The 121,896-nt window shown below is 37.8% G+C and overlaps 1 protein-coding gene, 1 long non-coding RNA gene and 1 pseudogene across 6 annotated transcripts; 1 reads left to right on the top strand and 2 right to left on the bottom strand.

Annotated features, from left to right (window-relative positions):
• Window positions 1-463: 463 nt before the first annotated feature.
• ARHGAP29 (Rho GTPase activating protein 29) lies at window positions 464-76,002 on the bottom strand. 5 transcript variants are annotated; one of them, XM_045547497.1, is made up of 23 exons: window positions 75,872-76,002; window positions 55,587-55,823; window positions 42,674-42,808; window positions 33,019-33,115; window positions 32,600-32,672; window positions 30,433-30,493; window positions 29,868-30,005; window positions 28,761-28,825; window positions 28,253-28,363; window positions 28,067-28,147; window positions 27,690-27,878; window positions 26,558-26,695; window positions 16,837-16,994; window positions 16,144-16,283; window positions 15,766-15,870; window positions 13,390-13,488; window positions 11,734-11,873; window positions 11,299-11,487; window positions 10,554-10,691; window positions 5,662-5,894; window positions 4,590-4,917; window positions 4,350-4,458; window positions 464-1,625 (listed from the first exon to the last, which is right to left on the bottom strand). In XM_045547497.1, the coding sequence occupies exons 2-23, from the start codon at window positions 55,789-55,791 to the stop codon at window positions 751-753; spliced, it is 3,807 nt and encodes a 1,268-aa protein (XP_045403453.1). In that variant the 5' UTR covers window positions 55,792-55,823; window positions 75,872-76,002; the 3' UTR covers window positions 464-750. The 5 variants fall into 5 exon arrangements, with proteins under 5 accessions (XP_045403453.1, XP_045403455.1, XP_045403454.1 ...); XM_045547499.1 differs by having other exon boundaries at window positions 16,837-16,973; XM_045547498.1 differs by lacking the exon at window positions 75,872-76,002 and adding an exon at window positions 62,054-62,193.
• On the top strand, window positions 62,332-74,653 carry LOC123635381. Its single transcript, XR_006734117.1, has 3 exons — window positions 62,332-62,447; window positions 65,566-65,616; window positions 74,609-74,653. It is a non-coding gene; the product is annotated as an uncharacterized LOC123635381 (long non-coding RNA).
• A 21,165-nt stretch (window positions 76,003-97,167) lies between the features above and the next one.
• LOC123634833 lies at window positions 97,168-97,596 on the bottom strand (annotated as a pseudogene).
• Window positions 97,597-121,896: the final 24,300 nt, after the last annotated feature.

Below are 121,896 nucleotides of genomic sequence, written 5' to 3'. Positions count from 1 at the left end.
AAACTTACATACATACCATAAAAGCACAAATGATCAAAGATGTGCTATAAAATTGTGTGAAAAAAACATATTCATACCAAACAAAAATCTTTCAGGCACTTGCATTCAGAAACATCCTTTTATAAATAAGCACTGAGTTTCACTCCAAAAAATAAAGCTGATTTTCCCTAATTGCACCTATTAGTTGAGAACTATATCATATATTAGGGATGCATTTAAATGGACCATTTTACAGGGAAAGTCAACTGAACTTTAAAAAATATGAATCCACCTATTTTATTCACAATTTCAAAAATACAGAATTTAAAGATAATTCCACCAGCCTAAGCAAGAGTGAAACCCTGTCTCTACTAAGAACAGAAAAATTAGCTGGGTCCAGTGGAGAGTGCCTGTAGTCCCAGCTACTCAAGAGGCTGAGGCAGGAGGATTGCTTGAGCCCAGGAGTTTGAGGTGCAGTGAGCTAGGCTGATGCCAATGCACTCTACCCAGGGCGACAGAACAAGACTCTGTCTCAAAAAGAAAAAAAAAAAATTCCAGTGAGGCACAAATGTGGCCCTATCAACATTCTACCATTCAATATGACCAACAGAGAATAATTCAATATGACAAAAAGTAAAATCCACAATTTGGCAATCCTATACAAAAGGGGCCCCATCAAAACATTCTTTCACAAAACAAACACAATGCCACAAAAAAAAAAAAAAAAAAAAAAAAAAAAAACAAAAAAAGAAAGCCTGAATTTTGACAACCCTATACAAATTGTGGGATTTCATCTTCAGGGTCTTCAAACTGTTGCATTCGTTTTAGCCTTGGTCTCTGACACGCTGGATTCCCATCAGGCAAGCCATGCTCCTCAGAGTTCTCTTTAGGCCGACTAATCAGCTGACCAGGACTAGCTGGTGCTTTGTCCTGGTCTGGCACTGATTTCACCACATGACCCCGGGGATCGTGAGCTGTGCCAGGTGGCACTGCTGCCAAGGGCGAAGCTGGTTTCTCTTCATTATCCCTGACACTGCTGGCAGGAGGAGTATGTGGTTTATAAAATGTTGTCCAGTGTTGGGGCTGCAGTGTTCTGGGTGCTCTGAGGGGAGTGAGAGGGTAGGAATCGGAGGACCGTCTCTCAGATGCCTCTCCTGCTGACCTGCCCAGCTCTACGGATGGCTTACTGGGCTGGCAGGCACTGCTGGAATGGTCCCCACCAATCCTGATGCTTGTCACCACTCCTTTTTCCTGCAGTGCACTGGGCACACTCACCGTAGCCTTGGCAGTTACGTTGTTTTGTTCATGCTGTTTGTCCTGAGATTTCTGTAGAGTCTGCTGTTCAAAGCCATTAAATTTGGAACAAACAGTGGTAGGAGTGTCTTTTCTATTAACTCCTTCAAAGGAAGGATCCTTGCAAAACTTGTCTAAATTTTCATTTCCCATATTTCTGCCATTTCTCTCATTAGGAGGGCTTGCAAGAAGTAGTCTGTCTACAGGTAAACTTACAGGTCTAATCTTAGTCCTTGGAGTATGCCTCTCCACCATGTTTGCTGCCCTGACAGATTTCAGAGTAAATGGCTTATCTTCTATCTTTTGGGATGCTGATTCAAGCTCTTGGTCTAGAAGCAAATACACTTTGGTGTCTGAAAAAGAAAGATTTATTTAAATAAATATAATGAACAGCTACAAAATACACCACATGTTAGTAAAAACAAAACAAAACAAAAAAATACTAGCTGAAGTAACGTCTTTCTTTGTGCTGTGCAAGAACAAGTATTTTCTAGGTCAAAAGACTGTCACGATTTCAACAGGCAGACATTGGTAAATTAACCTCAGAAAAGTTACACCAATTTACACACCAACCACATGCAGCTGTGCCCTGCAGCCCAAGGGTTTTGCCAACCCACTCAATCTGCTTTTCCGTTACACTCACCCACACTGACAACCTATCAGATCAAAAGCCTTAGATACTCTCCACAGCTGATCAACTAATGAAGTACAACATCCACCCTGTCAAATTAAGGTTGAATAGTTTATGTTAAGTAAAAAGGACACCCTGTTCCTCCTTTGCTTGCAGATTTACTTTCTTCTCTAGTCTGGACCCGTGCTCCATGTTTTCTCACCTAAAACCCTCAGCTCCTCAAACCCTGTCCGTGGTTGCTGCATCTATCCAAAAAACTTCAATTCCTGGCTAGTTTCAGCCCTCTGCTTGCTCTCCTTTCTCTTTACTGAGGAAAAACGTCAACAACTGCGTGCCTTGACGCCATCCTGACTCCAAGCTGCAGCTGGCCCCTAGCACAACATGCAGTCCTCTCCCTGCCACCTGGTCCCTCTCCCACGTCTCTGGGGCAGTGTTCTGCAGACAGGTGCCCGCCAGAATCACTTTTCAGTGGTCCTCTCTTCCTACTTCCCTCCTCACCTGTGACTGCTCTTCCCTGAGTTCCAAGGCAACACCCTCTTGATCTGCTTTCTGGGGTCCTTCCCCACATTTATAGACCATTCTCAGGGAGCTGACTCTTTGCAGTTGGACTATAAGCACCAAAGTGTATTCTTAAAGTTCCGAGGGGAAACCTTACAGCACAGAGGAGAGTGCAGACTCTGAAGCCCAGGTGTCTGGGCCCTCACTCAGCTCTACCTACCACTTCTGCACTGGGCAGGGTGATCCCACTGTCCTACGTGTCTTCCTCTGTCAGAAAAGACTCATAAGGATGTCTGTGTTGTTGTGTGATCTAAATGATCTAATCAGAAATGTGTGTAGAATTATCTTGTATACAATAAGCACTGGAAAATGCCGTTAGTTAGTATTACTATTCCTAATTGGGAGCCCTACATTATGGGTTAGTGAAGTAAGCACAGAAATAGGAATCTGACTAGGTTCAAATCCTGACTGAACAATTTATTAGGGGTATCACCTTTGGCATTACTTAACCTCTCTCAGATTGTTAGCTATGGGTTGAATGAGGCTAATTATATATATACTTTAAAGCATAGAGCTGTTAGACAAAGATCCAATCAGATAAATGGAATTAAACAATAAGCACAGTGCTTTGCATGGAATAGGCAGGTACTTGGTGAATGATACTTCCCTTCCTTTTTAGACCCTATTAGGCTATGCTTATTGATATCTGATTACACGTTAAGTTAAAAATGTATGGCTATATAGTGAAAAATTGGAATTTAGTTGTAACAATGTGGAATTACAATACCAAATGAAAGCTTTCCCACTAGCTTGACAGCTACTTATCACTGCTACTAAAATTATCATATAGAGAAAAGCAGTGAATGACTACCGTCAAAGAAATTAAAAACATATATGTGCTTAATGGGTTAAAGGAGGGCCACAGGGAAAAAGCATGTAAAAAAATTTTAGGGGTCTAAATTTTTTGAATTTCAGAAGTCTAGTTTGATTTTTATGAGCAGTTACATCAATACCCTAAACTACGGTAACAGAAGATGCTAGTGGGCTGGGTTTGGTGGCTCTCGCCTGTAATCCTAGCACTCTGGGAGGCAGAGGCAGGAGGATCGCTTGAGGTCAGGAGTTTGAGGCTGGCCTGAGCAAGAGTGAGATCCTGTCTCTACAGAAAATAGAAAAATTAGCCAGGCGTGGTGGCGCATGCCTCTAGTCCCAGCTATTTGGGAGGCGGAGGCAGGATAATGGCTCGAGCCCGGGAGTTGAGTTTACAGTGAGCTACGATGCTGCTGCTGCACTCTAGCTTGGGTGACAGAGTGAGGCTGTGTCTCAAAAAAATAAAATAAAATAAAATAAAATAAAAAAGAAGAAAAACAGAACATTTTCAGAAGGAACACAAAAAACATTTATGAGCTACAAGAAGTCCTTTTATAAGGAAGATTACTATGAAGAATGACATTCATTTAAATACAAGGTAGACTGGTGCAGTGGCTCATGCCTGTAATCCCAGCACTTTGGGAGGTCTAGGCGGAAGGACCGCTTGAGGTCAAGAATGAGACCAGCCCAGGCAACATAGTGAGAGACCCCATCTCTACAAAAAAACTTTAAAAAATTAGCTGGGCATGGTGGTGTGTCTCTATAGTCCCACCTACCCAGGAGGCTGAGGCAGGAGGACCACTTGAGCCCAGGAGGTTGAGGCTGCACTGGGCTATGATTGTGCCACTACACTCTAAGCTGGGCAAAAGAGCAAGACCCTGTCTCAGGGGGAGGGAGGGGCAGGTAGGGGGTGGGAAATGCAAGTTATAGTAACAGGCAACTTTCTCAATGGCTAGCCAAGATATATTAACTAATAAAGTTTTGTTCTCTAACTTCCTTCACCTCCACTCAGCTTGGCTTTTAACTATGCTTTATTGGCAAAATTTTAAGTCAACGAACATTTTTTTACATGGCCACTCACCACTGAGACATGCATTATATTTTTCCAATGCATTTTGCTTGCGTTCTGATTCCTCAAATGATGTAGCTGGTTCAAAAATTTTGTTTTCACTACTTGCAGTATGGATATCCTGTTGATGGAGGAGAATTTTTAAACTTGAAGACACAAAACATACCTTAAAGTAAACAGTTCAAAGATTTTCAACTTGCTAACACAAACATCACAAACTTCTAATATAATTCCATAAAGGTAAAAACTCACTTCCTTTGAAGAAAAAAATAGTGATTTCATGGAATGTTCTGGGTCTCTTTCTTCTGGTGATAATGGAGACTTCAGAAGACAGCCTTGGTCAACCTGAGGTGCAACACCGCCTGTACTACACACAACATCTTGAGGCTGTAGGGACCCATCGAAGATCTTCTGTGAGTAAGTAATGAGGAACTCTACCAACCGCGCTTGATGTGAATATTCAGCAAGGGAGGAGATGGTGACAGGAGCAGTTGTGGGCCTTGGCCTAATGAGACTTGGTCCAAATATCACCCCCAAATTTTTGGAGTTCATCTTGTTTTCTTCTGCATGATCTACTACCCTGCAAAGTAGAACACATAAAGCTGTTTGAAATTTGCCTATTAGGGTTCCTTCATGGTAGTTTACTATGGGAACAGTATGAGCAGATGGTCAGCTCATCGGCCAGGTACACAAGACTTTCTTTATCAGGCCTCTACCTAGCTCAGTTCCTGCTACTACTTGCTATGTTGTGGCCTTAACAATTTACTTGTACTTCCCAAATGCAAAATGCTCTCTTGTCTGTGTCTGTTACCCTCTGCCTGGAATGCTGTTCCTGCACACATTCTTTGTCCGTCAAATCAATACTCAGTTCTTTATGTCTGACTCAAGGGATACGTCCTCTGTTTTAGCCCTTTCACCCTCATCTTCCTTGGCATGCTGTGCATAGCCCTGTTAGAATAAGAATGATGCTGTAACTCCACTGGTCTGCAGGTCTGTCCTCCAAGCTGATAAGCCCAACAGATGGCAGAAACTCTGTTTTCATCCTTGTTTCCCCCAGCTAGAGCCTGGCATACAGGACACAGCTGAGCCAATGACATTGGCTGCATGAACATATATATTCAATGTCTCCCTTCTCTTATACGTTAGAAATGAAATGTTCATTTAAAAAATAACACAATAATGTAAATGTACTTAACACTACTCAACTGTATACTTAAAAATAATTAAGATGGTAAATTTTATATGTATTTTGCCACAATTAAAAACAAAAAACTAATCAATTATCTACACATTAACAGATGTTCTATTTACATAAAATTCTTACCGCTTAAGATGTACTATGAGGTAATGAAGACTGTTCAAATTTGATGCTGGCAATTGTCTCAGAAGGTCCTTGCTTTTTAGAAGAATTCGTTTCATTTCTATACACATATTTGGCCACTTTTTGTCCTCAGGGCTATCCTTTTTTGTCTCTTGTTCTTCATTTACACGCTGGATCTCTTTTGCAAGGTCTATAAATTCCTTGTACAATCGAAATAAAATAAATGGCTCTGGGAGCTAAAAAAGTAAAATTACATTAGGAATATCATTCTAGTTTTTCTGTTAATAGTCAACTATCACTGATAGTTATTGAAAGATTTGCTAAGTCTCTTCAGATTAACAAAAGTCAATCCACATTTAGAAATGTACGTATGTTTGCTGCAGATATGACCTATATAATGTGAGCCTTAAATCATCACCATAAATTTTACCTATATTAAAAATGAGGCAACTGATAATCAGTAAAACTCTAACCTAAACTTAAAGCTGCATGTGGAATTTTAAAACTGACATATATCTCTTCTACCAATTACATTCATGACTGTCCCAAAGTTAGTATGATCTTCAACTATTTTACTCAAACAAGTCCAGGATAATGAACAAAGACAAATTTATTAGAAAAGCTGATAAATTGAATTTTATTGCTATGGGGGAGACAGAAAGAAAAAAATGGTATAGGTCCCTTGTGTTTTACTTGGGCCACACTAAAGATTACCATCAGACAATATGAACTATAAGAAAAACACTGTCAACATTTTATTTATCTAATTTTTAAATACAATTTCAATTGCCATAAGAAAGTCAAAAGAAGTTGTTTCTCTCTTGAACTAACAAAGGGCATGCCATTTTGATCTGCCCACTGCCATAATGAATTTCAACATTTCTACTGGCTCTGCAATGGAAAATAAGGTTACGTGATGTCCTATATTATCTGTGGTGAAGTAGGTCCCCTCTCTCTGGTTTCCCCTGCTGATTCTAGAGAGAGGCAGTCTTGAGATCAATTTCTACCTCCAGCACTCTGGGATCTGAAGGAAGTCACTTAACCTCTTGGAGCTTCAGGTTTCCCACATAGTAAATGAGTAAAATGAAAGCTACTCTCTAATACTGTTGTAAAAATTGAGCATGGTTTCCTACATGAAAGTCTTGGTCACACAATATTCCTGAGATAGAATGAGACCTGAAAGTATTGGACCCCATTCATTTCCTCTGTCTGACTGGCCAGAAAAGATAAAGGATGATTCATGAGATTTATAGCCATTCAAAGGCACTCAGCCTCCATTTTTCAGTTGAGCATCCTGTAAAATGTGATTAAAGAGTTGAATAGTTTCCTGGGCTACCATGGCAGATCCAACAATTATACCTAATTTCTTTCCTCCCTGCAACCCTACTAAAATGCAGTAAAAGCCCACAAGGACTGGGAGTATAGGAGAGGAGACAAAAGCAACATTTCACAAGCTGAAAAACAGATGAACGAATGCTGACTTAGCAGTTCTGAGAAAACTGAAACCCCAAACTATGAACCAACATGATTTACAGAATCCCAAGGAGACTCATAGACTGTCAGCACTAGGTCCTCTGATCCTGTGGGAGGGTGAGATCTAAGCTACCTGAGAAGATTCTTGTCTCCACTCCAACCTCCTAAGCAATCTCTTCCCCAGAAATCTGGAGATTTTCTTCTCTGCTCAGTATACAACAGGGTCTCTGGATGGGCAATGTCAAGCATAAGGGACAGATGGGCAACTACCTGAAAATGGAGATGTAGCAACTCTACACACACTGAATGTAGAAATTCTGCAGCTTTCATACCCTACTGGTCTCCCCGAGGACTGGCACCACACTCTAGGCAAGGAGTATCAGACCAGCCCAAGAGTAGAGACCTAGAGATACAGACATCAGGTGTTTCCCAAACAGCCCACCTAGATCATCCTCCAATAAAGCTCAAAGCCTTCATGGGTTCAAGAGCTTCCAAAGAGATTTCAATTCCTAAATCTTTCATTTTAAGCAAACAGCTAGGGAAGACAGAAACCAAAATGGGTAGGGGAAAAAAAACCAAAACAACTTAAAAGGTCTACAACTATGCTATCAATATGGTGGCCACTAGACACATATGGCTACGGAGCACTGGAAATGAGGCTGGTTCAAGTTGGGATGTGCTCTAAATTAGCAGTCCTCAACCTTTTTGGCACCAGGGACTGGTTTCATAGAAGATAATTTTTCCATGGACAGGGGTCGGGAGGAGAGGAAAGCGGGGAGATGGGGGATGTTTTGGGGATGATTCAAGCACATTACATTTATTGTGCAGTCAAATCTCTCTGCTACTGATAATCTGTACTTGCAGCCACTCCTTGGCACTAGCATCACTGCCTCAGCTCCACCTCAGATCATCAGCCATTAGATCTCATAAGGAGCGCACAACCTAGATTCCTCACACATGCAGTTTACACTAGGGTTTGCGCTCCTACGAGAATCTAATGCTGCTGTTGATCTGACAGGAGGTTGAGCTTATGTGGTGATGTGAGCAATGGGGAGCAGCTGTAAATACAGATGAAGCTTCACTTGCTGGCCTGCTGCGTGGCCTGGTTCCTAATAGGCCATGGACTGGTACCAGTCTGCAGCCCAGAGGTTAGGGACTGCAGCTCTAAATGAACAATACACATCAGATTTTAAAGACTCAATACCAAAAAAAAAAGGGGGGGGAAAATATTTCATTAAAAATTAAAAATACTGATTAAATGTTCAAATGATATTTCTAATAAAATATTAAAATTAACGTTATTTATTTTTATGTAGCTACTAGAGAATTTAGTATTATACATGTGGCTCACATTATATTTCTATTGGACAGGGCTAGAGGATATGCAGAGAAAATAACTCTCTAAAAAAAAAACCCTGAATATTCTCAGGTAGATAAGATACTGCATTCATTAAAAAAAGAAAGAAAGCTATAAAAAGAAGAAAAAGCCAGAGTTCTTGGAAATTAAAACATAATATCAGTAAAGAAATAGTTTATAGCAGGGGAAAAAAATAAAGCTGAGGAAATCTCTTAGTAAGTGTTGAAAGAAAACAAAAACAAAAAAATAAATAAATAACAGAGAAAAGGTAAGGGAACTAGAGAACGAGTACAGGTTGTCAAGTATCCAAATAAGAGTTCCAGATAGAAAGTAGAGAGAAATAGAGGAGAGGAAATGAGCAACAAAATAAAGAAAAGTTCCAAGAACTAAAAAACTAACCAGATTGATAGAGCTCATGGGGTGCCCAGAATAGTGGATAAACATACACCCATATTAAGGCACATCATTATGAAATTTCAGGATAGTTGGGGGAAAGAAGATTCTACCAGCTTTCAATGAGATAAAATAGGCCACATACACAGAGTCAGAAATGAAATGAGACTGATTTCAGACTTCAAAGAGAAAAAAAAGCCTTCAAAATTCTGAAGAAAAATAACTTGCAGCCTAGAATACTATAACCTTCCACACTATTCACACTATTACATTTCCATTTAAGAGAGTAGAATAAAGACATTCACGGATAAATAAGGTTTCAAATATTTACTCCTATTCCACCTTGCTCAAGTATGGGCATGACCAAAATAGGACACCAAACCCAAAATGAGGAAGACAAAAGTGGGGAGGATGGAGAAGAGAGATCCCAGGGTGACAGCTATTCACCATATTATAAGAGATCCAGTACAAAATTATAGCTAGACAGGAGGAATAAGTTCTAGATTTCTATACTGCTGTAGGATGACTATAGTTAACAAAAATATATTACACAGTTTCAAATAGCTAAAAGGAGGATATTGAGTGTTTCCAACACAAAGAAATGATAAATGTTTGGGATGATGGATATGCTAATTACCTTGATCTGACTACTATACGATATATATTGAAACATCACTATGTACCCCATAAATGTGCATAATTTTTAAATGTCAATTAAAAAATCAATTAATTTTAAAATGGAGCCAGACTGCAGCCAGAGAACTGCAGAGACTGACATGTTGAGTACTATCATCACTATTCTTTCTGCCATTATCCCTTTATTTTCACCTGAGGACAGAAGGCCAAGTGGGCTTGGCTCAGACCTCTTTTGTACTTGGCTCATGACAATGTGCTGATTAAGTTCCTGTAACCCCTCCACAAGCTGCAGCCTGAAGCCATTAACACCATTTATTTCACTCCACAGATGTGTTTTCTTTGGACCTACTCCTGTAAACTATAGGTACAACAGTGAACACAGAAAAAGAAAACTTGCTGACCATATTCCAGCTAGTATATGCAGCATTGAGCTTATAGGATAGCCCTGCCTGATGTCCCAATAATGGTGCATTTCATCCTCCCAGGACGCATTCATGACCTTTCCCAATGACCTCCCACAATAGCTATTTGAAAATATCAATGAAAGCAAAGCCAGATTATGATCCACACACTGTTATATCTACTGAATCTTCATATAACAGTGTGGATACTGGGTTTCCTTACATAGCTAGGTTTATGCTTTCAAGTTGCTTTTCCAAAACTTAAAGATACATTGTTTAGGAATGAATAACAGCTATTGAAACTACTAAGAAAACAAAGGGAGTTATTAAAATGGTTAGGAAAGGTCTCTTAGGTAGAATTGGTAGGCTGCAAATTGGAAGAGGCACATGGGAGTCTTTTATAAGGTATAGTAATTGGTTTTCCTAAGTTGGGTGACAGGAACTTATTTTTATTATTATTGCTCTTTAAACTGTACATATATATTTATATACTCTTTGATCTATACAATAATTAGAAAGATATCAGTATAGTCTATGCCAATGAAAACATATTATAGCAAATGTTATCAGCAACATACAAATTATATTTTTGCTCTTTTTTATTTAGCAGTAGGTTTTAAGGGTAAAAATTTTACCTGTCGAAGGTATAATTTCAAGACGTCACAGATGTCATGTGAACTAAATTCTGCCATGTCTACCAAGTGTATTCCATTCTCCAAAGCTTGACATAGTTTTTCAGTTTTTATTTTGTTTCCACAAACACGATAAATTCCCTTGAGTAGAAAAAAAGTTTACAAAATTCTGTTTTAGTACAAACAGTTACATGCAGATATCTAAATATATTTGATGTGTCTATTTCCATTTTTTTTTACACAGTCCTTCAAGGTGAGATGTTTCCATTTTTTAAAGTATTTTAGATAAAAATTAAAATACTAAAATATTAATACCAAAAACTAAAATACATGTTCTAAAGAAATGTGAATAAATTAAATTATTAAAAACTGAAAAAAAACTATTTTCCTTTAAAGCCTCCTTTTCCTTAGAACAAATCACACAGGCATTTATGTCTTCTGCTGCCTGGGCTAGAGTACAGTGTCACCATCACAGCTCACTGAAACCTCAAAGTCCTGGGCTCAAGCAATCCTCCTGTGTCAGCCTCCTGAGTAGCTGGGACTACAGGCGCACACACCACCATGCCTGGCTAATTTTTCTATTTTTAGTAGAGATGGGGTCTTACTCTTGCTCAGGCTGGTCTCAACCTCCTGGCCTCAAGCAATCCTCCCACCTCGGCTTCCCAAAGTAGTAGGATTACAGGAGTCAGCCACCATGCCTGGGTGTATTTATGCTTTTAAGTTTTAAGTTTTAAGAGTTACAATGTACCTGTAGACATAAGGCTCTATTTTCGATCTCTGAAGCGCACATTTTAAGTACAAAAGGGATGCCATCTGGTTCCTTTTTTGCAACTTGTGTGAATTCTGCTCCAAATAAGTGTATTTTTCCTGGTAGTTTCTGATGACCACAAATGATGACTAAATTTTCCAAACACTTTCGATGACAAACAAGGAGACACTACAAGAAAATGATAGTTTAAAACTGGTTAATTCACCTTGAAACTATTCACAAACGGGCAAACTATAGATAGAGAGTAATATAACAAAAATCCGCTTAAAAGATATTGTGTTTGAAATACATTTAACAGCAAAATGAAATACAAAATTATAGAAGGTACACTGGCATAATTTATTAAAAATATATCTGCATAAGATCCTAATAAGTAAGCATAAAGGGGCCAATGCAATTCCAGGAAGGTCTTACCTCTTCACATTCAACACCTTGGAACACTACAATGCCATCACAATCCCTACATTTCGTGGGGGATCTCAATTTGCGAAACTTGTGAGTGAGAGCTGCCTTTGACATCAATGTTTTCTTAAATGTTCCAAGAGAATTGGGTCCTTGCAACAAAAATAGGTTAGTATATAAAAACTGTGTGATTACAGAAAAATTATACCATGTGAGCATGTATTTTGAATAAGCTTTAGATTTTGCAGTCATTCATATATTACAAAAAGCTATTACTTTGAATTTGTAACATCAAAATAAGTATCCAATTTATAGATCTCTTAAAAGGCATATACATTTATCAAACTTTTCAGCTTTGAGTAAAAACCACCAACAAATCAATGAGAAAATTCTAAAATAGCATGACATAATGTTTTTAGAATCAGCAAATTTACGTTGTTACTAATATACCCTTTACAGAACTGGGAAGAGTGTCTATAAGTGGCATTACATTCTTAGAAAAAGTCCCTATAAACACTTCAAAGAAAAATAGCTAGATGAGGTTAGCATGTCAGCATTATTTGCATTAAGGATAAACCTATTCTTAATTCATTATAAAATTGTAGCTAATACTAGCTAGTTACATACTAATACCATACTGGAGGTCAGATGTTCCATTAATTTAAGAAATGATGTCAAAACAGGAATCTGGAGGTATCAAATATACAAAACTAATTTATATGAATCTAATCCAAGTCACTAAGGTAATTGACTTTACTTTTATATCCTTCCACATCCACAATTTTCCTTGTCCTCAACAAGTATACTTATTTACCTTTCCTGTTTGGCTTCTTGCATTGTTTCTTTTGAAGGAGATTTTTTTAGACTTTCTCATGTATTGCAAGCCTTTTAACACTAAATCACTGTATTAGTTTTATGAAAGAAAGCACAGTATCTAGCCTCCTACATTAGCACCATACTAATACATTTTAGATCTAGTAGTTTTGCTACTTATTCTTTTTTTTAATGGGAGACAAGGTATTGCTCTGTTGCCTGGGATAGAGTACGGCGGCGTCATGATAGCTCACAGCAACCTCACACTCCTGGGTTCAAGCAACTCTCCTGCCTAAGCCTCCTGAGTAGCTGGGACTACAGGTGCATGCCACCACACCCAGCTGATTTTTCTTTTTCCTTTTGAGACACACTGTCGTTCAGTCACCCAGGATACAGTGCAGTGGCCTCACCATAGCCTACTGCAACTTCAAACTCCTGGGCTCAAGCAATCCTTCTGCCTTGGCCTCCCAAGTGGGCTGGGACTACAGGCATGTGCCAAGATACCCAGCTAATTTTTTTTTTTTTTTTTTTTTTTAGTAGACACAGGGTCTTGCTCTTGCTCAGGTTTGTCTCGAACTCCTGACCTCAAGCAATCCTCCCACCTTGGCCTCCCAGAGTGCTAAGATTACAGGCGTGAGTCATCATGCCTGTCCTACTTATTCTTATGCTTGTAACATTTGATTAATACTTTTTCAACTCATACATAATTCCTGGGCTATATTCAAGTCATTGTGATACCTTTTGTTTAATACATAGCAAAGTAATGATTCTTTAAAATCATACTGTTTTTCTAACAGCATGCAGTGCTACTGATTCAACTTGTTTAGTGAGATTTAATTAAGGTGAATACAATACCAGCTTCTGAAGGGGAAGGTGGCTCTCTTTCATCTAGATCATCTGCAGAGGACATGGTTCCACTGGATGGAGTTCGTGGAAGTTTTCGATGAAAATCTCCTAAAAGAAAATTGTGGATACAATTATCTGACCATTCACTGTAGAATTACAGAAATGGGTAATGACCATCCTTTTGGAATAATACAAGTCATAGTATTTTATTAGCTTCAATGTAAAAATCCACACTCTGGATAACAGGGAATTTTGATACTTATTCCTAGGAGCAAAAGGAAATTTAACCAAATCTGACTATTTCAAACAAATTTAAAAACTGAGGATCATATATTCCAATGAGACTTTATTGCCAGTTTCTGACAGTAAGTGTTAGAGATTGTAAGCTCCACAAGGATAGGTAGTATTTTCCATTCATGTCTTATATGTAATAGCTGACAGAGTTGCTGGCACAATAATGAAGTTGTCATTAAGTGTTTGTTGAACTAAGTTATAAATAAATGTATACAATACAACCTAAAGCTTTCTAAAATACACAAAGAATCTTTGAACACAACACTACAATAGTAACCTCCCATTTATGTTCCTAGTAAGACAGGACACCAGGAACCAGGAACCCCAGCCCAGTGATACCTGACAGGGAGTTCAGATCACAGGATTCGAGCTACGTCGACAAAGGACACCGCCAAGTGTATAGAAGCGTGTTTGGAAGCAGCCTGCCTGGGAATGAGGTTTATTTACTCCCTGCTGATATCATAAACAGGCCTAGATCTAAGTGGAAGAAATCAGTTCACTTTAACTCAAGGCCTTAACAGTGCTAGCTTTAGAGTTAGAAAGGCTTTTCACAAATGATTTTAAACAACATCCTCTTCCAAAAAGGATTTTGTCTTCACAATATGCCTAAAGGTGGTCATCTAGTTTTTGCTTTGAATGTGTTCCCAATAACTAAGAAATCACAAGGTCACACATTCCATTTTAGAACTGTTCTAATTCTAAAATGGATTCCTTACATTATAGAGCAGAAATCTGCCTCCCTATAAATTTCAGTCTTTGGTCATATTTTTCCCCCAAGGAGAAAACATGCACTTAACTTTAATTCCTTTTCACTTCCAGTATTTGAAGATAGCTGTTATGTCCCCAATTTTCCTCTTTCCTAGGTGACGTATTCCCAGATCTTTGCCCATTATCAGGTGATCAGGTTTCCAAATTTTTGTCTTTCTCTCATGAAGTGTTACAGGATCCCAAATAATTTAGGGCTTGCTCTAGATTGGGCCAGAATTTCTGGAGCTAGCTAGAACCAGTTTGTTTTTACAGAGCTCATTATAAATATTCAGCTAAATACTTAGGCTCGCCTCTCTAGGATGTCCCTTTGACAGTGCTAGTTTTAAAGGAGGCGGTAAAGTGACAGCTGATAATCAGTCTACAAACCCCAGTGCTGCATGGAAAAATTTTCCTAACTTTAAACAAGAGATTTATTTAAATGAGTAACACTTCTGTAATATACAAAATGCTAAACAGAAAAAGGCCTTAGAATTTGAGGGCAGTTAAATCCTATTAATCTCTCTCTCAAGATTCTAGGAGGAAGGAATATACCCAGAAAGAACAAGACTGAAGTAGTCTTTGGTAGAGAAGAAAGAATGCTGAAGTAAGAATCTCACGGGTGCAAGTGCTACCTTCTTCTCCTGTCAGCTGTGTAACCTAAGGCAAGTTACTCTCTTTGAAGCCACTAAGGGAGAGTTCAAAACACCTACACTGTCTGCCTCTCTGAGGACTAGAAGACAATCTATATCAAAGTATCTTAAAGTAGATTTGTAAAAAATTAACAAGAATAAGTAATTACAGGCACAAGAATTTCCATAACGACACTGTGCATTATAGCAATTAACTATTAATACAAAACAACCCAAAAGATAGATGATAGTTATGTTCATATAATAGAATACTATACAGCAGGGAAAATAAAGATGGCTACCTATATCAATATGGATCTCAAAAAAAATGTATGAATGAAGTCACAAAAGAAAAACATGATTTCATTTATATCATTCACAAGAAGGCAAAACTACTATATACAGTTACTAAAACCATTAAAAATAGGGAATGATTTTAAAAATTCAGCATAGTGGTTTATTCTAGTGGGAGATAGGGCAATGTTATCAAGGAGGTGTACACCGGGGGCTTCTAACGTACTGATAATGATCTACTTCTTTGGCTGGGTGGTGAATATATGAGGGTTTGTTTTATTATTTTTTTAAAGCTGTACATGTATTTACATTCTCCTATGTATGAGACAGTTCATTATAAAGATAAGGTAGTTAAAAAACATTTAGAAAGAGGATTAATCTTTCATTGAATTTTCACTGCTAGACTTAAACATTTATGTACCTGGACTTATAGATTCCGAATCCAGAGATCTAGATTCGCTGCTCCCTCCAGTACTCTCTGAGTCACTAAACATCCCAAATGTCCATGATCTTATAAAAGAAGGACCTTTAAGAAAAAGAGTAAAGTCAAACTTGGCTAGAGGTGGAATTGATAAGACAGAATACTGACATTCTATAAAATGAAACAATTCAAATTTCTTTAACAATGACCAATTATCAACTTTAAGACAATCATGGTAGTTACAACTATGAAGAAGATCTCATAAACTTACAACCTAAGGCCTGACCTTTAAAGTCCAGAGTTCCAACTTATTTCACAATCACATATAAACTATGTGACCTTTTGTAAATTAGCACTCTCTTTAGTGTGGAAAACTACCTGTTATATCTGCACTGTTAGAGCATCTGTCCTCTTCAATTTTATTAGAACTGTCAGGAAGGCGCACAACATCTTCTAAAGAGTCGGAAGGTCTGTATGCAGAAGTTTGGGGACTATTTATTAATTCTTTATTTACATTCCTAAAAACAAACAAAAAAAATCAAATGAAACTTAGCACTCAGAAGAATGTCTAATCAGTCTCTTTTATGCTCAGAAAAATCTCTTAATGTAGATAGAGTAATTAAACCAAATATTAAGAACAAGCCATATTACATGGTTCAGCTTCTTATAGGAGATGTAAATAAAACTTTTGTTATTTCTATTTATGACAGTGGAAACATAGAAAGGTGTAGCAAAAGTGCAGTAAACAATTCATGTCATGGTTAAACTCTTCTAGTATAACCTCATGGAAAATGTAGGTTATATTTTATGGACATTCAAAATATGTATGGCCATCATTTGCCATTTCCAAAGGATTTTTAGATCACAAAGAACTGAGGAATGTGTCAAAATGGAAAGCTCTACTCAAGAGAATTACATCTATTTCTTAAATATATCTACTTAGAAGCCATAAAATAACATTAAAAATATTCAGTAAATTTTAAAATTAATTTTGACAACATTAGAAAAGACATATTAGACAGGAACTTAGCAATAAATGTTTTCTCTTTTAATTTACATATTAATTCTCACCCATCAACTTTTTCTTCTTCAGCTGAATTTGTGGCCTTAACAAATTCACTGTACTCTTGGCCTGGGTCATAGAGTTTGGCACTATCACAGAGAGACTGTAAACTGTTTGCAAGGGAGGCAGCCTGCAGGTGTTGCATCTGGAAGAGGTTAACTGTTACCTATGGTCACAAACAGAGACCAAAGAAATATATAGATATGCTATACAAATATTAATTTATTTCAATGACAGCACCAACCAAAAAAGCCATACAGCAAAGCATATAATACTGAATACATTCTGAGCATACTATGTTGTCCTGATATTGTGGAAAGTCAAGAGGGAGGGGGAAGGTAGTTTTAATCTAATATCCAGGAGCTGTCATTTCCAACAAAACTGGTTTTAAACTGAAAAGTTAAAAACAACAACAACAACAAACCCATATCCCTACTGGTTCACAATTTTAGGAGATGGATGTGTTTGTTTTTTGTTTTTTTAAACAGGGTCTCACTGTGCTGCCTGGGCTAGAGTGTGAGGATCACCAGAGATCACTGCAACCTCCAACTCGTAGGCTCAAACGATCCTCCTGCCTCAGCCTCCCAAGTAGCTGGGACTACAGGTGCGTGCCACCATGCTCAGCTAATTTTTAAATTTTTTCTAGGGATGAGGTCTTGCTATTGCTCAGGCTGGTCTCCAACTCCTGGCCTCAAGGGATCCTGCTGCCCTGGCCTCTCAACGTGCTAGGACTACAGGCGTGAGCCACCATGCCCAACTGACGGATGTGTTTTCAAGGATCCCCAGCTCTGTACCATGATGATCTGACCAAAACTACCTAAATTTTTAAGTGAAAAACATGAGAAAAAAGTTTCCAATTAAAGCACCATTATTTCAATTGTTTCCACTTTTTCAATCCTATAAAAATAGCAATGCTTATTATTTATAGTACTCAGTTTTTATAATTAGGTATTATCTTGACTCTATTAAAAATGCATTATTCCATTGAGTTTCTATAAATGCCCAAATATACTATCACTACAACTACTCACAGTAACAATAATAACAACAATAGCAGTCGACAAGTACATACAATATGTCAGACCCATTCTTAGAGGTTCATATCAATTTAACTAATTTGATGTTCACAAAAACCTAGGCTTTGGGTATATAATAGCAAACATATAAGATCCCGGTCCTCAGGGACCTTTATGTTATCCTGAGAAGTGGTATGAGAGAGAAGTGACAGATCATGTAAATAAGATAATATCTGGTACTGAAATACTCTATAAGAATGTCAAATTATGGAGTATGACAAGGTATGTGTTTATGCAAGGGTATTTTTAATGTGGTAGGTTTGGGAAGGGCTCTCTGAGGAGGTAACATTTGACCTGAGATCTGATGTAAAGCCACTGCAAAGCTTCTGGGAGAAGACTAATCCAAACAAAAAGAAGGAGGTAGTGCAAAAGTGAATGGGAGTTTGTCACGCTCAAGAAACTGATGACAGGCCAATATGGCTGAAGCACACTGAAAGAGGTGGAGCTGAAGTTTGAGATAAAGCCAGAAAGGGAAGCAGTTATCTAAACCATGATAAGGAGTCTGAATTTAAGTGCAATGGAGAATCCAGCAGAGGGTTTTAAGCAAACCTATAAAACATGATCTGATTTATTCTTTAAAATGCTACTTTGGGCCAGGTTCAGTGGCTCACACCTATAATTCCAGTACTTTGGGAGCCCAAAGCAGGAGACTACTTGAGGCCATGAGTTCGAAAGCAACCTGGGCAACATAGCAAGACCCTGTCTCCACAAAAAATTTAAAAATTAGCTAGGCGTAGGTGGTGCACGCCTGTAGTCCTAGGTATTCCAGAGGCTGAGACAAGACGATCACTTGAGTCCAGGAACTTGACGTTGCCATGACCTATGATGACACCACTGCATTCTAGCCCGCACGCAAGAGCAAGACCCTGTATCAAAAAATATATTAAAATAAAATTACATGAAATAAACAATAAAAAAAATAAATGCCACTTTGGGTCCTGCGTGGGGAAATGTATTTAAGAGAAGCAATGTGAATGAACGCCAAATTTCAATTAGCTTAATGTTATTTCAGAGACTGCCATGGTTCTTCTTCATCTCTCCTGACATACCAGATGATATGCTGAATTTCTGATTAGCCTCTAAGTCCTTTCCAATGTAGACAAGTATTTCCCTAAGGATAAATAGTATTTGAAAAATGCACAAAACAGCATAAATATTATTTGAAAAATTCATGAAACAAAATAGTTTATTTGTGCCCTAATTCCTTCAAGGAACAAAGGAAATTCAATCTGCATATGATACAGTTTAAGTCCAGCAACTGGCTATGTCAGGGCACCCTCCAACTAAAAATAACTGCTTACTCTCCTGACCCTAAAGGTAACTTGCATGTTGGATGCCCTCTAGCAAGTTATTTATAACTTCTTTAAACCAGTGCTTTGGAGAAGTTAATGTGCAAATGAATCATCTGGGGGATCTTGTTCAAATGCAGATTATGATTCCAAAGGTCTCTGTTGAAACCCAAGATTCTGCATTCCTCATAGGCTCCCAAAGTAATGGCAAAGTGACTGGTCCAAAGACCACATTTTGAGAAGGCTTTCTAAACTTTAATTTTCTCATCATGGAGCTAAAAGCCTAATAGGATTTTGTGAGAATTAAATGAGTTAATGTAGACAAAGGGCTTAATATACTGGCAAGTGTATATTCAATCTTAGCTATGTTATTGTTTAAGGTGAAGGGATTTGTCAAAGGTAAATAGCCTACATGACTTATAAAAGGAAATTCTGAATCCTTGAATTTTACAATTCTTTTAAGTCATTTTATGATTCTGTAAGGTAATCACATATTAATCAAAATTTGGTAAATGAATGAGATATAATTTTATTTTTAATTTTAAATTATTATGTGTACACAATAGTTGTAGAGACATAAATTTAAACACCCAAAAACATTTTAAGGAAGGTTTCTGGTTCAGATGGAGCTACAATTCAAAGTACGACTAATCCAGTAATATGTTTTCTCATCTACCTCCCCAGTCAAGTTTTCCAGCCTGTGCTCCATGCTGGGCTCCTACTCAAAGACAGCCAAAGAAGCGTGGACAGAAAGAGCTCCACGACAGGTCCTCTCTGGACCAAGGAACAAAAGGGGGTGGTGGTGGTGGAAGATGTGACTGAAAGAGTAGGGGAAATTCCCTGGTTTCTTTTGCATGTTTGGTTTCTCTCCTGGCCCAGTCCCCAATCAAGTACAAACTCCTAAGACACAATCCATGGCAGCAGTAGTGGCAGCAGTAGCAGCTGAAGAGACACCTAAAACTCTGAAGGGATCCTCTTTTATGACCAGATTAAGTGTGGTCTAAAAAGGGAGGGGTCTGAAATTCCTGTTGCTTTTTTCTCTTTATCCTCCCCATACTTGGCCCTGGAGAAACACAGCATAGGCAGACATCAGTTTCCTGGCCATTAGACTGGGAAGAGAATCTGGAAAGTAAATCTAACTAGATCAAACACCTGCTAAAGATGTAAAAAAATAATGTTAAATACAGGTTTATAAACAAGATCCAGAGTCACATAAAGTAATATTGAAAATGTCTAGAATATCATCCAAAATTACTTGTCACATGAAGAACCAAGAAAATCTCAACAACTCACAAGAGAAAAGAAATAAACAGACACCAATGCTGACGACTTAGATATTGGGATTATCATATGAAGACTCTAAAACCTATTATTAGGTTGGTGCAAAAGTAATTGCAGGTTCAAACCATGAATTTTAAATCATTGTAGCTAGGCTCAAACACATCTTTATTAATCAAAATAGGAACCATTACAATCAACACATTTTTGCCAACAAGAAGTTAAGTTTGCTTATTCTTGTAAGTGTAAAAATCTGTGCTTTGGGATTTGACGAACTCTTGGAAAGCATTTTCTGTATCCTGCTGGTTGTGAAAGTGTTTTCCCTGCAAAACGTTGTGGAGATGCTTGAAGAAGTGGTAGTTAGGTGAGACATCAGGTGAATATGGTGGTTGAGACAAAACTTTGTAGCCGAATTCGTTCAATTTTTGAAGCACTGGTTGTGCAACGTGTGGTCAGGCACTGCAGGAGAACTGGGCCTTTTCTGTTGACCAATGCCAGCTGCAGGTGTTGCAGTTTTCAGTGCATCTCATGGATTTGCTGAGCATACTTCTCAGATGCAATGGTTTCGCCAGGATTCAGAAACTTTAGTGGATCATATCAGCAGCAGACCACCAAACAGTAACTTTGACCTTTTTTTGGCACGAGTTTGGCTTTGGGAAGTACTCTGGAGCTTCTTGTCAGTCCAACCACTAAGCTGATCATCACTGGTGGTCATGTAAAATCCACTTTTTGTTGCATGTCACAATCCAATCAAGAAATGGTTCATTGTTGCATACAGTAAGAGAAGATGACACTTCAAAACAACGATTTTTTTTATTTCGGTCAGCTCATGAGGCACCCACCTATTGAGCTTTTTCACCTTTCCAATTTGCTTCAAATGCCTAATGACCTTAGAATGGTGGACGCTGAGTTCTTTGGCAACTTCTCACGTAGTTGTAAGAGATCAGCTTCAGTTGGTCATTGTCAACTTCCGATGGCCAGCCACTGTGCTCCTCATCTTCAAGGCTCTCATCTCCTTTGCAAAACTTTTTGAACTACCACTACATGTACGTACATTAGCAGTTCCTGGGCCAAATGTGTTGTTGATGTTGCGAGTTGTCTCCACTGCTTTACAACCCATTTTGAACTTGAATAAGAAAACTGTTCGAGGTTGGGTGTTGTGGCTCACGCCTGTAATCCTAGCACTCTGGAAGGCCAAGGCGGGAGGATCACTTCAGGTCAGGAGTTCGAGACTAGCCTCAGCAAGAGTGAGACCCCCTGTCTACTAAAAATAGAAAGAAATTAGCTGGGCAACTAAAAATAGAAAAAAAAATTAGCCAGGTGTGGTGGCACACACCTGTAGTCCCAGCTACTCAGGAGGCTGAGGCAGGAGGATCACTCGAGCCCAGGAGTTTGAGGTTTCTGTGAGCTAGGCTGACACCACGGCACTCTAGTCTGGACAACAGAGCAAGGCTCTGTCTCAAAAAAAAAAAAAGAGAGAAAAAGAAAAAAAAAATTGCTCAAATTTGCTTTTTGTCTAACATCATTTCCATAGTCTAAAATAATATAAACAGTAAGTAATAACTCATTAGTAAAAAAATAAAGAGATATGCACTAAAATGATGTATAACATAACCACATTTACTTAAGAATGTATTCCAATAACAAATAGCTAATGCCAACAATGCCAAAACCACAATTACTTTTGCACCAACCTAATATGATGGTTGCAAGAAGTAGGGCAAACAATCTTGAAACATGGAAAGACAGAAGTCTCATCAAAGAAATGAAAGATATAAAAAAGAAAGAAAAGGAAATTTTACTGAAAAATATCTAAAACAAAAAATTTACTGGATGGACTGTACAGGAAAATGGAGATAACAAAGGAGTCAGTGAACTTGAAGATAGATCAACAAAACAACAACAAAAAACACCAAGAGAAAAAAGGCTGAGGAAAAAACAGAGAAGACCTCTAGACTTGTAGGAGAATAACAAGAGGTCTAGCATTTGAGTTGCTGAGTCTTAGAGGAAGAGGGGAAAGAAAGTGCTACAAAAAAAAAAGAAAAAAAGAAAAAAAAAATCTGAAGAAACAATAGCTAAAAACTTACCAAATTTTACAAGAGTCAAACTTGCAGAATCAAGTTCAATGAATTCAAAACAGCAAAAACCATGCCCAAATACACCTTAACCAAACTGTGGAAAACCAAAGACAAGAAAAAGAAGTCTTGAAAGCACTCAAAGAAAAACAACACATACCACATAGGGGAACAATGATTCAAATGATTGTGGATTTCTCACAAGAAACTATGGAGGCCAGAAGGCAGTGGAACAACATTTTTAAAGCCATGAAAGAAAAGAATTGAATTCTGTCTTTGGAATTCTGTATCAAGTAAAGATGTGCTTTGGAAAAAAAGATAAAATAAAACAGATGAAACATGAAAGACAACCAAGAGAATTCATTTCCAGCAAACCTGCTATAAAATAAATGATAAAGGAAGTTCTGTAGACAAAAGGGAAATGTTACCAGAGGGAAGATGGAACCATAAGAATGAAAGAATAATTAATGGAAATGGTAACTATCTGGGCAAACAGACTACCTTTCCCCTCTTAACTTCTTCATAATATGTATAACTTTTAATAGCAAAATTTTTAAGATGCTCTGGTGCTGTTTTCAACATATATACATGTAATACACATATATCAATTACAACCCGGAGTAGGTAAAGGGACTTACATGGTGGTAATGTTTCTACATTCCACTTGAAGTGGTAAAATACTAGTTCTAAGCAGACTATGAAAAATTAAGAGAAAGTATGTGTATATATACGTGTGTGCCCATATATACATACACATACATATCAATCCCTAGTGTAATCAATTTTTTTAAAAAACCATATAAAGATAGTAAGAAAACCAACAAATTAAATAAATTAAAATGTAAGACTAGAAAATTATCAATTCATCCAAAAGAAGGCAGCAAAACAGAAAAAGATGAAAGGAAACAAGAGTATAAACAGGAAGAAAGAAAGAAAATAGTAAACCTAAATCTGAGCATATATTTACGTTAAATATAAATGGTCTAAACACTACATTTAGAGACTGTCAAAATAGATGTTTTAAAAAATCAAGATGGAAGTATATACTATACTGTCCCTAATTACAGGTAACATGATTTTCTATATAGCAAACCAAAAGGAATCTACAAAAAAACTCCTAAAACAAATAACTGAGTTTGGTAAAGTTGCAAGATACAAGATCAACATACCAAAATCAACTATATTTCTAAATATTGACAATGAGTAATAGGAATTTGAAATTAAATGAGATCTATACATACATTTACACACATAAATTGACAGACTTATATGTAGAAAACTATAAAATGCTCATTTTTTTAAAAATCAAAGACCTAAATAACTGAAGAGACATACTATGTTCATGGATTGGACAACTTTAGTTAAGTCAATTCTCTCCATTCTAAGATTTAACACAATTCCAATGAAAATGTTAGCAAGTTTTTTTGTACCTATAAACAAGCCGATTTTAACATTTTTATGGAAAGTCAAAGGCTATTAAAAACTCAAAACAATTCTGAAAAACAATCAAGTTGGAAGACCCTTGATTTTAAGACTAGTCCTATAAAGCAAGAGTAAGAAGTGGGGCTATGGCAACAAGTATATTAATGGAACAAAATAGAGAATACAGAAATAGACATACACAAATATGGTCAACTTATTTTTGACAAAGATGCAAAGGCAATTTAATGAACGTGACATAGTGTTTTCAACAAATGGTATTGAAACAAGTGGCCATCTGTATTAACCATGTTTTTAATTTTCTCTATTTTACAGTATTTTGATATCTTAACAAGCATGCTTGCCAGGGAGAGACTGCTCCTCCCTGGGCTAGCCAATTCTTAGAGACAGCCAAGGGCTCAGTTAGGATCACATCTTTCCTATGCAAACCAACAAGTTCCAAGTCTACAGCCCCAATCATCTTCTTATCTAACCTTTACGTACCAAGCCAATTATTTTCTCTGCCCTAAATTATCCCAGATCCAGGTACAGGCAACTAGAGACCATCCCTATGCCTGAAAGCCCACTGGAATTATTCAACTAGCCAATCCTAAACTATTTATCTTGCCTGCCTTGCCTTTTCTGAGAAAACCCCAATAAAAACTCTACTCAGCTTTCCTCTCATTCCTGCTTATGCTTGCCAAACTTGGTATTCCCCTTGTGGCTATGCAAGGATTTGCATGTCCCCTTCTTTCAGGAAATGTAAACAATAAATTCTTCTTTTAATGGCATTGACCTCTCCATGTCATCTCTATAAGTTATAATCCCATAAGTATAATTTTAATATAACACCCATAATGCTAAAAATGAACCTCAACCTATATCTTACACCTCACACAAAAATTAACTCAAAATGGATCATATATTTATATATAAAACTACAAAACTTTTAGTAGAAAATATAGGAGAAATAGTTGTGACCATAGGTTAGGTGAAGTGCTCTTAGATATAAGCATCACCCATAAAAGAAGAAACTGATAAATTGGATGCCACCGAAATTAAAACCTTTTGCTCCCTGAAAGACACCACTAAAAGAATAAAAAGAGAAGCTTCAGAATGGGAGAAAATTGTAATCCTAGCACTCTGGGAGGCCAAGGCGGGTGGATTGTTTGAGCTCAGGAGTTCGAGACCAGCCTGAGCAAGAGCGAGACTCCATCTCTACTAAAAATAGAAAAGAAATTATACGGACAGCTAAAAAAAAATATATATATATATATATATAAAAATTAGCCTGGCATGATGGTACATGCCTGTAGTCCCAGCTACTCGGGAGGCTGAGGCAGGAGGATTGCTCGAGCCCGGGAGTTTGAGGTTGCTGTGAGCTAGGCTGACACCACGGCACTCTAGCCTGGGCAACAGAGTGAGACTCTGTCTCAAAAAAAAAAAAAAAAAAAAAAAAAAAAAGGAAAAGAAAAGAAAACAAATGACTCAGTAAAAAAAAAAAAAAACAAAAAAACAAAAGCCTAAACTATAGCCAAACTACAAACTCAGTATCATTAGTCATTCTGGAAACAGAAATTAAAACCACAATTAGATAATACTACACACCTATTAGAAAAGCTAAAATTTAAAAATACCACCAACTGACAAATACCAAGGACATAGAACAACTAGAATTCTCAAACACTGCTGGTTAGAATGAAAAATATTATAGTCACTCTGCAAAATAGTCTGGCAGTTTCTTATAAAGGTAACCATATATTTAGCACACCAACAAGTAATCCCACTCCTAGGTATTGACCACCCTAGAAATACAAATATTCTTATATTCATAATCACCCCAAACTGGAAACAACATAAATGTCCAACTAGTGAATGTCTAAACCAGTGGTACAGTCATATAATGGAATCCTACTCAGCAATAAAAAGAAATTAATTGTTGATACGTACATAACATTGATGAATCTCAAAGTACTTGCCAGGGGTTAGGGGTGGATAGAGAGTTTGACTACAAAGGGCAGCATAAAGGAATTACTTTGAAGTGAAAGAACTGTTCTGAATCCTGATTGTGGTGGTGCTTACATATATTTATTTGCATTAAAACACTTAGACTATACACCAACAAAAGGGTTTTATAAGTAATTAAAAAAAACACTTTAAAGAGGAAATGAAAACACTTGAGGGCAGGATGCTTTGTCTTCAAATAAATCATTGGGTTCAATTTTAATATTTAGTTTACTCAAATTCTGAAGACTAGATCTCAGAGCACTGATAGAAATTTCAGGGGTCAACTCAATTTTGTCTATCAAGCCAAGAAAGACTATGGCTTAGAGGTAATTTCAAACTCTCAGACTTCAGTTTTAATCAAACAAATCATCAATTCAGGGGAAATGGGGGGAGACAGATAAAAAGTAATTCAAACTATATATCACTATGAAAAAATGAAAGTTAATTTTCAAACTCAACATGTTTCATTAATCTCAGAATTTAAATCCCATAAAAATCATGACTTATCAGGTGTCCCTTTCTCTTCTACAGATACATAGACTTTTTTTTTCCTCTTGCCTTCAAAACATTGAAGAAATTACTTACAGCTTTAAGGGTAAGATCACACTGGAAAACAAGTGTCCGGAGTTGTGTTAAAATTTCTCTTTTGGTATTTTCTAGATCATTTCGTCTTTCTTCAACATTTGTTACACAAGTTTTGTAAAGTTCATTTGCTTCTTCTACCTTCAGGAATATCACAGAAAAAAATAACACTGATTACTACCATTTATGTTTTAAAACAAATATTTATCACCGTAAAGCTAAACTTAAATAATCAAAAAGCTTTTATTCATGAATATTCTGAAATACTCTGTTTTCAATAGAATATTTATAAGATAACAAATAATCTATTTTGGTCAGTGATTCAAGGGCACTTGACTTTAAAGAGCAGTCAAGTATGATTTACAATTAGTATATTGTTTGTTTATAAAATAAATGTCCATTTCTATTTAAAACCAGCATTTTCTACTTATATTTACCATTTTCCATATAATCTTACAGAATTTGTTTATCAAATTATATTTCATCAATAATACAAAACTTCATTCTACCCTTGCTATTAAGTGGTGGAATTAGTACACATACACACACACATTTGCCTAAAAGGTGAACTTCTTGAACTATCAAGTAAAAGTATTAAACTACTACTGCCTTCTCTAAGATATTCTTTCACAAATTCTAAAATCCAAAAGTCTCTTAACTTAGTGGTTGTCAAAGTATAGATTACCACCAGCCACATCAGCATCACCTAGAGACTTGTTAAAACTGTAAACCTTCAAGGCAGGAGGATTGCCTCAGGCCAGGAATTCAAGACCAGACTGTGCAACACTGGGAGACCTTGTCTCTACAAAAAATTTTTAAAAACTAGCCAGGCGTGGTGGCTTGTGTCTTGAGAGGCTGAGGTGGGAGAACCATTTGAGCCCAGGATTTCAAGGTTCCAGTGTGCTATGATTGCGCCATTGCACTCAAGCCTAACAACAGGGGAGATCCTGTGTCAAAAAAAAAGTAAATTGTCTAGGCCTCACCCTTGACCTACTCAGTCAGGAACTCCAGGGGAATGGGCTCAGCAATCTGTTTTGACAAGCCTTCCAGGTGATCCTGACAGATGCTGAAGTGTGAGAACCAAACCCTTAGCAGGTTATTAATTTAACTTGCAAATAACAAAAAAGATCACTACTTTTTGGAGAGCCTCCTCTTCCAACCTTCGCTTTTTTTCTAGTTGCTTGTTGAGATTTTTTGCTAATCCACCACTTGAACACAGATGCTCTTCCTCTGCACGAAACATGGAAGATTTTGCTTTTTCGTATTCATCTTGACGTTGCATACATAACAGCTTCGCCTTTTTAAGAGCAGTCTCTGTTTCAAGCTACATGGAAAAAAATATTAAACACAGAACACAAAAGAAATCCGACCATACAAATATCTTTAGCATATTTGGCAAGATAGTTAAGACAGTATTTTAGAAAACTACAGAGTATAACATAGATCATTATATATGGCAGATAATTTTAGATGTTCACAAACAGGTATATGAAACTTCATTATAATACTAACCATTTTATTTTGTTCCTGTTTCCAAAGTTCTTTTATTTCTTTCCTCTGTTTTTCCATTTCATTTTTCCTCCCAAGTAGAGGCTGTCAAGGAAATTTTTAAAAAAGAAAGAAAAAAGCTGTTTTCTAAAGATATACTGTTATAAAAAATAAAAAACATTTGTATTATACATACAATTTAATTGTTACCTGCACAAATTTGTTGGCTTGAAGAGCTGCAATTGTTTGTTGTAAAAGGTGACTGCTCTGTATATCATTAAGAAGAGCATTGGCAAATAGAGACTGCAGTGGCATAAACTCCTAGAATTTAAAATTGAAAAGTAAATTTTACAATAGAAATGGCACTAGAGTTCCAGACTCACCAATACTCTTCTTCAAAAACAGCAACTTTAAGTTTAGACTTTTTCCCCCTGAGAAAAATAACTAGTCCTAAATGTGACTATGTGAGAAAAGCATTGAATTATAATTATAAAATTAGTTAGTAAAATTAGTAGCTATCAAGATAATCAATATTTATATAAAATTGTAAATTTCCTATTTTTTTCATAGTGGACATCTAACTAAATTAAAAAAATTTTTTTCAATAAAAAAGTACTTTCCTATATTAACTGACATTGTCTGGTTTTGCAAAGTACTATCAGGAGCTCATCTGAGTTGTCTCTTATTATAGAACCCTAGAAGTTCAAAGAACATTTACCTGTATTCCAATGTTAGTTCTAGTTGCCTCTGCCAGCTTTACAATATTTCTAGAGGACTCCAATTCTGAAAGGTCAAAGAAGGTAAAATTAACTTATTTTTCCTCTTCATACTCCAAAATTACTTGTAATTCTTGAGTTAAAAAGTGACCATAAACACTAGTGTGCATCATGATATAATGTGGTGATTTTTTTTCTTTTTTCTTTTTTTTAAAGAGATGGGGTTTTGCTATGTTGCCTAGGCTAGCGTAGAACTCCTAGGTTCCAGTGATCCTCCCTCCTCAGCCTCCAGAGTAGCTGGAACTACAAGCAGAGGTCACCGTGCCCAGCTCTTAATGCAGTGATTCTTAATCGTAAGTGCTCATCAGAATCAACCAGGAAACTTTTTCCAAATAAACTTGCCTAGACCTCACACCTCTGAGGGATGGGACCTAGGCTTGTGTATTGTCCCTTTACAGAGCTAGTCAGATGATTCTGATTAGCATTCTCTATTAAAAACAAATAATATAGTAGAAAGAGCACAGTCTTTGAGTGAATTCTATATTCTTCCAGTTATGCTATATACGACCTTAAGCAAATCTGCTATATGACCTTAGGAAAATCACTGGTCTTATTTGTCTCAGCTGTAAAATGGAGATAATCCATTTCTTGCCTACTTTCCAGGGTTTTTGTAAGGATTAAATGAGATAATGGATATGAAAATATTTTGACAACTGCAAAACACTCAGGAAATATTAGCTATTAAGATGTTTTTTCTATGCTTCCATTGCCTTCTGCTATTACATCTATTGTTGCCTTTTTCTCCTTTTACCATATTGTCTTATTGCATTTCTTTTTACCCACTAGAGTATGACAGTATTCTAAAGGCAAAGACAGTACTCTATTTGCCTTTGTGTCTCTAGGTCTAGTAGTTAGCCCACCATAAATGTTCAATAAGCATATCTAGCATAATAGTCTTTCCTGTTTTGAGAGGAGAAAATGATTTTATTTATTACAATGGAATAGCTACTAATTTGAAATCATATTACTCACAGTCTGTAGACAATGAAATACAAACAATTCAGTTGTTACACTCCAAAGTTATTCAGACGCTCCAAAAAGCAACTCACCTAAGTTAAGCTTTTTTTCAACCCATGAAACTATGTTCTTGGTATATTTTGACCAAGTTTTTGCATATGACAAAGCCAATTCTATAGAGTTAGTGTTCTTTAACAGCATGCTGTCTAGTTCTACAGGAGAAAAATTTCCTGAAAACAAAAACATCAAGGTAAATATATGTTAAATATGATCACATAATAACTCTACACAAAGAAGCACTCAGATCCTAAGATGTTCTTCAATAAAAACTAGTTTAAAAAAATACTAGTGACAAATTTAGAATTAAAGGGCCAAGTTTAAACTTAAAATGGTTTCAAATCCTAATGTATTTTTATCTTAATATGTATTTCTACTATTCATCAAGTTATAAGCTTTATATTATACAATCCTTGATCAGCCTATATTATTACATTGTCTTCTCTAGCAGGTTTTTACCATTAAGTTTTATATGTAAAACTTTGTGTATCAGTTTGCATTAAAAACAAATACACTAGGTTACTAAGCAAGAAGAGATTATGTAATCCACAACATTTATCGAAAGCAACTGCAAAACAGTTTGACATAAATTATAAGTACCTGGAGCATTATCTTTTTCATTGGATGAATCCACCGATTCCACAGACACATTTTCAAAAGACTTAACAACGTGAAAGAAGACAAATTGAAGATTAGAGCAGAAGACAACAAATCTTTGCTTCAGAAATTTTTCACTCTAATTTGTTACTACGACATAATTCTTGCTAAAGAATTTCAAGTATTTAAAACTCAAAGGGCCTGAGAAGTCTGTTTAAATGCCAGAACACTTTATAAGAATTACATAGCTTTTTATAACAGCAGTTCTCAAGATTCAAGAATGAACAACCTCATTATTTACTAACAGCATTAGTTAACATTAACAAATCCATGCAAAACTTTAAAATATGCAGATCCCCAAAATATAAGTCAAGAAGTTAAACAGAAGACATAAATCTGCCTCTTTCAGCCGTCTTTTGCCATCTTACTATATGATAAGCATGTCTCTGAAAGTCTATTAGCTTAGCACAGAACATTCTCTCTGTGATAATGGAAATGCTTCATATCTGTATTGTCCACTACAGTGGCTACTAGCTACATGTAGTGACTTGAACATTTAAAAAGTGGCTAGTGTGACTAGGAAGGGAATTTTTATTTTATTTAATTATTAAGTTAAATTTAAAGAACTATATGTGGTTAGTGGCTACCTTATTGGACTGTCCTAGAAAACACCATCTACCAAAATTGTGAGATCCGAAACAAATTTGATCCATTTAGTTGGGCAATACAGTGTATGCAGAGATTCAAAGCAAAATGGATCAGAGACCTGGGTCTGAAGTCCAGCTCTATTACTATCTGCATGATACTGGGCTATAATAAGCTCACCTAACTTTAGTTTGCCCTTCTGTAAAAGAAGGATAATGATATTACTTTCACAAGGCTGTTGTATGATGATGTAGGCTTAGCACAGTACATGGTACATAGTAACCACTATTAAATAAATTGCAGCTATTATTTTCAAACGCTATTTTTCAAAACCTTTCATCAAAGTGATTTTATTATTAGCATAATATATTATCATGGGCTTTTGTTATTCCAATAACTACGGTAAATTAAAAACTTCAAAAAAGGAAAACAAGGTGCAGAAGAAAAAAAAAAGTATTTTCCTGTTAAGAATTAGTATAATATGTGTGCACAATAGAAGGATAGGAAACATGGTTCACACCTAAAATTGAAATTGTTCAGATCCTTGCCACAAAGATAAAATGTTTTATTATCTTCTGAAGTAACAGCAACAGTTTGAAAAAATAAAATTGAGGAAGAATCATGAGCAATAGCAAAATATTTAGAGATCTTAAAACTCTCCATCTTATCCTTCATCAATGTATGGCTTCAGAAATAGTCATAATTTTTTGTAATATTGTAGTACATGTAACAAATGCCTTAAGTAGTCATTCATATTTTGTATCATTTTAAGAAAGACCTGAAGTTTTTATGTTATTTTGATATAATACAAGTACTTGGCATATTTCCAAATATTTGCTGCAATCCCTTTTGGGTCTGATCATCCTTAACAGGAAATGATCAATACATGTCCCTGATGCAGTTTATTTACATATCTTGCATTCAGTTAAAAAAAAAATTCAGTACTATAAATCTTTAAAACAATATTCTCCATAAATTTCCCATGTTCTATTAGTCAATAGCAATTTTTTTTCCAATTGGAAATCAGAACCCCAATCCTGTGAGAGATACTTAAAGCAATGTTCTTAGGGAGAACTAGGACCTACAGGACTGTCAACAAGTGTTTGACAGTAATAAACATAAACCGTAGGGTATGTGAGAAGATTAACATCCTCTTTACTTCTTGTATTATTTTTCTAGGTTTTCACCAGTTTTTAAGATCTATGTCAATGTCAGGAGGTAAAAAATGGTTAAGAATTACTTATAAAAATTTTGGACCATATGACACGTATTCATTACATAAGATGCTATAAAATTATCAGATATGTTCTTTTAATATGATAGTCCCACTTAAAAAGTGTAACTAAATTATTGTTCCAGAAATGGACCATAAATTATCGTATTTAAAATGAATTGGTCTGTTTTTCTTATTATAATACGGTAATTTCTAAACTCAAAAACTACTGAAGAGTAATGCTGAGATTAACATTAGGAAATATTAATTTAAAAATATTAAAGGCTTTGCTTTCACAGAAACTTAGCCTACCTTACTTTCCCGAGAAACAGGCAGTCGCAATAATGAATCATTGCCTACATCTCCCATAAGGAAGTTTGTAAGGCTATCCAGTGAAGTTAAAAAAAGAAACAGAAAGACAAGTCATTACACTTCTTTTTCACAGGTTTTACATTTAACATGTCATCTAAAATAGATTTTTAAGAACCTTAGAAATAAACTCTAGGAATCTATTCACATAAAACACAGTCACGTGCAAATGGATATTGCTTCTATAAATAGCTATAAAGACACCTCTAAATATAGTTATTAAGCAATACAGAATGTAGCTTTTCCAAAGTTATGATAATATTTTATACTGATTAATACTTTATTTGTCATGTATCTTACTGGATTATGCAACATACCCTAAGACACCCTGGCCCATCTACTTTAAATGACAATCTACTTACATATTCCCAAAAGTAAACGCCAAAGTTTCAACAGAAGAAAACACTTCTCGGAAGAGATCGTTTTTGTTTTCTTCATTAACTTCTGTGAAGTTCACAGCTATGGGGAAAGGTCGGTTACAATAAGTGAGAGAGAAAATATTTTAAACTGGATTTATACAAAATCATTTAATCCTTTAAAAATTCACCATTACTTCAAGAAACATTAGAAGATTTAGAAACTGAAAAGCCTAATATATGAAATGCATATGAAGTTCAAGTTCTTCATTATGAAAATCATAAAGAAGAATCTGCTTGCATAAAAGTATGAATAGCTGGCATTCCAAACTGACTACTCCACGCATTACACAATTTGACACATCTAAAAAGTGACTCAATATGAAATCAATCAATCTTGGAGTCACAGAGTCCATATTAACACCAGATCTCTCCTATTAAGAGTGTTCTGTGCTATTTTCTCTTGCTTACTGCTTTCTGGCATTTTTCAAAACAACTAAACACACTGTGGCTCACTGAAGTCAATATGAAGTACATTTTTTACTATGAATTACCAACAATTGAAGTCATATATACATTTGACATAGCATAAAACCTATAACAAAGCATACCACATTTTGAAAAACCTACTTTAGAAAATTTAAATTCCTACTTATAGCCTTATTTCCTATTCTGAGACTCTTGAGCTCTGAGGTCCATGTTAACTGACATATAGCTAGCTGCTTTTGTTTACAATAGAGATATTCCAACATTTTGCATTTTGTTAAAGCAAATTATGAAACAGAACTGAAAAAAGTTTCTTATATTAACTTCTTCTATATGTACTCTTGTTAAAAACCCAAACACAGCATACCAAGAAAAAGGAACATAGAACTGGTAATTTTTTAAGGAACCCATACTACTCAGGCTGGGTATAAGCAACAACAGGTTCCCTGCATCCCAACCCCCCTAGTATTCTTGCCAATAAAGGGAAGGTAGAGAAACCACGTGAAGGGGAAAGCATCCTCTGCTTTAAAATAGAGTTGTTTTTAATCTTGGCTGTGCATCAGAACTGTCTGGGGGGTTTTAAAAACAAAGTCTGGGTCCCACCACCAAAGATTCAGATTTCACAGGTCTGTGGTGAAGCATAGATATTTTTTAAAAGCTCTCCCAGGTGATTCGAATGTGCAACTAGGGTTTGAAAGCAAGAATTCCTAGGTATGAATGAATTAAACCTCAAGCCTATAAAGCCCATGAAATCATAACCAAAATTATATATGCATTAGCCTTTGTAGATGGGGCACTGGGGGCAGCATGGTAGGCTAAGGTTGACATCTTTCATCAGATTCTTCTAAATATCCCTGATACAAACAAAAATAAAAACTTAAGAACCACTGCAAATAATTTTTAAATATTCTTGGACTTCTGCTCTGGCCAAGATGGAGAAACAGGTTATACCTCTGCCTGAAACAACTAAAAGAAACCCATCTAAAATATAAGAAACAACAACACTTTTCAAGACATTGGATATCAGGCAACAAAAGAGTAATCCCTCACAGACAAGAAACCAACCATGCTAATCTCTACAATTCCTCGTTCATTGCCAAATATCACACAAAGCACATTCTGAGCAAAGGATGTTATCAGGGATAAAAAAGATCATTTCATAATTATGAAGGAGTCAATTCATCAGGATGACAGAACAATTCTATACATTTATGCACCTAATAAACAGAGCTTCCAAATGCATGCAGCAAAAATTGATAGAACTGCAACAAGAAATAGGCAAATTCATAGTTATAACCAGAGATTTCAATAATCCTTCCTAATAACTGACAGAACATGTGGATGGAAAACTAAGTAAGGCTAGGGAAGATTTGAACAATACTATCAAAAACCTTGACAAGACAGACATTTACAGAATGTTCTACCCAATAACAGCAAAGCATATGTTCTTTTCAAATACACACTGAATATTTACCAAGATAGACTACATTATGGGCCATAAAACAAATCTTAAATTTAAAAGGACTCAAACCAGGCAAAATATATGGAATTAAATCAGAGACAAGTAACAGAAGGATCTCTGGAAAATCCCCAAATATTTGGAAACTAAATAACACACTTCTAAGTAACCCATGGGTCAAAGAAGAAAAAGGGAAATTGGAAAGTATTTTGAGCAGGATAAAAATGAAAACATAACAGACTTTGTGAAGGGGAGGGGGCCAGGAGGTACAGACAAAAAGGAAGAATTACAAAGGGGCGTACAAATATCTTGATTATGATGTTTCACAGGAGTATGTGTCTGTCAGAATTTATCAGATTGTACTCTTTAAATATGTACAGTTTATGGAATATCAATTGTACCTCAATAAAGCTCTTTTTAAAAAATTCCTTGGAAAGTAGACTTTAAATAATAATTTATGACATAATACTTTCAAAAATGTAAACCCTACTCATGTTTCCTAGCTTTAATCTGTTAGATTTTAAAGGAAAGAAAAAACCTTATAACACTATCCAAAATTCTGTAATTATTCTTTCTTATAAATATATTTTTTTCATGGCACTAAATATGACCGGGAGCTTAAAAAATAATAATTAGGCAATAATTGTGAGTAGTGAAAAGACAATTAGTTCAACCATCTTCCTTCCTTGTCTTCATCCCCACTGGAAATTACAGCCATCTAATGAAAATTCCTATTACTGGTTTGCCTCTGCTTCTAAACAGTCCTATAGTTCTAATGTCCTTCTTTTTGCTGTTGCTCAGTGTTTCAAAGAAAAGTCTTTTGTTCCATACCCCATAATAAATCCTCCTACTCTTTCCTACAGTCTCCAAAACCCTACACTAATTTTACTCCTCATAGCCTCACTAGCTCCCATTCAATTGACATTTTTTTCTTTTGCTACTAACATATTCAATCTTTGATTTGTGAAAAAATGTTCATTTTACCATATTTCTTCCTAAAGCTACCATCCAATACAATTTACCATTTCTTCACTGCCAAACCTCTATAAATAGGTCATGCCATGGCCTGTATTGCCTTCCTTCCCAAGTTAATCTTGAAATCACCAAGATTTGGCTTTTCACCCAATTTAAAGGTTATCAGGGGTTAGAAAACTTGTTCTGTAAGGGGCCAGGTAGTAAATATTTTAGGCTTTCAAGCTATAAGGTCTAGTCACAACTACTCAACTCTGTTGAAAGGAGACAAAGATGATCACAAATGAATAAGAGTAGCCATGTTCCAACAAAACTTTATTTACAAAAACACACAGCAGGCCAGATTTGGCCCATAAGCCCTAGTTTGCCAACCCCTGGTTAAGACGATGGGTTCCAACACCAGTCTACCTAGGTTAAATCCTAACTCTGTCACTTACTATGTTACACAGCTTAACTCCTCTGTGCCTTGGTTTCCTCACTTATAAAATAGGAATAACAATTATGTACTTCAAGATCGTGAAGATTAAACGAACTTAGAACAGAACCTGTTACATAGAAAATGTTCAGGAAATGTCAGTTATAATTTTCATGTAATCACTGAGCAACACTGTCAACAATAATCTCCTATAGTCAAAATTGAAGGCCTTTTTTATTCTGTCTTCATCCTACTTGACTTTTCTGCAAGTTTCAACAATTCTACCACTTAATATGTATGCAACCTTGGACAAATCTCTCTTTATGCCCTTATCTGCAAAACGGGAGCTGATATAACAATAGTATTAACCTCAAAAAGCTGTTGTGAGGATTAAATAGGATAATACATGTAAAAGAGTTTAACAGTGTCTGACATGCAGTATGTCTTCAATAATGTCAGCTATAATACTACAAGTATTAGCCACTTCCTTCCATCTTAAAGTATTCTACTGTCTTAGAAGCAATGTGTTACTGTAACTGGAAGAAGTAAGGCTTTGGAGTTCCAGACCTGAGTTCAAATTTGGTCTCTACCATTTTGTGTGTCACTCTGAATACATTACCTACCTCAATTTCTTCATAAGCAAAATGGCATATTATTGAGAGGAATGACTGAGAAAAAAATGTAAAACACCTACAGTGCTTGGTATTCAGTAAATATGAACTCCCTTCCTCAGTTCTTTAGCTATCTGTGGACAATTTGTACTTCAGAGTCTTCCCTACTGAGCCTACAGTTCTCATCTTGACTTTCTTCTCCATATATTATCCCCAGAGAAACTAATTCACTTCCATACCTTCAAGCGAATGATTTTCTAAATGGTCCAGTTTTAACCCCTGAGCTCCAGACCAACATTTCTTATAGTCTGTTTGACATGTTTCTCTACTTCCTACTTGCTCTTTTCCATATACTCCCTTGCTCATTAGCCTCACTCACAATACCTCTAAAATATTTTTCTTCCATTCCATTCCCATTGCCACTGACTTAGTTCAAAAGTTCACATTTTACCTCTAGTTTGAACAATTTAATAACCCACTAATTGGTGTCTCTGTCTCTACTCTCTCTCTTCCCTCTATTAGCAGTTCTTCAAAATCTCATCAAAATATTGCTTAAGGTTGAAACAACTGTCTCACCTGGGCTCCCTACTGAGTCATAACACTTCACCCTAAGACAATTTAGTATCTCTTTAAGAAATCACATGAATAGCTTTCACATATACAACCTATTAGTGCAGCAACTTTTAAACTTTTTTGACCAAAGCCTTCAGAAAGAAATACATATAACATCACAACCAAGTATACCATACACACATAACAATCCATTATATAACACCTATAGTTTCTGAAACATACTTACGTCATACACTGAGTGCTGCATTTTCCTGACTTATTTTTTCTATTCTTTCATATTTTAAAAATGCTGGTCACAATCCACTAACTTGATGTCATGAGCCAGGACCCATGGTTTGCAAACCACTGAATTGAAAGACATAATGGAAGAAAAGCCACTGTTTGCATGAAAAGGGAAAAAAAAAAAGAACAAAATACGTAGGGGCAAAAAACAACAAGGCTATAAGATCTACATAATGAAAACTAAGTTGCTTCTGAGGAACACAAAAGACAACTTTAAGAAATGAAGTACATGCTACATTCTCAGATTGAAATGCTAAATATGTAAATTCTCCTTAATCTATAAATTTAACTCAAATCACCCAAAAATCCAATAGATATTTTTGGATAGTTGGATAGACAAGCCAATTCAAAAATCCTAGTGGAAAAATAAAATTCTAAACAAATAGAGTGATGAATTGGGAATGACAAATAGTTAAAAAAAAAAAAAGAGGCCAGGCACTATGGCTCATGCCTGCAATCCTAGCACTCTGGGAGACTGAGGTGGGAAGATTGCTTGAGCCCAGAAATCAGAAACCAGCCTGAGCAAGAGTGAGACCCTGTCTCTACTAAAAATAGAAAAAATTAGCTGGGCACGGTGGCACCTGCCTATAGTCCCCGCTACTTGGAAGGCTGAGGCAAGAGGATCGCTTTAGCCCAGGAGTTTGAGGTTGCTGTGAAGTAGGCTGATGCCACCACACTCTAGCCTGGGCAACATAGCAAGACTCTGTCTCAAAAAAGAAAATAAAAAAAAAAAGGAAATAGGAACTACTTCTACCAAATAGTAAAGCATACTATAAAACTATGATAAAAATAGTGTAGTATTGGCACATGACTGAATAAATCAATGGAACAGAATAAGGTCTGGAAATAGACATAAATATGTGAGAATTTAGTGTATTTATGATAAAGTGACATCATAGTCACTTTTCTCCATCTCACAGTAGAGAAAAGATGAATTAATAAATTAGCTAGACACCTAGATACTTTAGAATGTACCAAAGACTTAAATTTAAGAGATGATACCATCTGTATCAGAAGAAAAAACACTAGAGAATTCTATTATAATCTCAGAGAAGTCTTTCCTAACTAACACCTAAAACCCAGAAACCACAAAAAAGACTAAAAAATTTTAATGCAAAAATAAATCAAAAGATAAAAAGAAGAAAATTTTCAATTTATATCAAAGATTAGGGGCTAATTTAATTTAAACAAAGTTTCTACAAATCAATACTACAAAACGACCAACTCCCAAGAGAAAAGCAGATAAAAGGTCATCACAAGGATGTACAAATGGCTTTGAAACAAACAAAAAGATACTCAACTGCACTCAAGATGAGGGAAACGCAAATTGAATATACACTGAAATACCACTTTTCACTATTAGACTGGATAACGAAGCTTTGTAATAAGCTCTGTTGGCAAAGTGCAGGAAACCAACTTCTTCATCACTCCTGTCAGAAGGACAAAATCTCTACAGAGGGTATTTGGCAATATCAAAAAATATAAACACACATGTTCGCTGATCCAGCAATTGCCCATCTAAGAATTTCAAGGCTATTTATTGAACTGTTGTTTGTAATAGAAAAAAACCTGGAAACAATCCAAATATCTATCAACTGGTTAAATAAATTATAGGACATCAATATAATGGATTACCATACAGCTTTGAAAAAACAACAACAAAAGAATAAGGAAATCCTTTATGTGCATATATCTCAGAACAATGAACAAGAAGTAGAACACAACCATTTGTGTAAAAGGAGGTTATGTATGTGAAATGTATTTCAGGTAAGGTACATGAGAAACCAGTAATAGTTGTTGCTCATCTAGGGAAAGGAATGGGTGGCTAATGGTCAGAGGTGGGAAAGAAACTTTACTGTTGAATACCCTTTTATACCATTTGCAGTTTGAATGTGAATGAACTTCATTTTGAAAAAATTAAGTTTGTAAAACAGAAACATGAGGTTTCTACAATTCTGGAGGTGTAATTAAGGCTTATTTTTCTTTTTTATATATCAATTTTTAAATATACGGTAAAATATGAAAAACCTAAAGGGTTATTTTCATTTACAATACAAATAAGATTGGAATAATTGAAAATAATGAAAACAAAAAATACTAAGTACATAATAAATTACTGACTTATGAACATGTCTTTATCTGCTTCAAAAATAGGCTGTATCTCTCTTACCATATGGCAAATATTTTGTCAGAGTGAACTTCCTGCTTAGAAACAGGAGGAGACACAGGAAAGACAAATCACTACTGCAATGAATGCGGAAAAGCTAAGGATTTTTCTTTTAAAGTTATTAAAAGGTAAATTCCACATTTAAAAAAGGGAGCTAAAGATTCCAATTTCTCATTTCTTATGCATAGGAAGTGGATAGACTTCATACATGCAAATCTGTGGTAACACAAATAAGAATATACATCCCTGATTCTAAAGTTATTCTGTATATGCTTTTTTGAACAGTTAAGTAAACATGAAAACTGCATTTGACAGTTAAAACCTCCAAAGCAAGTCAAATGCTCAGGTCACTGTTGTTTTTTAAATGTAATTAGGGGTTCAGAATAAATGATGTTAACGATCTCCACATGCCCGACAGCTTTCTGATCCTACTATACAACAGTTTTCTTAAGTTTTCCTCTCTAAAATAGAGATAATAATGTATATTTATAGGGGTTATTTGGGCAAAAATTAAGGTATGCAAAGCACTTAGACTGGCATAGAACAGACATCCAAAAATGGTTCTACCTACCCTTTGCCTTTTGAGGTTTTGAAAACTAAATGACCATTAAATGAAAGAATTAAATTAAGCTCTGATTTGACCTTAATTTTTTAGGTCACCAAATATTTTTCACTTGAGGTACTGATGATATTTTTAGGTGGCCTCAACAGTAAGAGTTGGGTCAGGGAAGGAGGTTTTATTTAAAAACACATAAATTTAACCCAAGAAAACATAATATTTAAAGTTTTCTAGTCTCGTGGAGTCCTAATGAAAATAAGTTTCCCAACAACAAAAATAATCTTCTTTTAAATGTTATACACAAAAGTAAAATAGTAACAATAATCCCAAGTGTAAAGACAGTCATAGTGGGAAATAATACTCAAAAGATTGCTTTACCTCAAAGATAAAAAGGTTTTCAAGGTAGCTGAGAGACCACTCTCTTCAAGTCTGTTTCTGGAATGTGGACACCAACTATACACAGGCACACTCCTTCCCCAGGACATCCTGACTGCACACAATAGCTACTGACAACAATTGAACTAGGTCGCTATTTCCAAGCATGGAAATTTTACTATCTATAGACACAAATTTCCCTATCTAAGTAAAGTTAAATGGCACTTGTAAACAATCTATTTAAAAACAAATCTGGTTACTAAGCACATTTTTAAAAGTTACTATCTATGTTTCTCATTTAAAATCTTCTACATTTTCTTCCAGTGCTTGAAATACAGAAAAAAGGCAACCACACAAACAAAATAAACCTATGTCAAAAAAGTGGTGGGGTGTGTGTGTGCAGGAAGCGTTCCTCAAGTATATGGACTATATTTTATAGACAAGGTTTTTATTTACTCTTCCTGCCTCATCCCTTGACACTTGCCCTTTGCCCTCTCAAAATATGAGCGTGTTCACCAATCTCATCACGTTCTTTACACGTCCAGAGTTCTTGTACAAGAGGCCTATATCATAGCCCCATCCCCTTCCACTCCAGCCCAGTTAATGCCTACTTGACCTTTGAGATCCAGGACAGGTAACCCTTTTCCCCAGTGAAGTCTTTCTTTTCCTTCCCCAACCTAGGCTCCTCACTCTGTGCTTCCATGGTGCCTGTGCATACCTCTATCGGAAAACCACAGGATTGCTGTTAACCTTGTCTGTCTCTAACTCTACTACATTACTGCTACCCAAATGTCACTTTTTGCAGTTGCATTACTTGAATTCATTTTACCTTATCAGTGGCATTTAACACAGATGATCACTTCTTAAAACCTTGTACTTTTTAAAATTCCATGATATCTCTTTCCAGATCATTTCCCCTACCTGTTAGGTGTTTCTCCAATTACTCTATCTTCTCTCTGTCCCTGGGATCTCTTATCAGTCCTCTATTCTACACACACTGAGTTGGTATCACTCTTTTCCATCACCTATACATCAACAACCCCCAAGTCCACATCTTCAACTCCAAACTTCTTCCTAACCCCTAACATTCAACTTGTCTTATGATTTGTCAAATAAACATAACAGATCGCATTCTATCACTACCATACCCCAGCTTCTGCCTTTGATCAACCCTTCAACCCTCATCTAGCTCCTTATTCCTAACAATCTCCTAATTGATTTCCCTGCCTCCAGGTTCATTTCTTCTCAAACATTCCCTTCACTCTCAATCTTTCTTATATATTACAGAATACCAGAATAATTTTAACAATTTTGAGCAGCAAATCATTTCATCATAGGATAATGTCCCAATGCTTGATTCTAAGTTCTAGCACCTATTTGCTATATACACACGATAAACTTATTAATATTTTGCAATTGTAATTTCATTTTCATATTTTAAAATAAGGTCCCAATTAAGCCTTCTTTTTCTCCAAATTCCCTCTTTTGAGTGGAGTCACTACAAATGGACCATTTTCCAACATCAATTGTCCTCACATAACAAAGACTTCTTGTACACTAATAAACCATCTCAAATGAGCACACACTTATTCATAAAATTCAAATTTTAAACATTAGCTGTTTGGATGTATACATAACTCCTTACTGATACACATCACAAAAATGCCATGAGCAGAGATGGCCATATAGTCATTATGGACCAAAATGTATCACCTGGATCCTTTTTGTCCACAGCAAGTCACTTTTCATATATCTTCCTTACCTTTCACTTTTGCAGTAAGCATTTCTGCAGCATTATGAAGATCAACAGAATTGAGGTTCTGATGTTTATTCATTATAAACCTTAAAACACGGAGAAGTTCATCCAGACGTATATGAATGACTTCTTTAAAACAGTCTTAAAAAGAAAAAAAAGTTTTTAATTTGTTTCCAAAACAAAGTTCCAAGAGTCTAAACTATAAAAGATCATTTGAAGCACATTTCAAGTAGAAGCACTGGTTCCACAATTTCTGCCTACTATATAATTCACTTCTATTTTCATAATTGCAATTACATACAATTTATATAGCCTTCAGAAAAATCCATAGTCACTTTAATTCATTAAGGATTTCAAAGGCTCTCACAGTTACAGTCAATTTAGCACTATCTTTTTCAGTTTTCTCATTATAAACCCACTCTCCAGATTTCTCTTGAGGTAACTTTATAAGGTAAGTTTTTCTTACAGTTTTTACTATCATACACTTTCAAATATGCAATGGTAACAGAGTTAAAAGCCCTACAAAGTCTGATATATTAACCAATATTAAAAAAAAACACTTACATGTTAAGTTTCCACCATTAGAATTGATTCTTTGCATTAAGTAATTATCAGTTATTGGAAACCAGTAACTCACAGGCATAATTATAAAGACCATCATTTTACGTGCACATTTAAAAAATTGTGATATAATTTACATATGATTAAAATGCACAGATCTTTAAGGAGTTTTTATACTTTCTACAAAAACTAAATTAGTTGCCAATGATGAAAAATTGGGAGATCATTACAGAAATTCCAGATTTCTGTCTACTCTTGAAAAGTCAAGATCTGTTATACCAGGCCTATCTTTCTCTTTGGCTGCTCTATTCGATATGTGTTCCTTCTCAGTACCCACTCTTCTACCTCCAGCCTACCCCACTCATTATACCATCCCTGGTTAGAAGGATGCAGAGTTTTATAATCCCTGTAAATAAGGTGACAATATAATTTCTCATCCAAACCAAAATACTTTCATGAGAAGAGGGATGCTACTCATAATCATGATAGCACAACAAGCATATTCCAGGATCTTCATCCCAGGCAAACCAGAAAGTATAATCATCCTACCTTTAAAACCCCTTAAGTAATCCTCAAAAGTCTGAAAAGATAACCACCTTAACAGTTCTTTTATATAATTTTTCCTTTTTGTAATCTTACACAGTGCTAGTGTTTAATAATAGTTAATATTTATTAAGTGCTTATTATGTGCTAGGCACTGTTAAAAACAAACGATATCATCTCATTTAATGTTCACATCAATCTTATTAGATAGTCTAAAAATCTCCATTGTACAGATGAGAAAATTGAGGCACACCTAACTTTACCACATTATTAAGCTGTGGAGCTATAATTTGAACCCTGGGAGTTTAATTCTGGAATCCCTGCTTTCAATGTTATACTGTCTTTCTGCTGAAATAGTTTAAAAAACAAAAAAACATGGCTGGGCGCGGTGGCTCACGCCTGTAAGCCTAGCACTCTGGGAAGCTGAGGCGGGTGGATCGCTGGAGGTCAGGAGTTCGAGACCAGCCTGAGTAAGAGCGAGACCCCGTCCCGTCTCTACTAAAAACAGAAAGAAATTATCTGGCCAACTAAAATATACATAGAAAAAATTAGCCGGGCATGGTGGCACATGTCTGTGGTCCCAGCTACTCGGGAAGCTGAGGCAGTAGGATTGCTTAAGCCCAGGAGTTTGAGGTTGCTGTGAGCTAGGCTGATGCCACGGCACTCACTCTAGCCCGGGCAACAATGCGAGACTCTGTCTCAAAAAAAAAAAAAAAAAAAAAAAACCATTAAAAAAATACTATATAGTGTCATTTTATAATCACATAAATTATCACTTTTTCAGAAATGTTAAAAGACAATCACCAGAGAGAAAAACTATGTATAGGATAAAAAAAAAAATTCTACCATCATCCATCAAATATTCCATTAACAGCATTACTGAGAGAAAAGTGTAGGTTGAGAGGAGTGGACAAGATGAGGGCAAGGGGAGAGCTGGGTGTATCAGGACAAAGAGTATTCCAGGGAGAAGCAGAGAAGAGTAGTCCAGGTGGTGCTGAAAACAGAGAGAACACAATGCTTTCCAGGAGAAAATCAGATTCATTCATCCAACAAATTGTACTGACAGGAAAAGAAATACAGAAGAATAGATACCAGCCCAAGTAACTCTGGAAATCAGTAGAATCTGTAAGACTAAAAGCAAAGAAAATACACATTAAGTATGCCACTCTAGTTGAAAAAGTTTTTTCAGTGGAGCTTTGGGTTAACAATTCTGATACTGCTATTCATGGATACTGAAATTGAACAGTTGAGTAAACGGATGGGGAATGGTGGGAACCAGGTATCTCACTGCTGGAGTGGAAATATAAAAAAAAAGCAGAGGGAGGAGGCAATAATTATCTACATTAAAGTGATGGGTTAAAAAGTTGGATACTATAGTAAGAACTCATGTTTAGCTTAATATACATACAGATGACTACATATAGAAAAATTTATAAATGTGTGTACGCATAGGTGGGTTGTATATATACATATATTTCTTTTCTCTGTCAGCTGAGAGGGTCTAAAAGAAATGACACCTCAGTAGCAACAAGAGTAACTTTAGCACCCAGATCTTGGTTTCTAATACTATTCTCCAGTATAAGTAACCAGGGCTCCTTGGAGAAATGGCTGATTATAGGACTGGGACAGAAAATGTACAAGATGAGTCAGGAGCATCTTGTAGTGCCAGAAAGTAAGGAAGAGCTTAAAAAACAAAAACAAAAGCAAACCCAGAGTGAAAAGGGTATATACCAAAGGTGCACAGGAATCACGTGAAAAAGTTCCCACTGGCCAATGCTGGAACAATTTGAACAACAAATGAATAAAGTAGTATTGGATTATAACCTAAAGTATAAAAAAAAAATCCGTGAGTCCATACTGATACAAATGATTGAAAAAATTAATAAATAAGGGAAAAGGAAGCCTCTAAAAGAATTCTAAATTATTTGTGCAGGTACTTTGCCCTCAAAGAGGTGAAGCATAAATTCTCTTAAGTATGAGCTATGTAGAGATTTCTTCCCAAGAGTATATAGTATGGAAGGGAATACCAAAAGAGTAACTTTGCAGTGGAGAAACTCAACAAACACTACTTAAGACAGGTGATCAGGTCAACATCAATAGTGATAAATCCTGTTCACGGTAACTATCCTTAATATGATGTGATAAAAATGACACTTTATATCCGTGATCTTCTTCCCAATATCCTATAACCCCAGTTTAATCATGAGAAAAACATCCAATTCTAATCAAGGCCATCCTACCTGACCAGTATTCCTTAAAACTGTCAAAGTCATCAAAAATGAGGATAATTTGAGAAACTTACTGCCAAGGAGGACCTAGGGAGACATAACAACTAAATGTAATATGATAGGATCCTGGAAGAGAAAAAGGAATATTAGGGAAAATCTATGGAAAGCTGAATAAACTATGGACTTCAGTTAATAATAATGCATCATTATTGTTGCTTATCATCAAATATTGGTTCACTAACTTGAATAGATGTAAGATGTTAATAAATAGGGGAAATGGTACCAGACTCTATGGGAACTCTGTCTTATCATCTCAATTTTTCTGCAAATCTACAACAATTCTACAAGATAAAGTCGATTTTAAAAATGAAATACAAGTAAAAAAATTTTAGGAATTTTATGTACTGTTGGAATTTTTCCCATCAACATATGTTATAAAAGTTCTTTTTAAATTTTTTAATTTCTAGGGAAAAAGTGAATATGCAGTTTAAAGAATTATCTTAATTAAATCAACAGTCACTATTTTATCTGTTTTATAATAATGGATAATAGTTTGGTAAGTTTGCTTAGTTGAGGCAATACTAAGGTAATAATGGTTAAAAAGGATAGCCTCTGAAACCAGATTGCCTGACTTTGAATTCTACCTCCATGGCCGAGAAACCTTGGGCAAAATTACATAACCTCTCTGTGCCTCAGTTTCCTCACCTATAAAAAAAGAAGATAATGGTACATACTTCATAGGGTTGCTGGATTAAATGAGTTAAAATACATAAAGCAGTTAGAACAGTACCTGGAACAGAGTAAGCCCTCCATAAATGTTTACAGCTATTTTTATTCGCAGTTTACAGAGCAGTAGAAATAGGTTAATAATATAGGTTAGCTCTGAAATAGAATCTAGTAGCTTTGAAATAAACTTCTGGGAAAACAACATAATTTGAATAGTTGTAAGAAATAACAATTATAAAACTTTATGACTTCCTATTTTTCCCCAGTTTTGTATAACAAAGTCTCTTCTTTGTTTGGCACATATATAACTAAATAAAACTAGTATATGTTAGTACTCAACCAAGGTTGAATGATTATCTATTATCACAGAGAGTTAGCTATATTGCCCTCTTTTTAAAACCTATGTTAATCTTTAAAGAGAAAAGTCAGTTATTTTTATCTCTATTCTAATGTTTCACAATAAAATCTTTAGATATTAATATACTTAGGGAATACTGTGACAATATTTTGAAGTCTCAGGCCAAAAGAGCTTGATTTTCAAAAAGTGTCAACAACAACTATCAATATTCAAAATTAGTGTTGGGTATTAAGCAAGAACTACAAAATACTAATGGCCCAAATGTCTAAATAAACCAAGGTAATAAATTCTGGTCTTCTCAGAGTTAAGGAGATTAAATATGTAGAAATCAATATATTTCAAAATTATTAAATGTTTTCCAACTTTCTGTTTTAATTTCTAATATAGTACGCAATATGTAATAGACAAAACCCACATAAACAAAAACTCTTTGGGATCCCTCAGCAAACTTTTTACAGTATAAAGGGGTCCTGAGATTCCCTGCTATAGCTTTTCTTCAAAATTGCTACAAAAACATTCCAGTAACTATCAGCATAAATGGTTTTCCACGTTGAAATTCCTTTTCTCCTACAAGGAAGCCTTAATAAACAGATACTAAAGATGTTCCAAATCAACATACTGAAAAATAGTTACTGAATTATTTAGTAAGAAGTTTTAGAAGTTCCTCAAATGGCACTATAAATAATTCCAATTCCTGTGATTAAATACTTCTGAAGCCTGAAAATCAACAGAAATGAACATGACAACTAAATAAAATGTTAATCAGAAAGATTCATAAACTTTTCTACATATTTGGGTAGAATGGTAACTAGTAGGACATGAGCATGTCCTGTTAATACTTCATCTGAAACTTCAAAACTTAGCAAGCCCTCAACTATTTGTCCCATAAATGGCTAATGAAAAACAAAGTTCCCTTTTTACCAAATGTTCTTTTCCCCTTATAATGAAATAAAGCTACCTCAAATTCTTTTTATGAAGCAAAAATCCTCCTAAACTGAAAATTTAATTTTTAAAAAAGTTTTAAGGAGTTTAACAGTTCTTTCATGAACACTAAATATTCCTTTCCCCTCTAACAAAAACAGGAGTAAATAAGAGGCAGTAACTGTTCTTCTCTAATACTGAAGAAAGATAAGTGGCTGGTTGGTATGGTAGAAAACAACAGATTTAGATCAAGAAATCTGGTCCAGTCCTTGATCTGTCACTTTCTTGAAATGATCATATACAAAATTCTTAGCTTCTCTGATTCAGACTCATTATCAACATAACAGAACTGCTAAGAATATGTGTTTTATTTACCTTATAAGGTTATTGTGAATATCAAATAGAAACGAAACTACTTAGTTTTAATATACACAAACAACAATTATTACTAGTAAATCTGTAAGCCATTCAAACTAAATACCTTTGAAAATAGATTTGCCTCACACAGAATCACATTCAATAACAAATATAGTTATAGCCAGGTCCCATAGCATTTTGGCTAATGAAGAAGAAACATTCAAGTCTCACTTTCATTTTATATGTAAAATTTAAATTAGTAAATTACTTGGAAATAAAATAGTAATTAAGGGTGTATTTTATAAAAATATTTCTATACCTCAAGTTAAAGTATAGCATTTAATTTAGTCATAAAATACGAAATAATTTTTAAATGTCATAGTAGCCACAATGTAAGTGTAATGAAATGTAATACAAAGGTATTATAGATGTGAATAAAGTTCAACCAAAGTCTTAATACTAATTACTCAGAACAGTAAAACTCTTGTATCTCAATGTTTGCTTATTTATCCACTTGCCCTGTAATATGGTAATCTGAATTTTAATTTATTGTTTCACCCATCTGTGCCATTTATTTTCTGCTTCATTCAGCTTATCATGTGAAAACAGATTAGCCAGCTCCGCTTTTGCACGATACCACAGTGTTTATACTGCAAACACTTCATGGAAATGCTTAAGTAAATAAATGAAAAAAGCATGGTGTTTTCCTTGATTTAAAAAAAAAAAAACCTGACAATAATTTTAAAATCAGTCTTGTTAATTCAGCTTAACCTTTCTAGGGAAAGCAATGAAAACAACAAGGAGGGAAAAAGCTCCAAGACTTATCACTAGGAAACACCCATTTTTTTGCTGTAATTACTTTTGAATTTACAGGATAAAAGTGAAGCCTGAGGAAGAGTGGCTTTCTTTATCCAGCTACCTGGGGATTGTAAAATAATAACAGCTGACATTTTACAATGCTTATTCTAAGAGCTTTACATATATAAATTCATTTAATCTTCATAAAACCCCCACTATCTCCTTTTAATAGATACAGAAACTGAGGCACAGAGACGATAAATAACTTTCCTAGGGTTATAGACAACTAGCAAGTGGTAGAATGAGGATTCCACCTCACCTATTCTGGCTCTAAATTTGTGTTCTATGATAATTACTATGACAATCACTGTGATATATTGCCACGTGGTTAAAGAAGTTATAGCTTAATGACAAGATACTCTGCAATCTGTGATTTAACAGGCTTTAACTTCCAATGATATGCTAGTTACCCCTATAAATAGTGTTAAATTATGTAAATCATTCTAGGCAAGTGCAAAAGAGGAATGCAATCCTCTGAGAACTGGTACAGGTGTAATAAATAAGCTGCCTGTATTTCATACTTCATTTCTCAAAGATTCATTTCACACCTTCTAGTCATTGAGCACTAACCTATTAACATTCTCATTAACTTCTCCTAAATGATATCCATTAGAAATCATTTCAAAAAAAGTTTACTTCTAGAATAAGACAGAGCAGGACACATTTGAGGCTAGCAACTTAATGTTTCTAATATTTCGCAAAATTTCTGGCACACTGGGAGGCTGAAAGTGAAGTAAGAATTATCAACGGTAAAAGTAACACTCAATGGAATTTATCTGAAAAAAATAAAATCACAAATCCTCCTGTATATTCACCCTGGAAAAAAACTGAGTTAATCCACAAGACAGGATTTCAATTAAGACACTGCAAATTCATGTAGAACCTCTCACAACAAAATATATTACTTAATAGTATTAATCTTTTCATTTAGCTCTTACTGTTCAATAAAATTTATTTCAGAAAGTGAACATCTCTCTTCTGACTATAGTCCTGTACAATCTAGGATCTAGAATTCATCAGAAGCTATTACTTATGAGATCAGAGTTTTTGGTTTTTTTTTTTTTTTTTTTTTACAAAATAAGTGATATACTCTTAAATTAGAAAGCATTTTTAAAAATAAAAGAACTTAACCAGTTTATCTGAAACTGGGGATAAATTTTTATCTTCCTTTCTAGCCTATTTAAAAAACAAGCCTACAATCAGGGAGGGAAAAAAAACCCAAATAGAACCAAAAACCCTCAGAAAAACAAAGTACAACTTACAATAGTAAGCTTTCATTAAAATCTATTTTAAAATAGTGTTATATAATCAAAAATCTACAAGAAGTATTAGACTGATGCTTTTCCTTCAAATATATTTTATAATGGCAATCAATACTTCCAAGTGCTGAGTAGCAGAAAAAATAGATATTTTGCACTACTCTTTCTAGCCCAATAAAAATCTTTGCATTTTCCTAATTCCCAGATTTTGAGCTTCCTTGAACAAAGTTCCACCCAGAAATGGGAAGGTATGTCACAAAGACAGACTTTAAAATTATTGTATAAACTTGAAGAACATTTGTGAATTTGTTATTTAGAATTCAGAACACATTATTCCTCAGGTAGAAAACTATAAACCTGAATTGGTACTTACACTGCACATATATTAATCTATGGTGTTACAATTAAACACAAAGTACTTATGCATAAGTGAGTGCCTTCAGCATTTTAATGTAAGATGCAAAATTTACCCCTGTAATTATTCATAATATACCTTAATGAGACTAGATCCAGATCAAAAACTTCAAATTCCTTGTATAAGACTACACTTGTATAAGACTACAAGTTAACCTCCTCCTGGAGTTAAGTAGTGGAAAGAGAATCATCAAACTCTATCAATTATCCTATCTCAGAAAGAATGCAACATTTTCATAGTCCTTTGATCGTCCACATTAAACTCTTCATTCTCATTTGTAAATAAAAACTAGAGACAAGCTGCATACATATCTAGCAGAGGCATAGAGCTCTTTGGCAAATATTTATTTTTTACCAGTTCTCCAACAACTATTACAACATGAGCTTCATATTCTCACTTGGGAAATTTTCGCCAACACCACGTTTAAGACAATTACTGTAAAACTCACCAAAAACTTCTAGAGACTGGAAGGGAAGAGGGGAGAGGGAGATAGCCTCTAAAATGTATTATATAATTTTAAAACAAACACTTGGCTATCTTCTTCAGCTCTAAACTGTCAATATTTAGAACACTGTACAATCTCTAACTCCATTCAAATTTTGCATCACAGTATCATAAAACTGATAGCATCTGGCACTAGTGCCTCATTCTTAACAAAAGATTAAAGGACTTATGCCATATTCCAAAGCTAGTCAGTAGCAAAACTAGGCCTAAAACCTAGATCCTGTGATTCTCTTTCCAGAGCTCTTTCTGCCATCCTTGACTACCAATTTAAACAAACTGTATAACCTGGCTGGAAAATTATCTGCTGATTCAAATCAAAGGAGGTCATGAAAGTTATACACTCCAAGGGTATCTTAAGGAAGGAGATTCCAAATGGACCTCTATTTCTGTGTAAAATTTTCTTATAGTTGGTTAAATAACAACTTTTTCTAGGTTTCCTTTAAATGCTACAGAAGTAAAAAATATTTATAGCTCAAGAACTCATCTCAATTTTCTCAATAATTACTAATAAAGGCCAAATGTCTATACCAGCCCAGTCCAACAGAAACTTCTGCAATGATAGAAATTTTCTGTATCTTCACTGGCCAGTATGGTATTGTTGGATAGCCACCGTTCACGTGTGGCTACTGAGTACCTGAAATGTGGCTACTATAACTGAGGAGCTGAATTATTAATTATAATTAAGTTGAAATAGCCATTTCTGTCTAGTGGCTACCATATTGGACAGTGCAGGTCTAGATAATCTCCATAGACTACAATACATAATGAAATAATAAAAATTGAGCAGTGTTTTTACAGAGTACCTGCCATGTGAAGTAGCGGGATAACATGGAAAGAACACACCATTCTGCACTCATGACCTCTGGGTTCCAAATGAGGCCAATATTTATCAGCAATAAGAGTGAAAACACATAATACATATACCTCATCTGTGAAATGGGGCTAAAAGTACCCACCTTTGAGGAGACTGATTAAACTTGCTCTTATGTGTAAATACTCTGTAAAATGAAAAGCACCAATGCAATGATATAATCATTTCTATAACTATGTGGGGAAAGGAAGCATGGCCACAAACCAATCACAAAGCTATTTCTCTAAGACTAGCCTCAACCATATGATTAAATACCCGCAGCAATAGTCAAGTGACTCTGCTCATCACTGTTTCATTATAGGTAGATAAAATTTACAGAGAAAATGTATTCTGATTAGACCAAAAGGTGATTTAATCATATATCTACATTCCTATCCTTAAAAGCTAACTTTTTAGCCGTTTAACAACTAACAGATGTGAATTAAAAAGTAATAAAAAATGCCAAAAACTTAGCATCCTTCCTCTGAAGGAGGCAATAGACAAAATATTGGCAAGGCCACAGAAAATACTGACGAGGCTCCTTCACTCCAAAAGAAAACAGTGAAACAGCTCTTTGCTCTTTGGCCAGTTTATAGCTGTGGTGATAGCTACAGAAGTAGAAGTCCAGGGATATTTCTCAATACCCAGAAGACAAAAGCATGGCCCATGTCTATAAGAACATGCATAATATTAATACTACCTCACATAGTTACGGAATTTTAAACATTTTACCTGTTTTCCTTAAGATATTTTATTTGATCCTCCTAATAATTCTATTAAGGAAGGAAGGGTCTAATATTCTTCAGAAGCTAGAAATCATGATCAAAATTAAAAACATTATTATACAGCATTGTCCTTATCTTTTTTAATGGGGTTCATTTATGTTTATACATCCTGCCTTGTTTAAGGAAAACAAAAAGTTCTATTAACTCATATTAACTAAATAGCATATTTCCAGATTTTGATAATAATGTTCCAAAGACAGAGAAAACAAATTCTTATTAAATCCAAAGTTCATTCTGACACGTATGTATATACGTCCTTTTAACTCAGATTGAAGAACCAAGCATTAAAATCAATCCAAAGTAGTTGCTTCTTGGCCTTTTGGCTAACATCAAGTGTAAAATCAATCCAAAAGTAAGCAATAAAAATCTTCTGGCCACTACATGCTAATGAATTAGTTATTCAAAAAATATTTTATCCATTTTATAATTGCAAGCTTTTTGATTACTAATGATACAATTCATTATTAAGTTTTGAAGTACTGGCTTTCTTGTTAAAAAGATAATGCCCTCATAAACTTTTAAAATTAAATTTCAGTGAATAAACATATTTCCATATATATCCTCTTATCTCAAGGGGTAGTCTCCTTCTGGTATCTTATACCTATTACCATTTTGCTCTTTTCTGACTTAGGATTAGCTTTCAGTCCTTTTCCTTCCTGTTCTCTGAACTGTCTACTCACAAATTAAAACTCCTATAAAAAACTTCTTGGAGATAAGAAGTAGTCTTACTTGTTTTAAATTACCATCATTTTAAGTCTGTGAAACAAGGGATAATGATGTAAGATGAGAATTTTAAAAGATATAAATCTCCTAAGAAAAATAAATAAAATAGAAATTCTAACTAAAAATTTTATTTATATTAATAAAAACTATTGATACATTAAATACAATCAAGTTTTACCCTAAATTAAGGTAAATGATTTGTCAAATAACCATTTTAAATTTCACCTTAAAAATTAACCCAGTTAATGAACTATCAAAAAGATTAAATTTTACTGTACGTAAATTTGAATTTTTAAAAATTAACCCAGTTAAAAACAAATCTTCATTACAAAGCTATGCTTCTGCCTTTTTTTTTTTTTTTTCCAGAGACAGGGTCTTGCTCTGTTGCCCGGGCTGAAGTGGTGTGGGGGTGATCATAGCTCACTGTAACCTTGAACTCCTGGGCTCAAGCAATCCTCCCTGCCTCAGCCTCCTGAGTGGCTAGGACTATAGGTACGCACCACCACACCCAATAATTTATTTTTGTATAGACAGGGTCTCGCTATAATGCCCAGGTTGGTCTCGAATTCCTGGCCTCAAGTGATCCTCCTGCCTCGGACTCCCAAAGCTTGGGGGATTACAGGCTTGAGCCACTGCACCTAGCTTGCTTTATTTAAATAAATGGTAGATGTGTCATTTTGGTAAGAAATTTGTTACCAGTAGAATACTTAATATATTTAGGATATCTTCCCATAATGACAAGATAACCTTATTGGCATTTAATCATCCATAATTAGACTTTAAAATCAAGCTATTAAAATGAATGGGAGTATAAGCAACTTCTTTTCTAATACTATTTATATAGGCTCAAAAGAATGACTTAAGTGATTGTTGTTTTAAGGTCAATTCAAATACTAAAATTTTGAGGCTTCAATTTCAGTCTAGTTATTTTGGGCATTTCAACCTGAAAATAACAGGTTAGAAATAAACACTTAAATTTAGTACAAGCACAAGATGTGGTTTTAGTTTATTTTTCAAATTTTACAAATTTCTATGAGCCCCAGGAGCTCTCATATAAATAACACTTGGGATCTTCATCCCACTATCTAGACATACTACTATGAATATGGAAATGAACTGCTACTGATCACAAAATAGGGGCTGCATCTTTAACAATTATCATTGCCATCAAATTTGGATATAAAAGAGGCATTAAAAGTTGAAAGACTTAGGTACTATGATCAAGTCAGGGATATATAGTCCTTTACTTTAGGATAATCAAGTCTCCATTATCCATTTCTGAGTAGATGGAGAATAAATTCTGTGATTATCCCTTAATTCAAGAAGATGCTATGGATCATCAAAACAGTTTTAAGTTTGATTTTTGAGAAAAAAACTTACTCAAATGCAGTCATTTTAGATCAAGTTTTGGCAACAATACGGAAAGACGAATATAGGCAAAAGTGTTAACAATGTAAATTATGAACATTAGTCTGGTTATTAAAGACCAATCAATGCACTGTGTTACTGTCAACAAAAAGATTAGAATTCCAATGATCTCAAATTTTCCTATGTCAAATGGACCCAGCCACTAGCAACCAAAGACTTATTTTCCTTTTTTGTACTCTTGTTGCCACACACTTATCAAAGTTTCTATTATGTCTTACACTATTATCTGATTATAAAATAGTTTACACTATCAACATCAAACATTTGAGGGAAAAAAGCCACAAAATAACTAAAGCAGAATACCCTGTTCCTACCACTGTGTACACACTTATCTGTAGCTAGGCTGGCACTTAAAATTTTACAAACTATCCAGTAAGAATGCCAAAAGAAAGCAGTGACAAACCTGAAAGAATAGCTTCTTTCAAATATAGTAACATATGGGAGAACTTCCTGATATCATTCACCAACTCCTTGATGTAATCCGGATCAAAAATGGAGTTGGAACTTACGGACTTGAGCCCCATTTCAGAAGCTGTAACATCAGTAGAGAGTTGGCCTGATGCCCAAACACGTTTTTTCTTTGTCTTTTTCTGTTTGTGAGCAATCATCCTTTCATTTAACAGTCAGAAAAACGGAAATCCTTAAGGGAACAAGAAACAATAAAAAAAAAAAAAAGAGAGAGAGAGAGAAACAAAAATACTAAATCAGCCAGGAAAATATTATACTAGGTTTTCACAAACAGCCCACCACCCACTTTGGTATTCTATTTTTTTAATTTTTTAAATAAGTAAATAAAACACTATATTTCTAATAACAGCAGCTTCAATTTATTAAGTGCCAGAATCCCAACAACTCTGATATGCAAACTGTTCTTTTCATTTTACAAATGAGGAACCTGAGGTTTAGAGGTTAAAAATTTCTCTAAGCTCACAACTGATAAACAGTGAACTCAGACTTAAACCTAGATCTTCCTAGGAGCCAAAATCCATGCTCTTAATAACTTTCTCTTAATTCCTAGGGTATAGAATTTTTTTCAACTGTAAAAGTTGTTCTGAAACATCACTTAGTGGAAGGTCATATTCTCCCTCCATGACATCACCTTCAAAAACAAAGATGAAATCTGGCCTTCGAAAAAAGAAATACCTGTTTCAAAATCCTTCTCTATCACTTACTTACTGTATGACCTAATCATCTCTTCACTTTGGTACGCTCATTTATAAAATGGGAATAACATCCTGACAAGACTCACATCAGATTATTGTAAGGATTAAAGAAAACCATGATATAGAAGTATCCAGCATGTAAAAGAAGTTCAATTCCAGTTAGTTTTTTCTAATAATCATATATGTACATGCATGTGCGCGCACACACACACACACACACACACACACACACACACACAAACCACATCCTGGATTATCAAGTCCCATCAAGAATATTTCTTTGTTGAAAACAAGTTCTAAGGGTGTTACTAATCTGGCATTCCGTAATTGGTTGAAAAAGTAAATGTGTGATTATCTGAGCAATATTTTTTATGATTTCAGGAGGATATAGTAAAAAGGCAATCTTTTGGTATGAGAAATATTTAGATTTGAATCCTGGGTCCAATATTTTCTAGTCGTGTGACCTGTACAATTTACCTACAGGTTTGTGTGAAGATTAAAAGGGATCACAAAATTAAAATACTTCATATATTTAAACACCTAATTCTGGCACATAATTCCAGAAAATCTTAAGAAAATCTCAAGAAAATCTTAGTTTTTTCTTCTTCATCCTCATTTTACCTTTCCAGAATTAAAAGTCCTAAACTTGCTTGTATCTCTTGAATCAAAAAAGGAATGACTAGAGTAATTAAATTAGCTCAAGCATTATAATTGAATCATTTTTCAAATATTTTGTCTTGAATATTTGGATACTCTCAAAATGTAAATGACTAAGGACTTCTGTGAAATTTACATTAGAAAGTTTTATGTAATAGTCATCTCTAGTCAAATGTAAGATGTATTACTGCATCATTTACTCTTTCCTAAACCTTACCCAACTCCATAGATTTTTTTCTTCCTGATCTATAGTTCTCTAATCTATCCACTTCTATTAATCTCTCTACTGATTCCACATTGGTGAATTACCATCATTTCTTATCTGAGCTACTGTACTAATTTCCTAACCTATCCACATCCATTCTTGTCCCATTCCAGATATAGTGAGTGAATTTTTCAAACATAAATCTCATAATGTCATTCTTTGTTCAAAACTTTTCTAAAGGACAAATGAGAAGCTATCATGCTCTATAAAGGCTCAATGTGAGATCTGGCTCCTACCTACCTGTGCGATGTCATCTAGAGACACAACTCCTGGTTCTCTACACGCCTGCCACACATACCTCCTTCTCACTCTTCCAACAGTATTAGTTTACCACGACCCATAGCAGGAAATAATTTTACATCATCAGCTAGTTTACACAGTTAGTATGTTATGTTTGTATGTGGTATGTATTTAAGAATGCATTTGTGTTTCATAAAACAAGTTCTGGCTAAGGATCGGTGTGATGTATGTGAATTTTTTTTTATTCTATTCCAATTTATTTTTTTAAATGCTGGTTGCAATTCACCAAATTGGTTTCATACATGTAATGGGTCATGACTCCACAGCTTGAAAAATACCAATTGTTCGGCTCAGCGTCCTGTCTCTATACACTTCCATTTGTCTGGAATATTCCTTCTCCTTCATTTATTCATTCTGATCTCAGCTCAAAGGCCACTTCCTCAAATAAACCGTCCTGGACCACTCTCACCACCCCCACCAGTTAGAGCAGAATCTCCTGTTAGATGCTCTATAGCTGCGGCCCCCAACCCTGGGCCGTGAACCAGTACCCATACCCATCTGTGGCCTGTTAGTAACCAGGCTGCACAGCAGGAGGTGAGCAGCAGGCAGGAGACAGAGAGCAAAGATTCATCTGTATTTATAGCCATTTCCCATTGCTAGTATCACTGCCTGAGCTCTAGCTCCTGTCAGATCAGTCACTGTCTCCCATCACCCCCAAATGGGACCATCTAAGTTGTAGGAAAACAAGCTCAGGGCTCCCACTGATTCTGCATTATGGAGAGTTATATAATTAGTTCATTATATATCACAATGTAATAATAATAAAGTGTACAATAAATGTAATGTGCTTGAATTATCCTGAAACCATGTCCTGCTCCACCCCCCACCCCCAGTGGTAAAACTGTCTTCCATGAAACCAGTCCCTGGTGCCAAAAAGCTTGGGGACTGCTGCCCTATAGCATCCTGTACTTTTCATCATTGCACTTATTACAGTTCAAATAGATGATTCATGTCTTCCCATCTAGACTATAATCTATAAGAAATCAAGACCATGTCTGTTTGCTAACTCATGTGTTCCCTGCTCACAGCACAGTGCTAAGCATATAAGGGATGAACTACTCAAAACTATTTGCAGAATGAATAATGAATTTACAAAAAGAATAATGGACTTATAAACTTATAAAGTTTCAATTAATTTTTATGTTAATAAAAACAAAAATAGTTAACTCTGGGGATGATGAAATGTTTTGAAGTAAAAACAAATTTTTTAAGAAGTCTATTTCTAACCTAGGCACTCTCTGAAAAACCCTTGTTCTCTTCCCCCTCGTCCTTTCTCCCCCTCTTCTTGCAGAGATGCCCCTTCAAGATCCAGCCTGATTAGCTTGGCATGGTGGCATGCACCCATAGTCTCAGCTACTGTGGAGGCTGAGGAGGATGGATCGCTTGAGCCAGGAATTTGAGTCCAGCCTGGGCAACACAGCGAAATCCCATCTCTTAAAGAAAAAAAAAAAAAAAATCTACCTCTACAATAGTATCTTTAAAAAAAAAAAAAAGTATATGAAGGTGAGTAAAGACAAGATTACATAAAACTGAAATCAAAGTTGGATTTCTATTATTGTTTCTCCTGATTATCAAACATGGAGCCTCAACACCTTCCTAATAGCTAAAGTTCCTTTATTCAATATCCTTTTGTTAATCTCAAATTATTTCTAAGAATGTAATTTCTACACTTAAACTAGTTTCAAAACCTATCTACCATTAATTCTTAAATATGTAGATCATTTCTAAAATGAACCCAGGGCAATTATTGAGCACAATTATTACACCTAAGCCTCCCTTCCCACCAACAAAAACAAAAAATTCAAGTGCCTTATTTGGGCAGCTATTTTACAAATCACTAATTAAGAAAGCTATTAGCCTAAAAAAATCTTATTATTTTTTCAGTTTATTTAGTAAGGTCATTCTGTTTAGTTCTGATAGCTTTTAAATTCAGTAAATTACAGAACTGGTCACTGTCACTGGTAAAGATGGTTACAAAACTTAAAGACATATCACAGATTCGCCTATTTCCACAAAAGAACTTACTTTAAGTAACTATGTGACAAATTAGTAACCCAAAGTTGTAAAAAGTGTTTCAAAAATGCTTGAACATTTTTAGAGAAGACTAACAAAATATGTAAAAAAAAAAAATTGAAACAAAATCAAAAACGCATGACAGGGAGAGAAGGAACTAAGATTAAACTATACCTCTCGTCAGCATTATGATGATTAGTGTGCTAATTTTGTTATATAGTCTTTACTACTTTCCATATTTCAAACTGAAAAAAGGAAACATTACAAATGAGAAAAAAATCTCTAAAATAACCAACTTAATCCAAGCTTTCATAATTGAACTGTGGTAATGAGAAAATTTCTCATGTGCTAAAATGAATAATCTCTAGTTGGTGGTAACATAAAGTGTAGTTACTAACAGATTGCAACTGACCATTTAATTAAATTAGGTAATAATGCATGGAAAGTACTTGGGAGAATGTCTGGTTCATCATGAAGGCTCAACAGCTATTAACCATTATTACTAGCAGTGCTTTATTGTGGGAAATTGTTTTTGAACGTACTTAAGTGATAAACAAGATGTGGCTTCACTACAATAAATCTGTAGATTGTAAGCAAGAAATAGAGGACTGGAAACAACTCCAGAAACTTAACTGACTTGTGGAAAACTACTAAAAGGGCTAAGTGAAATTTGAACTATGTAAACAGACTGTTGAGCAAAATATTTGTGAAACTATAATTCTGGTACATCTCCTCCAACTTCAAACCATCAACATCAAAAACATGTATCATCTACTCCTCAAAGAATTCTGTAGCAAGGAGAAATGTAGTATGCAAAACTACTTTCTCTGTACGTTGTAAACTCTAAGTAATATATGCATTAGAAATTTGGTCACAAGCTTCCTGGTCCCCTAGAACATCGCTTTTTCAAGACTTTAGTAGCCTGTGTCAATCAAATGTTCCATTTTCCATGCACTCCTCCCCCAAAATACAGTAAGGAAATATTTTCATTTTAGGCACTGGGCTGTCTAATTGAAGTGTGAAACTGCCACAAATATATGTACTTAACAGTATCCATCTTACCATTTCTACCTGAGGAAAAATTGCCAGATTTTTCAGAAATCTGCTGTTTCAGCACAATTTCTGATTTGGTTAGAATCTATTTTAAAGATGCTTAAAAAAATTAGAAGAGTTCATTCTGAAGGTATTTAATTATATTTTTAAAAAGCACTCCTCACAAAAACAGAATAGGGACATGTGAGACACAGTTTTATCAATAATATGCAAACAATTTCTAAAGGAAGGTGTATAACACACATACACTTCATTCATTTTTGTGCAGTCTGAACCCTGCACACGTTAAAAAAAAGGAAACTGCCCAGCCTCCCACGCCTCCAAAATGTCTAGCATTCCTGGCAGAGAAGGCTCTCCTTTGAACAGCCAAAACTACCCAATGCCAAAGAGGACGTTCCCCATCCCAGGATTTAAATGAAGAGGGAAGAACAAGAGTAACCAAAATGGGCAGCGACGCTGACAACAACGGAGAAAAGATACATGACAGACAAGAGATATACAAGTAGTCGGACGGAGACAGATGGAGAAAGGGGGAGGGGCACTAGCTCCTGTCTTCAGCAGGTAACACCCTGCCCTCAGAAAAGGTTTGAGACCAATACCGTCTGAGGAAGACAGTAAAAAAATACAATAAAATAAAATAAAGACACGAGGCTCGTCAGTCACTTAGGACTCCACCTTGAAACGTCCCACTTCAGCTCACCCATCCAAAATAAATTAAAAAAAATTTTTTTAATGAAAACCGTCAAACCCCAAAGCACGTCCACAACAGAACTGGGATAAACCACAGAGACTGAAGAAACCTCGAGAAGAAAGCCAAAAGACAGAGACGAGGAGAATGCACGCCGGAAAGACTGAAATATCTCGGGAATGAGAGCCCGTCGGATCCAGGGCCGGCAGGAGAAGGGCGGGATCAGAGGCAAGACCCGACTCCGCAGTGGTCAACAGCACAGATTCCGCAGCAAAAGCGCCTGGAGTTTACGTCCTGAGGCTGCCGGTCACTAGACTGTGTGCTTGGGCAGGTTTTCAACCTCAGTTTTCCCTCGTGAAAAATAAGTTGACTAATCATGGACCTGTCCTGAGGATTAAGAGTTAAAATGTGCAAAATTCTTAGAACAGCAGGCGCTCAGCGGTACGGGCTATGTGTTCGCTTTCACTTTATGATCAGCATCATCTGCTCTGGGCTACCGCTCGCGTCCTCCCCGCTCGGCCGCCCCGGCCGCCCTCGCCCTGGTCGGACACTCCTCCCCGAGGACCAGGAACCCCCAGGACCCCGGCCCTTGCCGGAAGGCGCTGGTCCCCGGCGCAGCCCGCAGCCGCCTCTGCTCGGGGCCGCAGCGGGGGCCGCCCGGACCCTGGACGGCAACTTGCGGGCACCCGCCGCGGCGACCCCAGCCCGGGCCGCGGCCGCCCCACACTCACCGCGGCGCTCCATCCCGCGTTCTGGACGCGGACGCCCACCCAACGCTCACCGCCGCCGCCGCAGCCACCGAGGGCTGGAGCCCTCCGCCCCCATCCCCCACGGCCCGCGGACAACCGACCAAGACGCCGCCGCAACTACCGCCACGACCGCGCCGGCCACAGCGGTCCCGCCTCGAGAGCCCAGCCCATTGGCCAGCGCTGGCGGGGGCGGGGCCTGGCGCGCGCGGCAGGTGGGGGCGGCGGCTCGCGCGCGGGTTCTCAGCTGCGCCCCAGCCGACACTATCCCCCGAGCCGCCGGGATGTGCTGGCCGCCCTTGCGCTCGGAGAAAAGTATCCTGATGACTACATGCGGCCAATGGGCACTCTCAGATGACCAATCTACATTTCTTCTAAGGTAATTCTTTGGACCACGTTTTCCCTCTCTCTTCAACTCTCTTGGGGTGGGGGGGTTCCACACACCGGTCAAGCGTGACACAGGCCTGGCCCAACACCTTTCCAGAAGAATGAACTACCTCAAAACCAGCCAACTACTCTGCCTTTGTACCGCTTAGGCCTATCTTACTTTCTTCAACTGCACTCTCGAACTCACCTCAGAACGAGCAAAAAGCCTAAGATGGCATAAATTAAGGAAAGCAGCAGAGGCTGTAAAGCACATACCTCTCATATCAGACTACTCACTGGAACAAACAATTTCATTTATCTCAGTGCTGAAACATTCAGAAAGAACTGAGGGGAAAGTGGGGGGCGGCGTGAATAGTGCTGGGGGCAGAGAGAAAAATCATCACACACAGGACAGAGCAAAAGACACAGCAGTGTGAAGAGGCAAGGGGGAAAGAAAATGGAGTGCACACATAGGAAGAGAGAAAAGTCAAGGAAAACAAACAGGCGAAAGCAGTAAGAGACCACAAGAAGGAAAAATAAAAGAGAGAAAGGAGAGACTACTCGCTAGAGACAGAAAAAGGAAGCAAGCAGGATACAGCCAACAAGTAGGATGGTGACAGCAGGAGAAAACACTCACTGACAAAGAAAGAGAAGAGAAACACCTCTCCTATCTTTGAACCTAACAGAGAAAACAATGTTGGGGAAATAAAACAAACTTGGCCCCTCAGGTACTACCTGGAAAAGATAAATATGAAAACACTCAGCTCCCTGGTTACTTTAGCTCCACAATGGATTTTTCAGACTCAACTTGCACAAATTTCCCCCTAAAACCACAAATACAACAGTACCAAGGACATGCCACAAATACTCAGGAAAACCAAACGTCCTTCTAACCACACTGAAAAAGAAAAATGCACCAAGGATTCTCACCATGGAAACCAATGATGCCTGAACTGAAGCAAACTTATAAGAGGAGACAGAGGAGTCCCCAGGCCAAAAAGAGGCTGAAACAGTGCAACTATGATTTAATCATAAATAAGGTTTTTGGAAGGAAATTTGGGGAAGTCCCTCAACCTCAAACACCCCTTAAGTCTATTTTAAAATTAATTATTTGCACTTATCCACCATTCCCCTTAATAAAGAGTATTGTGTTCCTGATTAAAACGGAACTGGAAACATCACTGACAAGTTCACATGAACAAGTTCCAGATGGAGAGAATGGGTGTGTGGATGGAGGTGGTGGTGTGGCAAAGACAGAAAGGAGCACACAAGAGGGAGAGAAAAGCTGGAAAAGAGAGAGAAAGAGAGGTATGAGAAGGAGAGAGATAAATTGTAGAGGGAAGAGAAAGAGAGGGAAAAGAATAAAGACAATGGGGAAATGCAGAGGCAGGGGAAGGCAAAAAAGGGAAAATGAGACAGAGATGAAGATAAGAAAGACAAACAGAGGTGATAAAAACTGAGAAAGAGATAGACTACCCACTGATAGAGAAAAGGAAGAGGGTCACTTCTCACATGCAAACATTTCTGAGGGAAATGAAGCCAATTAGGCCCCTAGCTTGTACTTGAAAAAGATAAATATGAGAACCTGAGGGTCCTTGATTACCAGGCTTCACAATTATTTTTCAGACTTAATTTTTTTAAATTTACCCATTAAGCTACACCAGTATCAAAAGCACTACTAAAGACATCTAAAAACCAAACATTCCTTCAAATCCCACCAGAGAATGATGCACCATGGACACTTAGAAACCACTGTTGACTCAAAACTGAAAGATATCAATGGAAAAGAGGAAAGGATTCTGAGGGCCAAGGAGGGTGGGGCCGGGCAACTCTCAGAGCTCAAAGGAGCAAAAGCCTACCCCTCATATCTGCTCTGGGTTTTTCTTAACATCCTCCACACCAGATCTACTTCTAAACCATTCCAAAACAGACAACTGTTGTGCATAGGACCTGATACAAAATGGGTCTTCAATGAATGTCAGATGGTTAAATTATAAGGTTTTCTGAGGGAAAATCTGGTCTCAATTTCAATCTTTCTTAAATCTCTTAAAAAATACAATATCTGCCATTCATCTGGAGAATGATGACATTTGGAAATATTTGCAAAAATGGTAGTTCACTTTTAATTTACACAGGTTATTTTATTAATGTCCCTACTTGCATTTTATTTAAAGTAATTTTATATCACACAAGTTTTACATATAAAAAGTATATTACTGCAATAATACCTTTCTGCAAGTCCAAAATTCTTGGTTTATAATTGTAAAGTGTTTAAAACCATCAGTGTATCTGTTACAGAAGTCCAATATCTTAAGTTGTCCAAGTTGCAGAAAAATGGAAGCAACATATAATTTTTTTAAAATTACTTGCATTTTAACCATTTTATATTATTGCCTCTAGTATTTTTCCTTCTCAAATGGAAATTCACACCCTGTATGATACTGCACTTGAGTCAGTCATTCTGTGCAGCCACAACTTATATATTCCTAAAATCTTCATGTGTTCTCTTCAAAATATCTGTGATACCAGACTGAACAGATTAATGATTTTTCTATCTACAGTGGTGACATCATCAGTATTGTTAATTTTGCTAGATATGTGTCTCAATATTCCTGAAGTTGATTCTGTAGCATAGGTAGCCTAGTTTTCATAGCAGAATATGAGTTTAAAAACATTTGACAATGTCTGGAGACATTTTTGGTTGTCATAATTGGGATGGGGGCTTCTACTGACATCTAGTGGGTAGAGGCCAAGGATACTGCTAAACATCCTACTTTCACAGGAAAGCTCTAACTCTTAACAAAGAATTATCCAGCTCAAAAGGCCAACAGTGCCAAGGTTGAGACACCCTGTTCTAGATCCAACTACCACTTTATAAGCTATAAGACAGAGGAACATGTTAAATTATACCACAGGACACACCCAGCAAAATCTGGACTGTGGGCCCCTTTATAGGGTAAACAACATGATTTCTTCCACAAATAAATTGCAAGAAAAAAGATGAAAAGAAAAATCTCTGGATTAAAAAATCCTTAAAAGATATACTAAGTGCAGGAATAAATAAGACCAGACTTACCCTTTCATTGTAGTAAACAACTATAAAACTGGACAAAATATATATTGTTTTTCAGACATTGGACTACACACAGTACAGGACTCTGGGAGACAGGATCACAAATGAGGTAAGCCCTACAGTTGTCCCAACTTTCTGCCTAAGGGCACATACTAGACCATGGCACAGGAAGCAGAAATCAAGCAGAGTGTGGCATTCTTGCTAAGTTCAGGAGATAGGGATCATAGTTCCAGGAGAATGGGGTAGCTAGAATCCATAGGACAGAGTACCAGAGAGGAAGGCTGCAGAAAAAGAAAGAGCTCCAGAAATTTGCATAGGGAATTCCTTAATTCTCTTGCTGAATACTAAATGCACATGTGTAAAGTGAAACTCCACAAGGTTGGGCAAAGAATTTCCAGGGAGCTATAGATGAACAATTCCCAGGTTTCCCACAGTGCTAAAAGAACTCTAAGTTCTCATCAGCCAGATAGAGACCTGCTGAACACCACGGGGAGATCCTAGAAGGGCATGCCATGTAGTGCATCTAACCTAACCCTAATAAAAAAATGTATTCTAGACCCACCCCAATGAAGCTTCAAAACAAGCACATTTTGTAATCATTGTTAATGAGATAGGGCCTCACTCTGTTGCCCAGGCTGGAGTGCAGTGACACAATCACAACTTACTGCAGCCTCCCACCTCAGCCTCCCAAGTGGCTGGGACTACAAGCATATGCCACCACACCTGGCTAATCTTTAAATTTTTTGTAGAGATGGGGTGTCACTATGTTGCCCACACTGGTCTTGAACTCCTTCCTGGCTTCAAGCAATCCTTCCACTTAGGCCTCCCCAAGTGCTGGGATTACAGGAATGAGTCACCACACCTGGCCATTTTGTAATTTTTTTTTTTTAAAGCTGATGTTTAAAACAAAAGTAATAACAATGTGTTGTGGCATTTACAACATATACAGAAACAGACTATATTACAACACAGTGAAGGAGGAAGGCAATCAAAGTACACAGTACCATTCTTAAATTATAGGTGGAGTAGCATAGTATTATTTGAAGATATACCACAAGTTACAAATTATCAAAATCTCCAGAGATAAGTTAATAAGCCAATAGTAGGCATAAATAGAATTTCAAAAACTTAATCCAAAAGAAGGCAAGAAGAAAAAGAAACAAAGAACAGATGGGATGAATAGAAAACAAACAGCAAGATGACAGACTTTAAACCCAATCATAATAATAATTACATTAAATCTAAATACTCTAACCACTCCGATAAAAAGGCAAAGATTCTCAGATTGAGTAAAAAAGTAAGATCAAACTATTCACTGCCTATAAAAAAAAGACTTGGCCAGGCATGGTGGCTCACACCTGTAATCCTAGCACTTTGGGAGGCCACAGCAGGAGGATTGCTTGAGGACAAGAGTTTGAGAACAGCCTGAGCAAGAGCAAGACCCTATCTCTACAAAAAATAGAAAAATTAGCCAGGTGTGGTGGTACATGCCCGTTGTCTCAGCTACTTGGGAAGCGGAAGCAGGAGGATCGGTTGAACCCAGGACTTTGAGCTATGATGATGCCACTGCACACCAGCCCTGTAGACAGAGTGAGACTCTGTCTCAAAACAAACAAACAAACAAAAAGCCAGACTTGAAATACAAAGACACAGATATATTGAAAGCAAAACAACAGAAAAAGATATACCATGCATCTACTAATCATAAGAAAGCTGAAGTGATTCTATTATGTAGGTATGAGACAAGGAATTACCAAGGATAAAACAATATTTCATAATGATAAATGAGTCATTTCATCATAAAGACAAAATAATCCTAAAAGCATATGCACCTTAAAATAGAGGTCCAGAATATATGAGGTAAAATCTGACAGAAATGTATGGAAAAATAAGACAAATCCCCAATGACGGTTAAGATTTCAACAATCTTCTCTCAGTGATTGACAGAATCACAGAAAATCATTAAGGATATAGAAGACTTGAACACCACTATCAATCAATTTAACTTGATAGACATTTATAGAAAACTCCACCCAACAATGGCAGAATATACATTATTTTCAAATGTACATGGAATAGTCACTAAGATAGACCATATGTGGGACCATAAAACAAGTCCCAATAAACTTAAGAGGACTGAAATCATGCAGTGTGTTTTCTCTGACCCCGGAAAAATGAAATTTGAAATCAGTCACAGAAAGATATCTGGGAAATCCCCGAGTATTTGTAAATAATAAAGCATACCTTTAAAATAACCCATGGGTCAAATTTACACAAGAGAAATTTTAAAATATTTTGAACTAAATGAAAATAAAAATACATTTCAAAATGTAAAGATTATACAGTAAAAGTTGTGGTTAGAGAAATATACAGTTTTAGATGCTTTTTTCAAAAAAAGAAAGGTTTGAAATTAATGCTCTAAGCTTCCATTTTAAGAAGTTAGAAAACAAAGAGCAATTTAAGTCCAAAGAAAAAAGGAATGAAATAACAATAAGAGCAGAAATCAATGACATAGAAAACAGACAAGAGAGAAAATTCAGTGTAACTAAGTAGATTCTTTGAAAAGATCAAGTAAATTGATATATATCTAGCTAGACTGATCAAGAAATAAAGTGAGAAAACACAAATTACTAAAATCATGAATGAAAGAAGAGACAACAGTACAGACTCTACAGATATGGAAAAATGCCTTGGAAGACACAAATGACTAAATCTGACAGAAGAAATAGAAAATCATTATATGTATTAAAGGATTTAATTAATAACTAAAAATTTCCTCCAAAGAAAACTGTAAACCTACATGGGCTTCACTGATAAAATCCATTGAACCAGATAAAATAATCCTACACAAACTCTTGGAAGATAGAGGAGACAGAACACTTCCCAACTCATTCTGTGAGGCCAGCATTATTAATTATCCTGATACCAAAAACAAAGACGTTACAAAAAAACTACAGAACAAATCCTTAAGACAGTATCAGTAAGTCAAATCCAACAATATATAAAAAGAATAATATGTCATGCCTAAGAAGTGTTTATCCCAGGAATGCAAGCTTAGTTTAACATTTACTAGAGAAAAACCATGTGATCATCTCAAAAGATGCAGAAAAAGTATCTGACAAAATTCCCTGCCCATTCTTGATTAAAACAGTCAGCAAAATAGGACTAGAATTTCTTCAACCTGATAAAAGGCATCTATAAAAAACCTACAGCTAACATTATAGTTAATGGTGAAAGACAATGTTTTCCCCTTAAAATGAGTATCAATATTGTTACTGAAGGTCTTCAAGAGTACAATAAGAGAAAGAAATAAAATGCATTCAGATTGGAAAAGAAGCAAAACTCTTTATTCAGAGACAACATGTTTATATGCATAAAAATCCTAAGAAACCTATCAATGAGCTACCACATCTATTAAATGAATATAGCAAGGATGCAGAATACAAAGTCAACATACTATAATCAATTTTATTTATATATACTAGCAACAAACAATTGAACAATAAAATTTTTAAAACCAGTATCATTCACAATAACATCAAAAAACAAGACATTTTTAAGAATAAATTTAACAAAATAGGTGCAAGATTCTAAATGGGAAACTATAAAATGCTACTGCAAGAATTTAAAGATTTAAATAAATCAACAGGTGTACCACATTAAGGGATAGGAAGACTCAATATTCTTAAGATGTTACTATTTGTCAAATTGATCTCAAGCAATCCCAAAATCCTTCCAGGTTTTTCTGCAATTTATATTAAAATGTTAAAGATATGAAATAGCCAAAACAATTTTTAAAAAGAACAAAGTTGAAGGATTTACATTTCTTGACTTCAAGATTTACTACAGAGCTACAGGAGTCAAGACAGTGTGATACTGGTATAAGGAGAGGCATACAGATCAATAGAATAGAATAAAGTCCAGAAGTAAGCCTACATACAGGCATACCTCAGCGACAATGCTTGTTCAGGTCCAGACAATACCTACCACAATAAAGTGAGTATCACAATAAAGCAAGTTACACAGATTTTATGGTTTCCTACTGCATATAAAGGGTATGTTTACACTATACTACAGACTACTAAGGGTACAACAGCATTATGTATGAAAAAAAGTACATAAGTAAAAAATACTTTAGTGCTAAAAATGCTAACAATCATCTGAGCCTTCAGTAAATTGTAATTTTTTTGCTGGTGGAGGGTTTTGCCTCCATGTTCATGGCAGCTGACTGATCAGGGTGGTGGTTGCTGAAAGTCAGGGTGGCTGTGGCAATTTCTTAAAATAAGACAGTAACAAAGTTTGCCACATTCATTAACTCTTTTCTTAAGAAAGGTTTCTCTGCAGAATATGATGCTGTTCGATAGCATATAACCCACAGTAGAGCTTTCAAAATTAGAGTCAATCCTCTCGACCCCTGCCACTGCTTTATCAACAAGGTTTACTCAGTATTCTAAATCCTTTGTTGTCATTTCAACAATGTTCACAGCATCTTTACCAGAAGTAGATTTTACCTCAAGAAACTGCTTTCTTTGCTCATTTATAAGAAGCAAGTCCTCATCAGTTCAAGTTTTATCATGAGATTGCAGCAATTCAGTCACATCTTCAAGGATTCACTGCTAATTCTAATTTCTTGCTATTTCTACCCCATCTGCAGTGACTTACTCCACTGATGTCTTGAACCCCTGTAAGTCATCAAGAGGGCTGGAATCAACTTCTTCCAAACTCCTGTTTATGTTGATATTTTGACCTTCTATGAATCACAAATGTTCTTAATGATATAAAGAGTAGTGAATCCTTTCCAGAGGGTTTTCAATTTACTTTGCCTAGATCCATCAGAGGAATCACTATCTATGGCAGCTACAGCCTCATGAAATGTATTTCTTAAATAGTAAGACTTGAAAGTCGAAATGACTCCTTGATCCCTGGGCTGCAGAATGGATGTTGTGTTAGCAGGCATGAAAACATTAATCTCCCTATACGTCTCCATGAGAATTCTTGAGTGACCAGATACATTGTCAACAAGCAATAATATATATACATATATATATTTTTTTTTTTTTTGAGACAGAGTCTCGCTCTGTTGCCCAGGCTAGAGTGCCGTGGCATCAGCCTAGCTCACAGCAATCTCAAACTCCTGGGCTTAAGCGATCCTTCTGCCTCAGCCTCCCAAGTAGCTGGGACTACAGGCATGTGCCACCATGCCCGAACAAGCAGTAATATTTTAAAAGGAATTTTTTTTCTGAGCAGTGGGTCTCAACAATGGGCTTAAAATATTCAGTTAACAATGATGTAAGATGTGCTGTCATCCAGGCTTTATTGTTCCATTTACAGAACACAGGCAGAGGAGATTTAGCATAATTCTTAAGGGCCCTGGGATTTTCAGAATGGTAAATGAGCACTGGCTTCAACTTAAAGTCACCAGCACCATTAGCCCCTAACTAGAGAGTCAGCCTGTCCTTTGAAGCTTTAAAGCTAGGCATTGACTTCTCTCTAGCTAGGAAAGTCCTAGATGGCATCTTTTTCCAATAGAAGGCTGTTTCGTCTGCATTGAAAATCCAAGGTTTAGTGTAGCCACCTTCATCAATTATCTTAGCTAGATCTTCTGGATAACCTGCTGCAGCTTCTACATCAGCACTTGCTGCTTCACCTTGCACTATTATGTTATGGACACTGCTTCTGTCCTTAATCCTCATGATTCAACTTCTGCTAGCTTCACACTTTTCTTCTGCACCTTCCTCACCTCTCTGTCTTTATAAGAGAGTTAGGGCCTTGCTCTGGATTAGGTTTTGGGTTAAGAGAATGTTGTAACTGGTTTGATCTTCTATCCAGACCAAACTCTCTCCATATCAGCAATAAGGGTTTTCACTTTCTTATCATTTGTGTGTTCATTGGAGCAGCACTTTTAATTCCTTCAAGAACTTTTCCTTTGCATTCACAAATTCGCTGTGTGGCACAAGAGGCCTACCTTTCAGTCTATCTTGGTTTTCAGCATGCCTTCCTCAATAAGCTTAATCACTTCTAGCTTTTGATTTAAAGTGAGAGATGTGCGATTCTCTCTTTCACTTGAACACTTAGAGTCCACTGTAAGGTTATTAATTGGCCCAATTTCAATATTGTTGTGTCTCATGTAATAGGGAGGCCCAAGGACAGGGAGAGAGATAGGGGAATGGTTTGTTGGTGGAGCAGTCAGAACACACACATTGATCAATTAAGTTCGATGGGAGTGGTTCATGGTGCCTCAAAACAATTACAATAGTAATGTCAAAGACCACTGATCACAGATCACCATAACAGACATAATAAAAAAAAAGTTTGAAATACTGTAAGAATTACTAAAATGTGATAGAGACATACTATTAGAAAAATGGTACCAATAGACTTGCTCAATACAGGGTTGTCACAAACCTTCAATTTGTAAAATATGCAATATCTGAGAAGTGCAATGAAACAAAGCACAGATAAACAAGGTATGGCTGTATATATCGTCAGCTGAATTTCAACAGAAGTGCGAATGTAATTCAACAGGGGGAAAAGTAGTCTTTTCAATAAATGGTGCTAAAATAACTTATCCATATGGGAGGGGGGAATGAACTTCTTTATTTCACAGCAAACCCTAAAATTAACTTGACATATGTCATAGACCTAAACATACAACCTAAAACTATCAATCTTTGAATTCAGGACTCAGAAGGGGCAGCTGCCTGTTTTTATAAATAAAAGACTTCTGTGGAATACAGCCATGTTTATGTTTTGGTTGTTTTTTTAATTTTTTTTTTTTTTTTTTTTTTGAGGCAGGGTCTTGCTTTGTTGCCCAGGCTGGAGTGCAGTGGCATGGTCATAGCTCACTGCAACCTCCAATTCCTGGGCTCAAGTGATCCTCCTGCCTTAGCCTCCCAAGTAGCTGGGACTGCAGACATGCACCACCATATCCAGCTAATATTTTTTAAAATTTTTTGTAGAGACAGGATCTCACTGTGTTGCCCAGGCTGGTCTCAAATTCCCAGCCGCAAGTGATCCTCCCACCTCCGCCTCCCAAAGTGCTGGGATTATAGGCATGGTGCCCAGTCTATATATTGCCTATAACTGATTCTGAGCTACAACAGCAGAGTAGTTGAGGCAGTGTGGCTTGGAAGTCTAAAATATTTACCATCTTGTCCTTTAAGAAAAAGTTTGAAGATCCTTTTCTAAGAGAAAATATGGGAGAAAATCTAGGGAATGATTTCTCAAACACAAAAAGCAAAAACCATAGAGGAAAACATTGGTGAACCAGACTTCAAAATGTAAAACTTCTGCTCTTTGAATGACAGCCTTGAGAAATGAAATGCAAGCCACAAACTGGGAAAAAAAATCTGACAAGGGATTTATAGCCAAATGATATCAAGAATTCTTACAAATAAATAATAAGCAACTCAATAAAATAATGAGTAAAGAAGTGAACATACACTCCACAAAAGATACACAACTGGGCAATAAGCACAGGAAATAGTGGTCAACATCATTAGTATCAGGGAAATACAAATTTAAAGTATGGTGAGATAACCACTAAATAACCACAAGAAATTTTAATTTTAGTGAGACTGAAATACTAAATGCTGGTGAAGATATAGAGCAAGTGTAATTATAATACAACACTTCTATACAAGGTACATAATCACTTGGTAAACAGCCTGGCAGTTTCTCATACAGGTAAACATATATTTAACATACAATCCAGCAATTTTTATGTACCCAAAAGAAATGTGGCTTATTTAATTATTAGAGTAACAATAAAGACAAAAAATAAAGTAGAAACTCTACACAAAAATCCTTATCATACGAAATGTGCTCCTAACCTTCCTTTTAACCCCCCTTGTTTCTTTACTGACAAATGTGCCTTTATGTGTTGTGGCTCATCACCACACTGGAGCTCAGTGGAAAATTAAAAACACTCAAAATAGCCTGCAAAGCTTCAAAGCAGAAACACAAAAGCTGGATCAGTAACATCTTTGGAACAGGCTGAGCATCTCAAATCTGAAAATCCAAAAATCCAAAATGCTCCAAAATTTAAATTTTTGAATGCCAACACGATACTCAAAGGAAATGCTTGTTGGAGCATTTCAGACTTTGGATTTTCAGATGTGAAATGCTCAACCAATAATAATAATAAAGGAAGGTGAGGTTTGAGTAAGCACTTGAAATAGGTAAGGAAGTTAGCTAAGTAGATATCTGGGGAAACGGCAGCCTAGAAAAACCGGCGGTTCTGCCCAGAAGGGCCTTTCTACCTTCTGTGCTTACTAAAATCATTCTCTTACTTTCAAGCTCATACAAAACACTACTTCCAAGAAGCATTTTCATTTCCTGCACTGAGAATAAATTATCCCTCTACTTTCCTGTAGGACATTCAACATACTTTTCTCAGGGAACCCATGATATTATGCTTTGGGCCCTATTTATTTAATATTACCTATTGCCACCAAATAAATGGAAAGGTTCTATAGGACTCTGTCTAGCGGAGTGGGATCAGGCTAAATTTTCTGAGTGAATGCTGAATGAATCACCAGTGGTACAAGAATGAAAATTCTTCCAACGTGCCTTCTGGACATGAGCTTTGTTCAATGTAGTACTAACCTGCTGGGACCAACAGCAGTGGCTGTAAAAGCCCATGTTCCTAGTGGGCTTTTACAGTGGGGAAATTGAAGGTGCTGGGAGGTAGATTTTCTATTTTAGGGAAGTGGGGGAGATGTAATGACAAGCCACCATACATTCCCTGAACAGTGCTTTCTTCATCTCAGCCAAAGTTATATTTCCTGCCAATTTGGGGACTGAAACATTTTCTACCCAGACCTACCTTACTTTCTTCTAGTTCACTCTTAAACTCTTCTGAGAATCATGAGACATGTACTTGTAAAGCTAATGAAGCTTAAGCATTAGGGCTCCTTACTTGCATGCACAGTTACTACAATACAGAGCATTTCCACGTAGGCATTTCTGGCAAATTGTCTAAAGAAATCAGTGAAGAAAGAGACCTAAATCTCCAAGACCCCCATAATTCGTTGTGATTTCTATACTCATTTTAAATATTAACTTTCATATCTAATTTTGAATTTTTTTTTTTCTTAAAGAGGGAACAACTTCTAAACTGAATGAGGAAGCGAAGCTAATTCTCAAAGAAGAGGAAAGAAAAAGGTAAACGTAGAACAAAAAGCTCCTTGGCTATTTTGGCTCCACTGCGGTCCTAACACCCCTCCCCCAAAAGATCCACCGTTAGAAAACATAGGATGTCAAAGATCCAAAAAACACAATGCAGAACTAACTTCACCCTTGGTCTCTTAGGAGGAGGTAGTGGTGAGAAAGTGAGATAAACATGTCAGAGAGGCTCAAAGACAAGGAGAGTCCTCGGCTACTCTGTTTCAGCCAAAGCAAGGCCCTCCCCCGTAACTCAAGGTTTCTATCACAGACAGGGGCCAGGACACTTAGGGAAACAAACTCACAGGGATACGCTTTCCTGGCAGTAGCTGCCATCTCCTGGCTTGTCACTCAGTATTGTGCAAAACACACATTTGCCCTATGGCTATGGCTGGGAAAAGGTGGATGGGGTTGAGGGAAGGGAGGGGTTAAAGGGCAGTAATAAAGGGAGAATAGAGAGGGGGTGAGAGTGGAGGGAGACGGGGTGACAGAGACGCACCAGAGGGGGCACATGAGAAGAAGGGCAGGAGGCTGTTTTTGCACCTTTAGGTCACCCTCCCCCAAAGTAACAAACAGCCAAGGCCTAGGTGAGGTGAAGAGTGATAAGAAAAAGTAAATAAGGAACAGGGGATGTCTGCTGTTTTTACTCAGCCTTTGCATTTGTCAGACTGAAAATTCAGAAAATCTCACCAAACTTCCAAAAAAGATTCCCAGTGAGTTGGACGTGAAGACCCAGTGAAGGAAACCAATGGGAGAGGGTAAAGGAGCCCCTGAATTCCGCAGTAAGGCAAGCAACGCCAGTGACTAAAAAAGGGAGAGGGGCTGAGGGACGCTAGGGGGGATCTGGAAGGGAAGGAAAGTCCACCCGACGAGCCTCTCCCCGGCAGCCCCAGCAGTGTCCAACTCCGAGCGCTCCCCGGGGTCCACTGGGTCCTCGCAGCGCCCGCTCGCGTCCCCACCGCTCTTCCCCTCCGGCCTTCCAGGCGCGCCCCTCGCCCCGGTCGGACACTCTCCGAGGGCCAGGAGCCCCGAGGACCCCGACCCTGGCCCGCGGGCGCCGGTCCCCAGCGCAGCCCGCAGCCGCCTCCGCTCGGGGCCGCCCAGACCCTGGACGGCAACTTGCGGGCGCCCAGCGCGGGCGACCCCAGCCCGGGCCGCAGCCACCGCGGCGGGAGCCAGCGCCGCCGCCCCACACTTACCGGGCGCTGCATCCCGCGTTCCGGACGCGGACGGCCCCCCAACGCTCACGGCCGCAGCCGCCGAGGGTTGGAGCTCGCCGCCCCCATCCCCCACGGCTCGCGGACAACCCGCCAAGCCGCCGCCGCAACTACCGCCACCACCGCGCCAGCCACCACCGCGCCGGCTTCGGCCGCCCCGCCTCCCGCCTCGTGCCGCCCGCCCACAGAGCCCAGCCCATTGGCCCGCGCTCGCGGGGGCGGGGAGCGGCGCCCTGCAGCAGGTGGGGGCAAGAGCTCGGTCAGGCGCGGGTTGTCAGCTGCGCTCCAGCCTGACACTGTCCCCAAAGTCGCGGGACGTGTCGTCCCCCTTTGCGCTGGGAGCGGGGCAGGCGCAGCGACTTAGAGAAAAGTCACCTTTTGCACCCTCCAGCAGGGAGCAGGTCCTCCGTCCTTGTTGTTTAATTGGACATTTTTTTTGTGGACACTATGAATTCCTTCCAATCAGGACTCCGGTCTTCAACTTGTTTTTGCCGCCTTCTTCCTCCACCATCCTTCCTTTCAAAACAAAAATACATTTTGTGCTTAACTTTACAACTGTTCCACTCTCTTCTGTCTTCAACTGTCACTTTCATCAAACTCAAAACATCAGCTATTAGGCACAGTACCTGGCACATGGTAGATGTTCAGTAAATGCTATTAATAGTTGACTGTGCCCTCTTACCATGCTATTTGCTTCTTACCATTAAATGTTCCTTGAGTAATGGGACTCATCAATACAGTGGGAGAAAGGAACAACCAAAATTTCAGCACTTATCTAGATGTTGAATCACGCGTCATGTATGGGGGGAAAAGCACAGTGTTTGTATTGAGTAGTGAGAGTATATATTAGTAACACCCAAGAACCTACCAAGAATATCCTTCCTGTCTTCTGTGCTGACGCATAACAGGCACTCCATGAATATTAGCTGATAAATGGGTAAAATTATGGGAATGGAATTTGGAAAAGTCCCTCAACTTCACTCTCCATTTAAATCTTTTTCAAAAATTTGCCATATTCTTCACTCTTCTTCATTAGTCAGGAGGAATATGACATTTGAAAACATTCTCAAAGGAAAATGGTAGTTCATTTTTACAATAAATAAATATGATTTTACCTGAGAAAGAATGGACATTAAAAAACTGCTATCTGGGTCAGGTGGCTGTGTTTGGCAATGAAACTAAGAAATAAAGGACAATACTTCCACCAAATCCTTGAATGATGTGCCAGCACATGCCCCGAATCCTCCTTGTAAGCCAACTTTCTTTTTCTTTCTTTTTTTTTTTTTTTTTACCAATAAATGATTCTCAGTTACAGTGGGTCATGATCATGGCTTTGGAGGACAAAGAATAACAGACAAACAGATAGGAAATCAGACATGTAACTGAATTAGTAAGGAAACATATATGATGATATAGTATTGCTATTTTATAATTACGGTATATATTAACACATATCTACTCTGCCTATTGAAATGTTCTTCATTCCTTCCATGACAGAGGATACTACTTCTGCTCTGAAACCTTCCTGTTCTCCCCACTGAAAATCAATAATCCTATTCAAAATTATATGGTACACAGGATACTATTCTTGTGGCACTTGTGGTTTTGGTGCCATGTTTATTTGATAGTGTTTATTTATACTAATTAGATTTAAAGTCCCATAGTACTACATTACCTAGGTCTGCATCTGATACACAATGGGCACTCACTGAATGTTTTCTGCAGGAATTCTGAGGGAATGGTCAGTGGGTCCAAGAATAAAAATTCTTGTAGGGTGATTTTTTTTTATCATAAGCTCTGCTCCACTTGGTTGTATCTAGTGGAAGCAAATGCAATGGCCACAAAAAGCATATGCCTAAGACAAAGCTTGTGGTAGATATCCCATGCCAGAGGTGAAAGGGCTAATCAGAAGGTAGTTGGTGGAGATGGGAACTTAGTCCCACAGGAGAGCACTGTGGACAGGTGCTTTTCACCTAAGCCACACTCCAATGGCAGTCTGTCTAGGATGATCCAACATTGTCCACCAGGCATATCCTGTTTTTATTCATTCCACAAAGATTTATTGAGCATCTGCAATGTGCCAGGCATTGTTCTAAGCACAGGGACCTTTAAATCCACTCTCAGATCCTCCTCAACCATGATTAATTCCTGTGAGAGGAAAAGAAATAATGGAAGCAGGCAAGGGTGGCCCAAAGGCAGGTGGGATCCCTGGACTGCTGCTGTCCTTGACCTCACTGCTCGGGCTTTTCGAACAACTAAGAGCCTGACAGGCCACAATGAGTATAAAGGCTCCAGATTCCAAGGTGGACAAAACTCACCAAGCAGGTTATTAATCTTGATTCCATGATGGTTGTAATTGAGAAACAAGGAATCAATTCAGACCACATGCTGCAAATAAATGTGAAAGACATTGCAAACATCCAAGACTTCTATGCTGTCATTAGAAGAGGAAACTGAGTAAGACTGACAAAAATAAAGAAAAACTTAAGTGAGTGTATCAATATAATATATTCATTTTCTGTCTAGATTAAGGTATTACATTTCAAACCCCATTTTTTTATGCATTTTAAATTTTCTTATAAGACTTTTGATGTCATAAACCCCTGTGCTTAAGCCACCATATACCAAAAGCCCTACTTAATCTGTGAGGAAACTCCTCTAATAATTAATGGTCAGTGAAAAAATAATATTGGCCTTAAAAATGCAATTATTGATACTTCTGCAGATAAAGAGATGATGATGATAGAAATTATAACTAGCCATCCATAATTCACTCTGTGCTAGACACTGTTTTAATTATACCTTACATTTAGTAAATTATTTAGTTCTTACAAAAACCCTATGAGGTACTATTATCATATCCATTTTACAAATGAAAAACTGAGGCACAGAACAGAAGTTCAGTAAAGAATTTCTGCTGTAAAGATAGTACGGAATCATTCCTCTTATTCTACCTCCGCCATTCTGTCCTTCTTGCCCTTTCTCAGATATCCCAAGGTCCCTCTCATCTCAGGGCATTTGCCTCTGCTGTTCGCTTTGCCAGGGAATGGGCTTCTTCCATTTATCTATGTGACTCGTTGCTTGCTGCCTTCTAGTCTCTCCTCAAATGATCCGTATCAATGGTGTGTTCCCTGACCACTCTGAAAAAACAGCATTCCCCCTTTCTGACGCTCCCTATCTTCCTTACTCTGCTTTAACTTTTGCCATAACACTTTTCCCTCTACTGACTTGATATAGAATTATTAGTCTATTTACATATTTTTTATTTCCCCTCACTAGTGTGGAAATGTAAGCTCCATGAAAGAAGGGATTCTGCCTGCTTTGTTCACCATTATATCTCCAGCCCCTGGAAAAGTACTTGGAATTAATCAATAAATGAAAGATTTAAAGAAAATAACAATACATGTACATTAGATTTATCTTTTGAAGGATTAGTTTGTTAAGATTTTGAAAGTTTTAATCAGATAAGAGAAACATATTGCTTTGTTTGACAATGATTTTACTTTAGCTGTTTGTAACCAACATACAAACACATGCCAAGTTTAATTATTTTACGAAATCTTTATCTGAAAGAGCCATAAATAACTCTAGAATCTTAAATTATTTCCTTCCTTCTTTAAAGTAGAGACGTGAACATTTTCTGCTATTGTTTTTCTTTCATCTATTCTACCAACTGCTAACTAGGTCAGAAGGCAGATACAGCTACCCTTAACATGTGTATTCTCTTCTATGATCCACACAAAATATCTATGAGATGATAAAATGAGATCTGTTTTTCCCAAAAGAATTTCATAATTTTCAGAGTCAGAGGGATGTTAGAGTTTATCTACTCCATTCTCCTTTATTTTATAAGGATAGCCCAGCCCAGCTTTCCTAGGCATCATGGTCAGTTGTTAACCTAACTAGATTGGAATGAAGACCAGGGCTCTTTCTATACTAACTAATAGATTGAAGTTTTAAAATCTCTGAAAGTCTACAAAATTAGATCAGAACACCTACCTGAGTCATTCTTAGTTTAATGAGTAAATATTTAAGCTATGCTAACATGTTGTTTTGTTTTGCTTTTTTTTTTTTTTTTGAGATAGGGTTTTGCTACGTTGCCCTGCCTAGAATGCTGTGGAGTCAGCCTAGCTCACAGCAACCTCAAACTCCTGGGCTCGAGTGATCCTCCCGCCTCAGCCTCCCAGGTAGCTGGGATTACAGCCACCACACCTGGCTAATTTTTTCTATTTTTAGTTGTGCAGCTAATTTCTTTCTATTTTTAGTAGAGACGGGGTCTCATTCTTGCTGAGACTGGTCTCAAACTCCTGACCTCAAGTGATTGTCCCATTTTGGCCTACCAGAGTGCTAGGATTATAGGCATGGGCCACCATGCCCAGCCCCCTAACATGTTTAAATATGAAATTTGTTTTGCAAATTTCTCCTATTATTTTGGAGGTATGATTTATTGTTACTAAAGAAAATAATGGCACTAAAAAGGCATGGCATGACTTTGCATGGAACTAGTAAGGAGCTTGGTTTGCTCTTGAAATAGAAAGTTGTCCAGAGGCATTCTGGAACATACACACACACACACACACACACACACACACACGGCCTTTCTCTGGCTTTAGGAAGGAATAGAGCCCAATGGAAACATTACTAATCTCTTTCTTTATCTACCCACTGAACAAATATTGCTGAATGCTTGGAGAAACAATACTACCACTAGTGACTTTAATGAGTGTTTATCTTTCTAACTACATATTTATATAGGGGTGATTGCCTGTGGCATGCTTGCCAGAGAATTGGGAAGTGACTGCTTATAAAAGTTGAAAAATATTTGGTTTACAAACCTGTTTTTAAGTTCATTCAAAAAGACATTACATTTCATAGCATCAGAAGAACTATTATTATCTAACCATTTAGATACCTAGATTTAAATAATTTTTATTCTGAAATTATCTCAATAGTTGACAATGTGGCACTTACATTAGAAGAATGAAAATATAGAAAAAAATACTATGAATTAATAATCCCATAATATTGGTGTCTAAAATTGTCTACAGATACTTTTACTTCAAAGACCTTAAAAAATATTGATTGATTGTCACTGATGGATTGACGTCCTTTACCTTATCCTGCTTGATGACATATTTGGTTTAGGATGTTCATCAATGTAATTAAATTTTGTATGGGAGCTACATGGTACTAGACTATAGGAGGTCACAGACATAACCATCTATCCTGCTAGCCAAAAAGCTGATGAAATACCTGTTACATAACATCACTGAAACCATCAGCTTATTTCAGGGTGGAGAACAGAGGGAATAGCAAACAAGGCATCAGGACAGCAAGCTGCCTTGCTTAGGAGTTAGCTTGAATTGGGCTACAAAGTGAAAAATGCTTTCAATCTCTTCTGTGAGTAGATGAAGACAATACTGCCTGACATTCTGACTTCTAGTAGCTTCCTTCTGGGTAATGATTAAGAATCAAGAGGAGAAAAAAGAGCTCCATTCAGGAAAAATGACTAAAAGATAAAAGGAGCCTACCAAGAAACCAGATTCTAAGGAAATGACTAGTCCAGTAGACAGAGGTCTTATATAGACCTTGGAGTTGCTTAGAGACTCAAAAAGTAGAGACATAGGATGTGGGTCAAGGGACAATGAATTCTAGAAGAACCCTCTGAAGATGTTTCACAGAGAACTGGTATTTTAATTCACCTAGGCTTTTATTGAACGCCACCAAGTCCGTAAAATGGAGCTGCCGATGCCAACAGCAATGCTATACTGGCCGTCAGTACTCCGAGTACCGTGGAAACAGAAGGGGCTAAGTGCTTCCTTCCGGTAGGGGGGGCAGGGCAGGACTGTGGGGAGGAGGAAAATATAAAGGAGATAGAGATCACAGCGTAGGGAAAATTTCTTAAGAACAAAGTAAACCACTGATTTATCTGTTATGGGCTGAATTTTGTCTCCCCTAAATTTATGTGTTGAAGTCCTAACCCCCCTTACCGCAGAATATGATTGCATTTGGAGATAGGGCCTTTAAAGTGGTACTTAAGTTAAAATAAGGTCATTAGTGCCCCTAATCCAATGATGATGTCCGTATAGAAAGAGACTAGGACACAGACCCACACACAGGGAAAACCATGTGAAGACACAGGGAGAAAATGGCCATCTATCTACAAGCTGAGAGAGGCCTCAGTAGAAACCAGCCATGCCGACACCTTGATCTTGGACTTCTAGCCTCCAGAATTGTGAGAAAATAAATTTCTGCTGTTTAAGGCCACCCATTCTGAGGTACTGTGTTATGGCAATGCTAGCAAACTAACACACAAGGGAACACCATTTAAATTCTAGGAATTAAATAATAGCATTGATAGGTTCTAGTTGGACCTAAGACCATCCCCTTCCCTATCCTGTAAAAATATTAAGTACAACTGTGGCTGAAAGTTGCCATTATCAAATGCTTTAAGTGGGGCATTTCTTCTTCCCAATATTTGCAAGTCAGGATGAGTCATTATCACTCCTACTCTGGGGTGTGGCCCAGGATGCGACATCATATCCATTGTCATATTATCATTAAAATAAGAAGGCAGGATGTTTACAAGCCTGATGTTCTGTAAGCAAAGTATTTTCAGTGGGAGGAGGTTGAATAGTTTCTGGTCAGAGCTGAAAGGATGTCCTGGTCTCTTAATTTGTATCCAACAGAGGAAGACTTGGTGTGGCAGTTGTAAGGATACAATTGCTGCCACTGCAATTGGTATTTGTGGCTAGTTAATAATAATAATTCTATCGCAGTGCTTGGCTCATAATATGAGCTCAATAAGCACTAATTTACTTTTCCATTCTTTTTGATTCTATGGTACTTCATGGTGTACAAAGCTCTGCCACATACACTATCTCAATTTATCTTCAAAATAAGTCTGTGAAATATGAATTATTGTTAGCATCCTTATTCATATAATAAGAAAACTATATCCCAAGGAGGGTGGACTATTTACTCAAAGTTTCACAACTAGTTAATAGCTGAGATTGAGCTCAAACTAAGGTCAGCTGTCTCCTCAAGCAAGACTCTTTCCAATACACCCACCAGCTCTAGATAATTAGTTCTTTTCCACCCTGTAAGTTTCAAATAATACACTTTAATCAAGGAATGACATTTTCTGTATCCATCAAACATTCTTGGTAATAAAGAGTCTTGATATTTATTGTACACATTATACCTACCCTACAAATATTGCATGAATAAACATTTTGCACATACAAATGGGCAGATGAGAAGAATACCCCCAGAAACCCTTCATAGGTTACTTTTCCTACTACTGCCCTTGGGTCAGAATTCCTAAAGAGTGACTGCTTGGAAGATACTTTCTCTTACATAAACACAGAGTTCCAACTTAACCAATACCCAGAAATAGATTTAACAGTACTAATTTTTATAAATTTTATGGGTTTTTTTAATTTTACTTTGAGTATGTATGTGTATGTATGTGGGGAAGCAACATTGTTTCTATAGGAATATACCTTTTAGATTCTTTATGCCAGAAAAAGCAGACTTTGGAATGTAATCCATTCATTAGATGGGAAATCCTTGAAAATTAAGACTTTTCAAAGAATTGGTTTATGTTCCTCTCAAACCAATCCTTTATGATTCAGAAAGCACTTCAAGAATCTTGCAATGTCTCTGAATGATTATTATGACTCATGTAACATTATCCCAATGATATATGCCCTATAGGAGCAGAGAAGGACTAGTTAATTAGACATTGGATGATGACAGAGTGTTGTGACATTGCATAGGTGGTGCTATCCTATTGGAGATCCTATCAGAACCCCTGATAGCACCTGAATGAAGTCCAGCCAATGCACCGATTTGATAACTCACTCCATAACTTTTCGTTCTTAGAGAAAGAAGAAGATGATAGAAGTTCTGATTAGACATGTTGGATTCTGCTAATGGAGGACCAAATATTAAGTGTGATATAAGAAAACATTAAAATAGAGGGTGAAAACTCAAAACACTAGACAGAGAAACGAGACCCCTGCAGGAGGCATCCATTCCTTTTTAGCTCCAGATCACTGTTGTCATAGGTAAGGTGACCACACATCCCAATTTGACCTGGGTAGTCTCAGTTAACACTGGTTGTTCAGGTATAATTATTAATAGAGCTTCCTCTCACTCTCACAAGTGTGCCAATTTGTACAATACAGTAAATGGGCACTCCAGTCATAGGAGAATTCAGGCTTAGTATTACTTGGTCTTTAAATTTTTTAAAGCAGAAATTTGAATTTTTATAGAACATCTCTGGATTTCTAATATGAACAATAAATTTGAAATTTTAAAAATTGTCTAGGTCAAATAAAACTCATGAGGGGTAGAATCTGGCTGGAGAGCTACCAGTTTGCAACCTCTAAGAACTCTAGCTGATAGTGCTCTTTGCTTTACCTTTTCGAAGAACTTGGCTTTCACGTGGCTGAAAAGAAAGGGCGCTAGGGAGAGCCTTCTGCTCTAGGAAGTTCAGTGGTAATCAGGGTGGGGTCCAGGAGACAATAGGCCTGATACGGGCAGTTTAAGCCTGTTGTTCTAGGCCTTAGTAATGATTATAGCTAGCACTTTCCATGTACTAAGGGCATTATATAGATTATCTCATTTATTCTTTACAGTAGCCAATGAGGAAGGTATTATTATCTTCATTGTTCCAATGAGGAAACTGAGACTTAAAGAGACTAATTAGTTTGAACAAGGTCACCTCACTAGTAAGTGGCAAAACTAGGACCTGAACTCATGTCAGATTTGACTCCAAAGCCCACACCTTTATCTTCTGTATCTGTTGCTTCCCGACTGTAGAGAGATCAACTCAACTTTTTCTTTCTTTTGGGGCAGTTTTCATTTGAATGAATCTTTTTTGAACTCTTATCATTATGGAAAAATCATAAAGTCTTAACTCTGGGTCTGTAAGAAGATATTTTCTTGCTTTTATTCAAGTGTTTAGCTCAGAGGCCCAGTGGTTCAGCCCAAATCTCTAGAAATGTGGGAGGGTAAGGAGGGGAGGGGATGGGGGTTTAGAGCCCAAATCCCAGTTAGTCATAATCAGTCTCCATGGACTAGGTGTCTGTCTCTCCTGCCTAGATCCCTTGGGACTCTCGTGCTGGTGACAGGCAGCTGGTCAAAGATTTGAGGTTTCACAATCCCAATCATCTTTGTGACCTGTTTCGATTTTAGAGGTATAAGTAATGAATACACCTCATCCAAAAAGACTGGGAAAAGCACAGGTTTTTTTTCTATAATAATTTGACTAAAGACTGGAAAATTTCAATATGTTGTAGTGGTTTGAATAATGTCCCCCCCAAATTCATGTCTCTGCAAAACTTCAGAGGATGTAATCTCATTTGGAAATAGGGTCTACCAGATGTAATTAGTTCAAATGAGGTCATACTGGATCAGGTGGGGCCTTAATGGGATAGCTGGTGTCCTTATAAGAAGAGAAAACAGAGACACAAAAGGAAAATGGCCATATAAAGATGGAGATAGAAACTGGAATGATACAGCTGTAAGCCAAGGAACACCAAGAATTGTCAGCAACCATCAGAAGCTAGGAAGAGACAAGGAAGGATCCTTCTTTAGGGACTTCAGATGGAGCACAGTCCTGCCTACACCTTGATTTTGGACTTCTAGGCTCCAGAACTGTGATAGAATCAATTTCTGATGTTTTAAGATATCCGAATTTGTGGTAATTTGTTAAAGCAGCCACAGGAAACCAATACACATGTTAAGGAAAAAAAAATTAAATACAGAAATACCCTTTCAAGATGGAATAGCGATCTGTTTGGGATGTTTAAATTCAAAGTTCCCAAATCAAAAATTCAGCAAGTATTTCCTGACCCACTGTTAGCTAAAGAATAAATTCTTCAGAGAGGAAAAGTTTCCTCTCTATATGACGCAAAAGTATCTGTGGGATTTTCTATAGAGGAGCAGAGGGATCCAGAGTGTTGATTCAGTGTGGCTCAGTTCTGAACTAATCTTGACCAAGACTTGCTTATGTTACAAGTCCATACGAATCTACTGCCATTTGTCATGACATTCCAAGCCAGAAATCTGTTATGCCTGGGGTGAGCCAGGGGCATTCAAGTGTACATTATGTGGTAGCCTTTTCTCATTCTCTGCCATGTTTTCCCTATATATCAGACAGGATTCTGACTAAGTTTCCCTTCTGGGACTATGATTCTGACAATCTCACCATTTCTCTAAGGGCAGATCCTTACCTTACTCTAACCTTTGGCCAGGGCTCTGCCTCAAATTGGATGGACTCTCTGAATTCAGGAGGAATCTCTTACACTTTCAATTCCTGGATTGCCCATAGCCCCTTCTGAAGAAAGCTGGCCACAGGTTCCTACATCTTGACCTCAGCTAATTCAACCAAAGTTGGGTAAGTGATCTAAGGCCACTCTATTTGTAGTGTTCTGTGTTCTGTGATGTAATCTGGCAAGGGAGCTCTACTTAATGAGGAAGACTAGTCAATAGCACCAATAGAAACTTCTGCCTCAGAGAGTTTAAGTAGAAGGCTTTTGGGGGGCCCCTGCTGTTGATAGTAGGTACAGAGGTTGGAAAGACTCACAAAGAAAAGCACACAGAGAAAGAAGAAACCATGTGGTAGCAGATACCATTCATGAGCAGAGGCCATAAGACAGAAAGAACAAAAATAAAGGAAGTCGGCTGGAAGTGGCAGGAACAGCAGAAACAGAGAGCAAGAACAACTGAGTCATCATAAAAGTGGCAGAACACTTGAGTCAGGGCCGCTGATGCTGGTGCCCCTACAGAATAAGCCAAACTGCATTGTGTTCTAAAGCAGCTTCTAGTTTGTAAGTGATGTTCTGGTCTCTGTGAGGCACAGCTGTGCAGCCATTCAGTGTTTCCTGACTGCCTTACATCCTCCTGTATCCGTACAACACCACACCCCCATTAACTAAGGTAAATGTGTTTCTGTTCTTGAAACTTAAAAAATCAGGCCATGAAACCACCATCTGCCACTACCGAATTCCATCAGATTGAAGTTCTTGGATACCATCCAGTGATCCTCAGTATCCTTGCCCTTCCTAGCCATTGATATGTGTACTGTTCCGTACTACTGCTCTGCTAGTCCTTCTTATCCCCAGCTCTGCTGCTGCAACTTGCCCAGCTGACAGGCTCCAGAAGCTTTAGCATGCTTTATAAATCAAGGCAAATGGGTTATGATAACACTGATCCCATTAACATCATTTCACCTCCATAATCAAACATGCTGAAGTAATAAATACTTACTTGTGTTTATTACAACAAGTGGGTCTCATTTGGCTTTACTGTGTTATGCCTACAGGTCAAGTATAGGTACATCTCAATGGAATTAAAGAAAACAAAATTAAAGAAGATTTTGTAGTTTGGAAGTAAAAGATTTGAGATCATGTGTGTCTGTTTTCTTTCTTTTTTTTTTTTTTGCAATCAGAAACAACAGTGCCCTAAAGACATTAGAAGTTCATGAAGACTATGTGTGCATAATTTTAATATCACATGAGGCAGAATCCCTCAATATAATAAATTCCATCCCCTTCCCTATTTCCTCTTGGGTTTTACACATTTGTTCATGTTTTCTGTTTATAATAACACAGACACATTTTAGAAAATTGGTGAGAATTCTAAAATATCTATAATATCACAAACCAAGATAGTGATTATTAATGCCTTGTTATTCCTCCTTTCAGTCTATGTTTTTTCCTGTGTGGATATATTTACATTTTTTCACAAAATTGAAATTATTCTATATATATAATACCACTGTTTGTTTTGTCATTTTCTACTTGGCATTTTACAATATGAACATTTTCCCATGCCATTTAGTATTCTTCAAAAGCATGATTTAGTGTGGCCACATAATAGTTCATTTTCCAGAAGTTCCTAACTTTAGCCAGTTCATTTCTCTACCACTGAGTGTTTGTATTGTTCCAGATTTTCCTTGGGTGTAAATAACACGATGGTGAGCTTCCTGGAACATAAAGCTGAGTTCACATCAATCCTATTTCCCCAGTTTAGATCCCTCGAAGTAGAGGTTTTTGGTCAAAGCCTGGGTATATTTTTATAGCTCTTCCTACATAATGCCAAACTGGTCTCCAGAAAGAACATAACCGTTCCCAATCTTGGCAGTAGCTTATTAGAATGGTCATCTCACTACAGTGGCCCTTGGTTTCTTTCTTCCATGATTTAGCATAATTCTCATTGAGCCTCAAGAGTTCTTACTGGCTCTTCTCTGAGTCCTGTGTTAGATTCTGTGTTGATCCTCATCTCATCTTGACTGTTCATAGTTGGTACTCAGCCATCCAAAGCCTGTACCTTCCATCCCAAGATTAAAAGAGGCCAGTTGGGAAGAACATTAATAGCCCTTGCCCTACTAGTCAGTGGAAGTCTGGGAATGGTCTTTGGTTCACAGCTTGAAACCTAAGACCCAGGTGCTTCATTGCCTTTGGGCAGTGGTTCTCCCTAAAGGTACATGAATGTCTGTCTAAGGCTCCCTTCCACTTGCTGCTCTTGGGCTCTTGAGTTCACTCAGAGGAGTCCCACTCTATACTCTGTCATCAAGCTGGTATCTGCTTTCCTACACCACCTTTGCCTGCCCCATTTCCTGGGGCGGGGTCATCTCTTGCTCTTTTCCACCCCCTATTAGATAGCCTTCCCTAGAAGGTTTAGCTTTACATCTCACAGTACTCCATCCCACCCCATCCCTGCTCTTTGCCAGAGGCCACTGAGGCCATTCCCTTATGCTACTCTCCTATGTTAGTTGTCTCTTTGACCTTGACATTTATGAAATGGAGCTGTATTTTTCAGGCCTTTGCTTGATCTTGGTCTCTTATTGCCTCTCTGTTGGGTTGCCTCTTCTGCCCTAGCTTTGCCCCTGACTCTTGTGACTCCCTCTCACTTTGGCTTAAGGCTTCTCTGTCCCCTGCATGCCCTGGCCTGTGTGCTACAAGTCCAATGAGAAACTGACACTTCAAGGTTTTGCTTCAGGACATTAAGGGAGTGTACTAAATGTGCAGAGAAGGGCTGTGGCAGTTTGCCAGTTTCATCTTAATAAACCCCATTCCATTCCCCAGACATCTTCCCCTTCCCTACCCTACTTCCATTTGGTGCTACCAGACTCCCATTTGTTTAAGCCTCTTCTCTGGCTTTGGTATCTTGGTTGAGCTGCCCTCTGGCTTCTGGCCCACCATGTGATATCCCAGTTCCCCGCTTGGCTCTCTCCTCCTGCCTTGGCATTGCTGGCCTGGTCTGGCTTCCCAGTGAGCTGTATCCATAAGCTGCCCTGGCAGGCATGACCTGGCATTCCTGAGGGCTCTGCCTCCTCCCTGGCTCTGGCCTTGCTCCAGAAGCTATGCAGATAGGATATTTTAACCCTTCCACTTTCAGTTTTCTCCTGAAAAGTTGAGGCCTAGTACTTGAATATGGGCAGCCTAGGCTCCTTTCCAGCAAACCCTTTCCAGGGACATGCCCTGGGAAGGAATGTGGAGAATAGGGGCAGCCACTCAGACATGAAGAAACTCTCAAAAACAAACCATCAATTATTGCCTGGAAAGCCCTTATCATGCCTCTATATGGTGTTCTTATCCAGTTCCATGTCATCAATTTAAAGGGAGCTGCAAAGGTACTTTATTGAACAGTTGGGGTCTCTCCTTGCTACTGCTTCTGCGCCTCAGACTCCAGTGACTTTTTCCTTAGACCTGCTGCTAACTGTCTGCAGCCCCCTGCTTCAAGGCTGGCAGTGGCTGGTCACCTTAGTGAGTTCTACAAGGCTAGTGGCTATTTCATCAGAGGGAATGGAGGGCATCAAAACCAAGAGGGTGAGGAGATGTCTTTTGGTCCATGGAGGCCAAAGTCCAAAATTCCATGAGAGTCTGGTGCCTCTTCACTCTAGCAGCTGTTATGGACTTGGCATAGAACCAGGCCTGTGGAGGTAGGAAGACTGGGAAGAAACACTGCTCTTATTTTTGGCCTATTTTACGAGTCAATAGGACACATGGTGGTATTCTTTCTGCTCAAGCCACTTTTGGTTAAAAGAAACTGAAACCTACTAAAAGTTCAAGCAATTGGAAAGAGAGGAAGGGCTGGCAATTCCAGGGTAAAGCTAGCAGGGAAGTAGACAATGACAGGAAAATTGACTGCCATGTCCAGGGCAGTGAGTCAGTGAGGCTCAAAAACCAGGCAGTGAATGTACACTGGTCACTGTCATTCTGCTCCTTCTGTGGCATGCTTATTCTGAGCTTCCTTCTGGCTACAAAAAGACTATGAAGTCCTGGAGCCCATGCTACTCCAGAAACTGCTCTCAACCAAGTCAATATTCTTTCACCTCCAAACTGTGTTGGGGAGTTATCAGAGCTTTGAATGGGATTCTGAGTCTCTCTTCTTGATAGAGAGGGACTAACTTTTCTGAATATTGTGCTCACTGTGCTAACCTAAGAGCTGACACTACCTCCTTGCCTCTCCCTTCTCTTCTCTTCCACTTTTCTGTCCTCCCCGCTTCATGAACTGAGCCCCTGAGTGCTATGGTCTTTGCTTCTTTTCACCTGCATTGTGGTGGGACTCACAGTGTGGAATGCAGAGAACGGCTGAGAGGACCAACTCATTCCCATAACTCTGGTTCTAAAGAGAATCCATCAGGTGGAGTATCTGTTAGCCTACCCTTAGCCTACCCTATTCATGGTAACTTACCTTTTAGTATTTATAGCCTCCCCAACACTGAAGTTTCGCATCCTAAGCCTCCTGAGTCAAACTTTCTGGTTGCCATCAAGTTCCAGAGACACATATACAAATCAATTATTTGTAACTAGCAATCATTAGCTCTTAGAGGAAGCATGCCCATTGGCATTCTTCAGGGTTTACAACTTTAGACATTATGCAAATGAGGAAACCAAGGTTCATAGAGGTGAAGTGACTTGCCCAAGGTCACATGAGTTAGTGGTAGAGCCAGGACAAGAACTCAGATCTTCTGCCCTCAATCCAGGGATCTTTTCATTGTGCTGTCATGCCTTCATCAGGATTTTGTTTATCTTTGGCTTATGCAACACTGTAAGTCAAAATTACCCCCATAGCTTAGAAATAGGCCAGTTGCTTCATTAGCATTTTCTTTCTGGCTTTCTACAAAACAGCCTCAAAATACTAGGGACTGCTAAGGTAGAGAACTGTGGCATCACAGGGCCATCTTAGATCCTGGAGCAGAGTAGAGTACCTATTAGCCTACTCTTGCTAAATTCGTGGTAACTTACCTCTTAGTATTTATAGCCTCCCCAGCACTGGAATTTCCCATCCTAAGCTTCCTGAATCAAACTTTCTAGTTGTCCTCAAGTTCCAGAGACACATATACAAATCAATTATGTGTAACAAGCAATCATTAGCTCATAGAGGAAGCACACTCCCTAGCATACCTCAGGCAGGACACTTCAAGACATTGGTCTGGGCAAGGACTTGTTGAGTAATACCCCCAAAGCACAGGCAACCAAAGCAGAACTGGACAAATGGGATCACGTCAAACTAAAAAGCTTCTGCACAGCAAAGGAAATAGTCAAAAAAGTAAAGAGACAACCCATAGAATGGGCGAAAATATTTGCAAACTACCCATCTGACAAGGGATTAATGACTAGAATATATAAGGAGATTCAACAACTTAATAGGAGAAAAGCAAATAATCCTATTTAAAAATGGGCAAACGATCTGAATAGACATTTCTCAAAAGAAGACATACAGATAGCCAACAAGTATATGAAAAAATGCTCAGCATCATTAGTCATCAGGGAAATGCAAATCAAAACTACAATGAAATATCATCTCACTCCAGTTAAAATGGCTTTTATCAAAAAGACAGGCAATAATGAATGCTGGCGAGGATGTGGAGAAACAGGAACCTTCATGCACTGTTGGTGGAAACGTAAATTAGTGCAACCACTATGGAGAACAGTATAGAGGGCCCTCAAAAACTTAAAAATAGAACTGCCATATGACCAAGCAATCCCACTGCTGAGTGCATATCCAAATGGGGAATTCAGTATATTGAAAAGATATCTGCACGTCCATGTTTATTGCAGCAATATTCATAATAGTCAGGATTTGGAATCAACCTAAGTGTCCACCAACAAATGAATGGATAAAGAGATTGTTGTACATATACACAATGAAATATGTGGCCACAAAAAAAGAATGAGATACTGCCATTTGCAACAACATGGATGGAACTGGAGAACATTATGTTAAGTGAAATAAGCTAAGTACAGAAAGACAAATCTTGCATGTTCTCACTCGTATATGGGAGCTAATTATTAAAAACAATTGATCTCATGGAGACAGAGTTGAATGATGGTTACTAGAGGCTGAGAAGGGTAGCAGAGAGGGAGAGATAAAGTGGGGATGACTAATGGGTATAAAAATATAGTTAGACAGGATGAACAATATTTAATAGCACAACAAAGTGACTATAATCAATAAGTTAGGGTATACATTAAAATAACTAAAAGAGTGCAACTGGAATGTTCCTAACACAAAGAAATGATAAATGTCTGAGGTGATGGATATCCCAATTACTTTGATTTGATTAATTCACATTGTATACCAGTATAAAAACATCACATGTACCCTATAAAAATATACAACTATTATGTACCCATAATGATTAAAAATTTAAAAAAAGAAAAAAAGGATGTGGTTTACCACTTTGGTGTCCAAAGCCTACAGTGTCATAAGTCTTGAATATAGATTATGGCCATGAATATCCTTGAGTGACCTATGTTAAGTTCTGGGATCAGGTAAAAGTGCAATGTGGGCCCAGCGGGATGGCTCATGCCTGTAATCCTACCATTCTGGGAAGCCAAAGCAGGAAGATTTCATGAGGCCAAGAGTTTGAGACCACCCTGGATAGTGAGACCCCCCAATCTCTACAAAAAATAAAAATATTAGCCAGGTGTGGTTGTGCATGCCTGTAGTTCCAGCCACTTGGGAGCTGAAGCAGGAGGATTACTTGAGCCCAGGAGTTTGTGTTTGCAGTGAGCTATGACGCCACTGCACTCTAGTCTGGGCAACAGAGCTAGAACTTGTCTCAAAAAAAAGAAGTGCAATGTGATCGTCAAATCCTATTTATATTTTCCCTCTTGCTGTTGTGAAAATTTAACTCTCTTACATTTTATCTTCCATGGTATACACAAATGTAATAGTAAAATATCATGGAGAGGTAGTATAGCATAAAGAGTGAAGTAGTGGGTTCTGATGCCACACAATCTGGGATCGTAGTCTGAACTGACTACTTGTTAACTGTGTGATCTTGAATAAATTATATAATCTTTCTAAGGCAGTTTTCTCACTCATAAAATGAGCATTATTTAAAATCATTATATGAAATAATCCATTAAAAAGGCTTAACACTGAGCATGCCTAATAGCCCATGCCCTCCCAATAATGATTTTATTATTATTGCATTCTTTTGGACTACCTCAGTCTTCACCATATAGTAGGAGACCTTGAATGCTCAGGCTGCTAGATGAAATAGCTACATTTTTTTTGCAGTATTAGTAGTGCTAACATTTATTCAGTTACCTTTTCTCTCTTTCTGTAGCTTTCTTAATTATTTTTACATTGTATAAGCTTCAGCTAAACATAAGCTTCTTCTAACAAACAGAAAAGAACAGTAAATTTCATTAGTTATAGTTCTATTTTTAATATGTTTATTCTTAAAATAAATTATGCCTATCTTAATTCAGATATTCATTTTGAACATAACCATTGAAACTGTCAGTTTACTTAAAGTATTTGTATTTCATGGCAAGACCAATAGATAATTTTTGATACACTGATTTCAAAGATATACACTTTACTAACTCCCTGCCTTTCTTTAAGTTTTTGTTTGAATCTCATTTTCTTAATGGGGCTTATTCTGCTCTTCCTATTTAATTCTGCAGACTTCTACCTTCTCCCACACCTATTATTCCCCTGCCCCAGACAGCCACCCTCCCCCCCTGCTACCATACACATCCACCCACCCCAAACACATATTGGCACTCTGAACCACCTTATTCTGCTCCATTTTTTTTTGTAGCACTTATCATCATCTAACATACTACATAATTTTATTAAGTTTATTGCATATTTCCACATGGACAAAGGTTTTTGCTTCTCTCTCTCTTTCTCTCTCTTATATTAATATTTCCAAGTGCCTAAAATAATGCCATGGGCATAGTGTGTGTTCAGTAAATACAGTAAGTATTGGTTGAATGTTTGTTGAATGAATACACTGGCATATTTACTAAAATAGATCTACTTAAATACCAAATTATTGTCTTCTATAGTATAAGTATAGACAAATCCCTGGGCCATTAACTTCTATTTGTCTTTTCATATTTTCCTGCTAAGCCAAACTAGACTTTAGTAATGTCTATTTATATATGTGTGTGTCTTTATGTACACATGTATATACATTTGTAATATGCATATAAATGCACATAAATACACATACGTAAGAAAGTTATATTTTTTCATGGTGCAACAACTTTTAAGTCTCTCAACAGAGTATAATTTTTTTCCTTTTTTCTATTTTGAGGCAATGTTTATTTCTAAAGAAATAGATATTTCATCACATATCCCACAGAGCAATGAATGCCCTGAGGTGAAAGTTCATAAAAAGTTCCTTTTCAAAACTCCCAGAGTTGAGTTCAGTTTTGGCCCAGGCTCAGTTAGATGACTGAATCATTTGCCCTGGTACTTGAATATGGGGTATCATTTTAGAGTGAAGCTCAGAAGAAATCTGTTTTTATATAAATTAAACTTGTTAGTTACTGCTTAGCCCTGACAGGGTGATTCGATTCAATTATTCATGAACATTCATTTAATTAACTTATTCACTTACCATTCTTTTGTCAGGCATTGTGCTAGGTCCTGGTTATATATGATGAAAGGACAAAGTTCCTTCCTTTAAGGGATCCAATCTGGGGGAAGTAATAAACAAGTAAAAAAGGCAATTATAACACAGCATAAACACCTCATTACAGCTGACAACAGGATGCTAAAGGAACACAAGCAGTTAGGATATATTCATAGTCTCTAAGTCATCCAGACCACTTTTAGGCAATCGGGTTTTCAGGATTGGACCAACCCTTTTGTCTGCTCTGAGATGGCAATTGCCTGTGGCCAGGAGCAGAGGGAGCCAAATATATTATCATCATTACTATTATTATATTTTTAATAATAAAAATGATGGAGAGAAAAAGGCAGTTTATATAACAACAAATACTCATAACTAAAGTAATGTAAATTAAAATAATAATGCAATAGATTCATTCAACTATTGAGCACCTACAGTGTACCAGGCACTGTTATAAGTGCTGGGGATACAGCCAGGACTAAAACTGACATAGTGTTGGTTCTCAAAGAGCTTATGTTCTAGCTGGGGTGACATAAAATAAATGAATAAATAATAGGTAAGCATGAGCTTATAATTAGAGTCCTGGTTGAAGACCAGTTTACAGGGCATCCACTAGGCCCATGGATCCAGATGGGGGTCATTTTCCTAGTCCCCAATTGTGTAATTGAGATCAACATACATGAAAGTTGGAGAAAATGAAGGGGATGGACAGAAATGTCACAGTTTTGCTCTAGGCTAGTTTACTGTCCTATCCTTTGTCATTATATACTATGAAGAAGAGAGCTGAACCATCTGGACTTCCCTCAGAACATTATTACATTGATAACTTCATGCTGATCAGGCACCAAAGTAAGAAGTTCTTCTGATGCTGGAGACCTTGGTCAGATACATGCACTTTAGAATGTGGGAAATAAACTCCATGAAGATTCAGGGATCTGCTACTTCGATAAAGTTTTGGGGGTCCAGTGGTCAGGGTGTGCTGGGATATGCCTCCAAAGCAAGAGACACATTACTGCATCTTACATTCTCTGCCTTAATAGGAAGCACAGAGCCTAATAAGCCTTTTAGGTTCTGGAAGCAACACATTTTACACCTAGGAATATTGTGCCACTCATACACTGACATCATAGAAAGCTGCCAGCTTTCTGAGCCAGCAGAAAACGGCTCTACAGCAGGTCCAACACAAGCAGCCCTGCTGCTTGAGTCATAAGTTCTGGCAGACCTATGATGGTGGAAGTGTCAGTAGTGGAAAGAGGAGTTTATGGTAAGTCCCAGTGAACCACAATGCAGGACCCCAGAGTTCTGGGGCGTAGTCATGCCATCTGCAGCTAAATGTTGTGCACCTTTTAAGAAATAGCTCTTGATGTGTAACTGTGCCCTGGTAGACATGGAATGTGTGAATATGGGACACCAAGGTACCCAAAACTGCCCACTATGAGTTGGGTTATTTTGGACCTGCTGAGTTATAAATCAGACATCAATAGTCCATTAAAAGATGGAACTTGTGCATCCAGGATACAGCCCAAACAGCACAAGTAAACTTTATGAGCAGGCAGCCCAGACATTCATGTCACCAACTACAGTTGCACCAGCATCTCTCCCTCAGCTGTCACCTACGCCCTAGAGAAGTCCCTGTATGATCAGCTTGAAAAGAAGGAAAAAGCCTGAGCTTGGGTTATGGATGGATCAGCATGGCATGTGGGAGTGAGTCAAAAACAGACAGATGCTACATTATTGCTGCCCTCAGAGATGGACTTGAAAGAAAGTAAATCTTCCCAATGGGCAAAGCTGCAAGCAGTGTACCTGAGTATCTACTTTGTGAAGAAGGAGAGAGAAGTGGTCCAAGATATGTACTAAAAATGTGTATTAGTTACCTATTGCTGCCTTATGAACTACTTTAAAACTTAGCAGCTTAGAACAATACATATCTCACAGTTCCTGCGGGTTAGATATCCAGGTGTGGCTTAGCTAGATTCTCCAGCTCAGGTGCTCTCACAAGGCTGTAACCAAGATGTCAGCCAAACTGGAGGCATTTCCAGGCTTGACTGAGGAAGGATCTGCAATCAAGCTCATTCATGTGGTGGTTAACAGGACTCAGTTTCCCACAGTATGTTAGACTGAGGGCCTCATTTTCTTGCTGCCTGTTGGCCAGAGGCCTCCGTCAATTCCTTGCCACGTGGGTGTCTCTATAAAACAGCTTACAACACAGCAGCTGGCATCTACAAGAGTGAGCAAGTCAGAGAATAAAAAAGGGTAAGCAAGATGGAACCAGAGTCTTTTTGTAGCTAATCTCAGAAGTGATATCCCATTATTATTTTTCTTCAGAGCGAATACTTTTTAATGTGTTTTAAAAATTTTTTACAAATATACTGAAGAGTCATGCAATGCTGCCAGCATTGGACACAATCCTGGGCCACAAGTCTGCACACTTCCTCGTAACTGATCCTGCAATGAGAGAACCTTTCATCTTGCCTTTATTGACCACTATGACTCCAGCTTTATCTTTGAAATAAAGAAATATACCATCTTTTCTCCAGTATGACTTTCGTTGTTGAATTACCACTGCTGGATATACCTACTTTTTGAGCCCTGGTTTGCTTTTCTTGACTGTGGCCATCACCATGTCACCCACAGGAGCAGTGGGCAGTGGGAAGTCTGTTTAGCCATTCCTTGATCCCTTCATGGAGATGATATACAGATTTTTGGCTCCTATATTGTCAGCACCGTTTATCATAGCTCCTACCAGAAGACCCAGGGAAATCCGGAACTTTGCACCAGAGGACCCATCCCATTCTCCCTTCAACATCTTGAACCAGAAAAGGACAGAAAAGGCAATATCCCATTATTTTTTCTGTGCTCTATTTATTAGAAGTAAGTCACTAGGTCCAGCCCACACTCAAGGATAGGGGATTATATAAGGGCATAAATACTAGTAGGTGGAGATCATTCAGAGTGGTGTTAGAAACTGCCTACCACAATACAGATTCCTGGGCAATGACCAGTAGTAGTGGCCCATTAGAGCATTGGAGTGGCCTACTGAAGATGCAGCTGAAGTGCCAGTTTTGTGGCAATACTCTACAGGATGAAATGCCATCTTTCAGGACACAGTAACTTTTAGAGACTTCTTGTGAGACTATATCCCTCTAGGAAGAAAGGGTGAAAGCTGGAGTAGTCTTACTTACCATTACTCCCAATGACTCATCCTGGTAATTCTGGATTCTATAGGATTGGAAGTGCTGGTCCCCAAAGGTAGTGCTCTCTTGCCAGGGGGATGACCAAGGAGTCCCATTGAATTACAAGGTACAACTTCTACCTGGACACTTTAGAAATCTTATATCCAGAGACCAGCAGGCAAGAAATGTAATCACCATCTTGACAGAAGTAATTGATCATGATCAGCAAGACAGATAGGGCTGCTTTTACACAATGGGGACAGGGATGAACCCAGGTTATCTACTAGGGCACCTGTCAGTAATCTCTTATCCAATGATAACTGTGAATGGGCATAGACAATAATCCTGGCTAGGAAGGATATGAATGCCAAGGGCTCAGACCCCTCAGAAATGACGGTTTGTGTTAAACCACCAGGAGAGCTGCCAATACCTGTTTAAGTGAAGGTGAGGGTGTTGAGGGTGAGGAAGATTCAGAATGGACAGTACAGGAAGGAGAGGGTGAGTACCAGTCTGGCTCTAAGACCGACTGCAGAGATGAGACTATAGTTTGTCCCACTAACTACCTTTTTCTAAGATTCTCTTCAGGTAGAGAGGACTAAGGGAACCATGGAGGAGCTGCCCCTTGAACTTGTATGGAGAAGTGGATCTGTAAGGAAGGATGCACTGTGGTGACCCTGGAGGTGTGTTCCTCAGATATCCTTTCAAGAGAATTGGATGCAAGGAGGTAGTCAGCCAACAGCCTCCAGCTGCTGTGCCTTTGTGTCCATCCAAGCATTCATTCCAAGGCCACAGTCTACCCAGGCTGGTCCCAGCCAATGACTGACATGGGGAATACTAGAGCTGGGCCATTTGTGCCCAACACAAGACTCCTCTGATAGACAATCTTAGCTCTGGAGCTCTGCTCTGGCCTGGCTGAGACTTCTGCAGAGCTGCACTGTCATCCAAAGTTCCTTCTAGGCCGGGTGCGGTGGCTCACGCCTGTAATCCTAACCCTCTGGGAGGCCGAAGCGGGTGGATCGCTCGAGGTCAGGAGTTCGAGACCAGCCTGAGTGAGACCCCGTCTCTACTAAAAATAGAAATAAATTATCTGGACAACTAAAAATATATATAGAAAAAATTAGCCGGGCATGGTGGTGCATGCCTGTAGTCCTAGCTACTTGAGAGGCTGAGGCAGTAGGATCGCTTAAGCCCAGGAGTTTGAGGTTGCTGTGAGCTAGGCTGATGCCACGGCACTCACTCTAGCCAGGGCAATAGAGCAAGACTCTGTCTCAAGAAAACCAAAAAAAACAAAAAAACAAAGTTCCTTCTAAACAATTCTCTTTCCACTTCTCTCCTTTCATGATGTCAGACCTGCATCACAGTGTGAAGGCTCTTCCTGCCTACTCCTGCTCCTTTGCCCCTTTGTACTTTATGGGCCATGCCCCCAGTAAATTTCATGCAGTCCTTGGTGACTGCTTCTTGGAGGATCTGAACTGACATACAGCAGTAAGTGCATACCTTACAGCTGAGAGTAAAATTCCAGAAGAATTATCTTAAATCTAGATAGACTCTAATTCAACATCAGAGTATCCCAATCATACAAATCTGACTGCAGTTCAATTTTCACAGTATAGATTTATATGTTAACAAAAACTATAAATTCCTGTTGCTATGGGCAGTCAGACACTGTGCCCAAGCAGGTAATTCCCCTGATGGGCAGATAAGTACTTAAAGGAGTCAAGGTAGAAGTTGTCTTCTGCTGTAAATTCCCATGAGACAGAGTCTTGATCAGTGCCAAGACTTCGGAAATCTTGAATACTAAAGGAAAAACTGAAATTCCATTCAAGCTCCATGATCAGAAAGAGAAACTAATAAATAAAATGTTAGATGAGTCAGAATGCTGTCCTCCTTTGCATGAGCTACAGTCCACTCTGCAGGGCATTTTTCTGATTAAAGGGCTTAAGCAATTTATTTTAATTAGAGTGATCAGTAGGCTTTCCAGCAATGAGTGTTGCAAGTTTTGTAAAAGATACCCTTGGAAATTCTTGGCTTGGTCTCTTTTTTATCTTTAGACCTTTCTTGATACAAAAAACCATTTTATATTTTTAGTGCTCTCTCACATCCCAACCCACCCCCTGCATTTTTAGAAGAAATTTAATAGAACTGCTGCAGGTGTTTGGTTTCAGAGGCAATGGAATAATATGTAAGACAGATACCAAATGAGGGAATAAATGTATGTGAAGTCCTGCTTGTGTCTATCATGACTGAAGCTTGTACAAAACAAACATCCCACTTCACAGCATGTTTATTAAACATCCAAGAGATCTGGCCTCGGATTTTTTATAGAATTAGAGAATTTTTTAGAGTCTTTGTTCTGAGGAACTGAGTAGTTTAATCACCAAACACTTATTGAAACCAAAGTTCTTTGAAACATCAGTGCCTCCATTAAGGTTAGGCAAAGCTTTGGCTTTATTTTGATTAAAAACTTAAAAAGCAGATGAAGAGTAGCATAATAAGGACAAGAAGAAATATAGGCATGTTTTTAAAGTTATAAAAACAGCAATTTATAATTACTGAACACCTACTATGGGCAGGCTTATAGAGATTATCTCATTTATTCCAAACAAGAACCCTCTAAGATAGGGTGCTATTTTTATCCCCACTATCCAAATGAGGAAATTGAGATTTAGAGAGGCTAAGCACTGCGCCCAATGTGTCACAGTCAGGTCTGTGTGATTCTAGGGTGGGAGTTGGCAAGCCCTTCTGGAAAAAGCCAGATGTAAATATTTTCAGCGTTGTAGGCCATACAGTTTCTGTGTCTTCACTGCAGCTGCTCCACTCAGCCATTGTGTCGTGAAAACAGCTAGAAATGATAATGTAAATGAATGGGTATGACTGTGTTCCAATAAGTCTTCATTTACAAAAACAGGACAGCTGCATTTGTTGTGTGGGCCTAACCACCATGAATGTTTCTTGTTCCTAAGTGGGACAGTGTTTTAAATTGTAAAACATATAGGTTGCTTTTCAAAGTAAATGTATTTGGGCCAGGTACGGTGGCTCACAGTTGTAATCCTAGCACTTTGGGAAGCCAAGGCAGAAGGATCATTTGAGGCCAGGAGTTCAAGACCAGTCTGAGCAACATAGTGAAACCCTGTCTCTACCAAAAAAAAAAAAAAAAAAATTAAAAAGTTAGCTGGGCACTGTGGCGCATCCCTGTAGAGTTACTTGGGAGGCTGAGGCAGGAGGATCACTTGAGCCCAGGAGTTAGAGATTGTAGTGAGCTGTGATGACAATACTGCACCATAACCTGGGCAACAGAGCAAGACCCTGTCCCTCCACCTCCCCCCAAAAAAGACAAAAAACAAAGTAAATGTATTTGGAATCCTACAGAGAAAATTCTAACCAAATTGAAACTAATTAAGCTACAAAACTCATTCATTCAGCAAATACTAGTTCAGTGCTTATTACTGGGATATTGACAGTTCAGTAATAACAGATACCTCAGTGGAGTTTACTGTGGGGAAAAAGACAAGTAAATAGACCATTATTGTTTCCATACACAGTGACAAGTGCTGTATGATAGGGCAGTGATTGGGATACAAGGGAACATAGAGAAAGGGCAACTAATCTGGCCTGGGTGATCAGGTGAGCCCTGGAAGAACAGGCCAATGGTTCAGTGCCAACTGTCTGCTCCTACCACTCAGCTCCACTTTCCAGGAGCAAAGTTTATTTAAATAACAACAGCTGGAGCACAGCTTCCGTTTGCTGTCCAGGCTCCATGGCTTCAAGCTCAGGCTCTTTTTTTTTTAATTTCAGAACATTATGGGAGTATGAACATTTTGGTTACATGTTATGACTTTGCCTCACCCAAGCCAGGATTAGAGGCATGCCTTTCCCCCATACAATGCTCACCGCATCCATTAGTTGTGACTTTACCCACCCCACCCCCCCAACCCCCAATGAGTATTACTACCATGTGAGCACCTTAGTGTTGATCAGTTAGTGCCAATTCGATGGCGAGTGCATGTGGTGCTTATTCTTCCATTCTTGTTATACCTCACTTTGGATGATGGGCTCAAGCTCTATCCAGGAAAATATATGAGGTACTAGATCACCATTTTTTTTTAATTGAGTAGTATTCTGTTGTATACCTATACCATATTTTATCAATTCACTCATGGATTGATGAGCACTTGGGTTGTTTCCACATCCTTGCAAGCTCAGGCTCTTTACAGTGTAAATATCTCACACACTATAGCCTGGCAACGTCACCTGGTCTGTTCAACAAAATCACCAGTTTGTTTTTAAAGGCCTCAGTTTCTCTAACTTTGCCATGAAACATGACCCTTTCTAAGAAGCCGCAGTGCTCATTCTTGCTTGTCATCTACTTACCCAAGGAACAGCACATACAGCAAGTGGGTGAACAGGGATTAGTCTACCAGTGGTTCTGAAACCTGGCTGTCTATGAGCCACTTACTTGAAATAGCATTCTAGGACTCTGATCCAAGTGATTTAGAAAGTATTTGTTAAGCGCATGAGAATCCAACTGTTTTACAATCTCCACAAGTGTTTCTCATGTGCATGAACCATCTTTGGAAACTGACAGGAGAATTTCTCAAGTTGCATTTAACCTTTCCAGTCAGCTGTTTATTGCCATGACTACACTTACAAACATCTTACCAAGAAGGAAGGAAAAATCTAAATGATTTTGGGGTTGTTTATCACAGTTTCTACCTTCTCATCACTACCATATAAGGGCCATAGTTTGTTTGAGGCTCTTGTGAGAGTGAACTTTGTTTCCCTAATATGCTGAAGAATGGTCAAGAGTTCCTCTTTGTTAGGTACCAGAACAAAAATGTGAATCTTGGGTGGATCATGCCCTCATGCTTATTTCAGACATGCTCTACATAGTAAAAGAGCAGCACTTGTGTATAAATCAAGACTAACAAAAGACAAACAAGCTTCTTCATGCCTCCAGGTTAGAGAAAGGCAGAGGTTGACAGTCTTCTTAGCCCCAGCATTGGTTTAAACTAATGTCCAATAGTGTCATTGAGTGCCAGCTGGCAAAAGTTACAAGCAGCGGAAAGAAAAGTGTAAGAAGAAGGAACATCCAAGAGAAGGTGTATTAGGAAGAAATGAGAAAGAAAAGATATGTTGGAGTGGTAGAAAGTCTCCTATTTCCTGATTCTGCTTTAAAAGTTAGATCAATTATTGCGTTTTGGGTTCTTTGGTACTCCAAAGACCTAGGATTCTCAGCTTCTGTCCCAAATCAGGGCATCACTTCCTTTTTTGTAAAATTCGTCATTGTGCTCCTGGGGATTGTAAAGGGCCAGCTAACTTTACCTAATAATTATGACTTAAATGTCTTAGCACTAACCAATCAATGGGTTTAATTACCATTGCTAGGCCCCCAAAATTGTTCCTGAGGCCTTTATGGGTACTGGCAAGAAATACAGGCATGCTTTCACCCGGTTTGGACACAGCAGGAGCTTTCCCCAACAGTACATCAGGTTCAGAGCAGAGTACACTTTTGAATCTTCCTTTGGAATGTGTTTTTATTCTAAATTTGAATATGGATGTTTCTAAAATTCTGGGAATTCAAATGGACTTTAAATATAATAATGTTGCTATTCTGGGGAGATCTTGCTCCCAGGAAATTGGAAAGCGGGCCAATTTCTCATTCTTAAAGATGAGTTAAATATGCAGAGGGAGGGAGTCATGTCACAAAGAAACTGAAAGGCAGATTTGTCATGGGTTTGTATAATTAACATTTGGCTGTACTGAATGAGACAGTTCAGGCCTTGTTTTTCCTCAGATCATGCTCCCCTATGTTACTGCTCAAGGTGAAAGCAAATGCCTGTTTTGACTAGCATTTTAAACATATTGTAAGTGGTCATTTTTTGGAAGTACCAATTATTTTTGTAGGCATGGATCAGATTCAGCATTTTATTCTATCTTGTGTTTGAGGGGGTTGTGTGTGTCTTAGTATGGAAGAGAAAAAGTAGAGGATTGTATTATCCAAGTCTGCCTGGGAAGGAGAAGGACCATAGTTATAGCAAATGAAACAGTTAATATTTTAATTTTCCTCTTTCCCTTTCTCTGCAATTCTCTCTTCCTTACCCACCTAGGTAAATTTTCCACAATGGGATTGGCCTGACATGGTGGTAAGAGAAAGAAAGGGAAAAAGACAGGCTGGTGATTTGCTTTTCTCTAAGACCTGTACTTAAGAAAGTCAGATTGATGAGAGCTCTTGTTCATCAATTGCTGATGGGTCCTCCAAAGTATAGCTTCTGAAGGGAAAACAATTCAAGCCCTCAGAAGCAAAGCGGTTAAGTAGTTTTGAAAAAAATAAACACATCTGGTAACTTCAGATTGTCTGCAAATTTTTTATTTTTAAGAGACAAGGTCTTACTCTGTTATCTAGACTGGAATATAGTGGCACGATCATAGCTCACTGTAACCTCAAACACCTGGGCTCAAGCGACACTTCCACCTCAGCCTCCCAAATTGCTAGGACTACAGGTGTGTACTACCATGCCCTGATAATTTATTTTTATTTTGTAGAGAAAGGCTGGTCTCTAACTCCTGGCCTCAAGCGATCCTCCTGCCTCGGGCTCCCAAAGTGCTGGGATTACAGGTGTGAGCCACCACACCTGGCCCAAATACATTTACTTTGAAAAACAACCTATGTGCTTTACAATTTAAAATAGTGTCTCACCTAGGAATGAGAAACATTCACAGTGGTTAGGAACACATGCCAAATCTGCACACTGATAATATACCCAGTCCTAAATCTACTACTTGCACAAAGCCACCAGATTATTTGGGATTCATTTAAACACACACACACACACACACACACACACACACACACACACACACACACTGTCACATACAGTGTTTTTGTGCAGTTTGGGAACCTCTGCCTCCCTAAAGGCGAAGCACTGATAAAAGCCATTGAACTTTGCCTTAATCAAAGTTAAGAACTAGAGGGATCTTTGAAAACCTTGTTGAAACCTTTTCCTTTATAGAGAAGAAAAAAGCCCAGAGATGTTCAGTGATTTCCCCAAGATTACACAGCTAGTACCTGGAAAATCAAAGATTAAAATCCACATCTGGTGCACGTGTGTACATGTGTGTTTCTCACCACATCTAGGGAAGAAATGTCTGAAACTCATTAAAAAATTAACCTAATGGAGGTTGAAATGGACGATGTCTTAATTAGTTATTAAATTTATTAAACCAAACTCTTTGCTAAGGACCCTCAGGGCACATTTGCATTAAAATATTTTAAGCCATATAACCCCCCACTTTAATTACTAAGTATGTGTGCCAGCCTGGAAAGATGGGTTTGGGACCAACCCAGTTGTCAATAAATACAAATAAATGCTTAGCAGCTCCAAGCATTAGGCCTGCCTGCCTGGGACAACTCCTTCTGCTGCTTTGGTTTATCATGGACTTTAGGGGAAGTGAAGGGATGAAGACTATATTCAAGCCTATTGGACAAATGGACAAATATGAATCTCAGTGACCATAAGGAAAAATGCTAATTTATGATGCATAGGAGAATAAGCTGGTAATAATATTAATCAATTTATACTTGTAAAGAATCAAAGTAGTGACTTACAACTTGTTATTAATCCAGCTAACATTCATATGGGTGTTAGACAACAGTGTCCTACTTTCTAGCTTCTTTGATCCTTTTCGCCAGATTTACTATTTCTCACGGTTTCCTTTTGTCCATGAACACAGTAGTTCTCAAGGAGCAGCTGTGAGGATCCTCCAGATGGTTAATCTCTAGCAGTGATAGTATTTCTGTGCAGATTAGTGGGCAGCTGCTTTTAGTATGAAGCAATGCTTTACTCGCCGTGCAATTTCATGCCTCTGTGCTGGAGCTGGAATGCCCTGCCTCTCTTCTCTGACTTCTCTGATGAGCTTCTACTTCAAAGACTAGATTTAAATGTCATCTCCTCTATGAGGTTTTTCCTGACCCCAAAAAGGGGATACTAACTTCTCCTTCCACTATGTTCTATTGCATTTAACACATAATCTCTATTATAGCACTTTTCAGATTATATCAAAATCACTAATTTAACTTTTTATCTTTCAAAGTAGAATTGAGATCCATGAAGACAGTGGCTGCATCTTTTCCACTTCTGTGGCCACAGTGGGTGGCCTGAGTAGGCCTTTAGTCCATGTTGGCTGAACACATATCATTGTTTCATTATTCTGTGACTCACTAAATAAGTGTATTCATAGATTCTCTTCTCTGGTTTAAATTTCTGTCTTGATTCTTGGGCCCCACCTCCATCCGCATTCCCACCCCAATGCCCTGAGGAATCTCTTAAGGGGTTTGACATGGCCTTTCACTATATTTATAGTCTTTCTCTCAGGTTTTTCTTTCCATTCATTCTGTTGGGACTTTGGTAAGAATTGCTCTTTTGGGCCAAGGGTTTCCTTCCCTAATCTGGTTCTGACTTTGTCTCATAGCATCTTACCACTGTCTTCCACCATACATCCTGGCCATAGCCAGCTATTACATACCATTCACACTTTCATAGTTCCTGGCCTTTGCAAAAATTTGGCCATCATTCATTTATTCATTCATATATCCATGCATTTCATTTATACATTCAATAAATAATTATTGAGCACCTACTATGTGTCAGGCACTGTTATTTACTGTGTTCTTCCAGGATCATTCTTCTCCTTTAGAAATTCTATTCATCTCCTGATCTCTCCTAGTTAGACATAATTCTTTCTTCTCCTTCCACCTCTTAGCACTTCTGTACTATGGTGGGTATTTTCTTTTAGTTTTTGAGACAGAGTCTAGCACTGTTACTTGGACTAGAGTGCCACGATGTCAGCCTAGCTCACAGTAACCTCAAATTTCTGGGTTCAAGTGATCCTCCTGCCTCAGTTTCCCAAGTAGTGGTGGTGGACTACAGGTGCACACCACCATGCCTGGCTAATTTTTTCTATTTTTAGTAGAGACAGGGTCTCGCTTTTGCTCAGGCTGGTCTCAAACTCCTGATCTCAAGCCATCCTCCTACCGTGGCCTCCCAGAGTGCTAGGATTATAGGCATGAGCCTCTGTGCCGGGCCAGTTTTTTTATTTTAATTTTTAATTGATTTTTATTGTATTTTGTTTGATGATTAGTTTTTTGGTTTAGCTTGCATAACCAGCTGGTGAGGAGCACTTAGAGTACAGGAGATGGTCTGCAACATTGTGTCTCCCACCCACTCTGGCACAGCCTTTTGCAGGTAGCAGTGCCACAGTAAAATTTTCTTGAATTGAAAAGTGGGTGAACCCTTAAGGAACCTAAGAGGAAGATGGAAAGATTGCCGGCTTCCAGGGTTCTCACTTGCACCCTCTTGTTAATCTCTCCCACAGGCCACTTGCGTTAGCCATAATGAGCACGGTAGACTCATGGAATTCACAATTAAGTACAAAAATGCAATGCCACTGAATTGTACACTTACAAATGGTTAAAATGATAAATACTGTGTCGTGTATATTTTACCACAGGCAAAAAGGAGTACAGAAATATTTTGCCCTGGAGTTAGGGAAATCAAAAATAAAAGAAGACAACTTAAGGCCACTAGCAGGAAGAGAGGTTGCTTTAGGAAGAAGAGGAAAGCCTAAGGCCTATCCTGATTCTTTCCTGCAAACTTAAATCCAATCTTAAATTATTATATGGCCCATTCCTCCTCTATAACTTGGAGGATGGGATGGATTTGTCAGATTATGTCACAGATGGAATAGCAGCAGAGAAGATGGAGGTCCTTCTTTCCACCCTCCTGGGCCACTTCCTCCATCAATCTTAAATTTGTAGGAGTCAATTCCCAACAATGAATAATAACTTCTGGTGACAAAGAACCATTTCAACCCTTTCAAGGGTTAATTACATCTCCACAGGTGACAACTGTGCTCTGTTATGATAGAAGCAATCATAATATTGCTCTTTGAGATAAAAAAAACCAGTGGAATATTTGTGTCTTGTAGTGTACTGGTGTACATGCATCTTAGTACCACACCACACTCCTATACACACATAACATGTATCCTCACATGCATTTTTAAAATATTCACACAGACACATGTGAACACACATTTAAACTCCCTTTCTAAAATAAAGATCAGTAATTTTCTAAGATTACACTAAACCCCTATGTTTGCCAAACATGACAGCATGATAGGAAAGGAATTGGGGCTCTTGTGCTATCATATCTCACTGGGCAAGCACAAGACAGAAGGTGCACTAGAGGCTGCTCTTTCTGGGAACAGCCCAGCACTTAAAGCTAACCTTGAGATCAACACCGTCAGTGAGATTAGTTACAGGACTTCATGGCAGAGCATCACAGACATTCAGAAACATATCAAAAGCATTCGTCATTCTGGTGACAGGAAATAAACTGAAAGAATTTAGAGAATTGTAATCACACATAAGAGCATTATCACTGGGGACTAGAATTTGAATTATGTGCACACAGACTTCTCCTTTTAAATGAGTTCCTCCAGCAGGTCCTGCTTACAAACACTCAAGGTAAAGGGGGTTCTGGATAAAATCAATGAGGGACCAGCTACACACAGTTGGACAAATACTATACTGTGTAAACAGTAGGACGGGGTAAAGCCAGGGTGAAAATTCTGAGTGATAAGTGCAGCTTTGGCACCATTTCTGTGGATGCTCCCTCCAACCCCTGTGGATGTGAGAGTTTAGCTCTGTCATTATGATGGACATACAATCACTGAGGCCTCTGCAGAGTGTTCTCTTCCACAGGTTTGCACTCCTCAGCATCTAGGAAAGCATGGTGTAGGTATGAGGGGGGCAGTGCAGAGTGGTGGGGGGAAGAGCTATGGTCCTAACCTGATTTCTCTAATTGCCAAAATGATCCTAGCCCCAGGTGTAGCTCTTATACCAAGAGCAGAGCACAAGATAGCCCATAGCCCAGCAATTCTATACTTCCTGAAGTTGGCAGATTATCAGAATCACCAAGGAACTTTTTAAAAATGCAGATTCCTTGGCCCTACCACTCAGAGTGTGATTCAGTAGGTCTGGGATGGAGCCCAGAACCTCTCTTTTAAAGAAAGTTTCATGGTGGTTCTGTAATCCAATAGGTTTGGGAACCACTGATCTAAGTGGTGGTCCGTTTTTGCCCATGGTTGGTAAAAATGAAAGAAGAGAAAGAGGAGGGAATGGGATTTGAGAGTCCCTACCATCTCTTAGGGCCTCTTGCCCTCTTCTCTGCTGTGTGGATGTCCATGGGGCTGAGGTTTTCTACTAGATGATGAGAGGGGAAGCCTGGCAGGTTGGAGAACTATAAGCACATAATTCAAATTCTAGTCCCCCTTATGTGTGATTACCATTCTCTAAATTCTTTCAGTTTATTTCCTGTCACCAGAATGACGAATGCTGCAGATGAGCCAATAATGGGCCATGTGTAAACTGATTAAGACGATTTTCCTCTCTGTGTGGTTTGTCTCCAGGCAAAAATTAGGACTTTAGATCTGAGTGAATCTAAATTACTGAATTCTAGTTCAAATCATTACTTCTCCTTCCATGAGTAAGGAAGGATGTATTCCTTTCCCTTTATGTACATGATCTTTTTCTCACTTTTCTCTCCTTTGACAGTCTTGGCACTAGTATTTAGAGCTTTATAAATACATACCAGGTTAAAAAGTTTAGGAAAGACACAGTAACTTTTTATAAGTTTAAGAAAAAAGTGCATAAAAGCATTTTTCTAAACCCCAATGGCAACCCTGTAAGGTTTTTATCACTACTGAGCATATTTTAATGAGATTATAAACATGGAGGCCCTCTGTTTTTGTACCAAATTTCTGGCCATTAGTTTGAATGGCAGCCTGGGTACCATTGCTTTCTATCTTTCATGCCTTGCACAATCAGTAAGCTTATTCTACACAAGATGACATTGCTGAGGGATAACCTGGTTGCCATGCACACATGGTTCACAGGGCTGAGTGGTTTAGAGAAGTCTTGGAAGTTGTCACCCTTGTGACTCCCAAGCATCACTCCTGTCCCTCACTTCAAAGGAGATTTCTTAAGGGGTTAAATTGGAAGATATATAATATACTTCAAAGTCTTACTTTGGAATGCCCCCAATTGCATAATTATTTTTCTAAAGTCATATTTGATAACTCACATGGTTACTACGTATTGAAAAGAATAGAATCAATTACCTCAGGGAAAGAATTTTTCATTCTCTATATATAGAATTTCTTTGAGTCATTCTATGAAGAGTGGTGAAAAAGCAATAAATTATTATTACACTTAGTTTTTAAAGGATGAATCCAGAAGAAATATCACCAGGATTTTTATAACTCTGGACCTATATGCCAAGTCATACAACCATGCTCTTTGCTTTGACATAATCTGATAGAAAATGCTACAGATTTTAAAAAGCAAATAGGGTGTTTTTAGAAGTAAATATTGCTAAAATGTAACCATAAACTTAGAAAATCAGTGGCTACTGTGAAATGATAACATAAAGTCCCAATTCCATCTTCAAACATCCTTATCAGTACCAAGAAATTCTCAGAATGGGGAACAGTGCTAGTTTCTAATGATGCCAAAAAGTATGAAACATAGTCCTGTACCCAGTTGCTTACAATCTTGTTTGGAAAATAGATCTTGAACATGAAAAAATGAATAATAAATCATAGAATTTTTATCTAACATTTTTCTTCATAGGTTATCTTGATTCTGGCAAAAAGTTGAAAGGCAGAAATGAAAAAAAAAATCAAGCCAGGGCTGGAAACATAATTCAGACAGTTTAAATGGGTCTTCAAAGGAAGAGAAAACTAATTTACTTTATTCTTAAGTGCCTGGAGAGCTTTACTTACAGTAATTTCTTATTCTGAATATCAGGATTTTTAAACTTTTAAAAGAATTAAAACTGAAAGAGCTACCATTTCCTGACAGATTGCAATGTGCCAAACACTTTACATACATTATTTTGCATCCTTACCTCAGTCGTCAATGCAGAGATTATTATTGCCATTTTACAAATGAATGCGTTTGGTCACATAGTGTGGTAGATGATATTACCCTTATTTGCCTTTCTCTGTGTAGATCCAGACATGGTCATATGACTTACTTTAGCCAACGAAATGTAAGCAGAAATGATGTGTCACTTCTGGGCAGAAGCTTTAAGAGCCAGTGGGTGGTTGTCTACGCTTTCTCTCTGCCACGAAACCAGCACTATTCCACATGGAAGCAGCCTGGTCCTGGAATGAAGACTTTGTGGAGCACAGCCACGTTAGCCCATGATGCACGTGTAGCATGAATGAGAAACAACTGGGATGTGGTAAACCACTGATATTTTGAGATTATTTCTGCAATAAAACCTAGCCTATCCTGACTGATGCACACAGTAAGTGGCAAAACTAGGATTCAAACCTAAGTCTGTTTAATTTCCAAGCCTTGGGCATATAAGAAAGGTGGTGGCACAGAGTGGGCACTCCATAAACATTTGTTGAAGGAGGGAATGCATGGTTATTGCCCAGAACTGAACACAATACTCCAGATGTGATCTGAGCCATGTAAGAGTCATTAGGAGCACAAATTCTCTTTTTACACGGAACATCTGTTAATGAAGGCTTAGAATGCATTGGCTTTTTTAATAAACCATACTTATTTCTTTAACAAAAATTATTATTGTCTACCTAACATATACAAAGCACAGAGTGAGGGGTCATGGTTGATACAAAAATAAAAGAAATAAATGTTTTCCATCTATTCAAAATTTCATGAGTGACAGTCACATATTCACAACGAGTTGTGTCACAAGACAATGAATAGAGGGTCAGATAAAGTGTTTTTTTGAATGTAGACTGAGTATGGAACTAGGCAGTCATGAGTTTCAGTCATTCATTCCACAAATGTACGTTGAGTATCAACAATGAGTTGGGTGCTATATTCACCTCTGCAGACACAGATTAAAAAATATATAGTCCCTGATCTCAAAGATCTCACAAAGTAGTGGAAGAAACAGGTTAGTTAATAGGGAATTACAATAGAGCATGATAAGAGCTATAATAAAGTTAAGGTCAGGAAGTTATGGATATATGGAGGAAGAATATGGGATCAGTCTAGAAGAGTCAAGGGGCATTCTGGTGGAAGTAAGCCTTAAGTTGATTGCTAACAGATGAATGAGTTTGCAGATGAGGAAGGGGAGGGAATGTACTGGTGGAGAGAAGGAGAAGTACATTCAAGCCCCAGGGAGTAGATGGTGAAAAGGCCAGTCCACAAAGATGGACAGATTAGAATCATAGAGATTGGTTAGAAGGCTGTTGTACCATTCTCAGCAAGAAATAATGAGATCAGAAGAAATAGGATGAACAGATTTCAGAACTATTGAGAAAGAAATAGAATCAATAAAAGCTTGAAGATCAAGTGAATGGGCAAGAAAGAATGTTAGGAGTGAAAGATGATTTCTGAAAATTAGGTTCTAGTGACTAGGAAAGTAGAAAATGGGGCTATTCAATAAAGAAGGAGGATTTGGACAGAGTGTAAGATGGATAATACTAATCAGTTACTTTACATATTGAGTTGTGTGTATTGATCAGACATACAATTGAAAGGCTCAGCAATTAGATATATTGATTTGGAACTTAGGATTAAAATTGGACCCCTAGACTTAGGGACCATCAGGGTAGAGGTTGTTTATGCTAGTGACCATTGGCAGTGGATAAGAACAACTACATGATTTGAGAAGAGGGCTAAATGAGAAGAGCTTTAAATGAGAAGAAGATGAGAAGAGGGAAAAGGGTGGAGCCCTGGGAAACAGCAACATTTAAGAGATAAGTGGAGGCTGAGAGATAATATTGTTCTGGAAGGCAAGGCCAGAAGAGTTTCAAGAAAAAATAGATGACAATGTCAAATGCCTTCGAGAGGCCAAATAAGTCAAAGGCTGAAAATTCAATTATTTTGAGAAATTAAGAATTTATTGCTAACTGTCACAAAAGCAAATTCAATGGACAGTATGAGACAAAGAGATTTGAGTGAATTAAGGTGAGAGATAAGGCAAAAGAGGTAAAATAGCAAGTGTAGACCCCCTCCAGTACTGTTGACACTTGAAATTGTATTGTTGAGGGGGAAGAGGTTGACTAGGGACAACTAGAAGAATCAAAGGTAAAGTTGAGATCTTAAAAGAATAGTGACACCAATATGTACAAATGTCTGAGTCTCTTCATCAGTGTTAGGTATAGGTTAGAGACAGTAGATAGTTGGATTGACCCAGAATTGGGGTTTTTCCAGGTGGGCATACAGAAGAATGAGGGGGGAATGGAATTGAGTATTAAGTAAGAGAAAGATTGAAAAGACGGAGCTTTGCTTTTTAACTGCCTGGAGAAGGAAATGAAAACAAGAGAAAACAAATACTAGGGTGGGGTAGAGGAGCCAAGCGGCTTAGTGCCTTTGATGCAATTAAAAACATGCATTGATAAGAAGATTGTATTCAGATACTATAGTTGAAGATTTCAGAGATGGAACAATTCCAAGTGATAGCAATATCTAGGAAGTAATCTAGAGTATAGGCTAGAAAAAAGTAGATAGGAAAAGATTAAGGATTTGTGAAGCTAGGATACCTGAGCATGTTTATATGTTGATGCAAAGAATTCATTGGAGAGGGAGAATGTATCTCAGTCAGTAGGAAACAGATGACATACCTATCGTAATTCTAAGGTGGAATTCTAACTGCGCATAATATGAAATATTCTAATTCCACATTAGGATAATTAGAGGAAGGAACTACTTACAATGGTGTAGTTACAATGTAGAGAATCCACAAGGGATTGTACAGTACCCTGGGGCAAGAAACAGTGGACTAACCAGGTGCAGTGGCTCATTCCTGTAATCCTAGCATTCTGGGAGGCTGAGGCGGGAGGATAGCTTGAGGTCAGGAGTTTGAGACCAGCCTGAGCAAAAGCTAGACCCCATCTCTACTAAAAATAGAAAAAAAATTAGCCAGGCGTTGTGGTGTGCACCTCAGCTGAGGAATTTGAGGTTGCTGTGAGCTAGGCTGATGCCACAGCACTCTAGTCCAAGTGACAGAGCAAGACTCTGTAAAGAAAAAAAAAAAAAAGGAAGAAAAGAAAAGAAACAGTGGGCCAATTACCTAGATTTAAGAGGAGGAGGGTAGGGAGAAATTACAGAACTCAGAGGAGAGGACTACCTTGAGAGGACAATGACTTTGGTCAAAAGGAACAGCCAATCCAAGGAGAGTTTGCTGGGAAGAAGTCAGAGAAGTAAATACACTAGTCTCCCCTTATCTGCGGTTTTGCTTTCCAAGGTTTCAGTTACCTGTGGTCAACTAAGTTCTGAAAATATTAAATGGAAAATTTCAGAAATAAGCAATTCCTAGTTTTAAATCATGTGCCATTCAGAGTAATGTGATGAAATCTCCCACCATCCTGCCCAGAACATGGATCTTCCCTTTGTCCAGCGTATCCCTGCTATATACACTCCCTACCCATTAATCACTTAGTAGCCATCTCCGTTATCAAATCTACTATGGCAGTATGGCAGTGCTTGTGTTCAAATAATCCTTATTTTATTCAGTAATGACCACGAAGTACAAGAGGAGTGCTGGCATATTGTTATAATGATGCTATTTTATTATCAGTTATTGTTGTTAATCTCTTACCATGCCTAATTTATAAATTAGACTTTATCATAGGTATGTATGTATAGAAAAAAGGTGTATATACAGGGTTTGGTACTACCTGTGGTTTCAGGCATCTACACAGAACATATTACCACATAAGGAAGGACTATTGTACTCCTATCTCACTCCTCCCTCTCTCATATCCTCTGCTGGGGCTTCCCATCAGCCAAATCCCATCAGAAAGTAGGGGGCAAAGAAACCTACTGATACCGCTCATAAAGACTCCAGCCTTCCCCAGCACAGAGCCAGGTGGAGAAGAATAAAAAGTGGGTCTGGAGAGGCAAACAGAGAGCTATCCAGCCTAGGGAGGTGGGAGATACAGGCCAGAGAAGAGTAAATTCATAGTGCAGATTTCTGACAAGTTGGGATGGAATGAAATCCAAGTCTCAGATAGATGAATGTGGCTTAAATCATAAAGATAACTCCATTATTATGTGAAGAGAGAAGTAATAGAAAATGCAGATAGCTGTATGGATTCCATTTTGTCTGTGAAGCAGAGGACATCTATTGAGATGCAGAGGGGTGAGGGATAAAAGTGGTGAAAGGTTTGAGAACAATGAAAAATATTTGATATTATCATCAGGGAACATAAGAGAAAGCAGATCGGAGAAATGCAGTGGAATTGCTCTTTGCAGGAGGGTCCATTTGGTATAATCATGAATTTAGTGTGGACTCAATCTACCTTTGCGTGATTTTTCCCTAGTGTTGTTTAACAACTCCTGTTCAGGTATGGGGAAAGCAGATGGTTAGGCTCCGTGGATTGAATTTTGTCAAACAGAGGCAAAGGAGTTTTTGAAATGATGGACCATGAGTCTAAGCTGCAGAGGGAGGAAAGTAAAGGCAGAAGAGAACTATCAGATAGATAAGGAGAAAGTGGAGTTGATAGTAGACTGGGTGCCCCAATAAGACATAGTTGAACAAACAGGCTACAAAAATGACACATTGTGGAAAAAAGGGTACTTGAATTAGTGATTTTAGAAGTTGCATTAGTCTGCGTTCTTTCAGTCGCAAGTAACAGAAACTAAACTCAAACTAGCTTAAACTGAAAAGGAGTTTATTGGTTCATAAAATCTGGAGATCCAATGGATCCATGGGCTCGAGGATACTATCAGGGCTCTCTTTTGCCATCCTAGGGTTTCTTAACTCTCTCTTGCAGCAGACAGGCTTTCTCCATATAGCTCCATATGGAAGGATAAAGATGGCTGCTGGCACTAAAAGGCCATCTCATGGCAGATGATGATCCTTTAGGAAGAGAGACTCTCCCAGCATCCATAGATCAAATTTCCTAGAAGGCTGACCTTTCTTGCTTGGATCTCAACCCGTCCCTTGATCCAATCACCATAGATGGGGGATGATCTACCTTGGTTGGCCAGACCTGGTTTGTATGGCCACCTGTGGAGGAGAAATGGTGTGAAGGGAGGGCAGCATTTTAATTGGTAGGTTTTCCAGTGTCAAAAATACCCTTTCATGAGACTGATCAGTATATAGCTCTTTTTAGATTATGAACATATACTTTAGAAAGCTTTATAAATATGAAGAAGTAAAATTACTTTTTAAAATAACATGCATTTTTCTAATGCAAAATTATACCCATTGTAGAAAATGTAAATGGTTTATATCACTTATCAAGCATCGAGTCTTTGGTCAGTAGCAAAATTTTTCATTATTTATTATTCCCTGGGAAAATTGCCTTAACTTTGACCATTTTCAACTTATATTACCTATTTCAGTAGCATCAGACATGATAAAGATGAGGGTTCCTTGTATTAAAGCAGTCTCTCAATCTTTCTCTATTTCTTTCTCACATTCTTTCCTTAGGTTTGTGTTTATTCATGTTTATAGCATCTACACAAAACAAGTTAGGCATGATTCTTAAAAATTGTTTTTGCTTTTGTTTGGTGTTTTTTGCCTACACAGTATTCATAAAAACACCAAAGAGCAATGAGATATATTTCTGTTTTGGTGGTTAAGAGCCTATGATGCTATTTGTCACAAAAATAGAGCAATGAAGAAGTAGAAGAGTAAGTACATATGTAATGAGTTCATTTATATAGTATCACATGTTTAATTATGACAAACCTATAAAAACAAAACAGATAATATGAAAATAAAACATTAAAAAACTTAGAAGGTAATAATCTATAAACACAATGCTACTAAAACTCAGCTATGCCACATTCTCAGCTCTGATTTGGATGTAACACAAGTGTTTTAAATTGCATTGGGTGGAGGCCCTGGCAGGAAGGAAGCATCGGATATTGCTGGAACATATCTTTGTTTGAGCAACAGCTAATGAGAAAGGTCACCATTATGCTTTGCTTTCAAACACTGGGTCTGTTTTGAAATTAGTGCTGAACGTTTCATCACAAATGCTGGTTTATAATGATTGAGGTACATAATCCTGAAGTATTAACGTTTCTTTCTCCCAAGGGGAGAGTAAAAACCAAAGTTTATATTCTTACCACTGTTTTGATCAGAGTATGTCAATAAAAGATAAAATGACTTCCTATTTATGGGCTCTGGGATTTCTGGTTATTTACAAAATTCCAATAGTAAATTTAAAGGCAATTTAGCCTTCTAATTTTTTCTCCTGCAGTTTTGGTGTTATTTGTACTCTTATTAAACTCATTGCTGGTGTTTGAGATCCAAGGGTTTTTGGACTTTGTTTCTTAACATATATTGCATTTGTTTAGTGGATCAACTGGATGGCATTGCAATCCTAAGAAAGAGCTTAACTTTTTCTGTGCAAAGTGTTTGCTGACAAATGCAATACATTTCAGAAGACCCCCTCCCAGGAAGCGTGACCTATATTGAGAACAGTAGTAGCAGACATTTCTGCTACAGTTTTTTTTTGTTTGTTTGTTTTTTGGTGGGGGGAGAATAGAAATCTATTAAATATCTCAGTTTATATTTTTGGTTTTCCCTGTTGGCTAGGCTGTTGTATTCCCATGTCCACAGCACATTCCACTGTGGGAGCCTGGACTCTCAGAATAAACTTTGGGAAAGGCTGGGTCCACCCTCGGGGGATAAGGGAGTCAGAGGGAGGGGGAGGGTAAAGGAAAAGGGAAGGGGCCGGCTGTCTTCCTGTGTTTGGATGACCTTTCCTTATGTTTATCTGGAGGGACTGGCAGCCACGCTGTGTTTGGTGTCAGTCTGCCATGTTGCCCCATGTGATCTCTTTCTTAGCTTTATGTGAATAGAAGACCTTTGCCTCTGCTGGGAGGACTAGACTTAACTCTCTGAGTTAAAAAAAAAAAAAAAAAAAAGTGTACTAGTCTGCTAGGCATTGGGGCCTAGAGAAAAAAGTCTTATTAAACATAAGCATATGCCTGTATCCAACAGATTCCCTACGGGAAAGACGTAGGTGTCTCTTGGTGCCATTTGAGGAAGGACCCACCTGCTTCTGCCCTCCTGCTGAGAGCTGGGCTGGAAACTGTCTTCCTTCCCTCAAATCTTCATCATTTGGCATAATCCCCTCCACCTGTGGATATTCCATAACTATTTCTTGAATGAGTCAGTGAATGAATGAATAAATGAGCAGAGTCATCAAGACGAAACTGAGCTACAGGCGGTAGGGTCCCTTCAATACCTAATTTATTTGCCAGTCCCTGCTCTAAGGGCCCTGAGTAGCTCCACTTCAAAGAAACCAGTTTCAAGCCTCCTGGTCTCACATTCCTGATGGGTGAATCACTTGTTTCTTATGGGTGGGTGAGACCAGCTCCTCTGGTTTCCACCTCTCTTTTCATTTCAGTGCTGACCTCTCACTGGGACCGGCCTTTGCTTAAATGTTATTTCCCCTGAGAAGACATCCCTCAGTCCTCCTACTCACCTTCATCTAAATTAGATCCTTCCAACATACCTGTTATTAAACTCTTCTCATTTTCTTCATAGCACTTAACACAATTTCTAATTATATTCACTTGTGTGATAATGCATCGTATGTCTGCTTTCTGCACTAGATTACCAACTCCCAGAAGATAGGGAGACCATATTTATTTTCTCATCACTGTGTTCTTAGCACCTGGCACAGAACCTGACATATAGTATGCACTCAGCAAGTATCTGTTAAATGAATGGAAGAGCAGATTAATGAATAAATTATATTTGGAAGGAGAATTCATGCTAGGTTACTGAGTGGGGTGGGGGATAAAGGTCAGAGTCCAAAAGCCCTATCCAATCAGAACTTGGATGTATTCATGAGTTTGAGATTCTGAAAGAAGATGAAGTGTTTAGCAGATAAGTAACACTGTGCATTTTACCTTTGGAAGCCAACTAGCACTCTGGTCTCTTGGGATTACAAAATAATAACTACCTTCTCAGTAATAGCATTACTCTTGGTCACCAGGAATCCAAGCCTCAGAAGGACTCTTGACTTTTCCTTTTTCCTCACACCACACAGCTTCATACTACTTCTTGTTAGTTTTTTTCTTTCCATTCCCATGAAGAAGTTTTGACCTAGTGTATTAGGTTTCTTTCTCTTGTGGGTTTCAAACACTCAACTCCAATTAGCTTAAAAGCAAAAACCAGAAATGTATTGCATCATGCTGTTGGGCAGTTGATGGGGACAGATGACTTCAGACATGTCCTGATCCAGGGGCTCAGATGTTGCTCAGGACTCCACCTCCCTCATCATCTCCCTGCTAAGTAATTAAAATGGACACCTACAACCCCTGCTCACAACCTCCTCATAGCCCCAGAGAGAACTCTGATTGCACCATGTGACCATTCCTGAACTGTCACCGCTAGGGGGATGGGGCACAAGGCTCTGACTGGCCTGGCTTGGATAACATGCTCACTCTTGTGACTGTTGTATGGGGAGCAGGGGGTGCAATGACAAAAAGAATCCCTCAAGGAAAAGAAGAATTGTGTTTCCAGGATGAGCTGAGAAAGTGGTGCTAGATAATTGAAAACAATAGAATGCCTTCCGGCAACAGCCGCCCTGTGCCAGGTGCAGTCATGGGCCCTTACGTGAGTCAGGATATACCGGGGAATGAGGATGCTCTATGGAATTGCATTGCTTCACCTCAACTCTTAGATTTTTCTCTTACTAGCTATGTTATTTTGGACAACATAACCTAAGTTCAATTTCCTCATGATAAAACAGTGATGTAAGACATTCAATGGAGTATTACTGAGCCTTAAAAATGGAGGAAATTCTGGCATATGCTATAATATGGATGAAACTTGAGGGCATTATGCTAAGAGAAATAAGCCAGTCACAAAAGGACAAATAATGTATGATTCTACTTACATGAAGTACCTAGTGTTGTCAAATTCAAAGAGACAGAAAGTCAAAAGGTAGTGCCAGGGGCTAGGAGTAGGGGGTGGTAGTTATTGTTTAATGGGTATGGAGTCTCAGTTTTGCAAGATGAAAAGAGTTCTGGAGATGAATGGTGGCGATGGTTGTACAACAATTGTGAATGTACTTACCCCTGAACTGCACCATTAAAAATGGTTAAAATGGTAAATTTTTATGTTATGTACATTTTACGACAATCAAGACAAAAAAGCAGTAATGTAAGGGTTAAATAAGACCATAAGCATGAAGTACTTACTGCAGTGTGAGCACATAGTAAGTGCTCATAAATGTGAAATGTTATTAGTCTCATAATAACCCTAGAGATATTATTATTTCTACATTTGCAGCTGATTAAATGGAAACTTGGAAGTTAAGTAACTGGCCCAAGCCCACCCAGCTTGAAAGTGGCAGAGCCAGATTCAAACCCAGTCCTTGCCCTTAAGTCCCTGCTATTTTCTATTATGCCATGTTACTTCCCAGCACACGGCTTGCTAACTACCACTGCCTAATATTTTTAAATGCTGCTTTGATTACGTTAAGCTCCTGCCTAACAAACCCTAAGGGATGTACCTCTGGTATAAAGTGCATATGCCCCTTCCAGGTATAACTGTCTCTGCAGGCTGACCTCAATTACTTTTCTAGCCCCATCTTGATGTCAAGGCCCTGCTTCACCCTGCCTTGTGTTCTCTACGTTCATAGCACATGCTGATTATTCTGCTGCAACAATGTTGAAACTCTCACCACCTTTCAATGCTCAGCTCAAGACCCAGCTCCTCCAGAAAGCCTCACCTAACTGGGAGAGAGACATGGTCACTTCCTCCTCTTCACTACTATAGTGTTTATTATTTGCTGGCAATGCATAATGTATTGCTTAGATAAAAGTTATTACTTTAGTTGTTCGTGTCTTACCTCCACAGCAGACTATCTGCTCATGGAGAGCAGCGATTGTGTCTGTTACTTCTTTAAGTTTCTCTCAATGCCAGTTTAGTATTTTGCATTGAGTAGCCACTTGATAACAACTTCTTAAGGATGCTGATGTAGGAAATACGATTAACGATGACTAGTTTGCACATCGCCACATGATTTGGATTGAAAAGAAGCAAGTATTACTTTCTTTCTTGTTAGAAAAGATACTGAACTTTTCCTTGTACGTTTTGGTCAGTTCAGGACATAATGCATCCTAGTCAGCATGAAAACGAAAAGATTGAACCTGGTTAAGAAACAGATCTGCTGGTAAGCCTGTGAGAGGTAGATGTCTCTTGCTGATTAAATTCAGAGAAACAGAAGCAGGCAAAAGTGTTTATAGAGCAACCAGAGATGAGGCAGTGGTTGTTTTGAGAATATCTCAAAAAATATAAAAGGTCATTTCAGGTTCTGAAAATAATGCCTACTATACAAATACTTCAGTCTCTCCCTAGGTACTTGAAATGTTAATTATGTTGCCTTTAATTCCATAAACCTTTCTCAATGACACTGTCCCTCACCTCCAGCCCCTGCTCAAAGGCTAGTCATTTGTGGACCATGATCTGCAGAATTTCCTCAGAAGAGAATCAAGGGTGCTGGACATGGGCAGCCAGAGCTGACATCCAGCAGGATGCGCTGGTGTGCCAGTTCTGAGTGGTCATGGGGTTTGTTCTGATTGGTCTGTTTCTGTTCTTCAAATACATTGACTATTACCTCTGGGTGGAGGGAATAGCATTGGAAGTGCAGACAGTTCTGTGTGACAGGAGCACAAAGCACCAATGGGAAAATGACAGAAGATGTAGCAGGAAATACACAGGTGAGGACCAGAATGTGAAGGAATTTAGGTCGACCATTTCATTTGGGCAGATGAGCCACAGAAAAGCATGAAGCAGAGAAGTACTATTAATATAAGTGGCTATATATTGTTGAAGGGTAAGAGAGACTATTTAATAGGCTTTTATAACGGACCAGGTGAGAAATGGTGAAGACTTGAACCAAGAACT

This window comes from Lemur catta, chromosome 3, assembly GCF_020740605.2.
Source record: "Lemur catta isolate mLemCat1 chromosome 3, mLemCat1.pri, whole genome shotgun sequence".
NCBI classification, from domain to species: Eukaryota; Metazoa; Chordata; class Mammalia; order Primates; family Lemuridae; genus Lemur; species Lemur catta.
This window is presented reverse-complemented; position numbering and strand designations above follow the sequence as displayed.

Bases quoted from the DNA above. Each gene is read 5' to 3' on its own strand.
- ARHGAP29 (XM_045547497.1), bottom strand. From the start codon at position 55,791: ATGATTGCTCACAAACAGAAAAAGACAAAGAAAAAACGTGTTTGGGCA. The intron at 28,148-28,252 runs GTAACAATTAAA...TTTCCTTGACAG, and splicing joins AAGCCAACAAATTTGTGCAG to CCTCTACTTGGGAGGAAAAA. The intron at 5,895-10,553 runs GTAAAATTTTTA...TTACTTTTTTAG, and splicing joins TGAAATTATACCTTCGACAG to CTCCCAGAGCCATTTATTTT.